Source organism: Schistocerca americana, chromosome 6 (assembly GCF_021461395.2).
Source record: "Schistocerca americana isolate TAMUIC-IGC-003095 chromosome 6, iqSchAmer2.1, whole genome shotgun sequence".
NCBI lineage: Eukaryota > Metazoa > Arthropoda > Insecta > Orthoptera > Acrididae > Schistocerca > Schistocerca americana.
The window spans coordinates 541,064,324-541,208,502 of record NC_060124.1 but is presented as its reverse complement, the minus strand read 5'-3'; positions in this window follow the sequence as shown (position 1 = coordinate 541,208,502).

Genomic DNA, 144,179 nt, shown 5'->3' with positions numbered 1-144,179 from the left:
AGAATTCGAACACGGGCCCCTTAGGACAGCAGTCCATCACGATGACCTTTCAGCTATCGGGGCGCACTAAATGCTGATATCTACATATATTGTTCAGTAACTGGCTGCGAGTACGGTTATGTCCAACTGAGTACACAGAATGAACTTTAGCAAAAGTTTTAAGCCCTCGTATAGACAAGTACCCTGTTTACTGTGTCTGTGCCCAAGTACGTCGATCGCCAAATCCTTTATGAGTATCATCTTGTAACGTTTGCATCACTCCTTCATGGTGCATCATTTTTTGTGTTAGAGTGGTTATTAGACATTAATAACGAAAGATAAACAGAGTTCCTGTGATAAACGTTTGTAATCAAAGATGTGTGATACTAGCCATCTACGAACCATCGAAAATTGTCACTGTTTAATTCATTTTGAAAGGCTTGTTTTCAGTTTATCACAATATGAACATGTCATCATTACGAGGGTGGAAAGCATGCGGCTGTATCACTTATTAGTGTGTCCGTTCCTCGTCTTTATGCATTCTTGAACTCGGCTGAAGATACTTTCAGTAAGGTTAAAGAATCCACCATAGGCGGAACCAAAACTCTAATTTTCCCAAAATATAGTTCATTGGTGAAAATTGTACACTCGTCTGCGCCAACAATTCAAACACAATTATCACTCAAAAGTGACTAACAGGCTGATTTTGTTTATCCAACAACTCAAATCCTCGAACTTTGTCGAATTTTCCACAAAATCATACTCACAAAGTTCCACTGCTGCACAGGGAAACCAAGCTCCACAAGAGTTTACTTTTAATATGTGCACAGTGACGTAGATCCTAGAAAAAACTGAACACAGTCGATGTTCTGCCAAAGTTTGTGAACCAAATTACAACATCCGATCACGAAGACTGGACGTCGATGGTGCTGCAGAGGCAAGGCGGTGTTCTTGAGGAGGCAGCTGGTCGACAGCAGGAAGCGGATGTCCATCCGTACCTCTGGCTCGACCAGAGCTCACTTTTGCACAGCGATGCGCGGGCTTAAGTATTGCCACACAGCTGGATATCGTAGGAACTATTTCAGGTCACGTGATTCACGGATGGGTCGTCCAACCTACCCCCTCCCTCAGCCCCCCTACCCAACACACACAGAGTTCGTGATTTTTATGACGCTGCTAGAGACGCCTAGTGGAACAACCGCAGAACTGTTTTATTGTTTTCTGGTGTAGAGCAGTTGCGTGGGTTGTAGGCAGACCAGGACTTTTTGCGCCAGATGGGGTGTGACCCTTACAGGTGGAACGCTGTGACATGCCAGAGATGTGTGAACTTCAGTGTATGACTAACTGCCCATTCTTCAGCTGGAACCGAAACCAGAAACGATAGCGATAGTGCACTTTGAGGTCTGGATATACTTTGAGGTCGGGATTTAAGTCGACTTTCAATCGCATTCCAAAGAGTTATTGGTTATAAGTGGAACATGGCGCTGGCCAATCAATTTCTAGGACATTATATAAAATGCCTAAAAAGACAAGTCATTGTAGAAAGACAGGAGATACTGGACTCATTTGAAGAGAGAAGGAAATGTGAAAATGCAGCAGAAGAAGCAGCAAACGGGAGACACACATTGTCTGCAAACCTCTATTTCTCTTTACTCCGCTGTAGTGGGGATACAAAACACTCGGGCAGTATTCAGGAGTTTGTTGCAGTACTGTTCTATATAGAGTCCTCTTTGTAGATGAACTACACTTTCCTAAGACTCTCCCAGTAAGCCGAAGCCACTCCTACTACTGTTCTCATGTGCTCGTTTCACTTCATATCGCTTTACGCCTAGAAATTAATCCCCTTGACTGTGTATACGAAAATTACAGTATTGTTTTTTTTTCCTTTCATCTGCATTAAGATATATCTCTTTACATTTAGAGGAAGTTACCCTACAGCACGCTAAAAGGAAATTCTAAGCCATCGTATACCCACGTACAGTCACAAAACGACGATACAGTCCTCTTACCTCTTATACTAAAAGGTCACCACAAGCCTTAGCAGACCTCTCCCCACCCTATCCGTTGTTGTCCACAAATCATTGCCTCACAGATGCTGCTTTATGACATGGTGTTTGGTCATCCTTACATAAACAATCATGGTCTCCATACGTTTCCCTACTGTAGACAGTACATTATGCCGTAAAATGTGTTATTCTTCAGCGTCTAAAGTTTATTAATTGCAACAATTAGAGCACACCATAACCAAGGAAAACACCCCAACTCCGTGACACCAAATCCTTAGTTCTTCATTTTTGGAGATATACAGGGTGAGTCACTAAATATCGCCACCTAGAATAACTCCGGAAGTATGATGGTAGCTGAGATGATTGTGGGACAAATGATGTATAGGACAACGGGGGCCATAATATGACGTTAATTTTTTGATGCTAGATGGGGTCGCGTCAGAGATAAGAAGGTCAACTTTGTTTCTTTACATGGGATGCTATAGTTTGGTAGTTATTATCTGATAGTGGCTATCGAGACGAATCCAATGACGTGTAACAGCGATGGCCGGCCGATGTGGCCGCGCTGTTCTAGGCGCTTCAGTCTGGAACCGTGCGACCGCTTATGTCGCAGGTTCGAATCCTGCCTTGCACATGGGTGTGTGTGATGTTCTTAGGTTAGTTAGGTTTAAGTAGTTCTATGTTCTAGGGGACTGATGACCTCAAATGTTAAGTCTCATAGTGCCAAGCGCGATTTTGTAATAGTATTGTATTTGAAGGTCAACGAAGGTGAAAAAGGTGGCATGAACGACCAGTTACAGAAAGCATTCGAAGTGATGCCCATTCGTATCAAAGCAATGCTGCAATCTTCTTATCACCGACTGAGTGGTATTCCTTATCACTGCGGATTTATCGAAGCACATGCTGTGACATTCTCTCTCGTATATCGTGCAAACAGTAAATATTCACCGAATATGGCGTAGGCATCCAAGGTGCCATTGACATCTAAACACCATTCCACGGTTTCGCAATACAACTCTAATAGGAACGGTAAGACAAGTATCGTCGAATCAAGCAAATGTGAATGATGTATTCCTTCGAAGAACAAGTCAATATGCTTCCCATTTACGGAGAATGCCAACGAAATTCAGTGAGAGCTAGAGACATTCGCTGAAAGATATCCTCAACGTAGTCACCCTACACGATGTACATTTAAATATGTGTGTGATAAATTGAAAACAACTGGATTTTTAATGCATCGGAAACATATCCGGCAAAGGAAAGTTACTAATGAGGTAACAGAAACTGGTACTCTTGCCACTGTGGTTCGGGATCCTTGTGTTAGTTCGTGTCAAATCGCAAGGGAATCTGGCATGAGCCAGAGTACTGTCGTTCATGATCTGAATCGCCATAAAAATCATCCTTACCATACCATTCTCTACCAAGAATTAACTGACAGACTGTATGCGTCACAATGAATTCTGCAGATGGCTTAGCTTCAGATTTAAAGGAATGACACATTTATTAATTTGATTTTATGTACTGACGAGGCTACGTTCACGAACAATGGAAATGTTAATTTGCATAACATGCATTACTGACAACTGAAGATCCATGTTGGCTGGGGTAAGTTACAAACCAAACACCGTGGTCGGTGGATGTATGGTGCCGGATTATGAAGGACAGAATTATAGCCCCCTATTTCATCGAAGGAAATCTTAATGGTAGGAAGTACACCACATTCCTGCAAGAAACATTAGGTCTGTTATTGGAAGAAAGAACAAGGAACAGAATGTGGTATCAACACGATAGGTGTCCGGCACATTTTTCGGTCGTGGCTAGAAATGAGTTGCAGAGCCAATTCCCAGATCGTTGGATTGGACGCGGAGATGTGTCATGGCCGTCTCGTTCGCCACACTTGACGCCTCTGGACTTTTTCTTGTGGGGATTCGTATAAGACATTGTTTATAAAGAAGTTCCAACTACACCGGAACTCTGGATAATTTTTATCAGACAGTATACGTCTGAAACAGTGCACCCTCATTTAGTTTATCCCTAATGTTCGATACTGTCGTGTTTAGACATTCTTGCAGAGAAGGTATCTCGTAAAGTAAATAGCTAATGGTGTACACCTCATTCGTATCTCAACACCAGTTACTTCAAGTACTAGCAACTAATATCAGTAACACGACAAATATTGCTGCCTTCCCTTTCGTTAAGCGCAACTTTCTATTCTCTGCCGATGAAATTCCTCTGTAGACAGTAAAGCAATAAAATTTTTGGACTTGTGGTTTCGCTGCAGGAGGCCAAGGTTATATAACCACTAAGGCATTGGTATGCCAACGATGCTGCCTGAGGACTGTGCAAGGGCGATTAATTATAGCGGAGACCACAGTGGGGTGGACAGGAGGAGAAGGGGAGAGGAGTAGATGAAGTAGGTACCTGCAGCCGGCTGCAAGCAGATTCTGCCGCGCCTGCTGGATTTCTGCCTTGATGTGCGTTTCTCCACCTGTCAAGTTCCAGGTAGTGGGCGTCTCACTCCCTTCACACTCTGGGAACCCACCAGCAGAAATTCGTTGCCCTGATTTCGAAGCAGGCACCGTAAACACTGCAAAATCAGCATAACAGCCCATGCATTCAAACTGCTCAAGGATAATATGCAGAACAATGGAAAAAGTTGAGTATCTGTTATTTGAGGATCACTTGGAGTTTAGGCAAGAGAGAGACAGTTCTGACGTTGCGCTTCATGATAGAAGCAAGACATGAGAAAAATTAAGACACATTCATAGGATTTGTCGAACTAGAAAAAGTGATTGACACTCTAAAATGACACAAGACAATCGAAATTCTGAACAAAGTAGGAGTAAGGTACGGGACGTGTAATACACAGTATGTACAAGAACCTAGAGAGAATGGTAAGAATGGAGGAGACATAACGAAATGCTTCAATTAAAAGTGGTGTAAGAAAGGTGATGCTGTCTTTCGCCCATACTACTCACTGTCTACATCGTAGAACCCACGACGGAAATGGAAGAAAGTTTCCAAAGTGTGCTCAAAATTCACAGTAAGAAATTACCACTGATACGATTCGCTGGTGCCATTGCTATCGTTGGTTGAAATGAATTACAGGATCTATTGAATGAAATGAATAGTGTTATGAGTACAGAATAGGTACTGAGAGTAAACTGAAGAGAGACGAAAATAATTAGAAGTAGAAGAGTAACAGAACAGCGAGAAAACATCACAACTTGGGATCAAGAAGTACACGAAGTTATGGAACTTTGTTATCTTGGAAGCAAATCGACCCATCAACCCATCTTGAACGAGGCAAGAAGGACATATAAAGCAGAGTAGCACAGGAAAAGGAGGCGTTCCTGGACAAAAGAAATCAACTGGTAACAAACGTATGTCGTAAGTTGAGTACGAAATTAATGAGGATGTACGTTTGTAGCACCGCATGGTACAGAAGTGAATTATTTCCTGTGAGGAAACCGAAAACGAAGAGAATCCAAGTGTTCGCGATGTGTGCGATAGAAGAATGTTGGAAAGTAGTTGGACTGATAAGGAATGAGGAAATTCACATCCACATCTATATCTACGCGATTACTCTGCTATTCACAATGAGGTGCTTGGCAGAGGTTTCAGCGAACCACCTTCAGGCTGTCTCTATACCGTTCCACTCCCGTGCGGCACTCGGGAAAAACGAGCACTTAAATCTTTCTGTGCGAGCCCTGATTTCTCTTGTTTTATCGTCATGATCATTTGTCCCTATGTAAGTTAGTGCCAACAGAATGTTTTCGCAATCGGTGCAGAAAACTGGTGATCCCGTCGCAACGAAGAACGCCTTTGTTTTAATAATTTTCATCTCAATTCACGTATCATGTCTGGGCCACTATCTCCCCTATTTCGCGATAATACAAAACGAGCTGCCCTTCTTTGTACTTTTCCGATGTCATCCGTCAGTCCCACTTGATGCGGATGCCACACCGCACAGCAATACTCCAGAATATGGCGGACAAGCGTGATGTAAGCAATCTCTTCAGTACACCTTTTGCACCTTCCACGTGTTCTGCCAATGAATCGCAGTCTTTGGTTTTCTCTACCCACAATATTATCTATGTGATCGTTCCAATTTAGGTTATTTGTAGTTGCAGGCCCTAAGTATTTAGTTGAATTTACAACCTTCAGATTCGTGTGACTTACAGCGTAATCGAAATTTAGCTGATTTCTTTCAGTACTCATGTGAATAACTTCACACTTTTCTTTATTCAGGGTCACTTTTCGCACCATACAGATATCTTATCTAAATCATTTTGCAAGTCGCTTTGATCATCTGATAACTTTACAAGAGGTAAATGACAGCATCAACTGCAAACAGTCTAAGTAGGCTACTCAAATTGTCTCCTATGCGGTTAATATAGATCAGGAACAATAGAGGGCCTATAACACTTCCTTGTGGAACGCCGGATATTACTTCTGTTTTACTCGATGACTTTCCGTCTATTACTACGAACTGTGACCTTTCTGACAGGAAATTACGAATTCAGGCGCACAACTGAGGCGATACTCCGTAGGCAAGCAGTTTGGTTAGAAGACGCTTGTGAGGAACGGTGTCGAAAGCCTTCTGGAAATCTAAAAGTATGGAACCAATTGACATCCCCTATCGATAGCACTTATTACTTCATGAGTGTAAAGAGCTAGTAGTGTTTCAAAAGAACGATATTTTCTGAATCCGTGCTGACTATGTGTCAATAAATCGTTTTCTTCGAGGTACTTCATAATGTTCGAATACAGTATATGTTCCAAAACCCTACTCCAAATCGACGTTAGTGATATATGTCTGTAATTCAGCGGATTACTCCTACTAGCCTATGGTGCTAATACAACAAACAATTGAGAATATGTGCCGAATATGTTTCTCTGAGATGAAGAGATTGGTACAAGAGAAGAAATCGCGGTGAGCCTCCACAAACCAGTCAGTAGAATGATGGAAAATGGAAAAAGAAGATAACTGGTACGAACTTAGGACTCCACGAGTTTTTTCAGTTTCAGTAAAAACTGCTGCATAAATTAAATTACTGAAATCAATACGATGTAAAAGGTTTAATCTTTTAAGTAGGGCATGTTCGCTCTCAGTTCAACGAATATATCGGACCACAGCAACCTGTCGCTTGTAGCTAATGGGAATGATGAATTCAAAGCCGAGACGTACCATGACGTTATTACTAAAGTTTCATCCTACATCAGTTAAAATAATGCATTCTCAAAGTTTTAACGATTTTCAATGTTTTTACTGCCATGGACACAAATTATGGCAGCTCCTGAAGAAAGAACTGCTTTTCGAGTTGTTTTGGAGTTCGCTAACGATTTTCATGGAAAGAATTATTGAAGTTAGCTCTACACCTGCTATATTAGTTAAGATTACGGTGACCAACAGACGAGAAAGCAAGCGGTGTTTTCGACACAATGTAGGAAAACAAAAACGAGTTCCTTTACGTCACTGAATACGAAAAATTGAAGGAGGGTACCTATTTAACAGCGTACGTCAGCTAGCAGATATTAGTAAAACAGAACCGCAAAAGAGATGTCGTGATGGTCAGCACGTTTCGTGACAATGCATTGCATGAAGTAAACGCAAATTTTTTTTGCATTTGTGGTAAATATATGAGACGCGTGGCTAGAAGTAGATCACAGTTGCAAAACTATCAAGTTGACAGGAGCAGCCTGAAAAAAGTTATCAGACCATCACAGACGTTAAGTGCGGGGTTGTTTTCCAGTTATCTTGTATTAGGTGACCTTGACTGATAGTTGTGCATTTTATTATTCCACAAGTATTAAGACAAAAGTACCATAAACTGCTATTGTTTCCAAAAATAATTTTATTTTGTAGGTCTTAATAAAAAGAAGAAAGGTAGCAAATAGATTTAACCCTTCCCTATTACAGAAACTAATTCTTCAAGTCTAGTTAACGAGAAAACTGAAAATGGAATAGATCGGCATAAGAAAAACAAAAGCGAAAAGTGGAAGATTTGGCGGAAACATATCCCATGAAGGAAAACTATAAACTGCTACTTGAAAAAGCAAGGCTTACAAATTACTTTAATTTTTTGAATCTCTGCATATTAGTCTAATTTATTAGACACAGTTCCTGAGTTTTCGTCAGTCAGTCAGTCGGCAGTTGATGGTTGGAGTGCTGACTCATTATCCGAGTATCCAGTTATGCTGGCAACTGATGTGATATATATAAGGATCATATCAACCTATACCACATCAACAACAGCCTGAAGATGGCGCATTGAAGCGCTGAAACTGGTTGTAACAAAATAAAATAAAATCATAAGGACGGCTGTAGGTGTTTTATTTTGTCGCAATAGTAAACGGCCGTCTTCCCAGAGACCTCCTGCCAATAGCATGGACATACAAAAACGGTATTCCGCATGTCGTTAGCCATGTGTCTACATCCTGTCCTCGGACATCCATTATGTATAATGGCGTTCGTTGGACACATTTTACTTTAAACTCGCTTGCCCAGTGTCGGCGGATAAACACGATACTACAGTGGCTATGTTATTCCGAATTACAGTGAAAAATTCCCTCGGACATGCATGCATGTCCTAAGGAACAGGCACTTCGACGACTACAGCCGTTATGAAATGCAAGAAATTTATTCACAGTTGCGAATATGGACAACCATCAGCTGTATAATAGAATGACGACAGTGAAAGCCTCTGCCTGACCGGATCTCAAAACCGGATTTCCGGCTTATCGCGAGCGGTCACCTTATCGTTTGACTATCCGAGCAGAACTCATGGCCAGGCCCGAACTACGATAGACCGTGAGCCACATGTCTAAATCCTGTACCCGTACGTTAACTATGTACGAGGGTCAGTCAATAATTAAGGAGACAACATGGTCTGGGGAAAAACTGTTAGTAGCGCAAGTTTGATACTTTCGTGGCTATGAGTTGGTATCACTAGGATGAGTCCTGATCTGCTGATGTATAAAAATTGTTTTGTTTATAACGCTAAAAATAAACTTTTTTTTCTCCAGACCAATTTATCTATTTTATCATTGAATGACCCTCGAATATTCCCATACAGAGCAGGCATTTTCCTAGAAAGACAGCTGCTCCGTGCTGGCGGATAAATGCAATACTGCAGTGCTTGTGTCATCCCCAATTACGATGCAAAGTTCCTTCGGACAAACACACATCCATGTCCGAAGATACTCGAACTGCAGCGACTACAGCCGTTATACAATACACGAAATACATTTGCAGTATATTCTCGGCAACAAATAGGTTCAATGGCTGTCTGGACGTCAAGACGTACTCACATCAAATACTCGTGTCCTTATTGAAACATTACAATCTATTACAACCATGTAACCATTATCCCTTAATCGGAACAGCATTACGACCTAATATAGGAAGAACGTAACGGACTGCTGGTAATAAGCTCCTCATTCGGCTACATACCTAGCTGTAATAGAAATAATGAAAGTAGATCCATGGCACGATAGACAGAAGATATATACTTGCATAGCTCTGAGCCTACGTGATCCCATCGTTTGACAGAACCTTACAAACCACGAAATTGTCAGCGGAATTTGAGGGAAACTTTAACGTCTACATCTGCACTTAAGCTACATTATATTGTGTGGCAGAGGGTAGTTATGGAATATACATAACTTTTTAATAATCCTACCTGATAATGGTCCGACTGATGAACAATACTCAAAAAATTTCGAACGAGTCTTTTGAAAACCACTTCTCTTGTGGATGAGTTAGTTCCCTTCGGATTGATCCAGGATATCTTAGATAGTCCTCTGCTTCTCTATGACAATTTTTTAGTTGGTCTTGCCTCTTTCGTCCATATATGACAGCTATTCTGATGCATTTTCCGGTTGTTATTGTATCCAATATTTTATTGCCAAACTCGTAACCTATGCACGTGCAGGACATTACATTTATTTACTTGCAGTGTCAACTAGACCAATCGTGAACTGTTTGCATGTCTTCCCGCATTTCGATACGGTTGTCTGTTGTTGCAACCTTCCTGTAGACAACAGCTTCGTCTGACAACCGCCCCGGACAGCTTACGACGTTATCCTCCACGTCATTTACATACAGAGTATTGCAAACATTAATAGCCTTGTAGAGCTCCCCTGGGCTACATCTATCGATTTTTTCCCTTTAAGTTACAACTCTTATTACTGTTTGCTAGAACGTCCTGAAACCAGCCATTTGAGCTGCTACTCGTTAAGCTTTTATCAATGGCGTTTCGAGCAGATTTTTTTAGAGGTTCACTGGAAGGTTGTCTACAAAGTTTCAAATGACTAAAACACATGGTTTAATAATAGTAAAAAAAAACTACTCTACGGAAATACATTTACTTTACGATTGACTTTGTCTCGAATAATCCATTCTCCACTCATTAAGATCAGAGATTCTGTCGGTGAAGCTTTCATTCTATTCATTGAATTCTACAATGCTGTTGACAATGACCTTCTCGATTGAGAGCGCTGCTATTGCTCTTAGCAGCTGCTGACTCACAGCACGAAGCAGAAAACCTTCAGGTCCGCGTCAGACGATGTCGCCTGTATGGTAACAGTCAGTTTCAGGAGATTTCTGCAAATCATTTAAGAATAGGGATTCCAGAAATTTCTAAACTCATTCCTCGTGTTTGATATCAGAACTTTTGTTCTCAGTTTATTGCCTTCAAGGATGGGATTTATTTTGCAAGACGCCTGTAGCAATGTTTGCAGAAAGTGACCTGCGTACAACACACACTTTTCGGAATTAAATAAATTTGCAGCTACGACATATCTGGTAAATTAAAAGCTTTCAGCAACTTGAGTGACAATGTTATCCCACACATCTTTCGAAAAAGCCGTTATTTAATTCATTTTCCTGGCCATATCTCCGTGCAAGCTGCAGCATCTCTCTGCATGTGGAAATCATGTCAGATACGTTAGCTCGATTATATTTTTGCAGTCTTCTACCCCTTGTTGTACACACAGTGGCTCAACTATTCATTTTTGTAATTGGCTGTACAATGCTGCATGATTGTAAATACAGACAACCAAAATTGAAATGCTGGTGCCTCCATTTCAGACGTTGCACTGTTGCTGAAATAATTATAGTGGTTTGTCGAGATGGAATCTCAGTTTTCTCCAGGAATTCTACAAGTCACTATTTTCATACACAACTTGCACAGTTCTTGATTTAAAATTCCACCTGGGGTAGGAAACATGGCAGACTTTCTTACTCAGTACGTCAATTACACACTGTGAAGAATGTAGGAAAAACTAAGAATCTCACTAAAGTCTACGAAATATCTTGTAACGTCCCTATTTACCTCTCTGCATAGGTTAAAATCAGATCCTGCGTTTCGGCATAAAAGTGAACTACATAGACATGTTCAAAATGTTTATTCAGAATAGTCTGTGCACCTGAAAGACGACCACTCATGACACCTGCGCAATTGTAGCTCTGAGAAATAACTATACTCTGATTTCTCCAAGCGATTATCCTAAAGTTTTTGAACTCTGTTCGCGAGGTGTCTTGAATGTCAAAGACCTTGCTACAGATATCACGTTAGAGGAAACATATCTGACTATTATGATAAAAAGTGAAATTGTTGAAATCTCATTGTCGTACCTGTGCTTACTGGTACAGAATCAGTGACAGCAATTTTCTTTTTTGCTCTGAGATAGTAAACATCCATCATACAAGAAAAAATAAAATTTTGAGTACGTTTACATGTGCCTTCGAAAACAGCAGCCTTCTAAAGATGATCGTTACTTACAGTATCAGGTCCAGCAGTGAAACCTTAATGAAATCTAGAAGACGATGGGAAATTTCTGGATTTGATGAGTTGCTGCATCCATAATTTCCAAGAAGTGCCAGCTCAGAAAGACAATAAACTACAACAGATCACAGAGTGTGTAACGATATTGGCGAATCTGATAATTGTGCCTAGAACCTGTGTATCGGGAGAATGACTGATGCATGCACAGTGACAGATGGTCTGGAGGCGGGTTCATTCGGGTACGTAGTTCCAATTTATATCCACCAGAGAACAGTAGTGCACAGACACATTCAAGAAACAGGTCAAGAGCACGTTTTTGCGAATTATTCTGTTTATTTCCTGAAACCCTTTTGTTTATTTATCTCTGTACCGTTTTGTATATGCTTTTAAGAGCGTCAGTGATGCGCGAATGTGGTCTAAAGTAAACATGTAGATCACTGCTCTACTGAAGGACGTTGTACGATGGGGAATTTTTTAACATAATATGTCAAGTCAGTTTATGGTAAAAGGAAAGCTAATTCGAGTGCAAATGAAAATAGTTAATAACTTAAAGTATAAACAAAATATCAGAATGCTAAATATTTATTTCGGGAAAAAGTACAGTTCGAAAGCATGTTATTTGTTGATTGGTTGGTCATGAAAAGCGCGGACTAACAAGAGAGAATAATGTTTTTCTATTGGCCTTAAAGAAAACTGACCAATCAGAACAGAGTATTCTTCGTTCCTCATTTCTCTTGGAGATACAGAAAGCTTTCAGCAGTCTAGAGTACTCGGAGCACAACATTTCAATGGTACGGTCGTTTGTCGAAAGAGCTCCGAAGTAAGTTATAATTTGCCGGTTATCGTTGTGCTACACTCCGCAAAAGTGCTTTAAGGTGAAGGCAATGTGCTTTTTGGAATGTACGGATTTTTAAGCAATTTACTGTATGAGAAAAGACAGTAATTCCTCGTGGCATATTGTGCAGATTGGTGACTAAAAACTTGCGTGCATTAGACACCGAAAACGTAATAGCATGGCGAGCATTTTCATTGAAGAACAATCCGTGCTTAGTGCTTAGTAGATTTCATGAAATACGTTAAGATAAACTTGATAACGTGAATGAAAGTATTTTACGCATACTGTGTTAAGATTAGCACGGTCTTAGAAGTGTACGTATACAATATCAATGATAAGAATATAGCAAAGTTTTGCCAGTACCTCCACCTTTCACTCGAAATTAAGACCTTTTCCCAATTCTTGAAATAGTTACGTAGTATGCTGCCCTGTGCGAATTGAAATACCGTAGGATTCTGCTCGGCTTTCATACAGCCGATCTGCTGCAGTGAGTTCACTGGTAGCTGCAGATAAAGGACGGAAGGAGCCGCGCCGCCGCAGTGTCTTCCCACTGGCTGCCTACAAGCTCTATCTAGTTGTTGTGTAAAACCACTTTCCCTAAAATATTGTGATCTGAACAAATCCGTCTTTTTTTCTTTTTGTCTTCTGTGACAAATGTATGAAATCATCAACGCCTCATAACTAAGTACTTTTCTGTCATAGAGGCAGAAGAATGGATGATTTTAAATTTAAAATTTTTATGTACTGTAGTATTCTGTCAGATGAATATTTCTGTGGGATCCACTGCTCCGCTTGCCACAAGACGAACCGACGCTTGCTCGTACTTTGTTCACTAAACGAGAGTGCGACAGGGCGAAGTGAAGGAAAACAGCATTAACCTGGGACTCGTTCTCTTCTGCTCTATCTCTTATTGACGATGATATTGAACTGAATGTCTCTGGATGTCTGTGTGTGCAATCCGTAATGATTTTTGTAGAAAATCTTCCTCGATCTCGAACAAGGTCGTAATGCGTGATCATAAAACATGTTCCACTTTTCCAGAACCGAAGGGAGTCAGTGATATAGGCCAATAACTATGTGTGTTTGTTGAAAACGCGGTTGACCTGCCCTTTTTTCCAGCCGCTTAGGGGCTTTCGTTGGCCAACTAACTACGAGAAGTTGCTGTTCAAAGAGGAGCTATGACCAGTACTCCATTCTTCGGCTGCGCATATTCCTGTGTGTGATTTCTGTTCTAAAGGTACTAGAAATTTGCGTACAGTAAACGTATCCCATGGCTCACCACATGTAAGTTCTCATAGCTCTGCGTGGTAGTAAGGAACTGGTGCGATTGAAAGTGGGCATTGATGTTAGACTGGAAAAGTTAATTTGAGCTATTGCTTCTTGGATTATTCACTTGTTATTAAGTTGGCAACACCAGGGATCGTTTCAAAAACAGCAGCATTTTGCAAAAAAAAAAAAAAAGAGGCTCTGAGCACTATGGGACTTAACTTCTGAGGTCATCAGTCCCCTAGAACACACATTCATGCCCGAGGCAGGATTCGAACTTGCGACCATAGCGGTAGCGCGGTTCCAGACTGTAGCTAATAGAACCGCTCGGCCTCCCCAGCCGGCAGAATTTTGCACAAAAGCCTTCCGACAACATACACCCAAAGCGAAAACTATGGGGATGGCAAAACTGCATGCGTCTCGGAGGGACATATATTCCTCATCAGATGCCTCCCGTATTACAAGCATGGAGATATCTACCGCCAACAGGATGAAACGGAAAAGTGTATCAACTGCAGAGGCTGATGGTTATTTCAGTAGACAACATTCTGTCGGCATGACACAATCATCGTCAGTCACTGCAGTGCAGAGCTGCAGTACTATGGCGTTAATTTAACGAGTAAAATAAACTGACTTGGGAAAGACAGAATGCAAGTGATGTGACAAAACAGTAATTGTCTCGACCTGAAACTACGATATCACCTGTCGGGCGTGAACTGTCACGTATTGGTGTTGTGGCGGGTGACGTCACACGTGTGCGGAGCGTTGGTTTGTTTTCGTTAGGGACGTTTGTATTGTCACCTTATGCTGTGTTTGTAGTCTATATTGGATATATACATAGTGGTGGAAATTTTGATGGAATGAGCATGTTACTGGATCAACCAGTTTAGTTACTTAAGAGAAAGATGAGTTTACGGTCTTCTCCGCTTACGCTCCTAATCAACTAAAGTTTAAACGTTATCTTTGGTTGTCTTGGTAACGTGAGTACACAGTGGTTACAACTTATGTGAACTTCGGCACATATTTTTTTCAATGGTGAGCCATCCTGTAATGTAATGAAATTAATAACTTAGCGAATACTAATGGTAATATTACTGAAATAAGGAACGGTGATAGATCGACAATAAAGAAAAACGAATGTCTTCAGAAGGTTATGGTAAATGAAGCCTGGTTATTCTAACGTAAAGTGTGAAGAATGAGATGTTAATAATTGAAATCAATGTACAGAGATGTAGCAGAACTAGTTGAGTTGGGTTGCCTACAGAATAAAGTCGCCAGATCCAGTTTAGCGCGTAACAATTCACACAAAAGGTATTTACGAGTAATTTCAGGGATTTTGCAATTTTCTGTTGAGCTGTATTTGTGAACACATGTTACTGCATTTTGTCCATCTCGCAATTTAAACCTTTCTGTATAGGTATTGGAGTATTTGTTGTTGTTACCATATTTCGTTAACTTTCGCGGTATTTGCTACCTGTGCTGGTATTACTTTTTCGCTCTGTATACTGATATATCTTTTTGTTTTCTGTATTAGTGTCTGGCTTTTAAGTTAGTTTATATTTATAGAGAGATATCTTCGATACCAGTTGAATTTATCTGATTTGATGCTTTACTTTTGCATTTTCGATGCAGACCTCTGCATGCTATTCTTCATCGTATTCTTCCGGTTGTTTTGTTTTGTATACGCCAGTATTTTTGGGGCTCTGTAGCTTTTACTTGAGAATATAACTCCCCAGATTCCCCTTCAGGCCCAATATTTATTATTTCGAATTTTTAAGTTTCTGAATTGATTTTTATATTTTGGTTTTATAGGAACTGTTGAATATGGCGTCCTAATCGCCATTTTTAAATCAAAGTTGTGTTGCATCTTGAGGCTAGTGATGATGTTATTTATCAAAGTGGACGGGTGTTATCGTAGGCTCTCGTCTTCCCCAATAATTCACCATACTTGAGACACAGTGCCGTCCCCCGGCCGCGAGAGTTCGCCCCTGTTTGGTCTTAGGAGAGGAGGGGCGCGCACAGCGCCGGCTGTCACCTCCACATGAAATCACGTAATGCGTTTTTACGTCGCAGGCTGACAGTTATTGGACGGGTGAAGTAATTGCATCGGTTAAACGCTCGAGCGATGTGATGTGGTGCTGTAACGACATAACAACACAAGTTTTCGCCCCAGATGTATACATTCCCGTTATACAGTAGTAGGCAAGCATAAGTTCACTACATTCTGTAATTTCCTGCAGGCGATTTTATCGAGTGCGCTACTGCCAAGGCACCCATGTTGATTAGTTTGATTCTGTCTAGAGCGAAGATAACAGAATATCTTGTAGTAGTGAATCCTGTCGTAGGTGTTCTACAGATGAGCTGGATGAAGCCGGAGCATTGTCGACTTGGACTACTCTTACATGGGCCGACCTACTTACGAGAGTGTATACTGTGGAAAGTCATTTTTCTTCTCATGGGAATGTTGTGGATTGTCACCGGGAGACGTGTGTGGAACTCTTTAAAAAACGACCAACGTTTATTTCCGTTTTAATTATAGGACTATTCTACGAAATGTACGAAACTAGTACGATCAGGAAAAACACGTAGTTCGTTAGATGCCTACTGACGATACATCAGGGTATTATTTTGGTCCCGTCCTGGGTTAAAGAACACATGCTACTAGTCACTGTTATAGAAAGTTATTTAAGTACAATAACAGTTGGAGATTACTTTGATTTTTGCAGTGATATGTGTTGATTCTTGTGAATTTTACAAAATGCAGTTTGGCTTAGGAGGCCAAAAGTTTCCTTGTGAGACGCTCACGGTTTCTCTGAGAGATAGCTACAGAGTATCCGACAATCGCAGAGGAGGTGTGCTCCAAGCTGCAACTGATTTGGAAATTATTGTATAGTGCGAAATACTTTCACACTCGACAGCAAGGCCGGCCGGGGTGGCCGAGCGGTTCTAGGCGCTACAGTTGGAACCGAGCGACCGCTACGGTAGCAGGTTCAAATCCTGCTTCGGGCATGGTTGTGTGTGATGTCCTTAGGTTAGATAGGTTTAAGTAGTTCTAAGTTCCAGGGGACTGATGACCTTAGCAGTTAACTCCCATAGTGCTGAGAGCCATTTGAACCATTTTTTTCGACATCAAGACGTCTCAACATTCCATTTATTGTGATGGAAACAGGAACTATTTGCAGGAAAAGTAGTTATATATGACCTAGTTAACGAATAATAACTTACTACGCGTACATAGTGTTGTTAAGTAAAAGTGCAACAGTATTAGCTACATGGGACCTTTTCAGATTCTAGTGAAATAATACAAATAAGTGTAGCCATTCTGAAACTAAGACCGTATTTGAGCTCATAAATCCAACAAAGAAAGGTTCGCAAGCAGCACTGGAGCCATCTCATATAACGAGTTCTGACAGCTGCCATCTATCAACTTTGTGTCGAATTCACCTGGAACACCGCAAAAAGGGTAAAGTATCGTTATATGAATAACTACACCAGCAACAGAGATGTTCAAAAACTTTCACGAATTAGTAATTACAACCAGGAGATTTATCGATTTGCCTTGTGTTAGTCCCCACTTAAGGGTGAACCATGATTTTGGTTTTATTTCAGATACTTCACTGCACATTCAAATGGCCGTAGTAACACTCTCATAGAATTTAAACTTTCGTCTAAGTTTCCTTCAGATTTTATTTTTATTTCCTTTAAGTATCCTTCAGTTAATGTAAACCAACCGTTCACAAATTTAGCTAACTTTTACATCATCGGAATATGAGATACCTATGTTCGTCCATCCATTTAACAAGAGGGTCGTCCAGTACCTTTAAATTCTATGGCTTCGTGCGCTGTGTTATATTAACGTCACCAGATTCCACTTTTGATGTAAGAGATCAGAGTGCTCCCAATAGGTTCGTCTACTCCCATGTAATGTTAGCAAACAGGGGAGATCGGTGAAGTTTTATTCCTAGCGGACCTGAATAAGCTAAATTGCATCAGCTTATCTGTTGTGGTGGCAATATATTTAGAAAATGCGTTAAAATGGTACATACCAGCAATCAACTGAACGAAATCACAAGAATAAACAAATTCAGGAGGTGTGTACCTAACTTTTTCGTAACTATTAGGAAGAGAGTTATTGAAATGTACAAGTCACAGTGCTGTCCAAGGTAGAATGAAAGTGTGTGGAATATGCTTGTATTCAGCAGTAGACGGTTATGCTATCACATTATTCTGGAAAAAAAGATATTCCGGTCTGGCAGACCTTAAGCACAATGTAACCAAGAACATTCTGAAAGTTATTTAGAAAACTGTGACGAATACAATTCACATTACTATTCCATTATCGTAGTGCATAACACCGAGACTTCTTAAAAAGAAAAATTATTTGTTTCACCTTATTTTGCTTCCATATCTGAAAACTATCAAGTGCAGTACCGAACTACCTATTAATTTTATTTTATGTCACCTTATCCTAGTCTTTTGTGCTGTAGGCCGTGGGTTGTTACCTGCCATTTCCATTTTTTACGTATTCCTTCTACTGTTAGCAGCTACTATGAACTACATTGTGCTTTATCATAGAGACTAGAAAATACTCCTTCTTTTATTACTGAATTTACATGTGTGTACCAAACTTATTCGCCTAAAGGTACTAGGCATTTCAGAAGTCTATAATATACAATATATTTCTAATCAGTTATTCTCTATTCATAATGTAAGCTGCAACTGACTAAAAGTGGTCCAAATATTAACAATGTTATCATGAAATCATTACTGGGTTTAAGTCACACATCCTGATTTCGTTATATTTACCATGCAACAAACATCCTCTCTATCACTTTTGCTTCTTTTGTGACTGCGTTATTATTTCACACGAGTCCTTAGAAACATGTAAAGAAAGTAACTTATCATTGTTATCTAACGAAGTACGTTAAAATTCCCCAAATATTATTAAACTATTTCATACTTTTTGAGACAGCATTACTGTGTCATTTTCTTCCTGTTGAAGTTAACTGTACAGCCATGAATATTGCGTAATACTTTAGACTGTGACAAAATCCTTGCGTCAAGGTGATCCAGACTTATGTGCTGCGCATCTGGCTCATGTCGTACCCCTATAAATCTCCCAAACGACTCTTCTTTAGTTTTGGTGAAATAAATAAAAAATGAAATAGAAACGTGCCTTCTGCAACAGCATTTTCCTCAGCAACATTAGCCCCGAAAGTAAATTTCAACGACATAAAAATCATAGTGCATAACGGCCAAAGTATAAATAGCAGCGGTGATGAACTCTCTCTGAATTTTCAGTCGAACATAAGGCACCATTAATTTCTTTGTTTACTCTTTTGAGTTTACAACCACATGCTAATCAATTGTTGTTTGCCAATGCAGTTCAGTGAATTGCAACATCAGTTTGATTACAGTAAGCGTGCTTTTATTTATGTGTCCCACGCAAAGACACTCGCCATGCTTCTGTTATAAGCAGCATCTGAGTTTGTTTACATACCTACTACTTCATAAACAGATACACAGATAAGCCAGAATGTTATGGCCGCCGATCTACTGTCGATATAAATCTGTTCAGGCGATAGTAGCGACACATGGCGAGGAATGACTGCTAGTCAGACAAACGCACGGTGCATGTTGTATATCACAAGGGCAAGAGCGTGATGGAATGGAGTGTGCTGAGTGGTTCGATGTTCACAGTCCCGATTTCCAGTTGATGTGTTGGCTCTCCTATCTCGACACATCTAAACCCAATCGAAGACATCTGGCCATGTGGCGTCAGAGCTCATGGCACCCCTCCCCGGAATTTACGGATTTAGGAGATTTGTGTGTGCAGATGTGATGCCAGCTCCGTCTAAGGGGTTCAAATGTTGATTACCTTTTAGTTCCTGCGTGTGTAGTGCCATATTACTTGTGGCTCACTGTGTTGAATAGTAGATGACGGGATTATGGAGACTACTTTGTTGTCCTTAGGAGCAGTGATTTTGTAGTCACTCTAGTCTTTTGAGTGTTATCATTAATGTCATTGATTTTCCTACTCTTTTTAGAATTATACTTAGTGTCAATGATATTTCTGTTAAACGTAGATGGCAAATGTTAATGTTGCACAAAACAGTTTCTTCCATTTCCAACGATGAAGAGGAAATGACTGATGCAGCTCGCATCGGGGACAGACTCGAACAAGCTTTATTCCGAAGAACCTTCCATTTGTTTCCATTAATCTACTAAGAGGAACCACCGAAATGTAGATCTTGTGGGTCGGAAGAGAATATGAACCACAGTCAACCCCAATGCGAGCCGTCTACATTACCACAACGCCGCCTGTTGCAAATAAAACAAATAACTAGACTTGTTATATTATCAATCCAAAGGTTTATTCGATTGGTAACTGTGGTTTCAGGTGGTATTGGCCGCGGTATCGCGGTCGCACATTTTAGCAGCCAGACGGTCTTCTCCAGACGTCGCGTTGGTGGTCACGCGTCAACACATTCAGCGTCTGGCATGGCGGCTCTCAAGAGCTGCGCGGTGTGATGTACAGACCTCCAAGGTGGGAGCGGAGGACACCGGAGTGATCTGCGACAAATATGAATTTCAAAATTATAAACGTCGCCCTATTATGGTGAGTTGATATAACATCTGTAAAGGAAAGTGGTAAATCATCGTAGGACCACATGCTAATAAATGGTCAGTTTCTGTATCCATAGAAGGGATGTTTCTACCGCGCCAACTCAAGAACCCTAGAATACTAATTATCGCAAATATGAAAATTACCGACAGTGAATGTTTGCCTATTTACTCCTCCCAGAGTGTTACCTATTGTGGTGAATTGATCTACTGAATTATTGCATCAGATGGTAGATAGTTGTTACAAGGATCAAAATATTTGTGAGTTAGTCAATATCTCACGCAGACACATGTATTATCCTCACCTTAACTATATTCATTATGGAACGGAGAGAATTGTGACTGTTGCTAAATCCATCCTTACCAAAATAGTAGAGTTTCTTAAAACAAGTTGTGTAAATGTTCAGTTCAAATTCGGAGAGCTTCAAGGATAAATATGGGACAGAAAGGTAAACGATCATGCAGCATAAGAAATGGGATTAAAATACCAAGTATAATCGTGGGAGGCTGAAGGTGAAACTTCGCTGAGAACTTGATAACTGTTATGGGCGGGAGGGGACATAGGAGAACATTATCTGAAAGGCTCTTCGTTATCTGAAAGTGTAGGCAACGGTATTGTATGTACCATTGATTCTTGAGTTTAAGTATATCCTACCAATACTAGAGCTGAAAGATACGTATGCCGCGAAAGCATTTTGTATCGGATCAGAGTTTACAATTGGCATAAATGAACAGCAGACTATAGGTACCGAGAAAGTTTATGGGTCGACCATAGAATTTTGTAGCCATGGTGATATATCTAAACTGACACCATTTCAGTTATATTAAAAATCGTAATACTCTATACTCGAATAATATCTTGAAGACTCCCCTTCTGAAGGGAGCTACCATGTGATCATGAAATGAGAAATACTCTTAGAAACCAAAATCTGTTGTCCTTTACACAGATCGAAGTACCACTCACCGTAACAGCACCGCCTTAATCCTCCTCCTGCAGCTGTCTCTGCAGCAACTCCACGAAAAAGGCGTCCAGTGTGAACTGACGCTCCTGTTGGAAAAGATCTTATTACTTTCATGTTATCTAACACGCGAAGTGATTCAAAATTTGTGCTAGTTCCTGTCATATACAAGTATAACGAATTGAAACATTTACCACAAATTCGCACGGTTCAGGTATCGAAATTAGGAATATAGTAATTCAATTTAGCATCCAACTAACACAATCGTTTCACATCTCAGATACAATTAATACTAACAAGTAACTAATATCCCATTATCTTTAACATTTTCTGTGTACGACTGGTTAATGATGTGCTTCTGAGGTTATGCCGTGTTGTTGTTCCTGCTTTATGGTCAACATTTCAACAAGTGACCGAGCCATTTTCTTCAGATCGTGAGACGTTTCCTGACTGATATGAGTCAAGCAGAGAGTACATTACCGCAAAGTTCGCAGCACATGAAGTTGATGGCTGGGACGTCCGTTGAAGTATTGTGCTCAAAATGAACACAACAATTCGGCCTAACACCCGGAAGCAGACCAGTAACAAGTACCATCTTCGAGAGTAAGTTATCATGTAATGAGAAAACGAAAATTTCACTTTGAAACCAAATGCTACTATTCCTGATACTGTTCGCATTTATACTAACCGGAGCAGGACGGACTTCTTTCTCTTCCTGCAGCCGCTTCTGCAGAATCTCCTCAAAAAAGGCGTCCAAAGTGAACTGACGCTCCTGCTGGAAGAGAACTTATTAGTTTTATGTCACCCAACATGTGCAGTAATCCAAAATTAATACTAGTTTCTATCATATAAAAGTGTTACGAAGTGTTACATTTGTCATAAATTGAGCAGTGTACTGGTATCAGTATTTAATATCTAGTAACTCAATTTAATATCGAAGAAACACCAGCTGTGTGATGTCTCAGCAACAATTAATACTAACAAATATCTAATATCCCATTATATTTAACATTTTTCTGGGCACGACTGGTTAATGATGTGCTTCTGAGGTTATGCCGTGTTGTTGTTCCCGCTTTACGGTCAACATTTCAGTAACTGACAGACCCATCTTCTTCAGGTCATGTGACGTTCCCTGACTGGTTTGAGTCCAAGCAGCGAGAACACATTAGTGGAAAGTTCGCAGCACATGTAGTTGATCGCTGGGACGTCCGTCGAAGTAATGTGCACAAAATGAACACAACAATTTGGCCTAATACCCGGAAGCAGACCAGTTTCTAGTATCACATTCGAGAGTAAGTTTTCATGTAGTGATAAAACGATAAATTCACTTTGAAACCATTCATACTACTTTGTAATTTACACTCACCGAAACAGAAACGACTTCTTTCTCTTCCTGCAGCCGCTTCTGCATTATCTCCTCAAAAAACAAGTCCAGGGTGAACTGACGCTCCTGTAAGGAAAAGAACTTATTAGTTTGATTAGTCGTAGAGCATGCTTGGTAATTCAGAGATAGCGCTAGTTCTTTACATGTACATGTGTTACAAATTCTGCAATGTCGTCTTCAACCAGTCGATCGCGTTGGCAGCATATTTAGTGCGCCTCTGCCCCAGCTTATTTTTCACCATAATTCTTTACAACTGGAGAGGGATGTTACCTTTCTCAAGTCTCTCACATAGTTATTTGCTCAGTATTAACAAATACCACACCCAATATACCGGAATGATAAATGGTTAGAATCAACTGTCCATGTCTGAGGTCAGTGTTAAGTTTAATGGGCTTCAATACAATTGTCAGAATTGTTTAAACAGCATTCAGGTTCGATTATCAACATTAGCTTACCTAATGCGACAAGTCCGGACATATTGTGGTAATAACACGGAGGAGAGGATCTAGGGCCAGTGGGATCCAGGGGAAAGGGCCAGCATAATGCAGTAAAGGAGTCCTGCAGGGAACATAGCGAGAGACACAGTGTGAGGCTACCCTGCGGGTCAGAGAATATACGACTCTGACATGCTAAAGGCTTTTTCTAAGGGCTTCATACTCATGTTAAACGACCACTATATCTGTGGCGCATGTAGTATTAGAATTCCTATAGTCCATATTTTACGGCGCTTTATCTTTTGATGCGAAGGCAGAAGTAAGTTTGGAAGAAGTCTCAAGCTCTTTGTTTTACTTGAAGTCAAGACCACTATCTCAAATTTTAAAAATTTTGTGTAGGTCTGGAGATAAGCTCAAGTTTTAGAATGATGACTATTGTGAAGTGTTGAGTGACTAGCACATCTTACTTCGCTCCAGTGATCAACAAATCCATCCATCCATCAGTGACATTCATTGCCGCCGGTATTTTGTATCTGATCACGATCCAGAAGAGCAGTATGCTAACCACACGCTCCTCCATACAGTGACGTCTATCGTCTGACGATGACGAGGCGGTCGATCGGTACCTTTGGAACTTCAGAGGAATGATTGGACCGAGTTAGGTAGTGAGGTGGTATTTTATATAATCGTCACAATCATCACTCATGCAGAGATGCCTATCTAAGACGTGTTATTTACAATGACGTGTCACATGGGATGTTTATAGCAAAATAATATTCATTTACAGTAAATCGTGACAGTCTGTAATATCAACTGACCACGTTACGTAGAATCAGTTAGCTCTCAGACTTTACTGCTTTGCGTGCTATGTCACTGCAATATAACGTGGCTCACCTTTACAGTACCCCGAACAGCGACCAAGTTGTTCTCCAGTCGCAGACCCTCGTCTTTCTCCCCTCCCAAACACCGGGAGAAAAACTTCTTCATGCGGCGGAACATTGCTGTAACGATAACAAACAGCACATTAGACATGACCAGACCGTGTCTACGAGTAAGTTTTGCAGCAATGTCTCACAACTCGATCGCAAGAAAAACCTGTAGCCGTGACGACATGTCTGTAACCTTAGCTTTTGTAAAATAGCAACTGCTTGTATCAAAAACGACATGTACAGTCTATATAATTGATTGAGCTTATACATTAGTTACTAGTCAAGAATTAGTTACTTTAATTTTGTGTCAGTAATTCGTAGATCATGAATCAAAACAATAACAGTTATTCGAAGTTTAGCAATCGCGTGTTCTTATGGTTGTACTTTGACTCTGAAGAGAATAAATTTGTTTTAATAGCAACTAGCTGAAGGCTTATCTATTAGACTAAATTTAATTAGCAAGTCATTACAATACTACAATAGTTTCAGATATACAGCTGCTTCACCGGCCGGTGTGGCCGCGTGGTTCTAGGCGCTTCAGTCTGTAACCGCGTGACCGCTACGATCGCAGTTTCGAATCCTGCCGAGGACATGGATGTGTGTGATGTCCTTACGTTAGTTAGGTTTAAGTAGTTCTAAGTTTTAGGGGACTGATGACCACTGATGTTAAGTTCCATAGTGCTCGGAGCCATTTGAACAATTTTTTATACAGCTACTTCAGATATTACAACTTCAGATTTTGTCAACTATTACAGCATGATATGCGGAATATCTTCCCCTGGGGCAGGAACAAGAATTTGTTTTTTATATGTGTTGGTGGTAGGATGAAGTTACTAAATAATAAACTATGCTACAATCTGATGGCTATACCTTCCGCGGTATATGACGAGAATACGATTTTTACGGCTATCCATATTACCGAGTCAGTATATTCTCTCAGGGCTGCACTGTCCCTTCTTTGTGTCAGTCATCGAGAACCCTACATCTAAATTACACTTCATTGCCATGTGAGCTAAACAGTAAAGTGTACGATGTAATAACTATATCTGTGGTTGATATTTACCCACCGGTTTCTACATGAAGAAAACTTAAAAATAGCTTATAAACAGCTAATAGGTTTAACATTCGACAGTGCTCCAAGTTATTAACTGTACTTCCTTAAGTGACAGGAAAAGATAATAATTTTGCTACAAATCAATGTCGACTCAGTATGACACTACACAGCCGGAACCTGTTTACGACTTTTCTTTTTCACCGACGGCAGAAGATAAAAGCATGAACCAACGATAGGACATACCGTATGTATGTGCAATCGAAATGGAGAGTGATAGGTGACACCATTCTATTTGTGAAACTAAGCTATAAATTTGAGAATACATCATTCCAGCAGTTGAACATTGGCAAAAACTCAGTGAGGATATCTCTCTCTACAAGCCAAGCATTTTCGGAACTTTCTGAAGTTGCATTACATATTGAAAAAATTTACAGGAATGGCTCTTGTCTCTTGGTGGGTATAGTCTATATACCTCGCTTCTGAAACAGAGCGTTCGCTTCATTCAAAGCTTCTAAAGCTCCCCAAGAACTTGTTCTCGAAACACAAAATCCAACACTATAACGCCTGAATCAAAATTATAGATACTTTAACTCAAGAAACCAATTCGTTTCGATACTTCAACTACTCCAGAGAATACGGAAATCATTATTATGCTATGGTCGACCACAGTTAAGCTGATTTTTGTTAGCAAACCCTGCGATCAACATTAGGCAGCAACCTCGATAACTGCAGAGAACAACGTTGTACTGGAACGTCGATATCAATTTTTTAAACAAGAACTGGAAAGAAAATTTTCAGTAATTTGAATCTATGTAAGACGAAATAAGCATGTTATAGCACTGACAAATATGCAGCTGAATGTTGATTGTTGAAAACTTCCGTACAGTTAATAAACTCCCAAGTGATCTAACAGTTAACAAAACTCAGAGATAGTGCTTTAATTTCCTTAAGCAACAGGGAAGTAAGAATCTCATATTATGGTGACAAGTCAATTCTGTATAACTCTACACAGTTGTAACCAGTTTCCAACGTGTTTTCTTCTTCGCAGACGGAAGATAAGTCTAGCAGTATAACCCTGCAGCGATCATAGGCAATATGTAAGTGTAATCGACGAAACAGGAAGGTCGGTTACACTGTTTTCATTGTGAAAGTAAAAATTAATGTATCTAGAGACCGCTCCGAGTCTACCACAACAACCACAGATAAATTTTACTAACAGTCCGATTATATTACTGGAGAAGGCGATAAAGAGGTAGACTATTACGGTCGAAAACAAAAATAAAAAATATTTTGTAGCGGAGGCGTTGAGCAGCTTTAATGACTGTTAACAACTGTATTGTGCAATAGACAGCTACGACGGTACGTTTCATTAGGGACCATCGAATTTGGGTTAAAATCAGACCATCATCGATCCCGAAAACCGTCTCAGCTATGCTTTCATGTATATGGCAATAGCAGTTATCAAACGTAGATAGCTCGACCATTGGTATTATCTGTATAGACATTACATTGGTAAAAATGTCTATGAAGTTAAATGGACATAATGGACATGACAAGTTAATGTCAATGACGGAACACTGTACATCCGGAATTGCTATTCCTATTACGCAAGTTTATAGTTGAGATCGTTTTTGGGCTTGATGACGGTCTGATCCTCGACCGAAACATCCATTCTCTCACAAAATATACCGATATTGCTGTGATTGCATAATGCAGTTCTTCCGAAGAGCATATAAAATGAAAGTAACGTCACTGCTGCAGAAACTGACTGGGCAGAAACAAAATGTAAAAGTTTATAAAGCTAAGATCAATATAACGAAAAAATCGAATAATATCTTACACAAATTGCTCTAGAATAAACTCAACGGAAATATAACGAAAACACAAAATTTGATTCCAATAATTCGCTTAATCTACACAGATTAAACGAAGACAAGGATACCAATCACACATCCACAAAATAACAACATAATAGAATAATAACATGCACAAATTCTTCCAGAATGAACCAAAAGAAAATATACGCTGCACCTATATTGCCCTAACAAAGACAGCACACATCCACATAAATCGACATAATCGATAAATAACACACTGGAACTATTCCATAATAAACCAAAAAACTGTGAACCCCCAAACAAAAAAAAAAAGAAAAGACGCACAAGAAAACTCCATATAACTACGACAGAACGAAAATAAATTCAAAAATTTGGTATCACACTGCAAACGAACGTTAACAGGTCAAAAAGTACCATAGAACAAAACGAATCATACATCACAAGCGCGGGACACTGGCAACAACAATAAGAATCCTACAAAACAATCGATTTCATATACGCTACCCCTCAGCGGCGTCACATTTGAAAAAAAGCAACCAACTATTAATAAGTTAAAAAATTATGACTAACATTACTACTCGTTCCTCTCAGGACAACTTCTACAATGTACTTAGGTTCACGGCTAACAGCACCATAAACAATTCTCCCATATTACAAAAATAACTGAAGAATTGCAACAATCAACATGATAAAAATTATCATTAATCACTTTACTCACAAAAATATATCTTCTGCTCTTAAGGTACTGCCTAACCTCACCATCGTATATCGTGCGAAATAAAGAAAAAAACAGTTAAATATATGTCAGAAAAAAAAAGAAACATTAATCGCTAATAGTTTCTCCATTGATAATATAACCTGTGGCCTCAAGTTACCCCCTCCCCCCAATAAACAACACCATCGTATATCACGACACATTTGCAATAAAGAGCATATTTTACAAACTTTGTAAATTACAATAGTAACTAACACAAACACAGATAGCATTTAATAACAGACCGCTTACACGCTCTGTAACGTAAAGTCATGACGTCAAGAGGACGTCATGGGTGAAACCACATGGATAGAATCTGAAAGAGCACTTGACAAAGTTGTCACTGTTGAACTAAGCTGTTAATTTGAGAATACGTGATGAAAGCACATTAACTTAAAAAATTAAGTGTAGACGTTTGAAACCCCATAAAAAATTAAAACGAAATGTTATTTCACGTTATTACTGTTAAGAACTTCATATTCCGTAATCACACCACACTCCTCCACATGCTTCAATTTTCCAGTACTTCACCACTAATATACATTCATTTATTAGCTTTTAGGATATTCTCACTCGAGATGACTGTGTATACTCAATAAATACACAAAGGTAAACCAATAGCTCATACCTACTGCGGGTACGATGCAGCTGGCCTCTGAAGCCGGCGTGCGCTTCGCTGAGAGCTTCTAAAGCTCCTAAAGAATTTTAAAATGTTTCCCTAGATGTGCTCGAAACACAAAATACAACACTGCAAGACTTAATTCACAACAGAAGCTTCGTACACTCAATAACTCGCAGAACGAATTCGTATGAATACTTCGAGTACTCTATAGAATACGGAAGTAATTGCTAGGCAACGGTCCACAATGGTTCAAGTGACATGGCATTGTTGTTAGCATACACTGTGATGAACATTAAGTAGCATCCCGGTAACTACAGAGTACATCACTATATAGAGACGTCGATATCCATGGTTAAATAAGAACAGCATTTAAATTTTAAACAATTTAAATTAATGTAAGACGAAATAACCATGTTTTGGGATCGAAAGGTATCCAGAAGTATGTAAATAATGAAACCGCCCGAATAGCCTATAGATTCCCATTGGAATTCTTATTTAGCAGTTCGAGGTGCGCGAGAAGAGTAATGAGACTGACAATACTCTGAGGGATCTGACCGCGCTGTGTTGTTCTACTGCTGTAAAGAACGGTTTGCAATCTCTTCTAGTTGCTGAGTACGCCGTCACACGGTTTTTGAAAGCGCCATCGGGGAAGTTGTGATTTTGTTGCGTGTTGTAAAAGTGGAAAAGTGTAATTTAGAGCAATGTTATGCCATCAAGTGTTAAACTTGGGGCGCCAGCGAGAGTGATCTTCTCAGAATTGAAACAACCCTATGGGGAACATTCCTTATCAGTAGTCCAAGTTTCTGTGTGGCACAAATCATTTCTGGAAGGCCGAGAACACGTTGAAGATGGACCTCGTTCAGGGTACACCTTCAGCTTATAAAACCGACGAAAACGTCGAACGTATGCGTTCTCTTGTGACATCAGACCGGTGTGTAAAAATAAAGGTGATGGATGACATGGTGAAACATTTTCAGCATGCATCAAATTTGCATCGGAGTTTTGCATGTGCGAAAGATTTATGCCAAACGGTGCCATAAAACCTCACAACTGAGCAGGAGGAGAATGGAAGAAACGTGTGCGTTGTCCTCTTGCGAGAATTGCCCATGGCCACGAATGGTTCAGTTGTATAATCACAGGTTATGAATCCTGAATTTCAAAGTACGATCCTGAGAATAAGTGGCAGAGTGAGGAGTGGAACACTGTGGAATCTCCTCGACTGAAATGAGCTCGAATCATGAAGTCTAAGGCGGAAGCAAAACTGATTTGCTGTTATGACAGATTTGCTTTTTTCCATATAGATTTGTTCATCCAGGACGAACCGTCAAACGGCTGTGTTACAACGATGTCCTCGAAAAGCTCAGGAAAGAGGTGAATCGCCAGCCTGAGTGGCCGTGCGGTTCTAGGCGCTACAGTCTGGAACCGGGCGACTGCTACGGTCGCAGGTTCGAATCCTGCCTGGGTCATGGATGTGTGTGACGCCCTTAGGTTAGTCAGGTTTAATTAGTTCTAAGTTCTAGGCGACTGATGACCTCAGAAGTTAAGTCGCATAGTGCTCAGAGCCATTTTTGAAAGAGGTGAATCGAGTGAGATCAAACATTGCAGATTGGACGGCGCATCATGATAACGCCCCATGCCACATGGCCACTTCCATCACGGATTTTTTTACTTCAAAAGGCATTCCTATTGTTAAACAGACCCCCCCCCCCCTCCCCCATTCACAGAATCGTGCTAACTGTGACTTGTTTTTTTTCCAATTTCGGAAAATGTCTTAAAAGGATTTCATTTTGGGACTCTGGAGAATATTTAAGAGCATATGACCGACATGGGAAATGCCCTACCAGTTGAAGGCTTTCTACGCTTCTACCGATTCCGAGGAACAACGACTTCGCCGGCCTATAGCTGCCGATGGGAACTAATTTGCAGGAGACATTATTGTCGTTTGAAAGAAATAAAACCTTGGTATATTAGAAATCAGTCTCACTGCTTTTCTCACACGCCTCCTACTCCAAGATATTGATTCACATATCTTGCGTAACAGAAGAGAAAAACTCTTTTGTTAAGCTGCCAGCTTCCCTCGATACGATGCAATGCACTTGCCAGGAGTTCCAAAATAAATTTTTCTTCACACACGGAAAAAAATTCCAGCAGCACTAATCTCCAGCATCGCAGGGAGTACGTATGCGTAATTCATAAGAGAGAAAGATTGCTTACACCGTCATCATTGTGGAACTAAGCAATTAGTTTGATAATACATGATGCATGGGCTTGAACTTCGCCAAAAACAAAGTACAGAAATCTGCCTCTACAAGTAAATGTCCAACCTTTGAAACTGCATAAAAAAGTAAGACAATGTTCTATTTCACACTGCATACCGTTAATAACGGCATGTTCTGAGATGATACCACACTTCAGCACCCGCATCAATTTTCCAGTAATTCTCCGCTATATACTCAGCCATTTACAAGTTTATGCGATATTCTAACCGCAAATGATTCTGTATGACAAATAAATAGGTGGTAGTTAAATCAACGGCTCGTACCTCTTGCAGCACAACGCAGCTCGCCTCTGAAGCTGGGCGTTCGCTTTTCTGAAAGCTTCTAAAGCTCCTCAACAACTTTAAAATGTTTCGCTAGATGTGCTCGAAACACAAAATGCAAGACTGCAATACTTAATTCAGAAATGAAGCTCCTCACACTCAATAACTCGCAGAACGAATTCGTATGGATACTTCGAGTACTCCAAAGAATACGGAAGTAATTGCTACGCAACGGTCCACAACGGTTTGCGTGAGATGGCATTGTTGTTTACATACCCGAGATCCTCCCCTGGTAGCTGAGTGGTCAGCGCGAGGAAAGTCATACCTAAAGACCCGAGTTCGATTCACGGCTGTGTCGGGAGATTATCTCCGCTCAGGGACTGGGTGTTGCGTTGCCCTTATCATCGTTATTTCATCCCCATGGACACTCAAGTCGCCGAAGTGGCGTCAATTCAAAAGACTTGCACCAGGCGAATGGGAGGCCCTAGCCACACGGCATTTCCATTTTATCAGTAAACCGAAATCCCAGTAAAGCAATATCGTTTAGCAACGTGGATATAAATGTTAGACCACCACTGAAACAAAATATTATATAAGTCAATTGTACATTTCAACTTTTCATAAAATAGCATCGAAGCATAACGACGTCGAATGCTGATGCCCTCGATCCCGCTTTTAGTCATGTATTGAAATGTTATGTCACGCGTAAAAATTGATTCCTTCAGCGCATGTGACTTCCACCAGATTCGACGTCCGTTTGTGTGATTCCACTAATTTTTTCCTAGTGTAGTGATTTTCTATATTGAAACCTGGTTGTCAAGGGAAGGCCGTAATCTTTTACTATTCGTTGCCTTTAACAGTTACACACTTTTATTATTAAAGAAGTAGTTCCAGACTCAACAATAAATTAAAAAATACCACGCTTTATTAATGAAGGCATAAACGACAGTGTAAATAATAGTGTTTTCAGTGCGTTACAATTTAGCAAATCACCATAAAATCCTGATACTGATAACGTTTAAAAAGAAAAAAACAAGGCACTGTGATGATGACTGAAGGCCTAACACTCCAAGAAAGACAGTAAATTAAGAATGTTTAAGAACTCGCTGCAATTACAACTTACAGGTATTGAAATATTAAAAGTAAGAGCCCACAAACACAGTAGAAGGTATCAGACGCCACGAATGGCAGAAAATAAGGTTTTAAGGCTTACTGCTAAAACAGAAATATCGAATTAATTTTTCAGAGCAAAGGACCACAATCATGACTGAAGGCCTTACACGCCAGGAACGGCAATTATATAAAAAATTTAGAAACCTACTGTAAATCAGCAAATAAAAGCAAAGGTTAATTAAAAGAAACAAGCAATTGACCACGAAACAGGTGAAATAATATGATGGTAATCTTGTAACACAACCCTTACACTGATACAGTCTGGCCTGCAACGGAGGGTGGAAACCTACAAACAGCACCAACGCGAGCACCAGCACTGCTCATATACCCTTCGGTTAATCTCCTCATCGCGAAAATGGAAGACTTGCCAATCAGACGGATCACATGTCACATACATATTTTTATTGGCCTCGTCCATGTTTTTACTACTTTGTCAATACAATCAAATTATAAATTGTACGAGTGTCCTTTTTATACAGGGTGGTCCATTGATAGTGACTGGCCAAATATGTCAAAAAATAAGCATCAAACGAAAAAAACTTCAAAGAACGAAACTCGTTTAGCTTGAAGGGGGAAACCAGAGGGCACTATGGTTGGCCCGCTAGATGGCGCTGCCATAGGTCAAACGGATATCAACTGCGTTTTTTAAATAGGCACCCTCATTTTTATTCAATATTCGTGAAGTACGTAAAGAAGTATGAATGTTTTAGTTGGAGCACTTTTTTCGCTTTGTGGTAGATGGCGCTGTAATAGTCACAAACGAATAAGTACGTGGTATCACGTAACATTCCGCCAGTGCGGACGGTATTTGCTTCGTGATATATTACCCGTGTTAAAATGGACCGTTTACCAACTGTGGAAAACGTCGATATAGCGTCGATGTATGGCTATTGTGATCAAAATGTCCAATGAGCGTGTGCTATGTATGCTGCTCGGTATCCTGGACGACATCATCCAAGTGTCCGGACCATTTGCCAGATAGTTGCGTTATTTAAGGTAACAGGAAGCGTTCAGCCACATGTGTAAAGTCAACTACGACCTGCAACAAATTATGTAGCCCAAGTAGGTGTTTTAGCTGCTGTCGCCGCCTAACCGCACATTAGTAGCAGACAAATTGCGCGAGAATCGGGACTCTCAGAAACGTCGGTGTTGAGAATGCTACATCAACATTGATTGCGCCCGTACCATATTTCTATGCACCAGGAATTGCATAGCGACGACTTTGAACGTCGTGTACAGTTCTGCCACTGGGCACAAGAGAAATTACGGGACGATGACAGAATTTTTGTACTCGTTCTATTTAGCGATGAAGCGTCATTAACCAACAGCGGTAACGTAAACCGGCATTATATGCACTATTGGGCAACGGAAAATCCACGATGGCTGCGACAAGTGGAACATCAGCGACCTTGGCGGGTTAATGTATGGTGTGGCTTTATGGGAGGAAGGATAATTGGCCCCCATTTTATCGATGGCAATCGGAATGGTGCAATGTATGCTGATTTTCTACGTAATGATCTACCCATGTTACTGCAAGATGTTTCACTGCATGACAGAATGGCGACGTACTTCCAACATGATGGATGTCCTGCACAATCTCGCGTGCGATTGAAACGGTATTGAATAGCGTATTTCATGACAGGTGGATTCGTTGTCGAAGCACCATACCATGGCGCGCACGTTCACCGGATCTGACGTCCCCGGATTTCTTTCTGTGGGAAAAGTTGAAGGATAATTGCTATCGTGATCCACCGACAACACCTGACAACATGCGTCAGCGCATTGTCCATGCAAGTGCGAACATTACGGAAGGCGAGCTACTCGCTGTTGAGAGGAATGTCGTTACACGTATTGGCAAATGCATTGAGGTTGACGGACATCATTTTGAGCATTTATTGCATTACTGTGGTATTTACAGGTAATCACGCTGTGACAGCATGCGTTCTCAGAAATGATAAGTTCACAAGGGTACATGTATTACATTGGAACACCCGAAATAAAGTGTCCAAACGTACCTACATTCTGTATTTTAAGTTAAATAACTTACCTGTTACCAACTATTCGCCTAAAATTGTGAGCCATATGTTTGTGACTATTACAGCGCCGTCTACCACAAAGCGAAAACAGTGGTCCAACAAAAAAATTCATATTTCATTACGTACTACACGAATATGTAATAAAACTGGTGGTTCCTAATTTAAAAAACCGCAGTTGATATCCGTTTGACCTATGGCAGAGCCATTTAGCAGGCCAACCATAGGGCAATCTGGATTCCAGCTTCAAGTTTCGTTCTTTGTAGTTTTTTCGTTTGACACTTATTTCATAAGATATTTGGCCCGGTCACGATCAGTGGACCACCATGTATATTTTAATTGAAGTTCTCCTAAAAAGAATCATTTTAAAAGGCGAACTTCAAAATAAGCTAGGCTGGGTTTGAGAACAGAGGCCCAACATGCTGCCTTGAAAGGTACTCTTCCGTTCTGGAACGTTTCCTGGAATTCCCAGGCGGAAGGATACTAGCCGGAAGGTAAGATGCTGCATAGATTCTCCGTAAGGTCACCAATGCGATGTCGAGGCAGGTGTGGAGGCAGTGGAAGGAGGAAGTCTCTTTGTCACCGAGTCCTGCCTGCTGTTTCGACGTCCTAGGCTACCAACATCAGGTCAAGCTAGATCAGATCACAGCTGGAGCTTTTCGCAGCAGCTGGCGTCATACTAAATTACCCACGGAGATGATGCAAATCGTAACCATAGGTGCCTGTCGTTAGATAAGATTAGAAAAGTCTACATTTCAACAACATTGGTTTGTAGCATTATGTTACAGTCTGTTAAGCAGAAAATCTCCTACTCACTCTCCATTGCCACCAGACGCCTACCGTCATATCACTCAGTTATCCTTTCAAAGCGGACGTTCTACAATACAGTGCTGTGCAGTGGAGAGCTTCACTCTTATCACAATGAATGCATATTCACGTTGGAAAGCAACAAGTAATTTTTAACGTTATCAATGTTAGACGATCTGATACAAAAACTAATGAAAGTATAAATAGTTTTATCATTTCAAATTTGTTCGGTGGTTCTGAAAGTAAGTATCGGTCTAGGCCACAGGGCTCTAACCGAGGTTTGTCAGAAGCATTTTCCTTTTTTTTTTACGTTTACCGCTTCTTTCAAGTTCGACAATGATTTCTGTTAATGTGATAAATGCGAGGTTAGTCTATGGCTTGTATTCCATGTTAAACTGCAGAGCCACCTGTAACAGACTCGCTAAATCAATTACAAGAATGGAGGAAGCAACACTACCAAACTACTACGGTGTTCGAACCAGCTTCCCTATTGATGATTCGAGTTTTACTATTACATTTATACATTACATCGATTATCCTTGTATACTTCAGTAATATTTTTAAATACATTTGAGTGATTAGCTCAGTATACACTCCTTTCCCCTCAAGAGTGAAGGAATAAAATTACGCTAAACAAAATATCCTTCTTTTTAGATTAAATAACACAATGGGATTATGTGTTAGATAATACTCTGGAAAGTATAAATAAAAATTTTATTCCTTATCTCCTTTTTTCTAAAGACATTAAATCTGTCGTACAAGACATACTGTTGTTGTTGTTATGGTTTTCAGTCCGAAGATTAATTTGATGCTGCTCTCCCCCCCTACTCTCACATAGCTGCAAAACTACTGTAAATTGCATCCAGAAAAACCTGTTGTTGTCTCAGGTAGGGTCCTATCAACCAATCCCAGCTATATCCTGGTATAAAACATGTGGAAACTAAATACAATATCTGTCGCCTAATAGGACACAATTTTTTTTTTCTCAGCTATCGATGTCCGAAACCTCATGTCATATCTGCCAAAAGGCGGCAGTGTCTGACGACGCAATAAATGCATCAGTTTCTCTTTAAGGGGACCTGGACGTGCACGGGCTGCATTTTCATAGCTCGCTCTCAGTGCACATTACTCTTCATCTACAATGAATAACATTAACTCAAGCTGTATTAGGATATTTATTAAAATATCTCCTACAGTTTAAGAATTACAGTATTTTGCCTAATAGGTGTTTTTGTAATACACTTCCAACTCAGGTACCATTTTCTGGACCATCATCAGTCTCATAGCATTCAGACTGTGACAGACTGCTTTCAACATTCACAGGAACACATTATGCCTCTCGTTTTGTAGTTTGGAGTATATCTGGGGAAATAGAAACCCTTATTTTACCACATTATTATTATGTCTAAAAAATACCGCTAAAATAATATACAGAATGACAAACATAGATCATTTCTGCGATGTATTACGCTCAATACAAAGATGCTATCCCATTCTTCACTTGAGGGAAATTTGGTGAACATGGATGAAACCATTGAGAAGTTATATGTACCTAATGTTCTGAAAACGTAGTTTCGAGATAATGAGAAAAGAATATTCACAGTGTTTTTGACCCAGCGTATGCCTCTTTCAGAACATTTCAGCAGTATAATCTTCCTGGGCAGCTGCTTCTTTATCATCTGTAGACTTCTTCAGGGGCCTTTTCCTTACACTAGCTTCCACAGCTTCAACTACTCGCTGACGATCTATGGCAGTCAGAGCAGCTATCCTATTATTTCCTGGCTGGATGCCTAATTTGTCCATTACTTTTATCCTTATGGTTACACCATCATTGAAACACATGACAGCATTCATCGCACCCATTTTGAGTGCTGTCAATCCAACAAATCTCCTCTACCACTTTAAGTGTCTCATTTCCTAATCTAATTTCCTCAGCATCACCCGACTTAATTCGACTACATTCCATTATCCTCGTTTTGCTTTTGTTGATGTTCGTCTTACACCCTCCTTTCAAGACACTATCCATTCCGTTCAACTGCTCTTCCAAGTCCTTTGCTGCCTCTGACAGAATTACAATGTCATCGGCGGACCTCGAAGTATTTATTTCTTCTCAATGGATTTTAATTCCTACTCCGCATTTTTCTTTTGTTTCCTATACTGCTTGTTCAATATACAGATTGAATAGCATCAGGGAGAGGCTACAACTCTGTCTCACTCCCTTCCCAACCACTGCTTAGCTTTCATGTCCCTCGACTCTTATAACTGCCATCTGGTTTCTGTACAAATTGTAAATAGCCTTTCGCTCCCTGTATTTTACCTCTGCCACCCTCAGAATTTTAATGAGAGTATTCCAATCAACATTGTCAAAAGCTTTCTCTAAATATACAAACGCTAGAAACGTAGGTTTGCCTTCCCTTCATCTTTCTTCTAAGATAATTTGTAAGGTCAGTATTGTCTCACGTGTTCCAGTATTTCTACGGAATCCAAACTGATCTTCCAAGACGGTGGCTTCTACCAGTTTTCCATTCGTCTGTAAAGAATTCGCGTTAGTATTTTGCAGCTGTGACTTATTATACTGATAGTTCGGTAATTTTCACATCTGTCAACACCTGCATTCTTTGGGATTGGAATTATTGTATTATTCTTGAAGTCTGAGGGAATTTCACCTGTCTCATACATCTTCCTCACCAGATGGTAGAGTTTTGTCAGAACTGGCTCTTCCAAGGCTATCAGTAGTTCTAATGGAATGTTGTCTACTCCAGTGGCCTTGTTTCGACTGAGGTCTCTCAGTGCTCTGTCAAACTCTTCACGCAGTATCGTATCTCCCATTTCATCTTCACCTGGATCCTCTTCCATTTCCATAATATTGTCCTCAAGAACATCGGCCCTGTATAGACCCTGGATATACTCCGTCCACCTTTCCGCTTTCCCGTCTTTGCTTATAACTGGGTTTCCATCTGAGCTCTTGATATTCATGCAAGTGGTTCCCTTTTCTTCAAAAGTTTCTCTAATTTTCCTGCAGGCAGTATCTATCTTACCCCTAGGGAGATAAGCCTCTACATCCTTACATTTGCCCTCGAGCCATCCGTGCTTAGCCATTTCGCACTTACTGTCGATCTCATTTTTGAGAGGTTTCTGTTCCTTTTTGCCTGCTTTTGTACTGTATTTTTATATTTTCTCCTTTCATCGATGAAATTCAGTATCTCTTCTGTTACCCAAGGATTTCTACCAGCCTTCGTCTTTTTACCAATTTGATAGTCTGCTGCCTTCACTATTTCATCGCTCAAAGCTGCCCATTCTTCTCCTACTGTATTTCTTTACCCCATTCCTGTCATCAGTTCCCTTATGCCCTCCCTGAAACTCTGTACAACCTCTGGTTCTTTCAGTTTATCCAGATCACATCTCCTTAAATTCCCACCTTTTTGCAGTTTCTTCAGTTTTAATCTACAGTTCATAACCAATAGATTGTGGTCAGAGTCCACATCTGCCCCTGGAAATGTCATCCAATTTAAAACCTGGTTCCTAAATCTCTCTCTTACCATTATATAATCTATCTGAAACCTTGCAGTATCTTCAGGGTTCTTCCATGTATACAGCCTTCTTTCATGATTCTTGAACCAAGTGTTAGCTATGATTAAGTTATGCTCTTTGCAAAATTCTACCAGATGGCTTCCTCTTTCATTTCTTAGCTCTAATCCCTATTCACCTACTACGTTTCCTTCTCTTCCTTTTCCTGCTCTCGAATTCCAGTCGCCCATGACTATTAAATTTTCGTCTCCCTTCACTAATTGAATAATTTCTTTTACCTCATCATATATTTCATCACTTTCTTCATCATCTGCTGAGCTGGTTGGCATATAAACTTGTACTACTGCAGTAGGCGTGAGCTTCGTGTCTATCTTGGCCACAATAATGCGTTCACTATGCTGTTTGTAGTAGCTTACCCGCGATCCTATTTTTTATTCAATATTGAACCTACTCCTGCATTACCCCTACTGGAATTTGTATTTGTAACCCTGTATTCACATGACCGAAAGTCTTGTTCCTCCTGCCACCGAACTTCACTAATTCCCACTATATCTAACTTTAACCTATCCATTTCACTTTCTAAATTTTATAACCTACCTGACCGATTAAGGGATCTGACATTCCACGCGCCGATCCGTAGAACGCCAGTTTTCTTTCTCCCGCCCATAGAGCACCAAATGTTCTCAATAGCGGAGAGATCTGAAGACCTTTCTTACCAAGGTAGAGTATGGCGATCACGAAGACAGTTAGTAGATAACCTTCCAGTGTGCGGGTGGACATTATCTTGCTGAAATGCAAGTCCAAGATGCCTTGCCATGAAGGGCAAAAAATACCGTCAATGTACCGCTCTGCTGTAAGGGTGCAACGGATTACAACATAAGTGGCCTTGATATGAAATGAAACATGAAGCTCTATCTAGTTGCTGTGTAAAACCGGTTTCCCTAAAATATCGTGATCTGGAACTATGAAACGAAACAGTCTCATTGGTAGCCCACTTTTATCTGGGGCGTCTTGAGATAGATCGTGGCTGGTCATCGGGGCTCAGCTAGAAGCCAGAATCATCACTGAAGACAATTCTGCTCCTGCCAACGCTCTCCCAGGCCGAATGTACCCAGCACACTGCGAACCATCTTCTGGTTGTACATACGTCGATGGTAGTCGGCTTAAGGGGCGCCATGAAGTCAGACTTTCGTCTCTCTAGGTCACCCGTAATTATAAACTCTGTGTTTGGCGATGGTCGGCCCATTTTTGCCAGCATCGTTGAATAGTTGCGTGGTTTCCTATTCATATGTCGATCGATTGGCCAATTACTCCAACCAGCTTCTTTGAACTCAACTACATTTCTTCTTTCAAATACTGTCATCTGCTGACATTGTCCACGAGCCTGTTTGCAAGGCATAGTTACTGTCAAACTGAGTACACGGAATGAAATCCTCAAGTACTTTGTGCGCTGGTGTCATCATGACCCCTGTTAACTATTCTTGCCAGGTGTGCGGTGACATTGTGCTCCAGCAGTCACACATTCATTCATCGGTCGCCGAAGCTTGCAGTTCTTCATTTTACGTCGATACCTCTGTGAATAACCATTTGTAACCAATTTGAGTCGTTTTCGTGTCTTAGACTGTATATTAGATGTTAAGAACGAAAGAGAAGCGGAATTCTTATAATAAACGTTTAGAATCAGAAATGTGTGCTAGTTACCGTCTACGACTCACTGAAAATGGTTATTTTAAAGCATTCTATTAGGCCGGTTTTCAGTCGTATTACAATGATCATGTCATCGTTGGGTACATGAAATACCTTTATGACGACCTGAAATCTGATGAGGACACTTATAATAATGTGTCTGAATTTAGGTGTAGGAACAGCTGCCGTTCTCCTTCAAATAATGAAACCAGATACGTTAGTGATATTGGACGTTCAAGTTTGGATCAAAGTAGACTGTCTAACTCATATCAACAGTAGTCCATTGGGTGCAGGTTGGACGTTGGGCAGGCCAATCGATTTCTGCCAAGGTACATAAAACAGCTAAAAACACACGACATAGTAGAAAACATTGGATATCAAAGGAGATATTCGACATATTTGATTAAACAAAAAAATATAAAAATGCAGAAAATGAAGTAAGCAAAAGAGAACAAAGACGTCTAAGGTATGAAACGGGCAGAAAGTGTGAAATGGATAGGTTGGAATGACCAGAGAACAATTGCAAGCCCATAGAAACATGTGTAACTAGGGAAAAGGTAGATACCGCCTATAAGAATATCAAAGAAAGCTCTGAATATAAGAAAACCAGGTGCATGAAATCGAGAACTCAGATGGGAGGGCAAGGAAGGGAAACCTGTAAGGTGGAAGGAGTATATAGACATCTACATGTACATGGATACTCTGCCAATCACACTTAAGGGCCTGGCAGAGGGTTCAACAAACCACATTCACAATTCTCTATTATTCCAATCTCGTATAGCGCGCGGAAAGGATGAACACCTATATCTTTCCGTACGAGCTCTGACTTCCCTTATTTTATTGTGGTGATCGTTCCTCCCGATGTAGGTCTGTGTCAACAAAATATTTTTTCATTCGGAGGAGAAAGTTGGTGATTGGAATTTCGTGAGAAGGTTCCGTCGGAACGAAAAACGCTTTTCGTTTAATGATTTCCAGCCTAAACCCTGTATCATTTCTGTGACACTCTCTCCCACATTTTGCGATAATACAAAACGTGCTGCCTTCCTTTGAACATTTTCGATGTTCTCCGTCAGTCGTATCTGGTAAGGATCCCACACCGTGGAGCAGTATTCTGAGAGAGGACGGACAAGTGTAATGTAAGCAGTCTCCTTAGTAGGGCTGTGTCTTTCCAATGAAACGCAGTCTTTGGTTAGCCTTCCCCACATTTTCTATGTGTTCTTTCCAATGTAAGATGTTCGTAATTGTAATTCCTAGGCTTTTAGATTATACTGATTTATAGTGTAACCGAAGTTTAACGAGTTCCTTTTAGCACTCATGTGGATGACCTCACACTTTTCGTTATTTAGGGTCAACTGCCACCTTTCGTACCATTGAGATATTTTTTCTTCTAAATCGTTTTGCAGTTTGCTTTTGTCTTCTGATGACTTTATTAGTCGATAAACGACAGCGTCATCTGCAAACAACCGAAGACATCTTCTCAGATGGTCTCCCAAATCGTTTATATAGATAAGGAACAGCAAAGGGCCTATAATACTACCATGGGGAACGCCAGAAATCACTTCTGTTTTACTCGATGACTTTCCGTCAGTCACTACGAACTGTGACCTCTCTGAGAGGAAATCACAAATCCAGTCACATAACTGACACGATATTCCATAAGCACGCAATTTCACTACGAGTCGCTTGTGTGGTACATTGTCAAAAGCCTTAAGGAAATCCAGAAATACGGAATCGATCTGAAATCCCTTGTCAATAGCACTCAGCACTTCATGTGAATAAAGAGCTAGTAGTGTATCACAGGAACGATGTTTCCTAAGCACATGTTGACTGTGTGTTACTAAATCGTTTCCTTCGAAGTAATTCATAATGTTCGAACACAATCTATGTTCTAAAATCATGCTGCATATCGACGTTAACCTAATGAGCCTGTAATTTAGTTGATTACTCCTACTACCTTTCTTGAATATTGATGTGACCTGTGCAACTTTCCAGTCCCTGGGTACGGATCTTTCGTCGAGCTAACGGTTGTATATGATTGTTAAGAATGGAGCTAATAGATCAGCTTACTCTGAAAGAAACAAAACTGGTATACAGACTGGGCCAGAAGACTTGCTTTTATTAAGGGATTTAAGTTGATCCACTACTCCGAGGATATTACTTCTACGTTACTCATGTTGGCAGCTGTTCTCGATTCGAATTCTGGAATATTTACTTCGTATTCTTTTGTGAAGGTATTTCGGAAGGCTATGTTTAGTAACTCTGTTTGGCAGCACTGTCTTCGACAGTATCTCCATTTGCTATCGCGCAGAGAAGGCATTGATTGTTTCTTGCCGCTAACATATTTCACATCTGACCAGAATCTCTTTGGATTTTCTGCCAGGTTTCGAGACAAAGTTTCGTTGTGGAAACTGTTATTGGCATCTCGCATTGAAGTCCACGCTAAATTTCGACCTTCTGTAAAAGATCACCAATCTTGGAGATTTTGCGCCTTTTTCAATTTGCCATGTTTCTTTCGTTGTTTGTGCAATAGTGTTCTAACCCGTTTTGGGCACCAAGGAGGATCAGCTCCATCGTTTGTTAATTTATTTGGTATAAACCTCTCAATTGCTGCCGATGCTATTTTTTGAATTTAAGCCAGATGTGGTCTACACTTATATTATTAACGTTGAATGAGTGAAGATTGTCTCTCAGGAAGGCGTCAAGTGAATTTTTACCTGCTTTCTTGAATAGGTAAATTTTTCGCTTATTTTTCGAGAATTTGGGGATTGCAATATTCAGTTTCGCTACGACAACCCTGTGTTCAGTAATCTCTGAATCGGTTTTGATGCTCGTTATTAACTCAGGAATATTTGTTTTCATTCTTACTGAAGGCGAGAAACAAGAGAATATAGATTGTAGACTGTCTTAAGTTTAAGATGAGCGTTGTATAAATCGATAAAATTTTTACAAGTGTGTAGAGCAGTTAAAAATTTTCTCGACTCAGTGACAGACCAACACCGGTGTGGCCGACCTGTTGCAGTTTCCACTCCCTCACTTGAAAGTCGAATTGAGACATTATTCGTGCCGACCGCCCTTGTGACCGGGAAATGATAGTTGATAAGGTTCAAGTTAGTGCTGACACAGTTCATAACATTATCTGTAACAAGCCGAAGTACCGCAAAACATGTGCAAAATGGGTCCCAAAGGAGTAGACGCAGCTACACTAGGAAACTAGGTTGAGAGTGAGCACAGAGCTAATGGAACGTTATGAAAGAAAGGTGAGCACTTCTTCAGCAAACTTTTAACTTTTGATGACACTTGAGTTCGCGATTATGAGCCAGAATCAAAAAGACAAAGCATCGAGTGGAAGCACACCAACTCACGAGTTAAGAAAAAATTCAGAGCCAAGCATCTGCAGGAGAAGTCATGTTGACGTTGTTTTGGAATACTGAAGGTCAAGTTTTTTGTGATTATCTCGAAGAGCAGCGTAGAATGAATAGCCAATATTACTCCTATTTGCTTTCAAACAAGATGAAGCCAGCCATGAGAGAGAGACGTCGTGGATCTGAGAGGAGAGGTGTGATTCTCCAGCAAGCCAACGCAAGTCCTCATATTGCTCATCTAGCCCGTGAAACCATCGACAAAATGGGCTGGGAAGTACTGCCTTACAGTCCTCATTTAGCACCTAGTGATTCCCATTTGTTTAGTGCACTGACTGAGGCATTACGTGGGAAGAGGTTGCAGGACAACGAGGACGTGAAAAATTTTGTCGGAAATTGGTTCAAACATCAAGATAAAGAGTTCTTTGCAGCCGGAATAAAAAACCTTGTAGCCCGTTGGAATAAGTGCATAAATGTTCAAGTGTATTATGTTTAAATGTAGGAAAACTATTGTTTTGTAAAAATAAACGTTTTTTTTTTTCTCCAGACCAATTTGTCTCTTTTGTCATTGAATGACCCTCGAATATTCCCATACAGAGGAGGCATTTTCCTTGAAAGTCAGCTGCTCCGTGCCGGCGGATAAATGCGATACTGCAGTGCTTGTGTAATCCCCAATTACGATGCAAAGTTCCTCTGGACAAGCACGCATCCATGTCCGAAGATACTCGAACTGCGGCGACTACAGCCGTTACACAATACACGAAATACATTTGCAGTATATTCTCGGCAACAAATAGGTTCAATGGCTATCTGGACGTCAAGATGTACTCACATCAAATACTCGTTTCCTTATTGAAGCATTACAATCTATTACAACCATGTAACCATGATCCCTTAATCGGAACAGCATTACGACCTAATATAGGAAGAACGTAACGGACTGCTGGTAATAAGCTCCTGATTCGGCTACATACATAGCTGTAATAGAAATAATCAAAGTAGATCCATGGCACGATAGACAGAAGATATATACTTGTATAGCTCTGAGCCCAGGTGATCCCATCGTTTGACAGAACTTTACAAACCACGAAATTGTCAGCGGAATTTGAGGGAAACTTTAACGTCTACATCTACACTTAAGCTACATTATATTGTGTGGCAGAGGGTAGTTATGGTATATACATAACTTTCTAATCATCCTACCTGATAATGGTCCGACTGATGAACAATACTCAAGAAATGCCGAACGAGTCTTTTGAAAACCACTTCTCTTGTGGATGAGGTAATTCCCTTCAGATTGTTCCAGGATATCTTAGATACTCCTCTGCTTCTCTGTGACAATTTTTTAATTGGTCTTGCCTCTTTAGTCCATATATGACAGCTATTCTGAGGTATTTTCCGGTTGTTATTGTATCCAATGTTTTATTGCCAAACTCATAACCTATGCACGTGCAGGACATTACATTTATTTACTTGCAGTGTCAACTAGACCAATCGTGAACCGTTGGCATATCTACCCGCGTTTCGATACGGTTGTCTGTTGTTGCAACCTTCCTGTAGACAACAGCTACGTCTGACAACCGCCCCGGACAGCTTACGACGTTATCCTCTACGTCATTTACATACAGAGAATTGCAAACATTAATAGCCCTGTAGAGCTCCCCTGGGCTACATCTATCGATTTTTTCCCTTTAAGTTACAACTCTTATTACTGTTTGCTAGAACGTCCTGAAACCAGCCATTTTATCTGCTACTCGATAAGCTTTTATCAATGGCGTTTCGCGCAGATTTTTCTACGGGTTCACTGGAAGGTTGTCTACAAAGTTTCAAATGACTAAAACACATGGTTTAATAATAGTAAAAAAGAAATACTCTACGGAAATACATTTACTTTACGATTGACTTGGTCTCCAATAATCCATTCTCCGCTCATTAAGATCAGAGATTCTGTCAGTGAAGCATTCATTCAATTCACTGAATTCTACAATGCTGTTGACAATGACCTTCTCGATTGAGAGCGCTGCTACTGCTCTTAGCAGCTGCTGACTCATAGCACGAAGCAGAAAACCTTCAGGTCCGCGTCAGACGATGTCGCCGGTATGGTAACAGTCACTTTCAGGAGTTTCGTTGTCTGACTACAATATTTCTGCAAATCATTTAAGAATAGGGATTCCAGAAAGTTCTTAACTCATTCCTCGTGTTTGATATCAGAAATTTTGTTCTCAGTTTATTGCCTACAAGGATGGGATTTATTTTGCAAGACGCCTGTAGCAATGTTTGCAGAAAGTGACCTGCATACAACACACACTTTTCGGAATTAAATAAATTTTCAGCTACGACATATCTGGTAAATTAAAAGCTTTCAGCAACTTGAGCGACTATGTTATCTCACACATCTTTCGAAAAAAAGTTATTTAATTCATTTTCCTGTCCATATCTCTGTGCAAGCTGCAGCATCTCTCTGCATGTGGAAATCATGTCAGATACGTTAGCTCGATTATATTTTTGCAGTCTTCTACCCCTTGTTGTACACACAGTGGCTCAACTATTCATTTTTGTAATTGGCTGTACAATGCTGCATGATTGTAAATACAGACAACCAAAATTGAAATGCTGGTGCCTTCATTTCAGACGTTGCACTGTTGCTGAAATAATTATAGTGGTTTGTCGAGATGGAATCTCAGTTTTCTCCAGGCATTCTACAAGTCACTATTTTCATACACAACTTGCACAGTTCTTGATTTAAAATTCCACCTTGAGTAGGAAACATGGCAGAATTTCTTACTCAGTATGTCAATTACACACTGTGATGAATGTAGGAAAAACTAAGAATCTCACTAAAGTCAACGAAATATCTTCTAACGTCCCTATTTACCTCTCTGCATAGGTTAAAATCAGATCCTGCGTTTCGGCATAAAAGTGAACTACATAGACATGTTCAAAATGTTTAATCAGAAGACTCTGTGCGCCTGGATGATGACCACTCATGACACCTGTGCAATTGTAGCTCTGAGAAATAACTATACTCTGATTTCTCTAAGCGATTATCCGAAAGTTTTTGAACTCTGTTCACGAGGTGTCTTCAATGTCAAAGACAGTGCTATAGATATCACGTTAGAGGAAAAATATCAGACTATTATGATAAAAAGTGAAATTGTGGAAATCTCACTGTCGTACCTGCGCTAACTGAAACAGAAACAGTGACAGCAATTTTCGTTTTTGCTCTGACATAGTAAACGTCCATCATACAAGAAAGAATAAAATTTTGAATATGTTTTCATGTGCCTTTGAAAACAGCAGCCTTCTAAAGATGATCGTTACTTACAGTATCAGGTCCAGCAGTGAAACCTAAATGAAATCTAGAAGTCGTTGGGAAATTCCTGGATTTGATGAGTTGCTGCATCCATAATCTCCAAGAAGTGCAAGCTCAGAAACACAATGAACTACAACAGATCACAGAGTGTGTAACGATATTGGCGAATCTGATAATTGTGCCTAGAACCTGTGTATTGGGTGAATGACTCATGCATGCACAGTGACAGATGGTCTGGAAGCGGGTTCATTCGGGTATGTAGTTCCAATTTTCATCCACCAGAGAACAGTAGTGCACAGACACATTCAAGAAACAGGTCAAGAGCACGTTTTTGCGAATTATTCTGTTTATTTCCTGAAGCCCTTTTGTTTATTTATCTCTGTACAGTTTTGTATATGCTTATAGTAGTGTCAGTGATGCGCGAAAGTGTTCTAAAGTAAACATGTAGATCACTGCTCTACTGAAGGACGTTGTACGATGGGGAATTTTTTAACATAATATGTCAAGTAAGTTTATGGTAAAAGGAAAGCTAATTCGAGTGCAAATGAAAATATTTAATAACTTCAAGTATAAACAAAATATCAGAATGCTAAATATTTATTTCGGGAAAAAGTACAGTTCGAAAGCATGTTACTTTTTTAATGATTGGTCATGAAACGCGCGGACTAACAAGAGAGAATAATGTTTTTCTATTGGCCTTAAATAAAACTGACCAATCAGAATAGAGTATTCTTCGTTCCTCATTTCTCTTGGAGATACAGAAAGCTTTCAGCAGTCTAGAGTACTCGGAGCAAAACCTTTCAATGGTATGGTCGTGTGTAGTAAGAGCTCCGAAGTAAGTTATAATTTGCCGGTTATCGTTGTGCTACACTCCTCAAAAGTGCTTTAAGGTGAAGGCAATGTGCTTTTTAGAATGTACGGATTTTTAAGCAATTTACTGTATGAGAAAAGACAGTAATTCCTCGTGGCATATTGAGCAGATTGGTGACTAAAAACTTGCGTGCATTAGACACCGAGAACTTAATAGCATGGCGAGCATTTTCATTTAAGAACAATCCGTGCTTAGTGCTTAGTAGATTTCATAAAATACGTTAAGATAAACTTGCTAACGTGAATGAAAGTATTTTACGCATACTGTGTTAAGATTAGCACGGTCTTAGAAGTGTACGTATAGAATACCAATGTTAAGAATATAGCAAAGTTTTGCCAGTACTTCCACCTTTCACTAGAAAATTAAGACCTTTTCCCGATTCTTGAAATAGTTACGTAGTATGATGCCCGGTGCGAATTTAAATACCGTAGGATTCTGCTCGGCTTTAATACCGCCGATCTGCTGCAGTGAGTTCACTGGTAGTTGCAGATAAAGGACGGAAGGAGCCGCGCCGCCGCAGTGTCTTCCCATTGGCTGCCTACAAGCTCTATCTAGTTGTTGTGTAAAACCACTTTCCCTAAAATATTGTGATCTGGACAAATCCGTCATTTTTCTTTTTGTCTTCTGTGACAAATGTATGAAATCATCAACGCCTCATAACTAAGTACTTTTCTGTCATAGAGGCAAAGGAATGGATGATTTTAAATTTAAAATTTTTATGTACTGTAGTATTCTGTCAGATGAATATTTCTGTGGGATCCACTGCTCCGCTTGCCACAAGACGAACCGACGCTTGCTCGTACTTTGTTCACTAAACGAGAGTGCGACAGGGCGAAGTGAAGGAAAACAGCATTAACCTGGGTCTCGTTCTCTTCTGCTCTATCTCTTATTGACGATGATATTGAACTGAATGTCTCTGGATGTCTGTTTGTGCAATCCGTAATGATTTTTGTAGAAAATCTTCCTCGATCTCGAAGAAGGTCGTAATGCGTGATCATAAAACATGTTCCACATTTCCAGAACCGAACGGAGTCAGTGATATAGGCCAATAACTATGTGTGTTTGTTGAAAACACGGTTGACCTGCCCTTTTTTCCAGCCACTTAGGGGCTTTCGTTGGCCAACTAACTAGGAGAAGTTGCTGTTCAAAGAGGAGCTATGACCAGTACTCCATTCTTCGGCTGCGTATATTCCTGTGTGTGATTTCTGTTCTAAAGGTACTAGAAATTTGCGTACAGTAAACGTATCCCATGGCTCACCACATGTAAGTTCTCATAGCTCTGCGTGGTAGTAAGGAACTGGTGCGATTGAAAGTGGGCATTAAGGTTAGACTGGAAAAGTTAATTTGAGCTATTGCTTCTTGGATTATTCACTTGTTAGTAAGTTGGCAACACCAGGGATCGTTTCAAAAACAGCAGCATTTTGCAAAAAAAAGAGGCTCTGAGCACTATGGGACTTAACTTCTGAGGTCATCAGTCCCCTAGAACACACATCCATGCCCGAGGCAGGATTCGAACTTGCGACCATAGCGGTAGCGTGGTTCCAGACTGTAGCTAATAGAACCGCTCGGCCACCCCAGCCGGCAGAATTTTGCACAAAAGCTACAAAATTCAGAGCTTAGCGCTGTGCGGTGAATAGAGGAACGAGTTTATTGGTATAGAGCCTTCCGACAACATACACCCAAAGCGAAAACTATGGGAACGGCAAAACTGCATGCGCCTCGGAGGGACATATTATTCCTCATCAGATGCCTCCCGTATTACAAGCATGGAGATGTCTACCGCCAACAGGATGAAACGGAAAAGTGTATCAAATGCAGGGGATGATGGTTGTTTCAGTAGACAACATTCTGTCAGCACGATACAATCATTGTCAGTCACTGCAGTGCAGAACTGCAGTACTATGGCGTTAATTTAACGAGTAAAATAAACTGACTTGGGAATGACAGAATGCAAGTGATGTGACAATACAGTAATTGTCTCGACCTGAAACTACGATATCACCTGTCGGGCATGAACTGTGACGTATTGGTGTTGTGGCGGGTGACATCACACGTATGCGGAACGTTGGTTTGTTTTCATTAGGGACGTTTGTATTGTCACCTTATGCTGTGTTTGTAGTCTATATTGGATATATACATAGTGGTGCAAATTTTGATGGAATGAGCATGTTACTGGATGAACCAGTTTAGTTACTTAAGAGAAAGATGAGTTTACGGTTTTCTCCGCTTACGCTCCTAATCAACTAAAGTTTAAACGTTATCTTTGGTTGTCTTGGTAACGTGAGTACACAGTGGTTACAACTTATGTGAACTTCGGCACATATTTTTTTCAATGGTGAGCCATCCTGTAATGTAATGAAATTAATAACTTAGCGAATACTAATGGTAATATTACTGAAATAAGGAACGGTGATAGATCGACAATAAAGAAAAACGAATGTCTTCAGAAGATTATGGTAAATGAAGACTGGTTATTCTAACGTAAAGTGTGAAGAACGTGATGTTAGTAATTGAAAGCAATGTACAAAGATGTAGCAGAACTAGTTGATTTGGGTTGCCTACAGAACGAAATCGCCAGATCCAGTTTAGCGCGTAACAACTCACACAAAAAGTATTTACGAGTAATTTCAGGGATTTTGCAATTTTCTGTTGAGCTGTATTGGTGAACACATGTTACTGCATTTTGTCTATCTCACAATATAAACCTTTCTGTGTGAGTATTGGAGTATTCGTTGTTGTTACCACATTTCGTTAACTTTCGCGATATTTGCTACCTGTACTGGTATTACTTTTTCGCTTTCTATACTGATATTTCTTTTTGCTTTCTGTATTGGTGTCTGGCTTTTAAATTAGTTTATATTAATAGAGTGATATCTTCGATACCAGTTGAATTTATGTAATTTGATGCTTTACTTTTGCATTTTCGATGCAGACCTCTGCATGCTATTCTTCATCGTATTCTTCCGGTTGTTTTGTTTTGTATACGCCAGTATTTTTGTGGCTCTGTGACTTTTATTTGAGAATATAACTCCCCAGATTACCTTTAAGGCCCAATATTTATTATTTCAAATTTTTAAGTTTCTGAATTGATTTTTATATTTTGGTTTTATAGGAACTGTTGAATATGGCGTCCTAATCGCCATTTTTAAATCAAAGTTGTGTTGCCTGCCACAGCTGTTATTCAGTTTAATAAAGACGTAATGCGTTTTTACGCCGCAGGCTGACAGTTGTTGGACGGGTGAAGTTATTACATCGGTTAAACGCTCGAGCGATGTGTTGTGATGCTGCAACGACATAACAACACAAGTTTTTGCCCCAGATGTAAGCACTCCCGTTATACAGTAGTAGGCAAGCATAAGTTCTCTACATTCTGTAATTTCCTGCAGGCGATATTATCGAGTGCGCTACTGCCAAGGCACCCATGTTGATTAGTTTGATTCTGTTTAGAGCGAAGATAACAGAATATCTTGTAGTAGTGAATCCTGTCGTTGGTGTTCTACAGATGAGCAGGATGAAGCCAGAGCATTGTCGACTTGGACTACTCTTACATGGGCTGAGTTACTTACGAGAGTGTATACTGTGGAAAGTCATTTAGACTTCTTATGGGAATTTTGTGGATTGTCACCGGGAGACGTGTGTGGAACTCTTCAAAAAACGACCAACGTTTATTTCCCGTTTTAATTATAGGACTAATCTACGAAATGTACGAAACTAGTACGATCAGGAAAAACACGTATTTCGTTAGATGCCAACTGACGATACATCAGGGTATTATTTTGGTCCCTTCCTGGGTTAAAGAACACATGCAACAAGTCACTGTTACAGAAAGTTATTTAAGTACAATTACTGTTGGCGATTACTTTGATTTTTGCAGTCTTACGTGTTATGTGATTGTTGTGAATTTTACAAAATGCAGTAGCTTTGTGTTCACAGTTTGGCTTAGGAGGCCAAAAGTTTCCTTGTGAGACGTTCACAGTTTCTCTGAGAGATAGCTGCAGAGTATTCGACTATCGCAGTGGAGGATTGCTCCAAGCTGCAACTGATTTGGAAATTATTGTATAGTTCGACATACTTTGACACTCGACAGCAAGGCCGGCCAGGGTGGCCGAGCGGTTCTAGGCGCTACAGTTGGAACCGCGCCACCGCTACGGTCGCAGGATCAAATCCTGTCCCGGGCGTGGATGTGTGTGATGTCCTTAGGTTAGAGAGGTTTAAGTAGTTCTAAGTTCCAGGGGACTGATGACCTTAGCAGTTAAGTCCCATAGTGCTCAGAGCCATTTGAACCATTTTTTTCGACATCAAGACGTCTCAACATTCCATTTGTTGTGATGGAAACAGGAACTATTTGCATTAAAAGTAGTTGTATATGACTAGTTAACGAATAATAACTTACTATGCGTACATAGTGTTGTTAAGTAAAACTGCAACAGTATTCGTTACATGGGACTTTTTCAGATTCTAGTAAAATAATACAAATAAGTGTAGCCATTCTGAAACTAAGACCGTATTTGAGCTCATAAATCCAACAAAGAAAGGTTCGCAAGCAGCACTGGAGCCATCTCATATAACGAGTTCTGACAGCTGCCATCTAACAACTTTGTGTCGAATTCACCTGAAACACCGCAAAAAGGGTAAAGTATCGTTATATGAATAACTACACCAGCAACAGAGATGTTCAAAAACTTTCACGAATTAGCAATTACAACCAGGAGATTTATCGATTTGCCTTGTGTTTATCCCCACTTACGAGTGAACCATGACTTTGGTTTTATTTCAGATACTTCACTGCACATTCAAATGGCTGTAGTAACACTCTCATAGAATTTAAACTTTCGCTTAAGTTTTCTTCAGATTTCATTTTCATTTCGTTTCATTACCCTTCAGTTAATGTAAATCAACCGTTCACAAATTTAGCTAACCTTTACATCTTCGGAATATGAGATACCTATGTTCGTCCTTCCATTTAACAAAAGGGTCGTCCAGTACCTTTAAATTCTACGGCTTCGTGCGCTGTGTTATATTAACGTCACCAGTTTCCACTTTTGATGTAACAGATCAGAGTCCTTCCGATAGGTTCATCTACTCCCATGTAATGTTAGCAAACAGGGGGAATCGGTGAAGTTTTATTCCTACTGGACCTGAATATCATGTAGCCCACACATGTTTATAGTGGGGCTTATTAAATTTAAATTGTATCGAATGAAAAATTAGCTAAAATGCATCAGCTTATTTGTTGTGGTGGCAATATATTTAGAAAATACGTTAAAATGGTACATACCAGCAATCTACTGAACGAAATCACAAGAATAAACAAATTCAGGAGGTGTGTACCTAACTTTTTCGTAACTATTTGGAAGAGAGTTATTGAAATGTACAAGTCACAGTGCTGTTCAAGGTAGAATAAAAGTGTGTGGAGTTGGAGACGATGTATGCTTGTATTTAGCAGTAGACGGTTTTGCTACCACATTATTCTGGAAAAAAAAGATATTCCGGTCTGGCAGACCTTTAGCACAGTGTAACCAAGTACATTCTGAAAGTTATTTAGAAAACTGTGACGAATACAATTCTCATTACTATTCCATTACCGTACTGCATAACACCGAGACATCTTAAAAAGAAAAATTATTTGTTGCACCGCATTTTGCTGCCATATCTGAAAACTATCAAGTGCAGTACCGAACTACCTATTAATTTTATTTTATGTCACCTTATCCTAGTCTTTTGTGCTGTAGGCTGTGAGTTGTTACCTGACATTTCCGTTTTTTATGTATTACTTCTACTGTTAGCAGCTACTATGAACTACATTGTGCTTTATCATAGAGACTAGAAAATACTCCTTCTTTTACTACTGAATTTACATGTGTGTACCAAACTTTTTCGCCTTAAGGTACTAGGCATTTCAGAAGTCTATAATGTACAATATATTTCTAATCAGATTTATCTACGCATAATTTAAACTGCAACTGACTAAAAATGGTCCAAATATTAACAATGTCATAATGAAATCATTACTCGGTTTAAGTCACACATCCTGATTTCGTCATATTTACTATGCAACAAACATTCTCTGTATCACTTTTGCTTCTTTTGTGACTGCGTTATTATTTCACACAAAAGTCCTTAGAAACAACTAAAGTAAGTAACTTATCATTGTTATCTAACGAAGTACGTTAAAATTCTCCAAATATTTTTGAACTATTTCATCATTTTTGAGCCAGCATTACTGTGTCATTTTCTTCGGGTTCAAGTTAACTGTACAGCAATGAATATTGGGTAATACTTTAGACTGTGACAAAATCCTAGCGTCAAGGTGATCCAGACTTATGTGCTGCGCATCTGGCTCATGTCGTACCCCCATAAATCTCCCAAACGACTCTTCTTTAGTTTTGGTGAAATAAATAAAAAATGAAATAAAAACGTGCCTTCTGCAACAGCATTTTCCTCTGCAACATTAGCCCCGAAAGTAAATTTTAACGTCATAACAAATCATAGCGCAGAAGGGCCAAAGTATAAATAGCAGCGGTGATGAACTCTCTCTGAAATCTCAGTCGATCCTAAGGCACCATTAATTTCTTTGTTTACTCGTTTGAGGTTACATCCACATGCTAATCAATTGTTGTTTGCCAATGCAGTTCAGTGAATTGCAACATGAGTTTGATTACACTAAGCGTGCTTTGATTTATGTGTCCCATGCTTCTGTTATAAGCAGCATCTGAGTGTGTTTACATACCTACTACTTCATAAACAGATACACAGATAAGCCAGAATGTTATGGCCGCCGATCTACTGTCGATATAAATCCGTTCAGGCGATAGCAGCGACACATGGCGAGGAATGACTGCTAGTCAGACAAACGCACGGTGCATGTTGTATATCACAAGGGCAAGAGCGTGATGGAATGGAGTGTGTTGAGCGGTTCGATGAACACAGTCCCGATTTCCAGTTGATGTGTTGACTCTCCTATCTCGACACATCTAAACCCGATCGAAGACATCTGGGCATGTGGCGTCAGAGCTCATGGCACCCCTCCCAGGAATTTAAGGTTTTAGGTGACTTGAGTGTGCAGATGTGATGCCAGCTCCATCCACTGACCTACCAAGGCTTCACTGCAACCCTCCCACGACACGTCCACGTTGATACCCGTGCCAGAGGTGGGCATACCGGCTGTTAGGTAGATGGTCATAATGTTGTAGCTGATCAGTGTAGTTTCTACGTTAAAGTATAGACAGTCGTTAATGAGTGAAAAATGTATGCTGATAGCTTCAAATGTTGATTACCTTTTAGTTCCTGCGTGGGTAGGGCTATATTACTTGTAGCTCACTGTGTTGAATAGTAGATGTCGGGATTATGGAGACTACTTTGTTGTCCTTAGGAGCAGTGATTTGTAGTCACTCTAGTCTTTTGAGTGTTATCATTAATGTCATTGATTTTCCAACTCTTTTTAGAATTATACTTAGTGTCAATGATATTTCTGTTAAACGTAGTTGGCAAATGTTAATGTTGCACAAAACAGTTTCTTCCATTTCCATCGACGAAGAGGTAATGAATGACTGATGCAGCTCGTATCGGGGACAGACTCGAACGAGTTTTATTCCGAAGAACCTTCCATTTGTTTCCATTAATCTACTAAGAGGAACCACCGAAATGTAGATCTTGTTGGTCGGAAGAGGATATGAACCACAGTCAACCCCAATGCGAGTCGTCTACATTACCACAACGCTGCCTGTTGCAAATAAAGCAAATAACGAGACTTGTTATATCATCAATCCAAAGGTTTATTCGATTGGTAACTGTGGTTTCAGGTGGTATTGGCCGCGGTATCGCGGTCGCACATGTTAGCAGCCAGACGGTCTTCTCCAGGCGTCGCGTTGGTGGCCACGCGTCAACACATTCAGTGTCTGGCATGGCGGCTCTCAAGAGCTGCGCGATGTGATGTACAGACCTCCTAGGTGGGCGCGGAGCACACTGGAGTGATCTGCAGACAAATATAAATTTCTAAATTATAAACGTCGCCCTATTATGGTGAGTTGGTTTAACAATTGCAAAGGAAAGTGCTACATTATCATAGGACCACATGTTAATAAATGGTCGTATTCTGTATCTATGGAAGGGAAGGTTCTATCGCGCCAACTCATGTACCCTACAATACTAATTATCGCAAATATGAAAATTACCGACAGTGAATGTTTGCCTATTTACTCCTCCTGGAGTGTTATCTATTGTTGTGAAATGATTTACTAAATTATTGCATCATGATGGAAGATAGTTGTTACAAGGCTCAGAATATTTGTGAGTTAGTCGATATCTCACGCAGACGCATGTATTATCCTCACCTGAACTATTTTAATTAAGGAACGGAGAGAATTGTGACTATTGCTAAATCCATTCATACCAAAATAGTAGAGTTTCTTAAAACAAGTTGTGTAAATGTTCAGTTCAAATTCGGAGAGCTTCAAGGATAAATACGGGACAGAAAAATAAACGATCACGCAGCATAAGAAATGGGATTAAAATACCGAGTATAATCGAGGGAGGCTGAAGGTGAAACTGCGCTGAGAACTTGATAACTGTTATGGGTGGGAGGGGACATAGGAGAACGTTTTCTGAAAGGCTCTCCCTCATCTGAAAGTGTAGGCAACGGTATTGTATGTACCATTGATTCTTGAGATTAAGTATATCCTACCAATACTAGAGATAAAAGATACGTGTGGCGCGAAAGGATTTTGTATCTGATCAGAGTTCACAATTAGTATAAAAGAACAGCAGACTATGGGTATCGAGAAAGTTTATGGGTCGACCATAGAATTTTGTAGCCATGGTGATATATCTAAACTGACACCATTTCAGTTATATTAAAAATCGTAAAACTCTATACTCGAATAATATCTTGAAGACTCCCCTTCTGAAGGGAGCTACCATGTGATCATGAAACGAGAAATACACTTAGAAACCAAAATCTGTTGTCCTTTACACAGATCGAAGTACCACTCACCGTAACAGCACGACCTTAATCCTCCTCCTGCAGCCGTCTCTGCAGCAACTCCACGAAAAAGGCGTCCAGTGTGAACTGACGCTCCTGTTGGAATAGATCTTATTACTTTCATGTTATCTAACATGTGAAGTGATTCACAATTTGTGCTAGTTCCTGTCATATAAAAGTATAATGAATTGTAACATTTATCACAAATTAGCACGGTTCAGGTACCGAAATTAAGAATATAGTAATCCAATTTAGTATCCAACTAACACAATTCGTTTCACATCTGAGATACTATTAATACTAACAAGTAACTAATATCCCATTATCTTTAACATTTTCTGTTTACGACTGGTTAATGATGTGCTTCTGAGGTTATGCCGTGTTGTTGTTCCTGCTTTACAGTCAACATTTCAACAAGTGACCGAGCTATATTCTTCAGATCGTGAGACGTTTCCTGACTGATATGAGTCAAGCAGAGAGTACATTACCGCAAAGTTCGCAGCACATGAAGTTGATGGCTGGGACGTCCGTTGAAGTATTGTGCACAAAATGAGCACAACAATTCGGCCTAACACCCGGAAGCAGACCAGTAACTAGTACCATCTTCGAGAGTAAGTTATCATGTCATGAGAAAACGAAAAATTCACTTTGAAACCAAATGCTACTATTCTTGATACTGTTCGCATTTATACTAACCGGAGCAGGACGGACTTCTTTCTCTTCCTGCAGCCGCTTCTGCAAAATCTCCTCAAAAAACGAATCCAGAGTGAACTGACACTCCTGTAAGGAAAAGAACTTATTAGTTTGATTAGTCGTAGAGCATGCTTGGTAATTCAGAGATAGCGCTAGTTCTTTGCATATACATGTGTTACAAATTCTTACATTTATTTCGAATTTTTGGCCTATAGGCAGTGATAGTGAGTATTCACTGACTATCGGTAGTATCAGCTAGAAATCTGTTCTTCCGACATTCACTACCATTATCCTACGTATAATGAGTTGAACTGGAATGACAAAGGCCTACAATGCATCTTCTTCAGCCACGGTCTTTTTATTACGAGCTCCTCCTCGTTCTTTGTCTGTAAAGAAAATTAAATGGGACTGTAACAAGTTTTGCTAACAGTTCCTGTTTCTCTGTTCTCTGACTACACTGTACATTTCCTTTGGTCAGTCTCATATTAAACACGGTCAGCAGGAAAATGGTTGGGCAACCAGATGGTCTGCAATGTCGTCTTCAACCATTCGATCGCGTTGGCAGCATATTTAGTGCGCCTCTGCCCCTAGAATATTTTTCAGCATAATTCTTTTCAAATGGAGAGGGATTTTACCTTTCTCAAGCATCTCACGTAGTTATTTGCTCAGTGTTAACAAATACCACACCCAATTTACCGGAATGATAAATGGTTAGAATCAAACTGTCCATGCCTGAGGTCAGTGTTAAGTTTAGTGGGCTTCAATACAATTGTCAGAATTGTTTAAACAGCATTCAGGTTCGATTATCAACATTAGCTTACCTAATGCGACAAGTCCTGATATATTGTGGTAATAACACGGAGGATTGGATCTAGGGCCAGTGAGATCCAGGGGAAAGAGCCAGAATAATGCAGCAAAGGAGCCCTTCAGGGAACACAGCGATAGACACAGTGTGAGGCTTCCCTGCAGGTCAGAGAATATACGACTCTGACATGCTAAAGCCTTTTCTAAGGGCATCATACTCAAGTTTTAGAATGACGACTATTGTGAACTGATGAGTGACTAGCACATCCCACTTCGCTCCAGTGATCAACAAATCCATCCATCCATCAGTGACATTCATTGCCGCCGGTATTTTGTATCTGATCACGATCCAGAAGAGGAGTATGCTAACCACATGCTCCCCCATACAGTGACGTCTATCGTCTGACGATGACGAGGCGATCGATCGGTACCTTTGGAACTTCAGAGGTATGATTGGACGGAGTTAGGTAGTTAGGCGGTATTTTATATAATCGTCACAATCATCACTCGTGCAGAGATGCCTATCTAAGACGTGTTATTTACAAAGACGTGTCACATGGGATGTTTATAGTAAAAAAAATATTCATTTACAGTAAATCGTGCCAGTCTGACCGCGTTATGTACAATCAGTTTGCTCCCAGACTTTACTGCTTTGCGTGCTATGTCACTGCAATACAACCTGGCTCACCTTTACAGTACCCCGAACAGCGACCAAGTTGTTCTCCAGTCGCAGACCCTTGTCTTTTTCCCCTCCCAAACACCGGGAGAAAAACTTCTTCATGCGGCGGAACATTGCTGTAACGATAACAAACAGTACATTAGACATGACCAGACCGTGTCTACGAGTAAGTTTTGCATCAATGTCTCACAACTCGATCGCAAGAAAAACGTGAACCGTGACGACATGTCTGTAACCTTAGCTTTTGTAAAAAAGCAGCTGCTTGCATCAAAAACGACATGTACAGTCTATATAATTGATTGAGCTTATACATTTTTTACTAGTCGAGAATTTATTATTTAATTTTGTGCCAGTAATTCGTAGAGCATGAATCAAAACAATAACAGTTATTCGAAGTTAAGCAATTGCATGTTCAATAAGTGGTACTTTTACTCTGAAGAGAATAAATTTGTTTTGATAGCAACTAGCTGAAGGCTTATCTATTAGACAAAATTTAATTAGCAAGTCATTATAATACTAGAATAGTTTCAGATATACAGCTGCTTCGCCGGCCGGTGTGGCCGTGCGTTTCTAGGCGCTTCAGTCTGTAACCGCATGACCGCTACGATCGCAGGTTCGAATCCTGCCTCGGACATGGATGTGTGTGATGTCCTTAGGTTAGTTAGGTTTACGTAGTTCTAAGTTCTAGGGGACTGATGACCACCGATGTTAAGTCCCATAGTGCTCAGAGCCATTTGATTCATTTTTTATACAGCTACTTCAGATATTACAACTTCAGATTTTGTCATCAATTACAGCATGATATGCGGAATATCTTCCCCTGGGGCAGGAACAAGAATTTGTTTTTTATGTGTGTTGGTGGTGGGATGAAGTTACTAATTAATAAACTACGCTACAATTTGTTGGCAATACCTTCTGCGGTATATGACGAGAATACGATTTTTACGGCTATCCTTATTACCGAGTCAGTATATTCTCTCAGGGCTGCACTGTCCCTTCTTTGTGTCAGTCATCGAGAACCCTACATCTAAATTACACTTCATTGCCATGTGAGCTAAACAGTAAAGTGTACGACGTAATATCTATATCTGTGGTTGAAATTTACGCACCGGTTTCTACATGAAGAAAACTTAAAAATAGCTTATAAACAGCTAATAGGTTTAACATTTGACAGTGCTCCAAGATATTAACTGTACTTCCTGAAGTGACAGGAAAAGATAATATTTTTGCTACAAATCCATGTCGACTCAGTATGACACTACACAGCCGGAACCTGTTTACGACTTTTCTTTTTCACCGACGGCAGAAGATAAAAGCATGAACCAACGATAGGACATACCGTATGTATGTGTAATCGAAAAGGAGAGTGATAGGTGACACCATTCTATTTGTGAAACTAAGCTATAAATTTGAGTATACATGATTTCAGCAGTTGAACATTGGCAAAAACTCAGTGAGGATATCTCTCTCTACAAGTCAAGCATTCTCGCAACTTTCTGAAGTTGCATTACATATTAAAAAAATGTACTGGAATGTAAATCGAGGGCTGTTTTCCTTTTCCAATTCAGTCCCATTACTAGTAACATTTTGCGAAGTCACATCACACTATTTCGTAATGCTACAGTATTCTGATACTTCTCCACTACATACATAGTCATCTAAAAGCTTATTCGATGTTCTAATTGCAGATGTATACTGAAAATAAATACGTGACAAATCAATGGCTCTTGCCTCTTGGTGAGTATAGTCTATATACCTCGCTTCTGAAACAGAGCGTTCGCTTCATTCAAAGCTTCTAAAGCTCCGCAAGAACTTGTTCTCGAAACACAAATTCCAACACTATAACGCCTGAATCAAAATTATAGAATCTTTTACTCAAGAACTCAAGAAACTAATTCGTTTCGATTCTTCAACTACTCCAGAGAATACGGAAATCATTATTATGCAATGGTCCACCACAGTTAAGCTGATTTTTGTTAGCAAACCCTGCGGTCAACATTAGGCTGCAACCTCGATAACTGCAGAGAACAACGTTGTACTGGAACGTCGATATCAATGGTTAAACAAGAACTGCAATGAAAATTTTGAGTAATTTGAATCTATGTAAGACGAAATAATCTTGTTTTAGCACCGACAAATATGCAGCGGAGTCTTGATTGTTGAAAACGTCCGTACAGTCAATAAACTCCCAAGTGATCTAACAGTTAACAATAATCAGAAATAGTGCTTTAATTTCCTTAAGCAACAGGGAAGTAAGAATCTCATATTATGGTGCCAAGTCAACTCTGTATAACTCTACACAGTTGTGACCAGATTCCTACGTGTTTTCCTCTTCGCAGACGGAAGATAATTCCAGCAGTACATCCCTGCAACGATCACAGGCAATATGTAAGTGTAATCGACGAAACAGGAATATCGGTTACACGGTTTTCATTGTGAAAGTAAAAATTAATGTAAATAGAGACCGCTCCGACTCTACCACAGCAACCACAGAAAACTTTTACTAACAGTCCGATTATATTATTGGAGAAGGCGATAACAAGATAGACAATTACGGTCGAAAACAAAAATAAAAAATATTTTGTAGCGGAGGCGTTGTGCAGCTTTAGTGAATGTTAACAACTGTATTGTGTAGTAGACAGATACGACGGTACGTTTCATTAGGGACCATCGAATTTGGTCTAAAATCAGACCATCATCGGTCCCGAAAGCCGTCTCAGCTATGCTTTCGCGTATATTGCAATGGCAGTTATCAAACGTAGATAGCTCGACCATTGGTATTATCTGTATAGACATTACATTGGTAAAAATGTCTATGAAGTTAAATGGACATAATGGACATGACAAGTTAATGTCAATGACGGAACACTATACATCCGGAATTGCTATTCCTATTACTCAAGTTCATAGCTGAGATCGTTTTTAGGCTTGATGACGGTCTGATTCTCGACCGAAACATACATTCTCTCATAAAATGTACCGTTATAGCTGTGATTGCATAATGCAGTTCTTTCGAAGAGCATATAAAATGGAAGTAACGTGACTGCTGCAGAAACTGACTGGGCAGAAAAAAAAGTAAAAGTTTATAAAGCTAAGATCATTATAACGAAAAAGTCGAATAATATCTTACACAAATTCCTCTAGAATAAACTCAACGGAAATATAACGAAAACACAAAATTTGATTCCATAAGTTAAAAAATTATGACTAACATTACTACTCGTTCCTCTCAGGACAACTTCTACAATGTACTTAGGATCACGGCTAACACCAACGTAGACAGTTCTCCCATATTACAAAAATAGCTAAAGAATTGCATCAATCAACATGATAAAAATTATCATTAATCACTTCACTCACAAAAATTTATCTTCTGCTCTTAAGGTATTGCCTAACCTCACCATCGTATATCGTTCGAAATACAGAAAGAAACAGTTAAATATATGTCAGAAAAAAAAGAAACAATAATCGCTAATAGTTTCTTCATTGATAATATAACCTGTGGCCTCAAGTTACCCCCTCCCCCCAATAAACAACACCATCGTATATCACGACAAATTTGGAATAAACAGCATATTTTACGAACTTTGTAAATTACAATAGTAACTAACACAAACACAGATAGCATTTAATAACAGACTGCTTACACGCTCTGCAACGTAAAGTCATGACGTCAAGAGGACGTCATCGGTGAAACCACACGCATAGAATATGAAAGAGCACTTGTCAAAGTTGTCACTGTTGAACTAAGCTGTTAATTTGAAAATACATGATGAAAGCACATGAACTTAAAATAATTAAGTGTAGAGGTCTAACTCTACAAGTAACCACCTGACGTTTGAAACCCCATAAAAAATTAAAACGAAATGCGATTTCACGTTATTACTGTTAAGAACTTCATATTCCGTAATCACACCACACTCCTCCACATGCTTCAATTTTCCAGTACTTCTCCACTAATACACATTCATTTATTAGCTTTCAAGATATTCTCACTCGAGACGATTGTGTATATTCAATAAATATACAAAGTTAAATCAATAGCTCATACCTACTGCGGGTCCGATGCAGCTGGCCTCCGAAGCAGGCGTTCGCTTTGCTGAGAGCTACTAAAGCTCCTCAAGAACTTTAAAATGTTTCGCTAGATGTGCTCGAAACACAAAATGCAAGACTGCAATAATTAATTCACAACTGAAGCTCCTTACGCTCAATAACTCGCAGAACGAATTCGTATGGATACTTCGAGTACTCCAAAGAATACGGAAGTAATTGCTACACAACGGTCCACAACGGATTACATGAGATGGCCTTCTTGTTTACATACCCAATATCCTCCCCTGGTAGCTGAGTGGTCAGCGCGACGAAAGTCATACCTAAACACCCGAGTTCGATTCTCGAATGTGTCGGGAGATTTTTCTCCGCTCAGGGACTGGGTGTTGCGTTGCCCTTATCATCGTTATTTCATCCCCATGGACACGCAAGTCTCCGAAGTGGCGTCAACTCAAAAGACTTGCACCAGTCGAATGGGAGGCCCTAGCCACACGGCATTTCCATTTTATCAGTAAACCGAAATCCCAGTAAAGCAATAACGTTTAGCAACGTGGATATAAATGTTAGACAACCACTGAAACAAACTATTATATAAGTCAATTGTACGTTTCCACTTTTCATAAAATAGCATCGAAGCATAACGACGTCGAATGCTGATGCCCTCGATCCCGCTTTTCGTCATGTATTGAAATGTTATGTCACGCGTAAGAATTGATTCCTTCAGCGCATGTGATTTCCACCAGATTCGACGTCCGTTTGTGTGATTCCACTAATTGTTTCCTAGTGTAGTAATTTTCTATATTGAAAGCTGGTTGTCAAGGGAAGGCCGTAATCTTTTACTATTCGTTGCCTTTAACAGTTACACACATTTATTATTAAAGAAGTAGTTCCAGACTCAACAATAAATTAAAAAATACCACGCTTTATTAATAAAGGAATAAACGACAGTGTAAATAGTACCGTTTTCAGTGCGTTACAATTTAGCAAATCACCATAAAATCCTGATACTGATAGCGTTTAAAAAGGAAGAAACAAGGCACTGTGATGATGACTGAAGGCCTTACACTCCAAGAAAGACAGTAAATTCAGAATGTTTAAGAACTTGCTGCAATTACAACTTACAGGTATTGAAATATTAAAAGTAATAGCCCACAAACACAGTAGAAGGTATCAGACGCCAGGAATGGCAGAAAATAAGGTTTTAAGGCTTACTGCTAAAACAGAAGTATCGAATTAATTTTTCAGAGTCAATGACCACAATCATGACTGAATACCTTACACGCCAGGAACGGCAATTATATAAAAAATTTAGAAACCTACTGTGAAACAGCAAATAAAAGCAAAGGTTATTAAAAAGAAACAAGCAATTGACCACGAAACAGGTGAAATAATATGATGGTAATCTTGTAACACAACCCTTACACTGATACGGTTTGGCCTGCAACGGAGGGTGGAAACCTACAAACAGCACCAACGCGAGCACCAGCACGGCTCATATACCCTTCGATTAATCTCCTCATCGCGAAAATGGAAGACTTGCCAATGGGACGGATCACATGTCACATACATATTTTTATTGGCCTCGTCCATGTTTTTTACTACTTTGTTAATACAATCAAATTATAAATTGAACGAGTGTCCATTTTACACAGGGTGGTCCATTGATAGTGACTGGGCCAAATATGTCAGAAAATCAGCATCAAACGAAAAAAACTACAAAGAACGAAACTCGTTTAGCTTGAAGGGGGAAACCAGAGGGCGCTATGGTTGGCCCGCTAGATAGCGCTGCCATAGGTCAAACGGATATCAACTGCGTTTTTTAAATAGGAACCCCCATTTTTATTACATATTCGTGAAGTACGTAAAGAAATATGAATGTTTTAGTTGGACCACTTTTTTCGCTTTGTGATAGATGGCGCTGTAATAGTCACAAACGAATAAGTACGTGGTATCACGTAACATTCCGCCAGTGCGGACGCTATTTGCTTCGTGATACATTACCCGTGCTAAAATGGACCGTTTACCAACTGTGGAAAACGCCGATATAGCGTCGATGTATGGCTATTGTGATCAAAATGTCCAATGAGCGTGTGCTATGTATGCTGCACGGTATCCTGGACGATATCATCCAAGTGTCCGGACCATTCACCAGATAGTTGCGTTATTTAAGGTAACAGGAAGTGTTCAGCCACATGTGTAACGTCAACTACGACCTGCAACAAATTATGAAGCCCAAGTAGGTGTTTTAGCTGCTGTCGCCGCTAAACCGCACATCAGTAGCAGACAAATTGCGCGAGAATCGGGACTCATAAAGACGTCGGTGTTGAGATTGCTACATCAATATTGATTGCACCCGTACCATATTTCTATGCACCAGGAATTGCATAGCGACGACTTTGAACGTCGGGTACAGTTCTGGGTTTGAGAACAGAGGCCCAACATGCTGCCTTGAAAGGTACTCTTCCGTTCTGGAACTTTTCCTTGAATCCCCAGGCGGAAGGATACTAGCCGCATGATAGGATGCTGCATAGATTCTCCGTAAGGTCACCAATGCTTTGTCGAGGCAGGTGTGGAGGCAGTGGAGGGAGGAAGTCTCCTTGTCACCGAGTCCTGCCTGCTGTTTCGACGTCCTGGGCTTCCAACTTAAGGTCAAGCTTGAACAGATCACAGCTGGAGATTTTCGCAGTAGCTGGCGTCATACTAAATTACCCACGGAGATGATGCAAATCGTAACTATATGTACCTGTCGTTAGATAAGCTTAGAAAAGTCTACATTTCAACAACATTGGTTTGTAGCATTATGTTACAGTCCGTTAAGCAGAAAATCTCCTGCTCACTCTCCATTGCCACCATACGCCTACCGTCATATCACTCAGTTATCCTTCCAAAGCGGACGTTCTATAATACAGTACCGTGTAGTAGAGAGCTTCATTCTTTATCACAATGCATGCATATTTCACGTTGGAAAGCAACAAGAAATTTTTAACGGTATCAACGTTAGACGATCTGTTTCAGTAACTGATGAAAGTATAAATAGTTTTATCATTTCATATTTGTTCGGTGGTTCAGAAAGTAAGTATCAGTCTAGGCCACAGGGCTCTATCCGACGTTGGTCAGAAGCTTTTTTTTTTTTTTTTTTTTTACATTTACCGCTTCTTTCAAGTTCGACAATGATTTCTGTTAATGTGATAAATGCGAGGTTAGTCTATGGCTTGTATTCCATGTTAAACTGCAGACCCACCTGTAGCAGACTCGCTAAATCAATTAAAAGAATGGAGGAAGCAACACTTCCAAACTACAACGGTGTTCGAATCAGCTTTCGTACTGATGATTCGAGTTTTACTATTACATTTATACATTACATCGATTATCCTTGTATACTTCAGTAATATTTTTAAATAGATTTGATTGATTAGCTGAGTATACACTCCTTTCCCTTCAGAGCGAAGGAATAAAATTACGCTAAACAAAATTTCCTTCTTTCTAGATTAAATAACACAATTGGATTATGTGTTAGATAATACTCTGGAAAGCATAAATAAAAACTTTATTCCTTATCTTCTTTTTCCTAAAAACATTAAATCTGTCGTACAAGACATACTGTTGTTGTTCTTATGGTTTTCAGTCCGAAGATTAATTTGATGCTGCTCTCCCCCCCTTCTCTTACATAGCTGCAAAACTACTGTAAATTGCATCCAGAAAAACCGGTTGTTGTCTCAGGTAGGGGCCTATCAACCACTACCAGATATATCCTGGTATAAAACATGTGGAAACAAAATACATTATCTGTCGCCTAAAGATTAACTATTTTTTTTTCTCAGATGTCGATGTCCGAAACTTCATGTCATAGCTGAGAAAAGGCGGCAGTGACTGACGACGCAATAAATGCATCAGTTTCTCTTTAAGGGGACCTGGATGTGCACGAGCTGCATTTTCATAGCTCGCTCTCAGTGCACATTATTCTTCATCTACAATGAATAACATTAACTCAAGCTGAATAAGCATATTTATTAAAATATCTCCTACAGTTTAAGAATTACTGTATTTTGCCTAATAGGTGTTTTTACAATACACTTCCCATCCAGGTACCATTTTCAGTCCATCATCAGTCTAATAGCATTCAGACTGTGACATACTGCTGTCAACATTCACAGGAACACATTATGCCTCTCGTTTTGTAGTTTGGAGTATATCTGAGGAAATAGGAAAACCCTTGTTATACCACATTATTATTTTGTCTAAAAAATACCGCTAAAATTATATACAGAATGACAAACATAGATCATTTCTGCGATGTATTACGCATAATACAAAGATGCTATCCCATTCTTCACTTGAGGGAAATTTGGTGAAAATGGATGAAACCATTGAGAAGTAATATGTACCTAATGTTCTGAAAACGTAGCTTCGAGAAAATGAGAAAGGAACATTCACAGTTTTTTTGACGCATCGTATGCCTCTTTCTGAACATTCCAGCAGCATTATCTTCTTGGCCAGCTGCTTCTTTATCATCTGTAGACTTCTTCAGGGGCCTTTTCCTTACACTGGCTTCCACAGCTTCAACTACTCGCTGACGATCTACGGCAGTCAGAGCAGCTTTCCTATTATTTCCTGGCTGGATGCCTAATTTGTCCATTACTTTTATCCTATTGGTTACACCATCATTGAAACACATGACAGCATCCATCGCACCCATTATGAGTACTGTCAATCCAACAAAACTACTTTACTACTTTAAGTGTCTCAATTCCTAATCTAATTTCCTCAGCATCACCCGACTTAATTCGACTACAATCCATTATCCTCGTTTTGCTTTTGTTGATGTTCGTCTTACACCCTCCTTTCAAGACACTATCCATTCAGTTCAACTGCTCTTCCAAGTCCTTTGCTGCCTCTGACAGAATTACAATGTCATCGGCGAACATCGAAGTATTTATTTCTTCTCAATGGATTTTAATTCCTACTCCGCATATTTCTTTTGTTTCCTATACTGCTTGTTCAATATACAGATTGAATAGCATCGGGGAGAGGCTACAACTCTGTCTCACTCCCTTCCCAACCACTGCTTCCCTTTCACGTCCCTCGACTCTTATAACTGCCATCTGGTTTCTGTACAAAATGTAAATAGCCTTTCGCTCCCTGTACTTTACCTCTGCCACCCTCAGAATTCGAAAGACAGTATTCCTATCAACATTGTCAAAAGCTTTCTCTACATATACAAACGCTAGAAATGTAGGTTGGCCTTTCCTTCATCTTTCTTCTAAGATAATTTGTAAGGTCAGTATTGCCTCACGTATTCCAGTATTTCTACGGAATCCAAACTGATCTTCCCCGAGGGTGGCTTCTACTAGTTTTCCATTCGCCTGTAAAGAACTCGCGTTAGTATTTTGCAGCTGTGACTTACTATACGATTGACTTTGTCTCGAATAATCCATTCTCCGCTCATTAAGAGCAGAGAATCTGTCAGTGAAGCATTCATTCAATTCATTGAATTCTACAATGCTGCTGACAATGTCCTTCTCGATTGAGAGCGCTGCTACTGCTCTTAGCAGCTGCTGACTCATAGCATGAAGCAGAAAACCTTCAGGTCCGCGTCAGACGATGTCACCGGTATGGTAACAGTCATTTTCAGGAGTTTCCTTGTCTGACTACAATATTTCTGCAAATCATTTAAGAATAGGGATTGCAGAAATTTCTAAACTCATTCCTCGTGTTTGATATCAGAACTTTTGTTCTCAGTGTATTGCCTTGAAGGATTGGATTTATTTTGTAAGACGCCTATAGCAATGTTTGCAGAAAGTGACCTGCATACAAAACACACTTTTCGGATTGAAATAAATTTGCAGCAGCTCTCTGCAAGTGGAAATCATGTCAGATACGTTAGCTCGATTATATTTTTGCAGTCTTCTACCCCTTGTTGTACACACAGTGGCTCAACTATTCATTTTTGGAATTGGCTGTACAATGCTGCATGATTGTAAATACAGAAAACCAAAATTGAAATGCTGGTGCCTTCATTTCAGACGTTGCACTGTTGCTGAAATAATTGTAGTGGTTTGTCGAGATGGAATCTCAGTTTTCTCCAGGCATTCTACAAGTCACTATTTTCGTACACAACTTGCACAGTTCTTGATTTAAAATTCCACGTTGAGTAGGAAACATGGCAGAATTTCTTACTCAGTATGTCAATTACACACTGTGATGAATGTAGGAAAAACTTAGAATCTCACTAAAGTCAACGAAATATCTTCTAACGTCCCTATTTGCCTCTCTGCATAGGTTAAAATCAGATCCTGCGTTTCGGCATAAAAATGAACTACATAGGCATGTTCAAAATGTTTATTCAGAAGAGTCTGCGCACCTGAAAGACGACCACTCATGACACCTGTGCAATTGTAGCTCTGAGAAATAACTATACTCTGATTTCTCCAAGCGATTATCCTAAAGTTTTTGAACTCTGTTCGCGAGGTGTCTTGAATGTCAAAGACCTTGCTACAGATATCACGTTAGAGGAAACATATCTGACTATTATGATAAAAAGTGAAATTGTGGAAATCTCATTGTCGTACCTGTCCTTACTGGTACAGAATCAGTGACAGCAATTTTCTTTTTTGCTCTGACATAGTAAACATCCATCATACAAGAAAAAATAAAATTTTGAGTACGTTTACATGTGCCTTTGAAAACAGCAGCCTTCTAAAGATGATCGTTACTTACAGTATCAGATCCAGCAGTGAAACCTAAATGAAATCTAGAAGACGATGGGAAATTCCTGGATTTGATGAGTTGCTGCATCCATAATGTCCAAGAAGTGCCAGCTCAGAAAGACAATAAACTACAACAGATCACAGAGTGTGTAACGATATTGGCGAATCTGATCATTGTGCCTAGAACCTGTGTATCGGGAGAATGACTCATGCATGCACAGTGACAGATGGTCTGGAAGCGGGTTCATTCGGGTACGTAGTTCCAATTTACATCCACCAGAGATCAGTAGTGCACAGACACATTCAAGAAACAGGTCAAGAGCACGTTTTTGCGAATTATTCTGTTTATTTCCTGAAGCCCTATTGTTTATTTATCTCTGTACAGTTTTGTATATGCTTTTAAGAGTGTCAGTGATGCGCGAATGAGGTCTAAAGTAAACATGCAGATCACTGCTCTACTGAAGGACGTTGTACGATGGGGAATTTTTTAACATAATATGTCAAGTCAGTTTATGGTGAAAGGAAAGCTAATTCGAGTGCAAATGAAAATAGTTAATAACTTAAAGTATAAACAAAATATCAGAATGCTAAATATTTATTTAGGGAAAAAGTACAGTTCGAAAGCATGTTATTTGTTGATTGGTTGGTCATGAAAAGCGCGGACTAACAAGAGAGATTAATGTTTTTCTATTGGCCTTAAAGAAAACTGACCAATCAGAACAGAGTATTCTTCGTTCCTCATTTCTATTGGAGATACAAAAAGCTTTCAGCAGTCTAGAGTACTCGGAGCACAACATTTCAATGGTACGGTCGTTTGTTGAACGAGCTCCGAAGTAAGTTATAATTTGCCGGTTATCGTTGTGCTACACTACTCAAAAGTGCTTTAAGGTGAGGGCAATGTGCTTTTTAGAATGTACGGATTTTTAAGCAATTTACTGTATGAGAAATGCCAGTAATTCCTCGTGGCATATTGTGCAGATTGGTGACTAAAAACTTGCGTGCATTAGACACCGAAAACTTAATAGCATGGCGAGCATTTCCATTTAAGAACAATCCGTGCTTATTGCTTAGTAGATTTCATGAAAAACGTTAAGATAAACTTGCTAACGTGAATGAAAGTATTTCACGCATACTGTGTTAAGATTAGCACGGTCTTAGAAGTGTACGTATACAATATCAATGATAAGAATATAGCAAAGTTTTGCCTGTACTTCCACCTTTCACTCGAAATTAAGACCTTTTCCCGATTCTTGAAATAGTTACGTAGTATGCTGCCCTGTGCGAATTGAAATACCGTAGGATTCTGCTCGGCTTTCATACCGCCGATCTGCTGCAGTGAGTTCACTGGTAGCTGCAGATAAAGGAGGGAAGGAGCCGCGCCTCCGCAGTGTCTTCCCATTGGCTGCCTACAAGCTCTATCTAGTTGTTGTGTAAAACCACTTTCCCTAAAATATTGTGATCTGGACAAATCCGTCTTTTTTTCTTTTTGTCTTCTGTGACAAATGTATGAAATCATCAACGCCTCATAACTAAGTACTTTTCTGTCATAGAGGCAGAAGAATGGATGATTTTAAATTAAAAATTTTTATGTACTGTAGTATTCTGTCAGATGAATATTTCTGTGGGATTCACTGCTCCGCTTGCCACAAGACGAACCGACGCTTGCTCGTACTTTGTTCGCTAAACGAGAGTGCGACAGGGCGAAGTGAAGGAAAACAGCATTAACCTGGGACTCGTTCTCTTCTGCTCTATCTCTTATTGACGATGATATTGAACTGAATGTCTCTGGATGTCTGTTTGTGCAATCCGTAATGATTTTTGTAAAAAGTCTTCCTCGATCTCGAACAAGGTCGTAATGCGTGATCATGAAAGATGTTCCACATTTCCAGAACCGAAGGGAGTCAGTGATATAGGCCAATAACTATGTGTGTTTGTTGAAAACGCGGTTGACCTGCCCTTTTTTCCAGCCGCTTAGGGGCTTTCGTTGGCCAACTAACTACGAGAAGTTGCTGTGCAAAGAGGAGCTATGACCAGTACTCCATTCTTCGGCTGCGCATATTCCTGTGTGTGATTTCTGTTCTAAGGGTACTAGAAATTTGCGTACAGTAAACGTATCCCATGGCTCACCACATGTAAGTTCTCATAGCTCTGCGTGGTAGTAAGGAACTGGTGCGATTGAAAGTGGGAATTGATGTTAGACTGGAAAAGTTAATTTGAGCTATTGCTTCTTGGATTATTCACTTGTTAGTAAGTTGGCAACACCAGGGATCGTTTCAAAAACAGCAGCATTTTGCAAAAAAAAAGAGGCTCTGAGCACTATTGGAGTTAACTTCTGAGGTCATCAGTCCCCTAGAACACACATCCATGCCCGAGGCAGGATTCGAACTTGCGACCATAGCGGTAGCGCGGTTCCAGACTGTAGCTAATAGAACCGCTCGGCCACCCCAGCCGGCAAAATTTTGCACAAAAGCCTTCCGACAACATACACCCAAAGCGAAAACTATGGGAACGCCTAACTGCATGCGTCTCGGAGGGACATATATTCCTCATCACATGCCTCCCGTATTACAAGCATGGAGATATCTACCGCCAACAGGATGAAACGGAAAAGTGTATCAATTGCAGAGGATGATGGTTGTTTCAGTAGACAACATTCTGTCGGCATGATACAATCATCGTCAGTCACTGCAGTGCAGAACTGCAGTACTATGGCGTTAATTTAACGAGTAAAATAAACTGACTTGGGAAAGACAGAATGCAAGTGATGTGACAAAACAGTAATTGTCTCGACCTGAAACTACGATATCACCTGTCGGGCTTGAACTGTGACGTATTGGTGTTGTGGCGGGTGACGTCACACGTGTGCGGAGCGTTGGTTTGTTTTCGTTAGGGACGTTTGTATTGTCACCTTATGCTGTGTTTGTAGTCTATATTGGATATATACATAGTGGTGCAAATTTTGATGGAATGAGCATGTTACTGGATCAACCAGTTTAGTTACTTAAGAGAAAGATGAGTTTACGGTGTTCTCCGCTTTCGCTCCTAATCAACTAGAATTTAAACGTTATCTTTGGTTGTCTTGGTAACGTGAGTACACAGTGATTTCAACTTATGTGAACTTCGGCACATATTTTTATCAAAGGTGAGCCAACCTGTAATGTAATGAAATTAATAACTTAGCGAATACTAATTGTAATATTACTGAAATAAAGAACGCTGATAGATCGACAATAAAGAAACACGAATGTCTTCAGAAGGTTATGGTAAATGAAGACTGGTTATGCTAACGTAAAGTGTGAAGAATGTTATGTTAGTAACTGAAAGCAATGTACAGAGATGTAGCAGAACTAGTTGAGTTGGGTTGCCTACAGAATGAAGTCGCCAGATCCAGTTTAGCGCGTAACAATTCACACAAAAAGTATTTACGAGTAATTTCAGGGATTTTGCAATTTTCTGTTGAGCTGTATTTGTGAACACATGTTACTGCATTTTGTCCATCTCGCAATTTAAACCTTTCTGTATCGGTATTGGAGTATTCGTTGTTGTTACCATATTTCGTTAACTTTCGCGGTATTTGCTACTTGTACTGGTATTACTTTTTCGCTCTGTATACTGATATATCTTTTTGTTTTCTGTATTAGTGTCTGGCTTTTAAGTTAGTTTATATTTATAGAGAGATATCTTCGATACCAGTTGAATTTATCTAATTTGATGCTTTACTTTTGCATTTTCGATGCAGACCTCTGCATGCTATTCTTCATCGTATTCTTCCGGTTGTTTTGTTTTGTATACGCCAGTATTTTTGGGGCTCTGTAGCTTTTACTTGAGAATATAACTCCCCAGATTACCCTTCGGGCCCAATATTTATTATTTCGAATTTTTAAGTTTCTGAATTGATTTTTATATTTTGGTTTTATGGGAACTGTTGAATATGGCGTCCTAATCGCCATTTTTAAATGAAAGTTGTGTTGCATCTTGAGGCTAGTGATGATGTTATTTATCAAAGTGGATGGGTGTTATCGTAGGCTCTCGTCTTCCCCAATAATTCACCATACTTGAGACACAGTGCCGTACCCCCGGCCGCGAGAGTTCGCCCCTGATTGGTCTTATGAGGGGAGGGGCGCGCACAGCGCCGGCTGCCACCTCCACATGAAATCACGTAATGCGCTTTTACGTCGCAGGCTGACAGTTATTGGACGGGTGGAGTAATTGCATCGGTTAAACGCTCGAGCGATGTGATGTGGTGCTGTAACGACATAACAACACAAGTTTTCGCCCCAGATGTATACATTCCCGTTATACAGTAGTAGGCAAGCATAAGTTCACTACATTCTGTAATTTCCTGCAGGCGATTTTATCGAGTGCGCTACTGCCAAGGCACCCATGTTGATTAGTTTGATTCTGTCTAGAGCGAAGATAACAGAATATCTTGTAGTAGTGAATCCTGTCGTAGGTGTTCTACAGATGAGCTGGATGAAGCCAGAGCATTGTCGACTTGGACTACTCTTACATGGGCCGAGTTACTTACGAGAGTGTATACTGTGGAAAGTCATTTTGACTTCTTATGGGAATTTTGTGGATTGTCACCGGGAGACGTGTGTGGAACTCTTTAAAAAACGACCAACGTTTATTTCCCGTTTTAATTATAGGACTATTCTACGAAATGTACGAAACTAGTACGATCAGGAAAAACACGTAGTTCGTTAGATGCCAACTGACGATACATCAGGGTATTATTTTGGTCCCGTCCTGGGTGAAAGAACACATGCTACTAGTCACTGTTATAGAAAGTTATTTAAGTACAATTACTGTTGGAGATTACTTTGATTTTTGCAGTGTTATTTGTTATTTGATTGTTGTGAATTTTACAAAATGCAGTAGCTTTGTTTTCACAGTTTGGCTTAGGAGGCCAAAAGTTTCCTTGTGAGACGCTCACGGTTTCTCTGAGAGATAGCTACAGAGTATCCGACAATCGCAGAGGAGGTGTGCTCCAAGCTGCAACTGATTTGGAAATTATTGTATAGTGCGAAATACTTTCACACTCGACAGCAAGGCCGGCCGGGGTGGCCGAGCGGTTCTAGGCGCTACAGTTGGAACCGAGCGACCGCTACGGTAGCATGTTCAAATCCTGCCTCGGGCATGGTTGTGTGTGATGTCCTTAGGTTAGATAGGTTTAAGTAGTTCTAAGTTCCAGGGGACTGATGACCTTAGCAGTTAAGTCCCATAGTGCTGAGAGCCATTTGAACCATTTTTTTCGACATCAAGACGTCTCTACATTCCATTTATTGTGATGGAAACAGGAACTATTTGCAGGAAAAGTAGTTATATATGACCTAGTTAACGAATAATAACTTACTACGCGTACATAGTGTTGTTAAGTAAAAGTGCAACAGTATTAGCTACATGGGACCTTTTCAGATTCTAGTAAAATAATACAAATAAGTGTAGGCATTCTGAAACTAATACCGTATTTGAGCTTATAAATCCAACAAAGAAAGGTTCTTAAGCAGCAGTGGAGTGTTCTCATATAACGAGTTCTGACAGCTGCCATCTGACAACTTTGTGTCGAATTCACCTGGAACACCGCAAAAAGGGTAAAGTATCGTTATATGAATAACTACACCAGCAACACAGATGTTCAAAAACTTTCACTAATTAGTAATTACATTCAGGAGATTTATCGATTTGCCTTGTGTTATTCCCCACTCATGAGTGAACCATAACTTTGATTTTATTTCAGATACTTCACTGCACATTCAAATGGCCGTAGTAACACTCTCATAGAATTTAAACTTTCGCTTAAGTTTCCTCAGATTTCATTTTTATTTCGTTTCATTATCCTTCAGTTAATGTAAATCAACCGTTCACAAATTTAGATAACTCTTACATATGAGATACCTATTTTCGTCCATCCATTTAACAAATGGGTCGTCCAGTACCTTTAAATTGTATGGCTTTGTGCGCTGTGTTATATTAACGTCACCAGTTTCCACTTTTGATGTAACAGATCAGAGTGCTCCCAATAAGTTCGTCTACTCCCATGTAATGTTAGCAAACAGGGGAGATCGGTGAAGTTTTACTCCTAGCGGACCTGAATAAGCTAAATTGCATCAGCTTATTTGTTGTGGTGGCAATATATTTAGAAAATGCGTTTAAATGGTACATACCAGCAATCTACTGAACGAAATCACAAGAATAAACAAATTCAGGAGGTGTGTAGCTAACTTTTTCGTAACTATTAGGAAGAGAGTTATTGAAATGTACAAGTCACAGTGCTGTTCAAGGTAGAATAAAAGTGTGTGGACTTGGAGACGATGTATGCTTGTATTCAGCAGTAGACGGTTTTGCTATCACATTATTCTGGAAAAAAAGAAATTACGGTCTGGCAGACGTTAAGCACAATGTAACCAAGAACATTCTGAAAGTTATTTAGAAAACTGTGACGAATACAATTCACATTACTATTCCATTATCGTACTGCATAACACCGAGATATCTTAAAAAGAAAAATTATTTGTTTCGCCTTATTTTGTTTCCATATCTGTAAAATATCAAGTGCAGTACCGAACTACCTATTAATTTTATTTTATGTCACCTTATCCTAGTCTTTTGTTCTGTAGGCCGTGAGTTGTTGCCTGCCATTTTCATTTTTTATGTATTCCATCAATTGTTAGCAGCTAACATGAACTACATTGTGTTTTATCATAGAGACTAGAAAATACTCCTTGTTTTATTACTGAATTTACATGTGTGTACCAAACTTTTTCGCCTAAAGGTACTAGGCATTTCAGAAGTCTATAATATACAATATATTTCTAATCAGTTATTATCTACGCATAATGTAAGCTGCAACTGACAATGTTATCATGAAATAATTACTGGGTTTAAGTCACACATCCTGATTTCGTTGTATTTACCATGCAACAAACATTATGTGTATCACTTTTGCTTCTTTTGTGACTGCGTTATTATTTCACACAAGTCCTTAGAAACATGTAAAGAAAGTAACTTATCATTGTTATCTAACGAAGTATGTTAAAATTCCCCAAATATTATTAAATTATTTCATTATTTTTGAGACAGCATTACTGTGTCATTTTCTTCAGGTTGAAGTTAACTGTACAGCCATGAATATTGGGTAATACTTTAGTCTGTGACGAAATCCTAGCGTCAAGGTGATCCAGACTTATGTGCTGCTCATCTGGCTCATGTCATACCCCTATAAATCTCCCAAACGACTCTTCTTTAGTTTTGGTGAAATAAATAAAAAATGAAATAAAAACGTGCCTTCTGCAACACTATTTTCCTCAGCAACATTAGCCCCGAAAGTAAATTTCAACGACATAACAAATCATAGTGCATAAGGGCCAAAGTATAAATAGCAGCGGTGATGAACTCTCTCTGAATTCTCAGTCGATCTTAAGGCACCATTAATTTCTTTGTTTACTCGTTTGAGGTTACATCCACATGCTAATCAATTGTTGTTTGCCAATGCAGTTCAGTGAATTGCAACATCAGTTTGATTACACTAGGCGTGCTTTGACTTATGTGTCCCACGCAAAGACACTCGCCATGCTTCTGTTATGAGCAGCATCTGAGTTTGTTTACATACCTACTACTTCATAAACAGATACACAGATAAACCAGAATGTTATGGCCGCCGATCTACTGTCGATATAAATCCGTTCAGGCGATAGCAGCGACACATGGCGAGGAATGACTGCTAGTCAGAAAAACGCACGATGCATGTTGTATATCACAAGGGCAAGAGCGTGATGGAATGGAGTGTGTTGAGCGGTTCGATGAACACAGTCCCGATTTCCAGTTGATGCGTTGGCTCTCCTATCTCGACACATCTAAACCCGATCGAAGACATCTGGGCATGTGGCGTCAGAGCTCATGGCACCCCTCCCCGGAATTTACGGATTTAGGTGACTTGTGTGTGCAGATGTGATGCCAACTCCGTCTAAGGGGTTCAAATGTTGATTACCTTTTAGTTCCTGCGTGTGTAGTGCTATATTACTAATGGCTCACTGTGTTGAATAGTAGATGTCGGGATTATGGAGACTACTTTGTTGTCCTTAGGAGCAGTGATTTTGTAGTCACTCTAGTCTTTTGAGTGTTATCATTAATGTCATTGATTTTCCTACTCTTTTTAGAATTATACTTAGTGTCAATGATATTTCTGTTAAACGTAGTTGGCAAATGTTAATGTTGCACAAAACAGTTTCTTCCATTTCCAGCGACGGAGAGGTAATGACAGATGCAGCTCGCATCGGGGACAGACTCGAACAAGTTTTATTCCGAAGAACCTTCCATTTGTTTCCATTAATCTACTAAGAGGAACCACCGAAATGTAGATCTTGTTGGTCGGAAGAGAATATGAACCACAGTCAACCCCAATGCGAGCCATCTACATTACCACAACGCCGCCTGTTACAAATAAAACAAATAACGAGACTTGTTATATCATCAATCCAAAGGTTTATTCGATTGGTAACTGTGGTTTCAGGTGGTATTGGCCGCGGTTTCGCGGACGCACATTTTGGCAGCCGGACGGTCTTCTCCAGACGTCGCGTTGGTGGTCACGCGTCAACACATTCAGCGTCTGGCATGGCGGCTCTCAAGATCTGCGCAGTGTGATGTACAGACCTCCAAGGTGGGCGCGGAGGACACCGGGGTGATCTGCGACAAATATAAATTTCAAAATTATAAACGTCGTCCTATTATGGTGAGTTGATATGACATCTGTAAAGGAAAGTGCAAAATTATCGTAGGACCACATGCTAATAAATGGTCAGTTTCTGTATCCATAGAAGGGATGTTTCTATCGCGCCAACTCATGAACCCTAGAATACAAATTATTGCAAATATGAAAATTACCGACAGTGAATGTTTGCCTATTTACTCCTCCTGGAGTGTTAACTATTGTGGTGAAATGATCTACTAAATTATTGCATCAGATGGTAGATATCTCACGCAGACGCATGTATTATCCTCACCTGAAATATATTCATTATGGAACGGAGAGAATTGTGACTGTTGCTAAATCCATCCTTACCAAAATACTAGAGTTTCTTAAAACAAGTTGTGTAAATGTTCAGTTCAAATTCGGAGAGCTTCAAGGATAAATACGGGACAGAAAAATAAACGATCATGCAGCATAAGAAATGGGATTAAAATACCAAGTATAATCGTGGGAGGCTGAAGGTGAAACTTCGCTGAGAACTTGATAACTGTTATGGGCGGGACGGGACATAGGAGAACGTTATCTGAAAGGCTCTCCCTCATCTGAAAGTGTAGGCAACGGTATTGTATGTACCATTGATTCTTGAGTTTAAGTATATCCTACCAATACTAGAGCTAAAAGATACGTATGCCGCGAAAGGATTTTGTATCTGATCAGAGTTTACAATTGGTATAAAAGAACAGCAGACTATAAGTACCGAGAAAGTAAAAAATGGTGATATATCTAAACTGACACCATTTCAGTTATATTAAAAATCGTAAAACTCTAAACTCGAATAATATCCTGAAGACTCCCCTACTGAAGGGAGCTAGCATGTGATCATGAAATGAGAAATACTCATAGAAACCAAAATCTGTTGTCCTTTACACAGATCGAAGTACCACTCACCGTAACAGCACCCCCTTAATCCTCCTCCTGCAGCCGTCTCTGCAGCAACTCCACGAAAAACGCGTCCAGTGTGAACTGACTCTCCTGTTGGAAAAGATCTTATTACTTTCATGTTATCTAACACGTGAAGTGATTCACAATTTGTGCTAGTTCCTGTCATATACAATTATAACGAATTGTAACATTTACCACAAATTCGCACGGTTCAGGTATCGAAATTAAGAATATAGTAATTCAAGTTAGTATCCAACTAACACAATTCGTTTCACATCTCAGATACTATTAATACTAACAAGTAACTAATATCCCATAATCTTTAACATTTTCTGTGTACGACTGGTTAATGATGTGCTTCTTAGGTTATGCCGTGTTGTTGTTCCTGCTTTATGGTCAACATTTCAACAAGTGACCGAGCCATTTTCTTCAGATCGTGAGACGTTTCCTGACTGATATGAGTCAAGCAGAGAGTACATTACCGCAAAGTTCGCAGCACATGAAGTTGATGGCTGGGACGTCCGTTGAAGTATTGTGCACAAAATGAACACAACAATACGGCCTAACACCCGGAAGCAGACCAGTAACTAGTACCATCTTCGAGAGTAAGTTACCATGTAATGAGAAAACGAAAAATTCACTTTGAAACCAAATGCTACTATTCCTACTACTGTTGTAATTTACACTCACCGAAACAGAAAAGGCTTCTTTCTCTTCCTGCAGCCGCTTCTGCAGTATCTCCTCAAAAAACGCGTCCAGGGTGAACTGACACTCCTGTAAGGAAACGAACTTATTTGTTTTATGTCACCCAACATGTGCAGTAATCCAAAATTAATACTAGTTTCTATCATATAAAAGTGTTACGAAGTGTTACATTTGTCATAAATTGAGCAGTGTACAGGTATCGGTATTTAATATCTAGTAACTCAATTTAATATCCAAGAAACACCAGTCGTGTGATGTCTCAGCAACAATTAATACTAACAAAATATCTAATATCCCATTATCTTTAACATTTTTCTGGGCACGACTGGTTAATGATGTGCTTCTGAGGTTATGCCGTGTTGTTGTTCCTGCTTTACAGTCAACATTTCAGTAACTGACCGACCCATCTTCCTCAGGTCGTGTGACGTTCCCTGACTAGTTTGAGTCCAAGCAGCGTGAACACATTAGTGCAAAGTTCGCAGCACATGAAGTTGATCGCTGGGACGTCCGTCGAAGTATTGTGCACAAAATGAACACAACAATTCGGCCTAATACCCGGAAGCAGACCAGTTTCTAGTATCATATTCGAGAGTAAGTTTTCATGTAGTGATAAAACGAGAAATTCACTTTGAAACCAAATGCTACTATTCCTACTACTTTGTAATTTACACTCACCGAAACAGAAACGACTTCTTTCTCTTCCTGCAGCCGCTTCTGCATTATCTCCTCAAAAAACGAGTCCAGGGTGAACTGACACTCCTGCAAGGAAAAGAACTTATTAGTTTGATTAGTCATAGAGCATGCTTGGTAATTCTGCAATGTCGTCTTCAACCAGTCGATCGCGTTATCAGCATATTTAGTGCGCCTCTGCCCCAGAATATTTTTCACCATAATTCTTTACAACTGGAGAGGGATGTTACCTTTCTCAAGTCTCTCACATAGTTATTTGAACAGTGTTAACAAATACCACACCCAATTTACCGGAATGATAAATGGTTAGAATCAAACTGTCCATGTCTGAGGTCAGTGTTAAGTTTAATGGGCTTCAATACAATTGTCAGAATTGTTTAAACAGCATTCAGGTTCGATTATCAACATTAGCTTACCTAATGCGACAAGTCCGGATATATTGTGGTAATAACACGGAGGAGAGGATCTAGGGCCAGTGGGATCCAGGGGAAAGGGCCAACATAATGCAGCAAAGGAGTCCTGCTGGGAACACAGCGAGAGACACAGTGTGAGGCTACCCTGCGGGTCACAGAATATACGACTCTGACATGCTAAAGGCTTTTTCTAAGGGCTTCATACTCATGTTAAACGACCACTATATCTGTGGCGCATGTAGTATTAGAATTCCTATAGTCCATATTTTACGGCGCTTTATCTTTTGATGCGAAGGCAGAAGTAAGTTTGGAAGAGGTCTCAAGCTCTTTTTTTTACTTGAAGTCAAGACCGCTATGGCAAATTTAAAAAATTTTATGTAGGTCTGGAGATAAGCTCAAGTTTTAGAAAGACGACTATTGTGAACTGTTGAGTGACTAGCACATCTCACTTCGCTCCAGTGATCAACATATCCATCCATCCATCAGTGACATTCATTGCCGCCGGTATTTTGTATCTGATCACGATCCAGAAGAGCAGTATGCTAACCACATGCTCCTCCATACAGTGACGTCTATCGTCTGACGATGACGAGGCGGTCGATCGGTACCTTTGGAACTTCAGAGGAATGATTGGACGGAGTTAGGTAGTTAGGTGGTATTTTATATAATCGTCACAATCATCACTCGTGTAGAGATGCCTATCTAAGACGTGTTATTTACAATGACGTGTCACATGGGGTGTTTATAGCAAAAAAATATTCATTTACAGAAAATCGTGACAGTCTGACCACGTTATGTACAATCAGTTAGCTCTCAGACTTTACTGCTTTGCGTGCTATGTCACTGCAATATAACGTGGCTCACCTCTACAGTACCCCTAACAGCGACCAAGTTATTCTCCAGTAGCAGACCCTCGTCTTTCTCCCCTCCCAAACACCGGGAGAAAAACTTCTTCATGCGGCGGAACATTGCTGTAACGATAACAAACAGCACTTTAGACATGACCAGACCGTGTCTACGAGTAAGTTTTGCAGCAATGTCTCACAACTCGATCGCAAGAAAAACCTGTAACCGTGACGACATGTCTGTAACCTTGGCTTTTGTAAAAAAGCAGCTGCTTGTATCAAAAACGACAGGCACAGTCTATATAATTGATTAGAGAATTAGTTACTTTAATTTTGTGTCAGTAATTCGTAGAGCATGAATCATAACAATAACAGTTATTCGAAGTTTAGCAATCGCGGCTTCATTACGTGGTAATTTTTCTCTGAAGAGAATAAATTTGTTTTGATAGCAACTAGCTGAGGGCTTATCTATTAGACTAAATTTAATTAGCAAGTCATTATAATACTACAATAGTTTCAGATATACGCTTGCTTCGCCGGCCGGTGTGGCCGTGCGGTTCTAGGCGCTTCAGTCTGTAACCGCGTGACCGCTACGATCGCAGGTTCGAATCCTGCCTCGGACATGGATGTGTGTGATGTCCTTAGGTTAGTTAGGTTTAAGTAGTTTTAAGTTCTAGGGGACTGATGACCACCGATGTTAAGTCGCATAGTGCTCGGAGCCATATGAACCATTTTTTATACAGCTACTTCAGATATTACAACTTCAGAATTTGTCATCTATTACAGCATGATATGCGGAATATCTTCCCCTGGGGCAGGAACAAGAATTTGTTTTTCATGTGTGTTGGTGGTAGGATGAAGTTACTAAATAATAAACTACGCTACGATCTGATGGCTATACCTTCCGCAGTATATTACGAGAATACGATTTTTACTGCTATCCATATTACCGAGTCAGTATATTCTCTCAGGGCTGCACTGTCCCTTCTTTGTGTCAGTCATCGAGAACCCTACATCTAAATTACACTTCATTGCCATGTGAGCTAAACAGTAACATGTACGACGTATTAACTGTATTTGTGGTTGAAATTTACCCACCAGTTTCTACATGAAGAAAACTTAAAAATAGCTTATAAACAGCTAATAGGTTTAACATTCGACAGTGCTCCAAGTTATTAACTGTACTTCCTTAAGTGACAGGAAAGATAATATTTTTGCTACAAATCCATGTCGACTCAGTATGACACTACACAGCCGGAACCTGTTTACGACTTTTCTTTTTCACCGACGGCAGAAGATAAAAGCATGAACCAACGGTAGGACTTACCGTATGTATGTGTAATCGAAAAGGAGAGTGATAGGTGACACCATTCTATTTGTGAAACTAAGCTATAAATTTGAGAATACATCATTCCAGCAGTTGAACATTGGCAAAAACTCAGTGAGGATATCTCTCTCTACAAGTCAAGCATTTTCGGAACTTTCTGAAGTTGCATTACATATTGATAAAATGCCTCTTGGTGGGTATCGTCTATATACCTCGCTTCTGAAACAGAGCGTTCGCTTCATTCAAAGCTTCTAATGCTCCCCAAGAACTTGTTCTCGAAACACAAAATCCAACACTATAACGCCTGAATCAAAATTATAGAATCCTTTACTCAAGAACTCAATAAACTAATTCGTTTCGATACTTCAACTACTCCAGAGAATACGGAAGTCATTATTATGCAATGGTCCACCACAGTTAAGCTGATTTTTGTTAGCAAACCCTGCGATCAACGTTGGGCAGCAACCTCGATAACTGCAGAGAACAACGTTGTACTGGAACGTCGATATCAATGGTTAAACAAGATCTGCAATGAAAATTTTCAGTAATTTGAATCTATGTAAGACGAAATAATCATGTTTTAGCACTGACAAATATGCAGCGGAGTCTTGATTGTTGAAAACGTTCGTGCAGTCAATAAACTCCCAAGTGATCTAACAGTTAACATAACTCAGAGATAGTGCTTTAATTTCCTTAAGCAACAGGGAAGTAAGAATCTCATATTATGGTGCCAAGTCAACTCTGTATAACTCTACACAGTTGTAACCAGTTTCTAACGTGTTTTCTTCTTCGCAGACGGAAGATAAGTCTAGCAGTATAACCCTGCAGCGATCATAGGCAATATGTAAGTGTAATCGACGAAACAGGAAGGTCGGTTACACTGTTTTCATTGTGAAAGTAAAAGTTAATGTAACTAGAGACCGCTCCGAGTCCCACCACAACAACCACAGATAAATTTTACTAACAGTCCGATTATATTATTGGAGAACGCGATAACAAGATAGACTATTACGGTCGAAAACAAAAATAAAAAATATTTTGTAGCGGAGGCGTTGTGCAGCTTTAATTAATGTTAACAACAGTATTGTGCAATAGACAGCTACGACGGTACGTTTCATTAGGGACCATCGAACTAAGTCTAAAATCGGCCCATCATTGGTCCCGAAAACCGTCTCTGCTATGCTTTCGCGTATATTGCAATAGCAGTTATCAAACGTAGATAGCTCGACCATTGGTATTATCTGTATAGACATTACATTGGTAAAAATGTCTATGAAGTTAAATGGACATAATGGACATGACAAGTTAATGTCAATGACGGAACACTGTACATCCGGAATTGCTATTCCTATTACGCAAGTTCATAGCTGAGATTGATTTTAGGCTTGATGACGGTCTGATCCTCGACCAAAACATACATTCTCTCATAAAATGTACCGATATAGCTGTGATTGCATAATGCAGTCCTTTCGAAGAGCATATAAAATGGAAGTAACGTGACTGCTGCAGAAACTGACTGGGCAGAAACAAAAAGTAAAAGTTTATAAATCTAAGATCAATTTAACGAAAAAATCGAATAATATCTTACACAAATTCCTCTATAATAAACTCAACGGAAATATAACGAAAACACAAAATTTGATTCCAATAATTCGCTTAATCTACACAGATTAAACGAAGACAAGGATACCAATCACACATCCACAAAATAACAACATAATAGAAAAATAACATGCACAAATTCTTCCAGAATGAACCAAAAGAAAATGTACGCTGCACCTATATAGCCCTAACAAAGACAGCAATACCACACACATCCACATAAAACGACATAATCGATAAATAACACCTTGGAACTATTCCATAATAAACCAAAAAATTGTAAACCCCCCCAAAAAAACAAAAAAAAGAAAAGACGCACAAGAAAACTCCATATAACTACGACTTTATCGAAAAATAACACACACAAATTCCTCAAGAATAAACAGAACGAAAATAAATTCAAAAATTTGGTATCACACTACAAACGAACGTTAACAGGTCAAAAAGTACCATAGAACAAAACGAATCATACATCAAAAGCGCGAGTCACTGGCAACTACAATAAGAACCCTACAAAACAATCGATTTCATATACGCTCCCCTTCAGCGGCGTCATTGCTTTTGTTGATGTTCGTCTTACACCCTCTTTTCAAGACTCTATCCATTCCGTTCAACTGCTCTTCCAAGTCCTTTGCTGCCTCTGACAGAATTACAATGTCATCGGCGGACATCGAAGTATTTATTTCTTCTCAATGGATTTTAATTCCTACTCCGCATTTTTCTTTTGTTTCCTATACTGCTTGTTCAATATACAGATTGAATAGCATCGGGGAGAGGCTAAAACTCTGTCTCACTCCCTTCCCAACCACTGCTTCCCTTTCATGTCCCTCGACTCTTATAACTGCCATCTGGTTTCTGTACAAATTGTAAATAGCCTTTCGCTCCCTGTATTTTACCTCTGCCACCCTCAGAATTTGAAAGAGAGAATTCCAATCAACATTGTCAAAAGCTTTCTCTAAATATACAAACGCTAGAAAGGTAGGTTTGCCTTTCCTTCATCTTTCTTCTAAGATAAGTTGTAAGGTCAGTATTGCCTCACGTGTTCCAGTATTTCTACGGAATCCAAACAGATCTTCCCCGACGGTGGCTTCTACCAGTTTTCCATTCGTCTGTGAAGAATTCGCGTTAGTATTTTGCAGCTGTGACTGATTAAACTGATAGTTCGGTAATTTTCACATCTGTCAACAACTGCTTTCTTTGGGATTGGAATTATTATATTCTTCTTGAAGTCTGAGGGAATTTCACCTGTCTCATACATCTTCCTCACCAGATGGTAGAGTTTTGTCAGAACTGGCTCTTCCAAGGCTATCAGTAGTTCTAATGGAATGTTGTCTACTCCAGTGGCCTTGTTTCGACTGAGGTCTCTCAGTGCTCTGTCAAACTCTTCACGCAGTATCGTATCTCCCATTTCATCTTCACCTGGATCCTCTTCCATTTCCATAATATTGTCCTCAAGAACATCGGCCCTGTATAGACCCTGGATATACTCCGTCCACCTTTCCGCTTTCCCGTCTTTGCTTATAACTGGGTTTCCATCTGAGCTCTTGATATTCATGCAAGTGGTTCCCTTTTCTTCAAAAGTTTCTCTAATTTTCCTGTAGGCAGTATCTATCTAACCCCTAGGGAGATAAGCCTATACAGCCTTACATTTGCCCTCTAGCCATCCCTGCTTAGCCATTTCGCACTTCCTGTCGATCTCATTTTTGAGAGGTTTCTATTTCTTTTTGCCTGCTTCATTTACTGCATTTTTATATTTTCTCCTTTCATCGATTAAATTCAGTATCTCTTCTGTTACCCAAGGATTTCTACTAGCCTTCGTCTTTTTACCTACTTGATAGTCTGCTGCCTTCACTATTTCATCGCTCAAAGCTACCCATTTTTCCCCTACTGTATTTCTTTACCCCATTCCTGTCAACTGTTCCCTTATGCTCTCCCTGAAACTCTGTACAACCTCTGGTTCTTTCAGTTTATCCAGATCCCATCTCCTTAAATTCCCACCTTTTTGCAGTTTCTTCAGTTTTAATCTACAGTTCATAACCAATAGATTGTGCTCAGAGTCCACCTCTGCCCCTGGAAATGTCATCCAATTTAAAACCTGGATCCTAAATCTCTCTCTTACCATTATATAATCTATTTGAAACCTTGCAGTATCTTCAGGGTTCTTCCATGTATACAGCCTTCTTTCATGATTCTTGAACCAAGTGTTAGCTATGATTAAGTTATGCTCTGTGCAAAATTCTACCAGACGGCTGCCTCTTTCATTTCTTAGCCCTAATCCCTATTCATCTACTACGTTTCCTTCTCTTCCTTTTCCTGCTCTCGAATTCCAGTCGCCCATGACTATTAAATTTTCGTCTCCCTTCACTAATTCAATAATTTCTTTTACCTCCTCATATATTTCATCACTTTCTTCATCATCTGCAGAGGTAGTTGGCATATAAACTTGTACTACTGCAGTAGGCGTGAGCTCCGTGTCTATCTTGGCCACAATAATGCGTCCACTATGCTGTTTGTAGTAGCTTACCCGCACTCCTATTTTTGATTCATTATTGAACCTACTCCTGCATTACCCCTATTTGATTTAGTATTTACATCCCTGTAGTCACCTGACCAGAAGTCTTGTTCCTCCTGCCACCGAACTTCACTAATTCCCACTATATCTAACTTCAACCTATCCATTTCACTTTCTAAATTTTATAACCTACCTGACCGACTAAGGGATCTGACATTCCACGCTCCGATCCATAGAACGCCAGTTTTCTTTCTCACGCCCATAGAGCACCAAATGTTCTCAATAGCCGAGAGATCTGAAGACCTTTCTGACCAAGGTAGAGTATGGCAATCACGAAGACACTTAGTAGATAACCTTCCAGTGTGCGGGTGGACATTATCTTGCTGAAATGCAAGTCCAAGATGCCTTGCCATGAAGGGCAAAAAATATCGTCAACGTACCGCTCTGCTGTAAGGGTGCAGCGGATTACAACGGAAGTGGCCTTGCTATGAAATGAAATCTCACCCTAAGATATCATATCTGGTTGTTGGACTGTAAGGTGGCCAACAGTCACATTGGTAACCCACTTTTATCTCGGGCGTCTTGAGATACATCGTGGCTGGTCATCGGGGCTCAGCTAGAAGCCAGAATCATCACTGAAGACAATTCTGCTCCAGCCAACGCTCTCCCAGGCCGAATGTACCCAGCACACTACGAACCATCTTCTGGTTGTACATACGTCGATGGTAGTCGGCTTAAGGGGCGCCATGAAGTCAGACTTTCGTCTTCCTAGGTCACCCGTACTTGTAAACTCTGTGTTTGGCGATGGTCCGCTCATTTTTCCCAGTATCGTTGAATAGTTGCGTGGTTTCCTATTCATATGTCGATCGATTGTCCAGTTACTCCAACCAGCTTCTTTGATCTCAACTACTTTTCTTCTTTCAAATACTGTCATCTGCTGACATTGTCCACAAGCCTGTTTGCAAGGCATAGTTACTGTCAAACTGAGTACATGGAATGAAATCCTCAAATACTTTATGCGCTGGTATCATCATGACCCCTGTTTACTATTCTTGCCAGGTGTGCGGTGACATTGTGCTCCAGCAGTCACACATTCATTCATCGGTCGCCGAAGCTTGCAGTTCTTCATTTACCATCGATACCTCTGTGAATAACCATTTGTGACCAATTTGAGTCGTTTTCGTGTCTTAGACTGTATATTAGATGTTAAGAACGAAAGAGAAGCGGAATTCTTATAATAAACGTTTAGAATCAGAAATGTGTGCTAGTTACCATCTACGACTCACTGAAAATGGTTATTTTAAATCATTCAGTTAGGCTGGTTTTCAGTCGTATTACAATGATCATGTCATCGTTGTGTACATGAAATACCTTTATGACGACCTGAACTCTGATGAGGACACTTATAATAATGTGTCTGAATTTTGGTGTAGGAACAGCTGCCATCTCCGTCAAATAATGAAACCAGATACGTTAATGGTATTGGACGTTGAAGTTTGGATCAAAGTAGACTTTCTAACTCATATCAACAGTAGTCCATTGGGTGCAGGTTGGACGTTGCGCAGACCAATCGATTTCTGCCATGGTACATAAAACAGCTAAAACACAAGACATAGTAGAAAACATTGGATATCAAAGGAGATATTGGACATATTTGATTAAACAAAAAAATATAAAAATGCAGAAAATGAAGTAAGCAAAAGGGAATAAAGACGTCTAAGGAATGAGACGGACAGAAAGTGTAAAATGGATAGGTTGGAATGACTGGAGAACAAATGCAAGCCCATAGAAACATGTATAACTAGGGGAAAGGTAGATACCGCCTATAAGAAAATCAAAGAGAGCTTTGAATATAAGAAAACCAGCTGCATGAAATCGAGAGCTCAGATGGGAAGGCAAGGAAGGGAAACCTGAAAGGTGGAAGGAGTATATGGACATCTACATGTACATGCATACTCTGCCAATCACATTTAAGTGCCTGGCAGAGGGTTCAACAAACCACATTCACAATTCTGTATTATTTTAATCTCGTATAGCGCGCGGAAAGAATGAACACCTATATCTTTCCGTACGAGCTCTGACTTCCCTTATTTTATTGTGGTGATCGTTCCTCCCGATGTAGGTCTGTGTCAACAAAATATTTTTCATTCGAAGGAGATTTGTTGGTGATTGGAATTTCGTGACAAGGTTCCGTCGGAATGAAAAACGCTTTTCTTTTAATGATTTCCAGCCTAAACCCTGTATCATTTCTGTGACACTCTCTCCCACATTTTGCGTTAGTACAAAACGTGCTGCCTTCCTTTGAACATTTTCGAAGTTCTACGTCCGTCCTATCTGGTAAGGATCCCACACCGTGTAGCAGTATTCTGAAAGAGGACAGACAAGTGTAGTGTAGGCAGTCTCCTTAGTAGGTCTGTGTCTTTCCAATGAAACGCAGTCTTTGGTTAGCCTTCCCCACATTTTCTATGTGTTCTTTCCAATTTAAGATGTTCGTAATTGTAATTCCTTGGCTTTTAGATTATACTGATTTATAGTGTAACCGAAGTTTAACGAGTTCCTTTTAGCACTCATGTGGATGACCTCACACTTTTCGTTATTTAGGGTCAACTGCCACTTTTCGTACCATTGAGATATTTTTTCTTCTAAATCGTTTAGCAGTTCGCTTTTGTCTTCTGATGACTTTATTAGTCGATAAACGACAGCGTCATCTGCAAACAACCGAAGACATCTTCTCAGATGGTCTCCAAAATCGTGAACATAGATAAGGAACAGCAATGGGCCGATAATACTACGATGGGGAACGCCAGAAATCACTTCTGTTTTATTCGATGACGTTCCGTCAGTTAATACGAACTGTGATCTCTCAGACAGGAAATCACAAATCCAGTCACATAACTGACACGATATTCCATAAGCACGCAATGTCACTACGAGTCGCTTGTGAGGTACAGTGTCAAAAGCCTTAAGGAAATCCAGAAATACGGAATCGATCTGAAATCCCTTGTCAATAGCACTCAGCACTTCATGGGAATAAAGAGCTAGTAGTATTTCACAGCAACGATGTTTCCTAAGCACTTGTTGACCGTGTGTTACTAAATCGTTTCCTTCGAAGTAATTCATAATGTTCGAACACAATATATGTTCTAAAATCCTGCTGCATATCGACGTTAACCTAATGAGCCTGTAATTTAGTGGATTACTCCTACTACCTTTCTTGATTATTGATGTGACCTGTGCAACTTTCCGGTCTTTGGGTACGGATCTTTCGTTGAGCTAACGGTTGTATATGATTGTTAAGTATGGGGCTAATAGATCAGCATACTCCGAATGGAACATAGCTGGTATACAGGCTGGGCCAGAAGACTTGCTTTTATTAAGTGATTTAAGTAGTCCACTACTCCGAGGATATTTACTTCTACGTTACTCATGTTGGCAGCTGTTCTCGATTCGAATTCTGGAATATTTACTTCGTATTCTTTTGTGAAGGTATTTCGGAAGGCTGTGTTTAGTAACTCTGTTTGGCAGCACTGACTTCGACAGTATCTCCATTTGCTATCACGCAGAGAAGGCATTGATTGTTTCTTGCCGTTAACATACTTCACATCTGACCAGAATCTTTTAGGATTTTCTGCCAGGTTTCGAGACAAAGTTTCGTTGTGGAAACTGTGATTGGCATCTCGCATTGAAGTCCACCCTAAATTTCGAGCTTCTGTAAAAGATCACCAATCTTGGAGATTTTGCGCCTTTTTAAATTTGCCATGTTTCTTTCGTTGTTTGTGCAATAGTGTTCTAACCCGTTTTGGGTACCAAGGAGGATGAGCTCCATCGTTTGTTAATTAATTTGGTATAAACCTTTCAATTGCTGCCGATGCTATTTTTTAATTTAATCCAGATGTGGTCTACACTTATATTATTAATTTGGAATGAGTGGAGATTGTCTCTCAGGAAGGCGTCAAGTGAATTTTTACCTGCTTTCTTGAATAGGTAAATTTTTCGCTTATTTTTCGAAAATTTGGGGATTGCAATATTCAGTTTCGCTACGACAACCCTGTGTTCAGTAATCTCTGAATCGGTTTTGATGCTCGTTATTAACTCAGGATTATTTGTTGCTAAGAGGTCAAGTGTGTTTTCACAACTATTCACGTGGTCTCATGAACTAACTGCTCGAAATAATTTTCAGAAAATGAGTTTAGGACAATTTATGATGATATTTTATGCGTACCTCTGGAATAAAACTCGTATTTTCAACAATTATATTGAGGGTAAATTAAAGTCATCACCAACTATTATCGTATGAATCGGGTAAGTGTTTGAAATCAAATTCAAGTTTTCTTTGAACCTTTCAGCGACTGTATATTCTGAATTGGGAGGTCGCTAAAAGGATCCAGTTATTATTTTATTCCGGTTGCCAACGATGACCTCTTCCCAAACTAACTCACAGGAAGGAACCGCCCAGTCCATGCCACATAGCCCCTGCTACCTGTGTGGCCGCCTCCTGCTTATAGAGGACACCTGACCTCTTTAGCAGAACCCGAAACACAACCACTCTTTGGCGCAAGTCGTGGAATCTGCAGCCTACACGGTCGCAGAACCTCCGGAGCCTCTGATTCAGACCCTCCACTCGGCTCTGTACCAGAAGTCCGCAATCGGTTCTGTCGACTATGCTGCAAACGGTCACCTCTGCTTTCATCTTGCAAGCAAGACTGTCAGCCTTTACCACTTATGTTAGGCGCTCAAAACCAGAGAGACTCTCTTCTGATTGAAAGTGACACACATCATTGGTACCGAAGTGAGCAACCACCTGCAGTTGGCTGCACCCTGTGCTCATCATGGCATCTGCGAGGACGCTTTCCACATCTGGAATGACTCCACCCGGTATGCACACGGAGTGCACATTGGTTTTCTTATCCTCCTTGTCAGCCAAGTCCCTGAGCGGCCCCATAAGGCGCCTAACGTTCGAGCTAACAACTACCAATAATCCCACCCTCTGCGACTGCCCGGATCTTGCAGGCTGAGTGGTTTCCTGTGATACAGGACAGACGACAGCATCTGGCTCAACGACAGTGTAAGCCATTGACAGCACCTGGAGCCTGTTTGTCAGACAGACTAGGTAGGCCTTACGTGCGGCCGCCTGGGAAGTCTTTCTCCGCCTGCTACGTCCTGGGGCGACCTCCCACTCGACCACAGGTGAGGGGTCAGCCTCAGGGCTAGCAGTAAGTGGGTTAGTCACCGGTGAGGACCGTGCTGGACGTCCGTTGGATCCCCACGGCCGGCCCACAACAGAGGTGGCCATCCACTGCAGCCTCAAGCTGTGTAACCGAAGCCATCACAGCCTTAAGCTGAGAGCGAAGTATCACCAACTCGGCTCGCAGCCCCACGTAATAATCGCAGTCCCTGTCCATACCAAAAACCGTTGAAATGTAAACGATGCAGGTAAACGGACTATCGGCAGGTGCTCCGCAAATCTACTGTAGACTCTGACGAAAACGCACGAACTGTGTCTAGTAATACTCAGATATTCAGAAAACTAACTACCGAAGCACTCAGGTGAAACTAAAGAATTTGTCCCTGATTAGGAACTTTTAATACATCACAAAATCGGTTTACTTTGTGACGCAAACGAAAACGCGAGAACTGTGCCTATTAGATATTAAAATTTAACGCAGAAGCCAAAACTAAACTATTCATCAGTTACTTCCCTGTTGCTGCGTCTGTCGGATATGGCGAGAAGAATTTGACACAGCACTGGAAGATCTAAGTCGACACACGGACCATGGAGTTGACGACATTCCGTGTGTGCTTCTAACATCCTCCGGATAGTCAGCCATGACTTAACTACTCCATCTCCTATGCAAGAAGTATGAGACAGAGAAAATAACTTCACACTTCAAGAACAATTCAATAATTCCAATCCCAAAGGCTGCAGGTGCTGAAAGGTGTGAATGTTATCGTATAATCGGCTTAATAACACACGCTTGCAAAATATTGACACAAATGATTTAGAGAAGAATCTAGAAACTAGTAGATGTCGACCTCGGGAAATATCAGATTGGTTTCCGCAGAAGTCTAGGAACACGCGAGGTAATACTTACGCTATGACTTACCTTAGAATACAGGTAAAGGGAAGGCCAACTTTTGTTTATAGCTCCTGTATACTTAAAAAATGCTTTTGTCAGTGTTGGCTGTCATATACTCTTTGAAATTCTGAAGGTAATGGAGGTAAAGTAGAGGGACCCAGGGCTTATTTACAGCTTGCACAGAAACCAAATGGCAGCAGATGGGTATGAAAGGGTAACAGTGGCAGTGAAAGGGAGGAGACAGCGTTGTAGCATATCCCTGGTGTTATTCAATCCGTACGTTAAGGAGACTGTAAATGAAGTCAAGGAGAAATTTGTTGAAGGACTTACAGTTCAGGGAGAAAAAGTTCGAAGTTTGCTGCTAACAGTGAACTTTTCTCAGATCCGGGAAAGGTCTTGGAAAAGCAATTGAATGGATGGGCAATGTGTTAGAAGTTGGATGTAAGATGAACATCAAGAAAAGCAACACAAGTGTAATGGAATGCAGGAGACTTAATTCAGGGCATGCTGAGGGAAGAAGGAACTGAGTTACTTAAAGTAGTAGATGACTTTTACTATTATGACAGTGATATAACAGATTATGCCCAAAGAAGGAAGGATATGAAATATATACCGGCAATGTTAATAAAAGGGTGTCTGGAGAAGAGAAATTTGTTAATACCAATTGTAGATTTAAATGCTGAAAGTCTCTTCTGATAGTTTTTGTCTGGAATGTAGCCATGTACGAAAATGAAACGTGGACATAAACTGTTCACCCAAGAAGGGAATAGCGCCTTTGAAATGTGTCACTGTAGCATAACACTGAACATTAAATGGGTAGATCACGTAACTAATGAGGAAGTACTGAACATAAATTGGGAGAAAAGAAATATGTGTCATAACTTGACTAAAAGGAGGAAGAGCTTGACAGGACATATTCTGAAAGGTTGAGTAAAAATTAGTGTAGGAAACCAAGAGATGAATACGGTAACCAAGTATGTAAGTTGCAGTGGTTGTTCGAAGATGCAGACGCTTGCCCAAGATAGAGTACCGTGGAAACCCACATCAAACGAGTTTTCGGACTGTAGACCGCAACAGCAACAATTTTGCCTATGCATTTACGTTCATACAGAACACCACAAGCCACCTTATGGTGGGCCGTACCATGCACCATTACCAGATATTTCAAGTAATATTCCATTCGCAAACTGAGCTGGGGAAAATAGACTATCAATGTACCTCTGTACGAGCACTAATTTATCTTGTCTTCGCGGTCCGTACGCGTAATGCACATTTGTGGCAGTAGAATCGTTCTCAGTCAGTTGTAAATGTCTGTTCTCTAAATTGTCTCGTAAGTGTTTGGTGAAACGAACGTCGTCTTCCCTTAGGAATTCCCATTGCGTTTACAAAACATCTCTGTAACACTTGCCAGTTGATCGAATCTATCGACAACAAATCTAGCAGCAAGACTCTGGACTTCTTCGATGGTTTCGTTTAATGCGACCTGCTGAGTTTCCCAAACACTCGAGCAATACACAAGAACTGGTCACTCTTCTGTTCTACTCACAGTCTCCTTTCTAGAAGAGCTACGCTTTCCTAATACTGTCTCAGTAAACAAAATGCTTCCCTACTGCAGTCCTTAAATGCTTGTTATATTTCATTTCGCTTTGCAACAATTCGCCTACATATTTAATCCACGTGATTGTGTCAAGTAGGTCAACATAAATTCCAGTTTAGTTTAATTGAATTTATTGCAAAGATTTTTAGACCTGTTATCTGGAAACTCTAACAGGTCGTACATATTCGTTAATCATGGAGACATACAACGTTTTAAGTTACGTAGGTAGTAGCAAATCATGTTGACAGCAACCTACGGTGATACTAATGTAGAAATGAAGCCGGATATTTGAAAGATAATAATAAGTTTACATAATCAACATTAAATAAAGGGTATTAACTGAGGATCGAAGTGAATGACTTCCATTTTATATTACAAGATACGTTACTAGCAGCCTTGGAAGAGCTTGAGGTTTTTCGATTAACTCCAACTTTACTTACTTCCAAACCTATTCTTGCTACACTATTCTATATCGGTAACAGTGGTATGTGTGTGTCTCGGCAGTCCTCGATTCTACGCATACCCGTGTGGGTGGCCTTTGCATTCTTTCTCTTCTTTCCTTTTTACTTTTCTGTAATTGTTTGCATATCGTAGTCTAACTGTCTGCAGTCTCTCTCTACCTGAAAAAAAGAGACTCTCAGAACGACATGACCAGCCGAACCTTCCTTTCCACATTCACAGACTGATGTGTTGCTACGTCCCAGTTGAAGCACATGGTTTAGGTATGGATCGCGACCTGTTAACAGCTGCATCATACCTCGAGTAGGCGCAGCGTCGCACAGTTTGAGCCTGTTCCTAGTGCTTGGTAATACGCTATAAACACGCCTTGCCGTACTGCTAGTGTCCCAGTCAGACTACCAATCATCTAAATTCTGGGCTCTTAAATGTCGTTTATTAAAAATCTGTGTTCCGGTTCCAAATGGTTCAAATGGCTATGTGCACTATGGGACTTAACATCTCAAGTCATCAGTCCCCTTGAACTTAGAAACTACTTAAAACTAACTAACCTAAGGACATCACACACATCCATGCCCGATGCAGCATTCGAACTTGCGACCGTAACGGTCGCGTGGTTCCAGACTGAAGTGCCTAGAACCTCTCGACCACTATGTGTTCCTGTGATTTCATACACATGATCATATTGCTCACGGTCCGTCCAAAAGATTGCTGACCTGTAACGTAGTACGATATCCATCCGGCATATCCCGAGGATTTCCAGTAAACCTTCGACCGGTACAAAAGCCCCCGGTGTTCCTAAGAATACGGTCCGCTGAATTCGTCTCATATTGTTTAGTAGCTGCCTAATCTAAGACGAGGTGCCCAGCCGCTGGCAGCGAAGTTGACTATGGCATTGAAGATAGCTTCGTAGTATCATCGCACCACACACAACGGTAATTTATCGTCAGCACTGCCGGCACGGACAATCTTGTGTATAATTATGGCCACTTTCTGAGTAACAGATTTTACGTGTTCTACAATGTCTCTTTTCTCGTTTATAAGAGTGCCTAAATATTTATAAACAGTGCTACCTTAAACAAATATTCCTTCAAACGTCTGGGAACGATTTCTGGCAAGAGAAACCCATCCTTTCTCAAACATGTATGTGGTTTTATAAATACCTACACTTAGTTTGTTCCTCTTACAACAATGGTGCATCCGAATAAGCACATGTTTCATCTTTTCCTCCAGTCTCCCCCTGGAGTATAGAAACAACTACCAGAATGTCATCTGGTTAAGCAACAACAGCTACAATAACATATAATCTGTGTAGTAGATGTAATATGGGTTCAGTACAAAGATCCCAGAACAGTGGACCACTTATGGAGCCTTGAGGACAGCCTTGCTAACCTTTTTGATTACCTTTCTCTGCTCCGCAAGCCACGGACGCTACAGTAATTAAAAAAGCCCTTGTACTCACATTTTCGGATCCTGAGAGCTATAAGGCATACGAACGTCGCAGGCCACCGAAGACTGTCGAATTCTCCTGCAGTGTCAGTCATTGGCGTGACTGCAAACTTCCCTGTCGAATTTTCTACACTCTGAAGAAATATATTAATCGCTTCATCTATAGACTTTTCTGAAGCCATATTGACACTGGTTGAGACGCAAGAGCTCTCTGGGCGCCTGCAACCGTTCACAGAGCAGACGTTGCTGAACTTTCGCCGAGACGTTTAATAAGCAAACAGGTCCATAGGTTTTCGGTGATGCCGCTTTTTTATCGTTCCTTTTTCGTTCATTACTGGTTTAGCTGGTTTCCATATTTCCCGGATCCTACCTATTCGTAAAGCCTCGTATAGAAATGCTGTTAAATCTAGCACTGTCTGTGGACCTACGATTGGCACGGCTTCAGAGTATACGCCATCCAGATCAGGTGCGTTTGCAGTTTTGAGCTTCTTAATTGCGACAGCAATTTCTTCTTGACCAGACCGTATCACCAACATCTGATTGTCACATTCGTTAATTACAGCATTTATAAGTTTTGCGTGTATCTCAGCGTCTGTGTTATCGTCAGGAGGCAGGGCAGTTAGCAGATATTCTGGTGACTCTCTCCGTCCAATCGTCATTGAGCTATCCACCTTACGAATTGCGGACATGATAGTAGTTCCCTTAACCTTTTCAGTCAACAATTTATTCAGTCTTTGGCAGAAGTCAAATTGCAGGTGTATTCCTTCAGTTTCCTGAAGCAAAGATTTGAAGCGCGTCTTAATAGCCCTGTATTCATGGAGCCTACTACTGCACTCCGATTGCCCTAGAGTATGTTCGTTCTTCTTCTCGATCGTACCCTTCACCTCAGAGTGGGAAGTTCAAGGCTCTAAGGGATCGTAGTCTGATTGTTTACCTTTTTCCTAGGAATATAAATGTCCTGTGCTCTTTGCAAGAGCTCAGTTAGTAATTGTGCACCCACATCTACATGAACCGGAAGAGATTCTATTCTAAATACTCCGAGGTAGACAACTAAGCCATCTCAATCAGATTTAGTGATGCCTAACACAATTCTGCTTTCCTCAGCTTGTCTTCTGTATTATTGTCATTTCCCTCTTCGACGATAATTGTATTACGGCCACTGTACGTTAGGTACTGGAGCACTTGTCAACTATTAATTTTAGCTGCTGACATGCGGTTTGCTAAAGTGACATCTATGTTAGTAACTACACCAGCTTATTGTTCGAATGTACTCGGCTGGTCTTCCAGATTTAAAACAATGAGCTGTAGTTCCTGTATTGCTTCCTTTAGTACATCCCCTTGTTCGTCAGTTTGCCTACTGTGCCACAGAAATGATTATGCATCTGTTGTCACAAGGAGACACACAACTTGTCTATATAGAGAAACCGCTCTGACTTTACCTACATAAGGTACGATAGGGTGAGAGTAATGCATGCTTACTACAACCCACTTTATCTGCAGTCTTTCACTTCTATTGTGATTCTGTGCTTGTCCAACAGCGTTGCCACCTTGGGTCACACTGTATTTCCATTTGTAACGACCGTGGCAGTCATTCCCTCATCGTGGCCAGTACCTGTTACTATATCCGCACGAAAATGTGGGAGCTCGTTCATTCTACAGTATGGTTCTTGCAAACAAAACATATTAACACTTAGCTGGTCAGTTAGTTTTCGTATTTCAGTCATTGTCAATTTACATCGAGCAGCATTTATCTGTACTATGTTTATCCTTTTACGTGTTTCGAATGCCAACAAAGCCCTTCGGAGAAGGAAGGCCTGGTTCAAAGATAAAGCGTCCAAACCCTTATATAAAATCCACGTATTAATACTCAGTGTCGAATGGTACTTTTACTCTCTTAAACGCCTGTCGAAGGAGGCCACATAATTATTTAAACTCAATGCATATGTTATTTACTCTCAAAAGAATTCTGTGTAGTGCATCTGGTGTAGGATATGTAATAGATTTTTCTTTCTGCTGCCCACCTCTGAAAATATGTCTTAGAGCAACCTGTAACACACTGGGAGCCTCCAGACTACTTAATAAGACATTCACTTCTAAATTACTATCAGATTTGTATGTGTGTAATTGAAAATCATTTTAGTAGGACTCGAAATATTAGAAATACTTTTTTGTATTTCATAGGAGTACCTGATTATCACTGCATTTTACTGTTTTCGATTGTTGTACTCGTTAGTGTTACTGCTAGAGACGCCTAGTGGAACAACTGCAGAACTGTTTTCTTGTTTTCTGGTGCAGAGCGGTTGCGTGGGTTGTAGGCAGACCAGGACTTTTTGTGCCGGATAGGGTGTGACCCATACAGGCGGAACGCCATGACATGCCAGAGGTGCGTGAACTTCTCTGTATGACTAACTGCCCATTCTTCAGCAGGAACCGAAACCAGAAACGATAGCGATAGTGCACTTTGAGGTCTGGATTTACTTTGAGGTCTGGATTTAAGTCGACTTTCAATCGCATCCCAATGAGTTATTGGTTATAAGTGGAACATGGTGCTGGCCAATCAATTTCTAGAACGTTATATAAAATGCCTAAAAAGACATCTCATTGTAGAAAGACAGGAGATACTGGACTCATTTGATGAAAGAAGGAAATGTGAAAATGCAGCAGACGAAGCAGCAAACAGGAAACACATACTGTCTGCAAACCTCTTTTTTCCTTTACTCCGCCGTAGTGGGAATCCAAAACACTCGGGCAGTATTCAAGAATTTGTCACACTACTGTTCTATATACAGTCCTCCTTGTAGATGAACTACACTTTCCTAAGACTCTCCCAGTAAGCCGAAGCCACTCCTGCTACTGTTCCCATGTGCTCGTTTCACTTCATATCGCTTTACAACTTTGCGCCTAGAAATTAATCCCCTTGATTTTGTATACGAAAATTACTGTATTGTTCTTTTTTTTCCCTTTCATCTGCATTAAGATATATCTCTTTACATTTAGAGCAAGTTACCCTACATTACACTAAAATTTAATCCTAAGCCATCGTATACCCATGTACAGTCACAAAACGACGATACAGTCCTCTTACCTCTTATACTAAAAGGTCACCTCAAGCCTTAGCAGACTTCTCCCCACCCTATCCGTTGTTGTCCACAAATCATTGCCTCACAGACGCTGCTTTATGACATGGTTTTTTGTCATCCTTACATAAACAATCATGGTCTCCATATGTTTCCCTACTGTAGACAGTACATTATGCTGTAAAATGTGTTATTCTTCCGCGCTTAAAGCCTATTAATCGCAACCAAGGAAAACACCCCTATTCCGTGACACCACATCCTTAGTTCTTCATTTTTGGCGATATACAGGGTGAGTCACTAATTATTGCCACCTAGAATAACTCCGAAAGTATGATGGTAGCTGAGATGACTGTGGGACAAAAGATGTATAGGACAACGGGGGCCAAATATGACGTTGATTTTTTGATGCTAGATGGGGTCGCGTCAGAGACAAGAAGGTCAACTTTGTTTCTTTACATGGGATGTCATAGTTTGGTACTTATTATCTAATACTGGCTATCGGGACGAATCTAATGACGTGTTACAGCGATGGCCGGCCGATGTCTGGAGCCGCGCGACCGCTTATGTCGCAGGTTCGAATCCTGCCTCGCGCATGGGTGTGTGTGATGTTCTTAGGTTAGTTAGGTTTAAGTAGTACTATCGTAAGAATGGAGGAAACATAACGAAATGCTTCAATTAAAAGTGGTGTAAGAGAGGTGATGCTGTCTTTCGCCCATACTACTCACAGTCTACATCATAGAACCCTTGACGGAAATGGAAGCAAGTTACCAAAGTGTGCTCAAAATTCACAGTAAGAAATTACCACTGATACGATTCGCTGGTGCCATTGCTATCGTTGGTTGAAATGAATTACAGGATCTATTGAATGAAATGAATAGTGTTATGAGTACAGAATAGGTACTGAGAGTAAACCGAAGAGAGACGAAAATAATTAGAAGTAGAAGAGAAACAGAACAGCGAGAAAACATCACAACTTGGCATCAAGAAGTACACGAAGTTAAGGAACTTTTATTATCTTGGAAGCAAAACGACCCATCAACCCATCTTGGACAAGGCAAGAAGGACATATAAAGCAGAGTAGCACAGGAAAAGGAGGCGTTCCTGGACAAAATAAATCAACTGGTAACAAACGTATGTCGTAAGTTGAGTACGAAATTAATGAGGATGTACGTTTGTAGCACCGCATGGTACAGAAGTGAATTATTTCCTGTGAGGAAACCGAAAACGAAGAGAATCCCGTCGCAACGATGAACGCCTTTGTTTTAGTGATTGTCATCTCAATTCACGTATCATGTCTGAGACACTATCTCCCCTATTTCGCGATAGTAAAAAACGAGCTGCCCTTCTTTGTACTTTTCCGATGTCATCCGTCAGTCCCACTTGATGCGGATGCCACACCGCACAGCAATACTCCACAATGTCGGACAAGCGTGATGTAAGCAATCTCTTCAGTACACCTTTTGCACCTTCCACGTGTTCTGCCAATGAATAGCAGTCTTTGGTTTGCTATACCCACAATATTATCTATGTGATCGTTCCAATTTAGGTTATTTGTAATTGCAGGCCCAAATTCTGAAAGTGACAGGGGTAAAATACAGGGAGCGAATGGCTATTTACAATTTGTACAGAAGCCAGATGGCAGTTATAAGACTCGAGGTGCATGAAAGGGAAGCAGTGGTTGGGAAGGGAGTGAGACAAGGTTGTAGCCTCTCCCCGATGTTATTCAATCTGTATATTGAGCAAGCAGTAAATGAAACAAAACAAAAATTCGGAGTAGGTATTAAAATTCATGGAGAAGAAGTAAAAACTTTGAGGTTCGCCGATGACATTGTAATTCTGTCAAAGACAGCAAAGGACTTGGAAGAGCAGTTGAACGGAATGGACAGTGTCTTGAAAGGAGGATATAAGATGTACATCAACAAAAGCAAAACGAGGATAATGGAATGTAGTCAAATTAAATCGGGTGATGCTGAGGGGATTAGATTAGGAAATGAGACACTTAAAGTGGTAAAGGAGTTTTGCTATTTAGGGACTAAAATAACTGATGATGGTCGAAGTAGAGAGGATATAAAATGTAGACTGGTAATGGCAAGGAAATCGTTTCTGAAGAAGAGAAATTTGTTAACATCGAGTATAGATTTAAGTGTCAGGAAGTCGTTTCTGAAAGTATTTGTATGGAGTGTAGCCATGTATGGAAGTGAAACATGGACGATAACCAGTTTGGACAAGAAGAGAATAGAAGCTTTCGAAATGTGGTGCTACAGATGAATGCTGAAGATAAGGTGGGTAGATCACGTAACTAATGAGGAGGTATTGAATAGGATTGGGGAGAAGAGAAGTTTGTGGCACAACTTGACTAGAAGAAGGGATCGGTTGGTAGGACATGTTTTGAGGCATCAAGGGATCACAAATTTAGCACTGGAGGGCAGCGTGGAGGGTAAAAATCGTAGAGGGAGACCAAGAGATCTATACACTAAGCAGATTCAGAATGATGCAGGTTGCAGTAGGTACTGGGACATGAAAAAGCTTGCAGAGGATAGAGTAGCATGGAGAGCTGCATCAAACCAGTCTCAGGACTGAAGACCACAACAACAACAACAACAACAACAAGTATTTAGTTGAATTTACAACCTTCAGATTCGTGTGACTTACAGCGTAATCGAAATTTAGCCGATTTTTTTCAGTACTCATGTGAATAACTTCACACTTTTCTTTATTCAGGGTCACTTTTCGCACCATACAGATATCTTATCTAAATCATTTTGCAAGTCGCTTTGATCATCTGATAACTTTACAAGAGGTAAACACAACATACACCCAAAGCGAAAACTATGGGAACGGCAAAACTGCATGCGTCTCGGAGGGACATATATTCCACATCAGATGCCTCCCGTATTACAAGCATGGAGATGTCTACCGCCAACAGGATGAAACGGAAAAGTGTATCAACTGCAGAGGCTTATGGTTGTTTCAGTAGACAACATTCTGTCGGCATGATACAATCATCGTCAGTCACTGCAGTGCAGAACTGCAGTACTATGGCGTTAATTTAACGAGTAAAATAAACTGACTTGGGAAAGACAGAATGCAAGTGATGTGACAAAACAGTAATTGTCTCGACCTGAAACTACGATGTCACGTGTCGGGCTTGAACTGTGACGTATTGGTGTTGTGGTGTATGACGTCACACGTGTGCGGAGCGTTGGTTTGTTTTCGTTAGGGACGTTTGTATTGTCACCTTATGCTGTGTTTGTAGTCTATATTGGATATATACATAGTGGTGCAAAAATTGATGGAATGAGGATGTTACTGGATCAACCAGTTTAGTTACTTAAGAGAAAGATGAGTTTATGGTGTTCTCCGCTTACGCTCCTAATCTACTAGAGTTTAAACGTTATCTTTGGTTGTCTTGGTAACGTGAGTACACAGTGATTACAAGTTAAGTGAACTTCGCCACATATTTTTTTCAAAGCTGAGCCAACCTGTAATGTAATGAAATTAATAACTTAGCGAATACTAATAGTAATATTACTGAAATAAGGAACGGTGATAGATCGACAATAAAGAAAAAAGAATGTCCTCAGAAGGTTATGGTAAATGAAGACTGGTTACTCTAACGTAAAGTGTGAAGAACGAGATGTTAGTAATTGAGAGCAATGTACAAAGATGTAGCAGAACTAGTTGAGTTCGGTTGCCTACAGAATAAAGTCGCCAGATCCAGTTTAGCGCGTAACAACTCACACAAAAAGTATTTACGAGTAATTTCAGGGATTTTGCAATTTTCTGTTGAGCTGTATTGGTGAACACATGTTACTGCATTTTGTCCACCTCGCAATTTAAACCTTTCTCTATCGGTATTGGAGTAGTCGTTGTTGTTACTATATTTCGTTAACTTTCGCGATATTTGCTACCTGTACTGGTATTACTTTTTCGCTTTCTATACTGATATTTCTTTTTGTTTTCTGTATTGGTGTCTGGCTGTTAAGTTAGTTTATATTTATAGAGTGATATCTTCGATACCAGTTGAATTTATCTAATTTGATGCTTTACTATTGCATTTTCGATGCAGACCTCTACATAGTATTCTTCATCGTATTTTTCCGGTTGTTTTGTTTTGTATACGCCAGTCTTTTTGGGGCTCTGTGGCTTTTACTTGAGAATATAACTCCCCAGATTCCCCTTCAGGCCCAATATTTATTATTTAGAATTTTTAAGTTTCTGAATTGATTTTTATATTTTGGTTTTATAGGAACTGTTGAATATGACGTCCTAATCGCCATTTTTAAATCAAAGTTGTGTTGCATCTTGAGGCTAGTGATGATGTTATTTATCAAAGTGGACGGGTGTTATCGAAGGCTCTCGTCTTCCCCAATAATTCACCACACTTGAGACACAGTGCCGTACCCCCGGCCGCGAGAGTTCGCCCCTATTTTGTCTTAGGAGGGGAGGGGCGCACACACCGCCGGCTGTCACCTCCACGTGAAATCACGTAATGCGTTTTTACGTCGCAGGCTGACAGTTATTGGACGGGTGAAGTAATTGCATCGGTTAAACGCTCGAGCGATGTGATGTGGTGCTGTAACGACATAACAACACAAGTTTTCGCCCCAGATGTAAGCATCCCCGTTATACAGTAGTAGGCAAGCATAAGTTCTCTACATTCTGTAATTTCCTGCAGGCGATTTTATAGAGTGCGCTACTGCCAAGGCACCCATGTTGATTAGTTTGATTCTGTTTAGAGCGAAGTTAACAGAATATCTTGTAGTAGTGAATCCTGTCGTAGGTGTTCTACAGATGAGCAGGATGATGCCAGAGCATTGTCGACTTGGACTACTCTTACATGGGCTGAGTTACTTACGAGAGTGTATACTGTGCAAAGTCATTTAGACTTCTTATGGGAATTTTGTGGATTGTCACCGGGAGACGTGTGTGGAACTCTTTAAAAACGTTTATTTCCCGTTTTAATTATAGGACTCTTCTACGAAATGTACGAAACTAGTACAATCAGGAAAAACACGTAGTTCTTTAGATGCCAACTGACGATACATCAGGGTATTATTTTGGTCCCTTCCTGGGTTAAAGAACACATGCTACTAGTCACTGTTACAGAAAGTTATTTGAGTACAATTACTGTTGGTGATTACTTTGATTTTTGCAGTGTTATGTGATAGTTGTGAATTTTACAAAATGCAGTAGCTTTGTTTTCACAGTTTGCCCTAGGAGGCCAAAAGTTTCCTTGTGAGACGCTCACAGTTTCTCTGAGAGATAGCTACAGAGTATCCGACAATCGCAGAGGAGGAGTGCTCCAAGCTGCAACTGATTTGGAAATTGTTGTATAGTTCGACATACTCTGACACTCGACAGCAAGGCCGGCCGGAGTGGCCGAGCGGTTCTAGGCGCTACAGTTGGAACCGCGCGACCGCTACGGTCGCAGGTTCAAATCCTGCCTCGAGCATGGATGTGTGTGATGTCCTTAGGTTGAATAGGTTTAAGTAGTTCTAAGTTCCAGGGGACTGATGACCTTGCAATTAAGTCCCATAGTGCTCAGAGCCATTTGAACCATTTTTTTCGACATCAAGACGTCTCAACATTCCATTTGTTGTGATGGAAACAGGAACTATTTGCAGGAAAAGTAGTTATATATGACCTAGTTAACGAATAAAAACTTACTACGCGTACATAGTGTTGTTAAGTAAAACTGCAACAGTATTCGTTACATGGGAGCTTTTCAGATGCTAGTAAAATAATACAAATAAGTGTAGCCATTCTGAAACTAAGACCGTATTTGAGCTCATAAACCCAACAAAGAAAGGTTCTTAAGCAGCGCTGGAGCGTTCTCATATAACGAGTTCTGACAGCTGCCATCTAACAACTTTGTGTCGAATTCACCTGAAACACCGCAAAAAGGGTAAAGTATCGTTAGATGAATAACTACACCAGCAACAGATATGTTCAAAAACTTTCAATAATTAGTCATTACATTCAGGAGATTTATCGATTTGCCTTGTGTTTATCCCCACTTACGAGTGAACCATGACTTTGGTTTTATTTCAGATACTTCACTGCACATTCAAATGGCCGTAGTAACACTCTCATAGAATTTAAACTTTCGCTTAAGTTTTCTTCAGATTTCATTTTTATTTCGTTTCATCATCCTTCAGTTAATGTAAATCAACCGTTCACAAATTTAGCTAACTTTTACATCTTCGGAATATGAGATACCTATGTTCGTCCTTCCATTTAGCAAATGGGTCGTCCAGTAGCTTTAAATTCTATGGCTTCGTGCGCTGTGTTATATCAACGTCACCAGTTTCCACTTTTGGTGTAACAGATCAGAGTCCTCCCGATAGGTTCGTCTACTCCCATGTAATGTTAGCAAACAGGGGGGATCGGTGAAGTTTTATTCTTACCAGACCTGAATATCGTGTAGCCCACACATGTTTCTAGTGGGGCTTATTAAATTTAAATTGTATCGAATGAAGGATAAGCTAAAATGCATCAGCTTATTTTTTGTGGTGGCAATATATTTAGAAAATTTGTTAAAATGGTACATACCAGCAATCTACTGAACGAAATCACAAGAATAAACAAATTCAGGAGGTGTGTACCTAACTTTTTCATAACTATTTGGAAGTGAGTTATTGAAATGTACAAGTCACAGTGCTGTTCAAGGTAGAATAAAAGTGTGTGGAGTTGGAGACGATGTATGCTTGTATTCAGCAGTAGACGGTTTTGCTATCACATTATTCTGGAAAAAAAGATATTCCGGTCTGGCAGACCTTAAGCATAATGTAACCAAGTACATTCTGAAAGTTATTTAGAAAACTGTGACGAATACAATTCACATTACTATTCCATTATCGTACTGCATAACACCGAGGCATCTTAAAAAGAAAAATTATTTGTTTCACCTTATTTTGTTTCCATATCTGTAAACTATCAAGTGCAGTACCGAACTACCTATTAATTTTATTTTATGTCACCTTATCCTAGTCTTTTGTGGTGTAGGTCGTGAGTTGTTACCTGCCATTTCCACTTTTTATGTATTCCATCTACTGTTAGCAGCTACTATGAACTACATTGTGCTTTATCATAGAGACTAGAAAATACTCCTTGTTTTATTACTGAATTTAAATGTGTGTACCAAACGTTTTCGCCTTAAGGTACTAGACATTTCAGAAGTCTATAAAATACAATATATTTCTAATCATTTTTTATCTACGCATAATGTAAACTGCTACTGACTAAAAATGGTCCAAATATTAACAATGTTATCATGAAATCATTACTGGGTTTAAGTCACACATCCTGATGTCGTTATTTTTACTATGCAACAAACATTCTCTGTATCACTTTTGCTTCTTTTGTGACTGCGTTATTATTTCACACAAGTCGTTAGGAACATGTAAAGAAAGTAACTTATCATTATTATCTAACGAAGTACATTAAAATTCCCCAAATATTTCATTATTTTTGAGACAGCATTACTGTGTCATTTTCTTCGGGTTGAAGTTAACTGCACAACCATGAATATTGCGTAATACTTTAGACTGTGACAAAATCCTAGCGTCAAGGTGATCCAGACTTATGTGCTGCACATCTGGCACATGGCGTACCCCCATAAATCTCACAAACGACTCTTCTTTAGTTTTGGTGAAATAAATAAAAAATGAAATAAAAACGTGCCTTCTCCAACAGCATTTTCCTCAGCAACATTAGCCCCGAAAGTAAATTTCAACGTCATAACAAATCATAGTGCATAAGGGCCAAAGTATAAATAGCAGCGGTGATGAACTCTCTCTGAATTCTCAGTCGAACATAAGGCACCATTAATTTCTTTGTTTACTCGTTTGAGGTTACATCCACATGCTAATCAATTGTTGTTTGCCAATCTAGTTCAGTGAATTGCAACATCAGTTTGATTACACTAAGCGTGCTTGGATTTATGTGTCCCACGCAAAGACACTCGCCATGCTTCTGTTATAAGCAGCATCTGAGTTTGTTTACATACCTACTACTTCATAAACAGATACACAGATAAGCCAGAATGTTATGGCCGCCGATCTACTGTCGATGTAAATCCGTTCAGGCGATAGCAGCGACACATGGCGAGGAATGGCTGCTAGTCAGACAAACGCACAGTGCATGTTGTATATCACAAGGGCAAGAGCGTGATGGAATGGAGTGTGTTGAGTGGTTTGATGAACACAGTCCCGATTTCCAGTTGATGTGTTGGCTCACCCGTCTCGACACATGTAAACCCTATCGAAGACATCTGGGCATGTGGCGTCAGAGCTAATGGCACCCCTCCCCGGAATTTACGGATTTAGGTGACTTGTGTGTGAAGGTGTGATGCCAGCTCCGTCCACTGACCTACCAAGGCTTCACTGCATCCCTGCCACGACACGTCCACGTTGATACCCGTGCCAGAGGTGGACATACCGGCTGTTAGGTAGATGGTCATAATGTTGTAGCTGATCAGTGTAGTTTCTAAGTTAAAGTATAGACAGTCGTTAATGAATGAAAAATATACGCTGATAGCTTCAAATGTTGATTACCTTCTAGTTCCTGCGTTTGTAGGGCCATATTACTTGTGGCTCACTGTGTTGAATAGTAGATGTCGGGATTTTGTAGTCACTCTAGTGTTTTGAGTGTTATCATTAATGTCATTGATTTTCCTACTCTTTTTATAATTATGCTTAGTGTCAATGATATTTCTGTTAAACGTAGTTGGCAAATGTTAATGTTGCACAAAACAGTTTCTTCCATTTCCATCGACGAAGAGGTAATGACTGATGCAGCTCGCATTGGGGACAGACTCGAACAAGTTTCATTCCGAAGAACCTTCTATTTGTTTCCATTAATCTACTAAGAGGAACCACCGAAATGTAGATCTTGTTGGTCGGAAGAGAATATGAACCACAGTCAGCCCCAATGCGAGCCGTCTATATTACCACAACGCCGCCTGTTGCAAATAAACAATTAACTAGACTTGTTATATCATCATTCCAAAGGTTTAATCGATTGGTAACTGTGGTTTCAGGTGGTATTGGCCACGGTATCGCGGTCGCACATTTTAGCAGCCAGACGGTCTTCTCCAGACGTCGCGTTGGGGGCCACGCGTCAACACATTCAGCGTCTGGCATGGTGGCTCTCAAGAGCTGCGCGGTGTGATGTACAGACCTCCTAGGTGGGCACGGAGGGCACCGGAGTGATCTGCAACAAATATAAATTTCAAAATAATAAACGTCGCCCTATTATGGTGAGTTGATATAACATCTGTAAAGGAAAGTGCTAAATTATCGTAGGACCACAGGCTAATAAATGGTCAGTTTCTGTATCCATAGAAGGGATGTTTCTATCGCGCCAACTCAAGAACCCTAGAATACTAATTATCGCAAATATGAAAATTACCGACAGTGTATGTTTGCCTATTTACTCCTCCCGGAGTGTTATCTATTGTGGTGAAATGATCTACTAAATTATTGCATCAGTTGGTAGATAGTTGTTACAAGGATCAGAATATTTGTGAGTTAGTCAATATCTCACGCAAACGCATGTATTATCCTCACCTGAACTATATTCATTATGGAATGGAGAGAATTGTGACTGTTGCTAAATCCATCCCTACCAAAATAGTAGAGTTTCTGAAAACAAGTTGTGTAAATGTTCAGTTCAAATTCGGAGAGCTCCAAGGATAAATACGGACAGAAAAAACAAACGATAATGCAGCATAAGAAATGGGATTAAAATACCAAGTATAATCGTGGGAGGCTGAAGGTGAAACTTCGCTGAGAACTTGATAACAGTAGTGGGCGGCAGGGGACATAGGAGAACGTTTTTTGAAAGGCTCTCCCTCATCTGAAAGTGTAGGCAACGGTATTGTATGTACCACTGATTCTTGAGTTTAAGTATATCCTACCAATACTAGAGCTAAAAGATACGTATGCCGCGAATCGATTTTGTATCTAATCAGAGTTCACAATTGGTATAAAAGAACAGCAGACTATAGGTTCCGAGAAAGTTTATGGGTCGACCATAGAATTTTGTAGCCATGGTGATATATCTAAACTGACACCATTTCAGTTATATTAAAAATCGTAAAACTATACTCGAATAATATCTTGAAGATTCCCCTTCTGAAGGGAGCTACCATGTGATCATGAAATGAGAAATACTCTTAGAAACCAAAATCTGTTGTCCTTTACACAGATCGAAGTACCACTCACCGTAACAGCACCGCCTTAATCCTCCTCCTGCAGCCTTCTCTGCAGCAACTCCACGAAAAAGGCGTCCAGTGTGAACTGACGCTCCTGTTGGAAAAGGTCTTATTACTTTCATGTTATCTAACACGTGAAGTGATTCCCAATTTGTGCTAGTTCCTGTCATATAAAAGTATAACGCATTGTAACATTTACCACAAATTAGCACGGTTCAGGTATCGAAATTAAGAATATAGTAATTCAACTTAGTATCCAACTAACACAATTCGTTTCACATCTCAGATACTATTAATACTAACAAGTAACTAATATCCCATTACCTTTAACATTTTCTGTGTACGACTGGTTAATGATGTGCTTCTGAGGTTATGCCGTGTTGTTGTTCCTGCTTTATGGTCAACATTTCAACAAGTGACCGAGCCATTTTCTTTAGATCGTGAGACGTTTTCTGACTGATATGTGTCAAGCAGAGAGTACATTACCGCAAAGTTCGCAGCACATGAAGTTGATGGCTGGGACGTCCGTTGAAGTATTGTGCACAAAATGAACACAACAATTCGGCCTAACACCCGGAAGCAGACCAGTAACTAGTACCATCTTCGAGAGTAAGTTATCATGTAATGAGAAAACGAAAAATTCACTTTGAAACCAAATGCTACTATTCCTGATACTGTTCGCATTTATACTAACCGGAGCAGGACGGACTTCTTTCTCTTCCTGCAGCCGCTTCTGCAGAATCTCCTCAAAAAAGGCGTCCAAAGTGAACTGACGCTCCTGTTGGAAAATAACTTATAAGTTTTATGTCACCCAACATGTGCAGTATCCTAAATTAATACTACTTTCTATCATATAGAAGTGTTACGAAGTGTTACATTTGTCATAAATTGAGCACTGTACAGGTATCGGTATTTAATATCTAGTAACTCAATTTAATATCCAAGAAACACCAGTCGTGTGATGTCTCAGCAACAATTAATACTAACAAATATCTAATATCCCATTATCTTTAACATTTTTCTGGGCACGACTGGTTAATGATGTGCTTCTGAGGTTATGCCGTATTGTTGTTCCCGCTATATGGTCAACATTTCAGTAACTGACCGACCCACTTTCTTCAGGTCGTGTGACGTTCCCTGACTGGTTTGAGTCCAAGCAGCGTGAACAAATTAGTGCAAAGTTCGCAGCACATGAAGTTGATCGCTGAGACGTCCGTCGAAGTAATGTGTACAAAATGAACACAACAATTCGGCCTAATACCCGGAAGCAGACCAGTTTCTAGTATCATATTCGAGAGTAAGTTTTTATGTAGTGATAAAACGAGAAATTCACTTTGAAACCAGATGCTACTATTCCTACTACTTTGTAATTTACACTCACAGAAACAGAAACGACTTCTTTCTCTTCCTGCAGCCGCTTTTGCATTACCTCCTCAAAAAACGAGTCCAGGGTGAACTGACGCTCCTGTAAGGAAAAGAACATATTAGTTTGATTAGTCGTAGAGCATGCTAGGTAATTCAGAGATAGCGCTAGTTCTTTACATGTACATGTGTTACAAATTCTGCAATGTCGTCTTCAACCAGTCGATCGCGTTGGCAGCATATTAAGTGCGCCTCTGCCCCAGAAAATGTTTCACCATAATTCTTTACAACTGGAGAGGGATGTTACCTTTCTCAAGCCTCTCACATAGTTATTTGCTCAGTGTTAACAAATACCACACCCAATTTCCGGGAATGATAAATGGTTAGAATCAACTGTCCATGTCTGGGGTCAGTGTTAAGTTTAATGGGCTTCAATACTATTGTCAGAATTGTTTAAACAGCATTCAGGTTCGATTATCAACATTAGCTTACCTAATGCGACAAGTCCGGATATATTGTGGTAATAACACGGAGGGGAGGATCTAGGGCCAGTGGGATAGAGGGGAAAGAGCCAGCATAATGCAGCAAAGGAGCCCTGCAGGGAACAGAGCGAGAGACACAGTGTGAGGCTACCCTGCAGGTCAGAGAATATACGACTCTGACATGCTAAAGGCTTTTTCTAAGGGCTTCATACTCATGTTAAACGACCACTATATCTGTGGCGCATGTAGTATTAGAATTCCTATAGTCCATATTTTACGGCGCTTTATCTTTAGATGCGAAGGCAGAAGTAAGTTTGGAAGAGGTCTCAAGCTCTTTGTTCTACTTAAAGTCAAGACCACTATGGCAAATTTTAATAATTTTATGTAAGTCTGGAGATAAGCTCAAGTTTTAGAATGACGACTATTGTGAACTGTTGAGTGACTAGCACATCCCACTTCGCTCCAGTGATCAACAAATCCATCCATCCATCAGTGACATTCATTGCCACCGGTATTTTGTATCTGATCACGATCCAGAAGAGCAGTATGCTAACCACATGCTCCTCCATACAGTGACGTCTATTGTCTGACGATGACGAGGCGGTCGATCGGTACCTTTGGAACTTCAGAGGAATGATTGGACGGAGTTAGGTAGTTAGGTGGTATTTTATATAATCGTCACAATCATCACTCGTGCAGAGATGCCTATCTAAGACGTGTTATTTACAATGACGTGTCACATGGGATGTTTATAGCAAAAAAATTTTCATTTACAGTAAATCGTGACAGTCTGTAATATCAACTGACCACGTTACGTACAATCAGTTAACTCTCAGACTTTACTGCTTTGCGTGCTATGCCACTGCAATATAACGTGGCTCACCTTTACAGTACCCCGAACAGCGACCAAGTTGTTCTCCAGTCCCAGACCCTCGTCTTTCTCCCCTCCCAAACACCTGGAGAAAAACTTCTTCATGCAGCGGAACATTGCTGTAACGATAACAAACAGCACATTAGACATGACCAGACCGTGTCTACGAGTAAGTTTTGCAGCAATGTCTCACAACTCGATCGCAAGAAAAACCTGGAACCGTGACGTCATGTCTGTAACCTTAGCTTTTGTAGAAAAGCGGCTGCTTGTATCAAAAACGACATGTACAGTCTATATAATTGATTGAGCTTATACATTTTTTCTAGTTGAGAATTAGTTACTTTAATTTTGTGTCAGAAATTCGTAGAGCATGAATCTAAAGAATAACAGTTATTCGTAGTTTAGCAATCGCGTGTTCATTAGGTGGTACTTTTACTCTGAAGAGAATAAATTTGTTTTGATAGCAACTAGCTGAAGGCTTATCTATTAGACTAAATTTAATTAGCAAGTCATTACAATACTACAAAAGTTTCAGATATACAGCTGCTTCGCCGGCCGGTGTGGCCGTGCGGTTCTAGGCGCTTTAGTCTGTAGCCGAGTGACCGCTACGATCGCAGGTTCGAATCCTGCCTCGGACATGGAAGAGTGTGTGGTCCTTAGGTTAGTTAGGTTTAAGTAGTTCTAAGTTCTAGGGGACTGATGACCACCGATGTTAAGTCCCATAGTGCTCGGAGCCATTTGAACCATTTTTTATACAGCTACTTCAGATATTACAACTTCAGAGTTTGTCATCTATTACAGCATGATATGCGGAATATCTTCCCCTGGGGCAGGAACAAGAATTTGTTTTTTATGTGTGTTGGTGGTAGGATGAAGTTACTAATTAATAAAGTACGCTACAATCTGATGGCTATACCTTCCGCGGTATATGACGAGAATACGATTTATACGGCTATCCTTATTACCGAGTCAGTATATTCTCTCAGGGCTGCACTGTCCCTTCTTTGTGTCAGTCATCGAGAACCCTACATCTAAATTTCACTTCATTGCCATGTGAGCTAAACAGTAACGTGTACGACGTAATAACTATATCTGTGGTTGAAATTTACCCACCGGTTTATACATGAGGAAAACTTAAAAATAGCTTATAAACAGCTAATAGGTTTAACATTTGACAGTGCTCCAAGATATTAACTGACAGGAAAAGATAATATTTTTGCTACAAATCCATGTCGACTCAGTATGACACTACACAACCAGAACCTGTTTACGACTTTTCTTTTTCACCGACGGCAGAAGATAAAAGCATGAACCAACGATAGGACATACCGTATGTATGTGTAATCGAAAAGGAGAGTGATAGGTGACACCATTCTATTTGTGAAACTAAGCTATAAAATTGAGAATACATCATTCCAGCAGTTGAACATTGGCAAAAACTCAGTGAGGATATCTCTCTCTACAAGTCAAGCATTTTCGGAACTTTCTGAAGTTGCTTTACATATTGAAAAAATGTACTGGAATGGCTCTTGCCTCTTGGTGAGTATAGTCTATATACCTCTCTTCTGAAACAGAGCGTTCGCTTCATTCAAAGCTTCTAATGCTCCCCAAGAACTTGTTCTCGAAACACAAAATCCAACACTATATCGCCAGAATCAAAATTATAGAATCATTTACTCAAGAACTTAATAAACTAATTCGTTTCGATACTGCAACTACTCCAGAGAATACGGAAGTCATTATTATGCAATGGTCCACCACAGTTAAGCTGATTTTTGTTAGCAAACCCTGCGATCAACATTAGGCAGCAACCTCGATAACTGCAGAGAACAACGTTGTACTGGAACGTCTATATCAATGGTTAAACAAGAACTGCAATGAAAATTTTCAGTAATTTGAATCTATGTAAGACGAAATAATCATGTTTTAGCACTGACAAATATGCAGCGAAGTCTTGAATGTTGAAAACGTCCGTACAGTTAATAAACTCCCAAGTGATCTAACAGTTAACAAATCCTCAGAGATAGTGCTTTCATTTCCTTAAGCAACAGGGAAGTTAGAATTTCATATTATGGTGCCAAGTCAACTCTGTATAACTATACACAGTTGTAACCAGTTTCCAACGTGTTTTCTTCTTCGCAGACGGATGATAAGTCTAGCAGTATAACCCTGCAACGATCATAGGCAATATGTAATTGTAATCGACGAAACAGGAAGGTTGGTTACACTGTTTTCATTGTGAAAGTAAAAATTAATGTAACTAGAGACCGCTCCGAGTCTACCACAACAACCACAGATAACTTTTACTAACAGTCCGATTATATTATTGGAGTAGGCGATAACAAGATAGACTATTACAGTCGAAAACAAAAATAAAAAATATTTTGTAGCAGATTCGTTGTGCAGCTTTAATGGATCTTAACAACTGTATTGTGCAATAGACAGCTACGACGGTACGTTTCATTAGGGACCATCGAATTTGGTCTAAAATCAGACCATCATCGATCCCGAAAACCGTCTCAGCTATGCTTTCATGTATATTGCAATAGAAGTTATCAAACGTAGATAGCTCGACCATTGGTATTATCTGTATAGACATTACATTGGTAAAAATGTCTATGAAGTCAAATGGACATAATGGACATGACAAGTTAATGTCAATGACGGAACACTGTACATCCGGAATTGCTATTCCTGTTACGCAAGTTCATAGCTGAGATTGATTTTAGGCTTGATGACGGTCTGATCCTCGACCAAAACATACATTCTCTCATAAAATTTACCGATATAGCTGTGATTGCATAATGCAGTCCTTTCGAAGAGCATATAAAATGGAAGTAACGTGACTGCTGCAGAAACTGACTGGGCAGAAACAAAAAGTAAAAGTTTATAAATCTAAGATCAATTTAACGAAAAAATCGAATAATATCTTACACAAATTCCTCTATAATAAACTCAACGGAAATATAACGAAAACACAAAGTTTGATTCCATAAGTTAAAAAATTATGACTAACATTACTACTCGTTCCTCTCAGGACAACTTCTACAATGTACTTAGGTTCACGGCTAACACCATCGTAGACAGTTCTCCCATATTACAAATATAGCTAAAGAATTGCATGAATCAACATGATAAAAATTATCATTAATCACTCCCAAAAATTTATCTTCTGCTCTTAAGGTACTGCCTAACCTCACCATCGTATATTGTTCGAAATACAGAAAGAAACAGTTAAATATATGTCAGAAAAAAAGGAAACAATAATCGCTAATAGTTTCTCCATTGATAATATAACCTGTGGCCTCAAGTTACCCCCTCCCCCCAATAAACAACACCATCGTATATCACGACAAATTTGGAATAAACAGCATATTTTACAAACTTTGTAAATTAGAATAGTAACTAACACAAACACAGATAGCATTTAATAACAGACCGCTTACACGCTCTGCAACGTAAAGTCATGACGTCAAGAGGACGTCATGGGCGAAACCACACGCATAGAATCTGAAAGAGCACTTGACAAAGTTGTCACTGTTGAACTAAGCTGTTAATTTGAGAATACATGATGAAAGCACATGAACTTAAAAAAATTAAGTGTAGAGGTCTAACTCTACAAGTAACCACATGACGTTTGAAACTCCATAAAAAATTAAAACGGAATGCTATTTCACGTTATTACTGTTAAGAACTTCATATTCCGTAATCACACCACACTCCTCCACATGCTTCAATTTTCCAGTACTTCTCCACTAATACACTTTCGTTTATTAGCTTTTAAGATATTCTCACTCGAGATGATTGTGTATACTCAATAAGTATACAAAGTTAAATCAATAGCTCATACATACTGCGGGTCCGATGCAGCTGACCTCCGAAGCTGGGCGTTCGCTTTGCTGAGAGATTCTGAAGCTCCTCAAGAACTTTAAAATGTTTCGCTAGATGTGCTCGAAACACAAAATGCAAGACTGCAATAATTAATTCACATCTGAAGCTCCTTACACTCAATAACTCGCAGAACGAATTCGTATGGATACTTCGAGTACTCCAAAGAATACGGAAGTAATCGCTACACAACGGTCCACAACGGTTTACGTGAGATGGCATTGTTGTTTACATACCCAATATCCTCCCCTCTTAGCCGAGTCGTCAGCGTCACGAAAGTCATACCTAAAGACCCGAGTTCGATTCACGAATGTGTCGGGAGATCTTTCTCCGCTCAGGGACTGGGTGTTGCGTTGCCCTTATCATCGTTATTTCATCCCCATGGACACGCAAGTCTCCGAAGTGGCGTCAACTCAAAAGACTTGCACCAGTCGAATGGGAGGACCTAGCCACACGGCATTTCCATTTTATCAGTAAACCGAAATCCCAGTAAAGCAATAACGTTTAGCAACGGGGATATAAATGTTAGACAACCACTGAAACAAAATATTATATAAGTCAATTTTACATTTCAACTTTTCATAAAATAGCATCGAAGCATAACGATGTCGAATGCTGATGCCCTCGATCCCGCTTTTAGTCATGCATTGAAATGTTATGTCACGCGTAAAAATTGATTCCTTCAGCGCATGTGACTTCCACCAGATTCGACGTCCGTTTGTGTGATTCCACTAATTGTTTCCTAGAGTAGTGATTTTCTATATTGAAAGCAGGTTGTCAAGGGAAGGCCGTAATCATTTACTATTGGTTGCCTTTAACAGTTACACACATTTATTATTAAAGAAGTAGTTCCAGACTCAACAATAAATTAAAAAATATCACGCTTTAATAATGAAGGCATAAACGACAGTGTAAATAATAGTGTTTTCAGTGCGTTACAATTTAGCAAATCACCATAAAATCCTGATACTGATAACGTTTAAAAAGAAAAAAACAAGGCACTGTGATGATGACTGAAGGCCTTACACTCCAAGAAAGACAGTAAATTAAGAATGTTTAAGAACTCGCTGCAATTACAACTTACAGGTATTGAAATATTAAAAGTAAGAGCCCACAAACACAGTAGAAGGTATCAGACGCCACGAATGGCAGAAAATAAGGTTTTAAGGCTTACTGCTAAAACAGAAATATCGAATTAATTTTTCAGAGCAAATGACCACAATCATGACTGAAGGCCTTACACGCCAGGAACGGCAATTATATAAAAAATTTAGAAACGTACTGTAAAACAGCAAATAAAAGCAAAGGTTAATTAAAAGAAACAAGCAATTGACCACGAAACAGGTGAAATAATATGATGGTAATCTTGTAACACAATCCTTACACTGATACGGTCTGGCCTGCAACAGAGGGTGGAAACCTACAAACAGCACCAACGCGAGCACCAGCACGGCTCATATACCCTTCGATTAATCTCCTCATCGCGAAAATGGAAGACTTGCCAATGGGACGGATCACATGTCTCATACATATTTTATTGACCTCGTCCATGTTTTTACTACTTTGTCAATACAATCAAATTATAAATTGAACGAGTGTCCTTTTTACACAGGGTGGTCCATTGATAGTGACTAGGGCAAATATCTCAAAAAATAAGCATCAAACGAAAAAAACTACATTCGCCGGATAGTTGCGTTATTTACGGTAACAGGAAGTGTTCAGCCACATGTGTAACGTCAACTACGACCTGCAACAAATTATGAAGCCCAAGTAGGTGTTTTAGCTGCTGTCGCCGCTAAACCGCACACCAGTAGCAGTCAAATTGCGCGAGAATCGGTACTCTTAAAAACGTCGGTGTTGAGAATGCTACATCAACATTGATTGCACCCGTACCATATTTCTATGCACCAGGAATTGCATAGCGACGACTTTGAACGTCGTGTACAGTTCTGCCACTGGGCACAAGAGATATTACCGGACGATGACAGATTTTTTGCACTCGTTCTATTTAGCGACGAAGCGTCATTAACCAACAGCGGTAACGTAAACTGGCATTATATGCACTATTGCGCCATCTCTCACAAAGCGGAAACAGTGGTCCAACAAAAAAATTCATATTTCATAACGTACTGTACGAATATGTAATAAAACTGGTGGTTCCTATTTTAAAAAACGCAGTTGATATCCGTTTGACCTATGGCAGCGCCATTTATCAGGCCAACCATGGAGCCATCTGGTTTCCCCCTTCAAGCTAGACAAGTTTCGTTCTTTGTAGTTTTCTCGTTTGACGCTTGTTTTTTGAGGTATTTGGCCCGGTCACGATCAGTGGACCACCATGTACATTTTAATTGAAGTTCTCCTAAAAAGAATCATTTTAAAAGGCGTACTTCAAAATTAGCTAGGCTGGGTTTGAGAACAGACGCCCAACATGCTGCCTTGAAAGGTACTCTTCCGTTCTGGAACTTTTCCTGGAATTCCCAGGCGGAAGGATACTATCCAAGAAGGTAAGATGCTGCATAGATTCTCCGTAAGGTCACCAATGCGATGTCGAGGCAGGTGTGGAGGCAGTGGAGGGAGTAAGTCTCCTTGTCACCGAGTCCTGCCTGCTGTTTCGACGTCCTAGGCTACCAACTTCAGGTCAAGCTTGATCAGATCACAGCAGGAGCTTTTCGCAGCAGCTGGCGTCATACTAAATTACCCATGGAGCTGATGCAAATCGTAACTATAGGTACCTGTCCTTAGATAAGATTAGAAAAGTCTACATTTCAACAGCATTGGTTTGTAGCATTATGTTACAGTCTGTTAAGCAGCAAATCTCCTGCTCACTCTCCATTGCCACCATACGCCTACCGTCATATCACTCAGTTATCCTTTCAAAGCGGACGTGCTACAATACAGTAGCTTGCAGTGGAGAGCTTCACTCATCATCACAATGGATGCATATTTCACGTAGGGAAACATCAAGTAATTTTTAACGTTATCAGTGTTAGACGATCTGTTTCAGTAACTAATGAAAGTATAAATAGTTTTATCATTTCAAATTTGTTCGGTGGTTCTGAAAGTAAGTATCAGTCTAGGCCACAGGGTTCTTCCGAGGTTTGTCAGAAGCATTTTTTTCTGTTTTTTTACATTTACCGCTTCTTTCAAGTTCGACAATGATTTCTGTTAATGTGATAAATGTGAGGTTAGTCTATGGCTTGTATTCCATGTTAAACTGCAGAGCCACCTGTAACAGACTCGCTAAATCAATTAAAAGAATGGAGGAAGCAACACTTCCGAACTACTACGGTGTTCGAACCTGCTTTCGTATTGATGATTCGAGTTTTACTATTACATTTATACATTACATCGATTATCCTTGTATACTTCAGTAATATTTTTAAATACATTTGAGTGATTAGCTGAGTATACACTCCTTTCCCCTCAGAGCGAAGGAATAAAATTACGCTAAACAAAATTTCCTTCTTTTTAGATTAAATAACACAATGGGATTATGTGTTAGATAATACTCTGGAAAGCATAAATAATAATTTTATTCCTTATCTTCTTTTTCCTAAAACCATTAAATCCGTCGTACAAGACATACTATTGTTGTTGTTATGGTTTTCAGTCCGAAGATTAATTTGATACTGCTCTCCCCCCCTACTCTCACATAGCTGCAAAACTACTGTAAATTGCATCCAGAAAAACCGGTTGTTGTCTCAGGTAGGGTCCTATCAACCAATCCCTGATATATCTTGGTATAAAACATGCGGAAACAAAATACATTATCTGTCGCCTAAAGGGACACTATTTTTTTTTTCTCAGATGTCGATGTCCGAAACTTCATGTCATAGCTGCCAAAAGGCGGCAGTGTCTGACGACGCAATAAATGCATCAGTTTCTCTTTAAGGGGACCTGGTCGTGCACGGGCTGCATTTTCATAGCTCGCTCTCAGTGCACATTACTCTTCATCTACAATGAATAACATTAACTCAAGCTGTATAAGGATATTTATTAAAATATCTCCTACAGTTTAAGAATTACAGTATTTTGCCTAATAGGTGTTTTTGTAATACACTTCCAATTCAGGTACCATTTTCTGGACCATCATCAGTCTAATAGCATTCAGACTGTGACAGACTGCTGTCAACAATCACAGGAACACATTATGCCTCTCGTTTTGTAGTTTGGAGTTTATCTGAGGAAATAGGAAAAGCCTTATTATACCACATTATTATTTTGTATAAAAAATACCGCTAAAATTATATACAGAATGACAAACATAGATCAATACAAAGATGCTATCCCATTCTTCACTTGAGGGAAACTTGGTGAACATCGATGAAACCATTGAAAAGTTATATGTACCCAATGATCTGAAAACGTAGTTTCGAGAATATGAGAAAAGAATATTCGCAGTGTTTTTGACGCATCGTATGCCTCTTTCAGAACATTCCAGCAGCATAATCTTCCTGGCCAGCTGCTTCTTTATCATCTGTAGACTTCTTCAGGGGCCTTTTCCTTACACTGGCTTCCACAGCTTCAACTACTCGCTGACAATATATGGCAGTCAGTGCAGCCATCCTATTTTTTGCTGGCTGGATGCCTAATTTGTCCATGACTTTTATCCTGATGGTTACACCATCATTGAAACACATGACAGCATCCATCGCACCCATTTTGAGTACTGTCCATCCAACAAACACTGTTTTTGGCACTCGTTGCCACACGCAGATGTTGAAACTCTCATTAGGGTTTTGCGTACGGCCATATAGACATTTGCTGAGTAATTTTGTATCTGAACGGTCCCTGCATATTGGCTTTATTGTTTCCATGACTGTGGCAGGCAAGACATGTATATGGTGCTATTCCTTGCCTGTCGCTTGAGCGTGGCTGGTTTGCAGACATTTGTTCAAAGAGCGTTTAAGACCAAATCAACAGCTGAAAAGTAGATAAAAAATACATTTTTGAAACGGGATAAAATTGTCTTTCAGATGGTGACAAGAATTGTTTTCGAAAATTTCAGACATTTCAAGTCCATGTCCACTTAACAATTAGACATATCAAGTACACTTTTTAAAAAATTAAAGAAAATGCGACGCAACAAGAAGGAATTATACCAATGGCGCGGAAATCAGTAGATGTGATGTTCATGTACAGACAAATGAAGGAGTCCCGTTTCAAAAACTGTATGGTTTATTCACGAGAAAGAGCTACACAAATTGAGCAAGTCTGTAAGAAAATTATCTATGTCTGGCGCTTATGCAAGTAGCTGTTCGGCTGGCATTGTTTGATAGACTTGTTGCATGTCGTCCAGAGGGATATAGTGCCAAATTCGGTCCAATTGGTGCTATAGATGAGCAAAATTCAGAGTTGTTTGTAGGGCCCTGCCCATGTTGTTGTTGTTATGGTCTTCAGTCCTGAGACTGGTTTGATGCAGCTCTTCATGCTACTCTATCGTGTGCAAGATTCATCGTCTCCCAGTACCTACTGCAGTCTACATCCTTCTGAATCTGCTTAGTGTATTCATCTCTTGGTCTCCCTCTACGATTTTTACCCTCCACGCTGCCCTCCAGTACTAAATTGGTGATCCCTTCATGCCTCAGAACATGTCCTACCAACCGATACCTTCTTCTAGTCAAGTTGTGCCACAAACCCCTCCTCTCCTCAATTCTTTTCAATTGCTCCTCATTAGTTATGTGATCTACCCATCTAATCTTCAGCATTCTTCTGCAGCACCACATTTCGGAAGCTTTTATTCTCTTCTTGTCTAAAATATGTTTCACTTCCATACATGGCTACACTCCATACAAATACTTTTAGAAACGACTTCCTGATACTTAAATCTATACTCGATGTTATCAAATTTCTCTTTTTCAGAAACGCTTTCCATGCCATTATTAGTCTACATTTTATATCCTCTCTACTTCGACCATCATCAGTAATTTTGCTCTCCAAATAGCAAAACTCCTTTACTACTTTAAGTGTCTCATTTCCTAATCTAATTTCTTCAGCATCACCCGACTTAATTCGACTACATTCCATTACCCTCGTTTTGCTTTTGTTGATGTTCGTCTTACACCCCCCTTTCAAGACACTATCCTTTCCGTTCAACTGCTCTTCTGAGTCCTTTGCTGCCTCTGACAGAATTACAATGTCATCGGCGGACATCGAAGTATTTATTTCTTCTCAATGGATTTTAATTCCTACTCCGCATTTTTCTTTTGTTTCCTATACTGCTTGTTCAATATACAGATTGAATAGCATCGGGGAGAGGCTACAAATTTGTCTCACTCCCTTCCCAACCACTGCTTCCCTTTCATGTCCCTCGACTCTTATAACTGCAATCTGGTTTCTGTACAAATTGTAAATAGCCTTTTGCTTTCTGTATTTTACCTCTGCCACCCTCAGAATTTGAAAGAGAGTATTCCAATCAACATTGTCAAACGCTTTCTCTAAATATACAAACGCTAGAAAGGTAGGTTTGCCTTTCCTTCATCTTTCTTCTAAGATAAGTTGTAAGGTCAGTATTGCCTCACGTGTTCCAGTATTTCTACGGAATCCAAACTGATCTTCCCCGACGGTGGCTTCTACCAGTTTTCCATTCGTCTGTGAAGAATTCGCGTTAGTATTTTGCAGCTGTGACTTATTAAACTGATAGTTCGGTAATTTTCACATCTGCCAACACCTGCTTTATTTGGGATTGGAATTATTATATTCTTCTTGAAGTCCGAGGGAATTTCGCCTGTCTCATACATCTTCGTCACCAGATGATAGAGTTTTGTCAGAACTGGCTCTTCCAAGGCTGTCAGTAGTTCTAATGGAATGTTATTTACTCCACTGGCCTTGTTTCGACTTAGGTCTTTCAGTGCTCTGTCAAACTATTCACGCAGCATAGTATCTCCCATTTCATCTTCACCTGCATCCTCTTCCATTTCCATAATATTGTCCTCAAGAACATCTGCCCTGTATAGGCCCTGTATGTACTCCGTCCACCTTTCCGCTTTCCCTTCTTTGCTTATAACTGGGTTTCCATCTGAGCTCTTGGTATTCATGCAAGTGGTTCCCTTTTCTTCATAAGTTTCTCTAATTTTCCTGTAGGCAGTATCTATCTTACCCCTAGGGAGATCAGCCTCTAAATCCTTACATTTGCCCTCCAGCCATCCCTGCTTAGCCATTTCGCACTTCCTGTCGATCTCATTCTTGAGAGGTTCCTTTTCCTTTTTGCCTGCTTCATTTACTGCATTTTTATCTTTTCTCCTTTCATCGATTAAATTCAGCATCTCTTCTGTTACTCAAGGATTTCTACTAGCCTTCGTCTTTTTACCTACTTGATAGTCTGCTGCCTTCACTATTTCATCGCTCAAAGCTACCCATTCTTCTCCTACTGTATTTCTTTCCCCCATTCCTGTCAATTGTTCCCTTATGCTCTCCCTGAAACTCTGTACAACCTCTGGTTCTTTCAGTTTATCCAGATCCCATCTCCTTAAATTTCCACCTTTTTGGAGTTTCTTCAGTTTTAATCTACAGTTCATAACCAATAGATTGTCGTCAGAGTCCACATCTGCCCCTGGAAATGTCATACAATTTAAAACCTGGTTCCTAAATCTCTCTCTTGCCATTATATAATCTATCTGAAACCTTCCAGTATACAGCCTTCTTTCATGATTCTTGAACCAAGTGTTAGCTATGATTAAGTTACGCTCTGTGAAAAATTCTACCAGACGGCTTCCTTTTCATTTCTTAGCCCTAATCCCCATTCACCTACTACGTTTCCTTCTCATCCTTTTCCTGCTCTCGAATTCCAGGCGCCCATGACGATTAATTTTTCGTCTCCCTTCACTAATTCAATAATTTCTTTTACCTCATCATATATTTCATCACTTTCTTCATCATCTGCAGAGCTAGTTGGCATATAAACGTGTACTACTGTAGTAGGCGTGAGCTTCGTGTCTATCTTGGCCACAATAATGCGTTCACAATGCTGTCTGAAGTAGCTTACCCGCACTCCTATTTTTTATTCATTATTGAACCTTCTCCTGCATTACCTGCATTGATTTTGTATTTATAACCCTGTATTCACATGACCAAAAGTCTTGTTCCTCCTGCCACCGAACTTCACTAATTCCCACTATATCTAACTTTAACCCATCCATTTCACTTGGTAAATTTTATAACCTACCTGACCGATTAAGGGATCTGACATTCCACGCTCCGATCCGTAGAACGCCAGTTTTCTTTCTCCCGCCCATAGAGCACCAAATGTTCTCAACAGCGGAGAGATCTGAAGCCCTTTCTGACCAAGGTAGAGTATGGCAATCACGAAGACAGTTAGTAGATAACCTTCCAGTGTGTGGGTGGACATTATCTTGCTGAAATGCAAGTCCAAGATGCCTTGCCATGAAGGGCAAAAAATATCGTCAACGTACCGCTCTGCTGTAAGGGTGCAGCGGATTACAACGGAAGTGGCCTTGCTATGAAATGAAATCCCACCCCAAGATATCATATCTGGTTGTCGGACTGTATGGTGGCCAACAGTCACATTGGTAGCCCACTTTTATCTGGGGCGTCTTGAGATACATCGTGGCTGGTCATCGGGGCTCAGCTAGAAGCCAGAATCATCACTGAAGACAATTCTGCTCCAGCCAACGCTCTCCCAGGCCGAATGTACCCAGCACACTGCGAACCATCTTCTGGTTGTACATACGTCGATGGTAGTCGGCTTAAGGGGCGCCATTAAGTCAGCCTTTCGTCTCTCTAGGTCACCCGTACTTATAAACTCTGTGTTCGGCGATGGTCAGCTCATTTTTGCCAGCATCGTTGAATAGTTGCATGGTTTCCTATTCATATGTTGATCGATTGGCCAATTACTCCAACCAGCATCTTTGAACTCAACTACATTTCTTCTTTCAAATACTGTCATCTGCTGACATTGTCCACGAGCCTGTTTGCAAGGCATAGTTACTGTCAAACTGAGTACATCGAATGAAATCCTCAAATACTTTATGCGCTGGTATCATCATGACCCGTGTTTACTATTCTTGCCAGGTGTGCGGTGACATTGTGCTCCAGCAGCCACACATTCATTCATCGGTCGCCGAAGTTTGCAGTTCTTCATTTTCCGTCGATACCCCTGTGAATAACCATTTGTGACCAATTTGAGCCGTTTTCGTGTCTTAGACTGTATATTAGATGCTAAGAACGAAAGAGAAGCGGAATTCTTATAATAAACGTTTAGAATCAGAAATGTGTGCTAGTTACTGTCTACGACTCACTGAAAATGGTTATTTTAAAGCATTCAATTAGGCTCGTTTTCAGTCGTATTACAATGATCATGTCATCGTTGTGTACATGAAATACCTTTATGACGACCTGAACTCTGATGAGGACACTTATAATAATGTGTCTGAATTTTGGTGTAGGAAGGGCTGCCGTTCTCCGTCAAATAATGAAACCAGATACGTTAGTGGTATTGGACGTTGAAGTTTGGATTAAAGTAAACTATCTAACTCATATCAACAGTAGTCCATTCGGTGCAGGTTGGACGTTGAGCAGGCCAATCGATTTCTGCCATGGTACATGAAACAGCTAAACACACAAGACATAGTAGAAAACATTGGATATCAAAGGAGATATTGGACATATTTGATTAAACAAAAAAATATAAAAATGCCGAAAATGAAGTAAGCAAAAGGGAATAAAGACGTCTAAGGAATGAGACGGACAGAAAGTGTAAAATGGATAGGTCGGAATGACTAGAGAACAATTGCAAGCCCATAGAAACATGTGTAACTAGGGGAAAGGTAGATACCGCCTATAAGAATATCAAAGAGAGCTTTGAATATAAGAAAACCAGCTGCATGAAATCGAGAGCTCAGATGGGAGGGCAAGGAAGGGAAACCTGAAAGGTGGAAGGAGTATATAGACATCTACATGTACATGGATACTCTGCCAATCACATTTAAGTGGCTGACAGAGGGTTCAACGAACCACATTCACAATTCTCTATTATTCCAATCTCGTATAGCGGGCGGAAAGTATGAACACCTATATCGTTCCGTACGAGCTCTGACTTCCCTTATTTTATTGTGGTGATCGTTCCTCCCGATGTAGGTCTGTGTCAACAAAATATTTTTCATTCGGAGGAGAAAGTTGGTGATTGGAATTTCGTGAGAAGGTTCCGTCGGAACGAAAAACGCATTTCTCTTAATGATTTCCAGCCTAAACCCTGTATCATTTCTGTGACACTCTCTCCCACATTTTGCGATAATACAAAACGTGCTGCCTTCCTTTGAACATTTTCGATGTACTCCGTCAGTCCTATCTGGTAAGGATCCCATACCATGTAGCAGTATTCTGAGAGAGGACGGACAAGTGTAAGGTAGGCAGTCTCCTTAGTAGGGCTGTGTCTTTCCAATGAAACGCAGTCTTTGGTTAACCTTCCCCACATTTTCTATGTGTTCTTTCCAATTTAAGATGTTCGTAATTGTAATTCCTAGGCTTTTAGATTATACCGATTTATAGTGTAACCGAAGTTTAACGAGTTCCTTTTAGCACTCATGTGGATGACCTCACAGTATTCGTTATTTAGGGTCAACTGCCACTTTTCGTACCATTGAGATATTATTTCTTCTAAATCGTTTTGCAGTTTGCTTTTGTCTTCTGATGACTTTATTAGTCGATAAACGACAGCGTCATCTGCAAACAACCGAAGACATCTTCTCAGATGGTCTCCCAAATCGTTTATATAGATAAGGAACAGCAAAGGGCCTATAATACTACGATGGGGAACGCCAGAAATCACTTCAGTTGTACTCGATGACTTTCCGTCAGTCACTACGAACTGTGACCTCTCTGACAGGAAATCACAAATCCAGTCACATAACTGACACGATATTCCATAAGCATGCAATTTCACTACGAGTTGCTTGTGTGGTACAGTGTCAAAAGCCTTAAGGAAATCCAAAAATACGGAATCGATCTGAAATCCCTTGTCAATAGCACTCAGCACTTCATGTGAATAAAGAGCTAGTAGTGTATCACAGGAACGATGTTTCCCAAGCACATGTTGACTGTGTGTTACTAAATCGTTTCCTTCGAAGTAATTCATAATGTTCGAACACAATATATATTCTAAAATCCTGCTGCACATCGACGTTAACCTAATGGGCCTGTAATTTAGTGGATTACTCCTACTACCTTTCTTGAATATTGATGTGACCTGTGCAACTTTCCAGTCTCTGGGTACGGATATTTCGTCGAGCTAACGGTTGTGTATGATTGTTAAGAATGGAGCAAATAGATCAGCTTACTCCGAAAGAAACATAACTGGTATACAGACTGGGCCAGAAGACTTGCTTTTATTAAGTGATTGATGTTGATCCACTACACCGTGGATATTTACTTCTACGTTACTCATGTTAGCAGCTGTTCTCGATTCGAATTCTGGAATATTTACTTCGTATTCTTTTGTGAAGGTATTTCGGAAGACTGTGTTTAGTAACTCTGTTTGGCAGCACTGCCTTCGACAGTATCTCCATTTGCTATCGCGCAGAGAAGGCATTGATTGTTTCTTGCCGCTAACATACTTCACATCTGACCAGAATCACTTTGGATTTTCTGCCAGGTTTCAGGACAAAGTATCGCTATGGAAACTGTTATACGCATCTCACATTGAAGTCCACGCTAAATTTCGAGCTTCTGTAAAAGATCAATAATCTTGGAGATTTTGCGTCTGTTTAAATTTGCCATGTTTCTTTCGTAGTTTCTGCAATAGTGTTCTAACCCGTTTTGGGTACCAAGGAGGATCAGCTCCATCGTTTGTTAATTAATTTGGTATAAACCTTTCAATTGCTGCCGATGCTATTTTTTGAATTTAAGCCAGATGTGGTCTACACTTATATTGTTAATTTGGAATGAGTGGAGATTGTCTCTCAGGAAGGCGTCAAGTGAATTTTTACCTGCTTTCTTGAATAGGTAAATTTTTCGCTTATTTTTCGAAAATTTGGGGATTGCAATATTCAGTTTCGCTACGACAACCCTGTGTTCAGTAATCTCTGAATCGGTTTTGATGCTCGTTATTAACTCAGGATTATTTGTTGCTAAGAGGTCAAGTGTGTTTTCACAACTATTCACGTGGTCTCATGAACTAACTGCTCGAAATAATTTTCAGAAAATGAGTTTAGGACAATTTATGATGATATTTTATGCGTACCTCTGGAATAAAACTCGTATTTTCAACAAACATATTGAGGGTAAATTAAAGTCATCACCAACTATTATCGTATGAGTCGGGTAAGTGTTTGAAATCAAATTCAAGTTTTCTTTGAACCTTTCAGCGACTGTATATTCTGAATTGGGAGGTCGCTAAAAGGATCCAGTTATTATTTTATTCCGGTTGCCAACGATGACCTCTTCCCAAACTAACTCACAGGAAGGAACCGCCCAGTCCATGCCACATAGCCCCTGCTACCTGTGTGGCCGCCTCCTGCTTATAGAGGACACCTGACCTCTTTAGCAGAACCCGAAACACAACCACTCTTTGGCGCAAGTCGTGGAATCTGCAGCCTACACGGTCGCAGAACCTCCGGAGCCTCTGATTCAGACCCTCCACTCGGCTCTGTACCAGAAGTCCGCAATCGGTTCTGTCGACTATGCTGCAAACGGTCACCTCTGCTTTCATCTTGCAAGCAAGACTGTCAGCCTTTACCACTTATGTTAGGCGCTCAAAACCAGAGAGACTCTCTTCTGATTGAAAGTGACACACATCATTGGTACCGAAGTGAGCAACCACCTGCAGTTGGCTGCACCCTGTGCTCATCATGGCATCTGCGAGGACGCTTTCCACATCTGGAATGACTCCACCCGGTATGCACACGGAGTGCACATTGGTTTTCTTATCCTCCTTGTCAGCCAAGTCCCTGAGCGGCCCCATAAGGCGCCTAACGTTCGAGCTAACAACTACCAATAATCCCACCCTCTGCGACTGCCCGGATCTTGCAGGCTGAGTGGTTTCCTGTGATACAGGACAGACGACAGCATCTGGCTCAACGACAGTGTAAGCCATTGACAGCACCTGGAGCCTGTTTGTCAGACAGACTGGGTAGGCCTTACGTGCGGCCGCCTGGGAAGTCTTTCTCTGCCTGCTACGTCCTGGGGCGACCTCCCACTCGACCACAGGTGAGGTGTCAGCCTCAGTGCGAGCAGTAAGTGGGTTGGTCACCGGTGAGGACCGTGCTGGATGTCCGTTGGATCCCCACGGCCGGCCCACAACAGAGGTGGCCATCCACTGCGGCCTCAAGCTGTGTAACCGAAGCCATCACAGCCTTAAGCTGAGAGCGAACTATCACCAACTCGGCTCGCAGCCCCACGCAACAATCGCAGTCCCTGTCCATACCAAAAACCGTGGAAAATTAAACGATGCAGATAAACGGACTATCGGCAGGTGCTCCGCAAATCTACTGTAGACCCTGACGAAAACGCACGAACTGTGTCTAGCAATACTCAGATATTCAGAAACCTAACTACCGAAGCACTCAGGTGAAACTAAATAATTTGTCCCTGATTAGGAACTTTAAATACGTCACAAAATCGGTTTACTTTGTGGCGCAAACGAAAACGCGAGAACTGTGCCTATAAGATATTAAAATTTAACGCAGAAGCCAAAACTAAACTATTAATCAGTTACCTCCCTGTTGCTGCTTCTGTCGGATATGGCGAGAAGAATTTGACACAGCACTTGGAAGATCTAAGTCGACACACGGACCATGGAGTTGACGACATTCCATGTGTGCTTCTAACATCCTCCGGAGAGTAGCCATGACTTAACTACTCCATCTCCTATGCAAGAAGTATGAGACAGAGAAAATAACTTCACACTTCAAGAACAATTTAATAATTCCAATCCCAAAGGCTGCAGGTGCTGAAAGGTGTGAATGTTACCGTATAATCGGCTTAATAACACACGCTTGCAAAATATTGACACAAATTATTTAGAGCAGAATGGAGAAACTATTAGATGTCGACCTCGGGAAATATCAGATTGGTTTCCGCAGAAGTCTAGAAACACGCGAGGTAATACTTACGCTATGACCTACCTTAGAATACAGGTTAAGGGAAGGTCAACTTTTGTTTATAGCTCCTGTATACTTAAAAAATGCTTTTGTCAGTGTTGGCTGTCATATCCCCTTTGAAATTCTGAAGGTAATGGAGGTAAAGTAGAGGGACCCAGGGCTTATTTACAGCTTGCACAGAAACCAAATGGCAGCAGATGGGTATGAAGGGTAACAGTGGCAGAGAAAGGGAGGAGACAGCGTTGTAGCATATCCCTGGTGTTATTCAATCCGTACGTTAAGGAGACTGTGAATGCAATCAAGGAGAAATTTGTTGAAGGACTTACAGTTCAGGGAGAAAAAGTTCGAGGTTTGCTGCTAACAGTGAAATTTTCTCGGAGACGGGAAAGGTCTTGGAAAAGCAATTGAATGGATGGGCAATGTGTTAGAAGTTGGATGTAAGATGAACATCAAGAAAAGCAACACAAGTGTAATGGAATGCAGGAGAATTAATTCAGGGCATGCTGAGGGAAGTAGGAACTGAGTTACTTAAAGTAGTAGATGACTTTTACTATTATGGCAGTGATATAATAGATTATGACCAAAGAAGGAATGATATGAAATATATACCGGCAATGTTAATAAAAGGGTGTCTGAAGAAGAGAAATTTGTTAATACCTATTGTAGATTTAAATGCTGAAAGTCTCTTCTGATAGTTTTTGTCTGGAATGTAGCCATGTACGAAAATGAACCGTGGACATAAACAGTTCACACAAGAAGAGAATAGCGCCTTTGAAATGTGTCACTGTAGCATAACGCTGAAAATTAAATGGGTAGATCACGTAACTAATGAGGAAGTACTGAACATAAATTGGGAGAAAAGAAATATATGTCATAACTTGACTAAAAGGAGGAAGAGCTTGACAGGACATATTCTGAAAGGTTGAGTAAAAATTAGTGAAGGAAACCAAGAGATGAATACGGTAACCAAGTATGTAAGTTGCAGTGGTTGTTCGAAGATGCAGACGCTTGCCCAAGATAGAGTACCGTGGAAACCCACATCAAACGAGTTTTCGGACTGTAGACCGCAACAGCAACAATTTTGCCTATGCATTTACGTTCATACAGAACACCACAAGCCACCTTATGGTGGGCCGTACCATGCACCATTACCAGATATTTCATGTAATATTCCATTCGCAAACTGAGCTGGGGAAAAAAGACTATCAATGTGCCGCTCTACGAGCCCTGATTTATCACGTCTTCGCGGTCCGTACGCGTAATGCACATTTGTGGCAGTAGAATCGTTCTCAGTCAGTTGTAAATGTCTGTTCTCTAAATTGTCTCGAAAGTGATTGATGAAAAGAACGTCGTCTTCCCTTAGGAATTCCCATTGCGTTTACAAAACATCTCTGTAACACTTGCCAGTTGATCGAATCTATCGACAACAAATCTAGCAGCAAGGCTCTGGACTTCTTCGATGATTTCGTTTAATGCGACCAGCTGAGTTTCCCAAACACTCGACCTATACTCAAGAACTGGTCACTCTTCTGTTCTACTCGCAGTCTCCTTACTAGAAGATTACCGCTTTCCTAATACTGTCTCAGTATACAAAAGCCTTCCCTACTGCAGTCCTTAAATGCATGTTATATTTCATTTCGCTTTGCAACAATTCGCCTACATATTTAATCCACGTGATTGTGTCAAGTACGTCAACATAAATTCCAGTTTAATTTAATTGAATTTATTGCAAAGATTTTTAGACCTGTTATCTGGAAACTCTAACGGGTCGTACATATTCGTTAATCATGGTGACATACAACGTTTTAAGTTACGTAGGTAGTAGCAAATCATGTTGACAGCAAACTTCGGTGATACTAATGTAGAAATAAAGCCGGGTATTTGAAAGATAATAATAAGTTTAAATAATCAACATTAAATAAAGGGTATTAACTGAGGATCCAAGTGAATGACTTCCATCTTATATTACAAGATACGTTACTAGCAGCCTCGGAAGAGCTTGAGGTTTTTCGATCAACTCCAACTTTACTTACTTCTAAACCTATTCTTGCTACACTATTCTATATCGCTATCAGTGGTATGTGTGTGTCTCGGCAGTCCTCGATTCTACGCATATGCATGTGGGTGGCCTGTGCATTCTCTCTCTTCTTTCCCTTTCACTTTTCTGTTATTGTTTGCATATCGCTGTCTAACTGTCTGCAGTCTCTCTCTACCTGAAAAAAAAGAGACTCTCAGAACGACATGACCAGCCGAACCTTCCTCTCCACATTCACAAACTGATGTGTTGCTACGTCCCAGTCGAAGCACATGGTTTAGGTATGGATCGCGACCTGTTAACAGCTGCATCATACCTCGATTAGGCGCAGCGTCGCACAGTTTGGGCCTGTTCCTAGTGCTTGGTAATACGCTATAAACACGCCTTGCCGTACTGCTAGTGTCCCAGTCAGACTACTAATCATCTAAATTCTGGGCTCTTAAATGTCGTTTATTAATAACCTGTGTTCCGGTTCCAAATGGTTCAAATGGCTCTGTGCACTATGGGACTTAAAATCTCAAGTCATCAGTCCCCTTGAACTTAGAAACTACTTAAAACTAACTAACCTAAGGACGTCACACACATCCATGCCCGATGCAGCTTCGAACCTGCGACCGTAACGGTCGCGTGGTTCCAGACTGAAGCGCCTAGAACCGCTCGGCCACTCTGTGTTCCTGTGATTTCATACACATGATCATATTGCTCACGGTCCCTCCAAAAGATTGCTGACCTGTAACGTAGTACGATATCCATCCGGCATATTCCGAGGATTACCAGTAAACCTTCGACCGGTACGAAAGCCCCCTGTGATCCTCAGAATACGCTCCGCTGAATTCGTCTCATATTGTTTTGTAGCTGCCTAATCTAAGACGAGGTGCCCAGCCGCAGGCAGCGAAGTTGACTATGGCGTTGAAGATAGCTTCGTAGTATCATCGCACCACACGCAACGGTAATTTATCGTCAGCACTGCCGACACGGACAATCTTGTGTATAATTATGGCCACTTTCTGAGTAACAGATTTTACGTGTTCTACAATGTTTCTTTTCTCGTTTAGAAGAGTGCCTAAATATTTATAAACATTGCTGCTTGAAACAAATATTCCTTCAAACGTCAGGGAACGATTTCTGGAAAGAGAAAGCCTTCCTTTTCAAACATGTATGTGGTTTTGTAAACACCTACACTTAGTTTGTTCCTCTTACAACAATGGTGCATCCGAATAAGCACATGTTTCATCTTTTCCTCCAGTCTCACCCTGGAGTATAGATACAACTACTAGAATGTCATCTGGTTATGCAACAACAGCTACAATAACATAAAACCTGTATAGTAGATGTAATATGGGTTCAGTACCAAGATCTCAGAACAGTGGACCACTTATGGAGCCTTAAGGACAGCCTTGGTAACCTTTTTGATTATTTTTCTCTGCTCCGCAAGCCATAGACGCTACAGTAAATTAAAAAGCCATTGTACACACATTTTCGGACCCTGAGAGCTATAAGCTTTTTAAACAGATATACTGTGCGTTTCTTTTTCTCCGCAAAATAGAGGAGGAAAGGAACATAAGGAAAACGACGTTTCGAGACATAAGGTAACAAATTCCATGGTGCTAATACAACAAATAATTGAGAATATGTGCCAAATATGTTTCTCTGAGATGAAGAGATTGGTACAAGAGAAGAAATCGCGTTGAGCCGCAACAAACCAGTCAGTAGAATGATGGAAAATGGAAAAAGAAGATAACTGGTACGAGCTTAGGACTCCATGAGTAATTTCAGTTTCAGTAAAAACTGCTGCATAAATTAAATTACTGAAATCAATACGATGTAAAAGGTATAAACTTTTAAGTGGGCATGACGGATATATCCGGCCCTTGGCACGTTCGCTCTCAGTTCAACGATTATATCGGACCACAGCAACCTGTCGCTTGTAGCTAGTGGGAATGATGAATTCAAAGCCGAGACGTACTATGACGTTATTACTAAAGTTTCATCCTTCATCAGTTAAAATAATGCATTCTCAAAGTTTTAACGATTTTCAATGTTTTTACTGCCATGGACACAAATTGTGGCAGCTCCTGTAGAAAAAACTGCTTTTCCAGTTGTTTTGGAGTTCGTTAACGATTTTCATGGAAAGAATTATTGAATTTACCTCTACACCTGGTATATTAGTTCACATTACGGTGACCAACAGACGAGAAAGCAAGCGGTGTTTTCGACACAATGTAGGAAAACAAAAACGAGTTCCTTTACGTCACTGAATATGACAAATTGAAGGAGGGTAACTATTTGACAGCGTACGTCAGCTAGCATATATTAGTAAAACAGAACCGCAAAAGAGATGTCGTGATGGGCAGCACGTTTCGTGACAATGCATTGCATGAAGTAAACGCAAATTTTTTTGGCATTTGTGGTAAATATATGAGACGCGTGGCTAGAAGTAGATCACAGTTGCAAAACTATCAAGTGGCCATCACAGACGTTAAGTGCGGGGTTGTTTTCCAGTTATCTTGTATTAGGTTCAGGATAGGGTCTGGGGTACCTGCAACATGCACACACACTCACAACAGTGTAATTGGGCTAGGGGTTTGCAATGGGATAAAACAGTTCCTCAAACATTATTCCTATATGGGACATACATCTTGAATCTTTTAAGCATATAAGAAGTAGTGACAGCCGCAGTTTATCAGTATTCTATGTTATCAACACATGTGACTGGTAAAAATGCATATCGCCTTTGCTCTGTGGTTATGAAGCCAAATTTTGCAATAATCGGTAAGCATAAAGCTGTATTTAAGATAGCTGAAGTCAATACCCTCTCCTGTGATTTACTGTACTGTAATTGTAACACAGCCCACGTCTACCATAATCCATGTGTTTCAGTGCATATATGAGGTGACCTTGACTGATAGCATTTTACTGACATAAGTCTCTCTGGGTATATTTGGAAGGCGAGGAAGAAGTGATCCTGCAAATATTTTGTTGATACTTTTGGCAGTGAGAGTCAATCTAAATCATCGTTGGACACCAAAGAAACCAAGTCGTGTGGTAGGACAAGAAAAGAAATATTCTTCTACAAAATCTTTATTAATTATTGCATAGACAACATTAGAAATGTGAAAATAACTGAACACGAAAGGGCAATACGGGATGTCTGCATTAACTGTAAATTCTGATGGAAAGTGGCCAAACACTGGTGTACATGCAGCTAATGATAGAATCGAGGGTACTTCTACATTAGTGGATATACGAGAGATTTGTTTATAAACTCTCCTTCCCAGATGAATTAGCTTAAAGAAGGTTCGTTATATTGTATCACCATGCTGTGGACTGGTGCATTTTATTATTCCACAAGTATTGAGACAAAAGTACCATAAACTGCTATTGTTCCCAAAAATAATTTTAGTTTGCAGGTCTTAATAAAAACAAGAAAGGTAGCAAATAGAATTAACCCTTTCCCTATTAAAGAAACTAATTCTTCAAGTATAGTTAACGAGAAAACTGAAAATGGAATAGTTCGACATAAGAAAAACAAAAGCGAAAAGTGGAAGATTTGGCGGAAACATTTCCCATGAAGGAAAACTATAAACTGCTACTCGAAAAAGCAAGGCTTACATATTACTTTAATTTTTTGAATCTCTGAATATTAGTCTAATTTGTTACACACAGTTCCTGAGTTTTCGTCAGTCAGTCAGTCGGCAGTTGATGGTTGGAGTGCTGACTCATTATCTGAGTATCCAGTTATGCTGGCAACTGATGTGATATATGTAAGGATCATATCAACCTATACCACATCAACAACAGCCTGAAGATGGCGCATTGAAGCGCTGAAACTGGTTGCAACAAAATAAAATGAAATCATAAGGACGGCTGTAGGTGTTTTATTTTGTCGCAATAGTAAACGGCCGTCTTCCCAGAGACCTCCTGCCAATAGCATGGACATACTAAAACAATTCCGCAAGTCGTTAGCCATGTGTCTACATCCTGTCCTCGGACATCCATTATGTATAATGGCGTTCGTTGGACACATTTTACTTTAAACTCGCTTTCCCGGTGTCGGTGGATAAACACGATACTACAATGGCTGTTATTCCGAATTACAGTGAAAAATTCCCTCGGACATGCATGCATGTCCTGAGGAACAGGCACTTCGACGACTACAGCAGTTTTTAAATGCAAGAATTTTATTCACAGTTGCGAATATGGACAACCATCAGCTGTATAATAGAATGACGACAGTGAAAGCCTCTGCCTGACCGGAACTCAAAACCGGATTTCCGGCTTATCGCAAGCGGTCACCTTATCGTTTGACTATCCGAGCAGAACTTATGGCCAGGCCCGAACTACGATAGATCGTGAGCCACATGTCTAAATCCTGTACCCGTACGTCCACTATGTACGAGGGTCAGTCAATAATTAAAGAGACAAAATAGTCTGGGGAAAAACTTTTAGTAGGGCAAGTTTGATACTTTCGTGGCTATGAGTTGGTATCACTAGGATGAGTCCTGATCAGCTGATGTATAAAAATAGTATTGTTTAAAACGCCAAAAATACATCTCAAGATGGCGAGTCCGCTTCAAACGTCCACATAAGTTGAACAACGTTCTGTTATTCGTTTTCTTTCTTGCTGAAGGCGAGAAACAGGATAATATATACTGTAGACTGTCTTAAGTTTATGATGAGCGTTGTATAAATCGATAAAATTTTTACAAGTGTGTAGAGCAGTTCAAAAATTTTCTCGACTCAGTGACAGACCAACACCGGTGTGGCCGACCTGTTGGAGTTTCCACTCCCTCACTTGAAAGTCGAATTGATGACATTATTCGTGCCGACTGCTCTTGTGACTGGGAAATGATCGTTGATAAGGTTCAAGTTAGTGCTGACACAGTTCATAACATTATCTGTAACAAGCCGAAGTATCGCAAAACATGTGCAAAATGGATCCCAAAAGAGTGGACGCGGCTACACTAGGAAACTAGGTCGAGAGTGTGCACAGAGCTAACGGAACGTTATGAAAGAAAAGGTGAGCACTTCTTAGCAAACTTTTAACCTTTGATGAAACTTGAGTTCGCGATTATGAGCCAGAATCAAAAAGACAAAGCATCTAGTGGAAACACACCAACTCACGAGTTAAGAAAAAATTCAAAGCCAAGCATCTGCAGGAAAAGTCATGTTGACGTTGTTTTGGAATACTGAAGGTCAAGTTTTCTGTGATTATCTCGAAGAGCAGCGTAGAATGTACAGCCAAAATTACTCCTATTTGCTTTTAAATAAGCTGAAGCCAGCCATGAGAGAGAGACGTCGTGGATCTGAGAGGAGAGGTGTGATTCTCCAGCAAGACAACGCAAGTCCTCATATTGCTCATCTAGCCCGTGAAACCATTGACAAAATGGGCTGGGAAGTACTGCCTTACAGGCCTCATTTAGCACCTATTGATTCCCATTTGTTTAGTGCACTGAAGGAGGCATTACGTGGGAAGAGGTTGCAGGACAACAAGGACGTGAAAAATTTTGTCGGAATTGGTTCAAACATCAAGATAAAGATTTTTTTGCAGCCGGAATAAAAAACCTTGTAGCCCGTTGGAATAAGTGCATAAATGTTCAAGGGTATTACGTTGAAATGTAGGAAAAGTATTGTTTTGTAAAAATAAACGTTTTTTTTTTTTTTTTTCTCCAGACCAATTTGTCTCTTTTATCATTGAATGACCCTCGAATATTCCCATACAGAGGAGGCATTACAATGAATTACAACAATGTAACGATGATCCCTTAATCGGAACAGCATTACGACCTAATATAGGAAGAACTTAACGGACTGCTGGTAATAAGCTCCTGATTCGGCTATATACCTAGCTGTAATAGAAATAATGAAAGTAGATCCATGGCACGATAGGCAGAAGATATATACTTGCATAGCTCTGAGCCCAGGTGATCCCATCGTTTGACAGAACTTTACAAACCACGAAATTGTCAGCGGAATTTGAGGGAAACTTTAACGTCAACATCTGCACTTAAGCTACATTATATTGTGTGGCAGAGGGTAGTTATGGTATATACATAACATTCTAATAATCCTACCTGGTAATGGTCCGACTGATGAACAAAACTCAAGAAATGAAGAACGAGTCTTTTGAAAACCACTTCTCTTGTGGATGAGGTAATTCCCTTCAGATTGTTCCAGGAAATCTTAGATACTCCTCTGCATCTCTATGACAATTTTTTAATTGGTCTTGCCTGTTTAGTCCATATATGACAGCTATTCTGAGGTATTTTCCGGCTGTTATTGTATCCAATGTTTTATTGCCAAACTCATAACCTATGCACGTGCAGGACATTACATTTACTTACTTGCAGTGTCAACTAGACCAATCGTGAACTGTTTGCATGTCTTCCCACATTTCGATACGGTTGTCTGTTGTTGCAACATTCCTGTAGACAACAGCTTCGTCTGACAACCGCCCCGGACAGCTTACGACGTTATCCTCTACGTCATTTAATACAGAGTATTGCAAACATTAATAGCCCTGTAGAGCTCCCCTGTGCCACATCTATCGATTTCTTCCCTTTAAGTTACAACTCTTATTACTGTTTGCTAGAACGTCCTGAAACCAGTCATTTGATCTGCTACTCGATAAGCTTTTATCAATGGCGTTTCGCGCAGATTTTTCTACGGGTTCACTGGAAGGTTGTCTACAAAGTTTCAAATGACTGACACACATGGTTTAATAATAGTAAAAAAGAACTACTCTACGGAAATACATTTACTTTACGATTGACTTTGTCTCGAATAATCCATTCTCCGCTCATTAAGTTCAGAGATTCTGTCAGTGAAGCATTCATTCAATTCATTGAATTCTACAATGCTGTTGACAATGTCCTTCTCGATTGAGAGCGCTGCTACTGCTCTTAGCAGCTGCTGGCTTATAGCACGAAGCAGAAAACCTTCAGGTCCGCGTCAGACGATGTCGCCGGTACGCTAACAGTCACTTTCAGGCGTTTCGTTGTCTGACTACAATATTTCTGCAAATCATTTAAGAATAGGGATTGCAGAAATTTCTAAACTCATTCCTCGTGTTTGATATCAGAACTTTTGTTCTCAGTTAATTGCCTTCAAGGATGGGATTTATTTTGCAAGACGCCTGTAACAATGTTACAGAAAGTGACCTGCTGAAATAATTATAGTGGTTTGTCGAGATGGAATCTCAGTTTTCTCAAGGCATTCTACAAGTCACTATTTTCATACACAAATTGAACAGTCCTTGATTTAAAATTCCATCTTGTGTAGGAAACATGGCAGACTTTCTTACTCAGTATGTCAATTACACACTGTGAAGAATGTAGTAAATACTAAGAATCTCACTAAAGTCAACGAAATATCTTCTAACGTCCCTATTTGCCTCTCTGCATAGGTTAAAATCAGATCCTGCGTTTCGGCATAAAAGTGAACTACATAGGCATGTTCAAAATGTTTATTCAGAAGAGTCTGTGCACCTGAAAGACGACCACTCATGACACCTGTGCAATTGTAGCTCTGAGAAATAACTATACTCTGATTTCTCTAAGCGATTATCCTAAAGTTTTTGAACTCTGTTCGCGAGGTGTCTTGAATGTCAAAGACCTTGCTACAGATATCACGTTAGAGGAAACATATCTGACTATTATGATAAAAAGTGAAATTGTTGATATCTCACTGTCGAACCAGCGCTAACTCGTACAGAATCAGTGACAGCAATTTTCTTATTTGCTCTGACATAGTAAACATCCATCGTACAAGAAAGAATAAAATTTTGAATATGTTTACCTTTGAATACAGCAGCCTTGTAAAGATGATCGTTACTTACAGTATCAGGTCCAGCAGTGAAACCTAAATGAAATCTAGAGGACGTTGGGAAATTCCTGGATTTGATGAGTTGCTGCATCCATAATTTCCAAGAAGTGCAAGCTCAGAAACACAATAAACTACAACAGATCACAGAGTGTGTAACGATATTGGCGAATCTGATCATTGTGCCTAGAACCTGTGTATCGGCAGAATGACTCATGCATGCACAGTGACAGATGGTCTGGAAGCGGGTTCATTCGGGTACGTAGTTCCAATTTTCATCCCCCAGAGAACAGTAGTGCACGGACACATTCAAGAGACAGGTCAAGTGCACGTTTTTGCGAATTATTCTGTTTATTTCCTGAAGCCCTTTTGTTTATTTTTCTCTATACAGTTTTGTATATGCTTTTAGTAGTGTCAGTGATGCGCGAATGTGGTCTAAAGTAAACATGTAGATCACTGCTCTACTGAAGGACGTTGTACGATGGGGAATTTTTTAACATAATATGTCAAGTCAGTTTATGATAAAAGGAAAGCTTATTCGAGTGCAAATGAAAATAGTTAATAACTTAAAGTATAAACAAAATATCAGAATGCTAAATATTTATTTCGGGAAAAAGTACAGTTCGAAAGCATGTTATTTGTTGATTGGTTGGTCATGAAAAACACGGACTAACAAGAGAGAATAATGTTTTTCTATTGGACTTAAAGAAACTGACCAATCAGCACTGAGTATTCTTCGTTCCTCATTTCTCTTAGAGATACAGAAAGCTTTCAGCAGTTTATAGTACTCGGAGCACAACCATTCAATGATACGGTCGTGTGTAGTAGGAGCTCCGAAAGAAGTTATAATTTGCCGGTTATCGTTGTGCTACACACCTCAAAAGTACTTTAAGGTGAAGGCAATGTGCTTTTTAGAATGTACGGATTCTTAAGCAATTTACTGTATGAGAAAAGACAGTAATTCCTCGTGACATATTGAGCAGATTGGTGACTAAAAACTTGCGTGCGTTAGACACCGAGAACTTAATAGCATGGCGAGCATTTTCATTTAAGAACAATCCGTGCTTAGTTCTTAGTAGATTTCAGGAAATACGTTAAGATAAACTTGCTAACGGGAATGAAAGTATTTTACGCATACTGTGTTAAGGTTAGCACGGTCGTAGAAGTGTACGTATACAATATCAATGTTAAGAATATAGCAAAGTTTTTCCAGTACTTCCACCTTTCACTCGAAATTAAGACCTTTTCCCGATTCTTGGAATAGTTACGTAGTATGCTGCCCGGTGCGAATTAAAATACCGTAGGATTCTGCTCGGCTTTCATACCGCCGATCTGCTGCAGCAAGTTCACTGGTAGCTGCAGGTAAAGGACGGAAGGAGCCGCGCCGCCGCAGTGTCTTCCCACTGGCTGCCTACAAGCTCTATTTAGTTGTTGTGTAAATCCGCTTTCCCTAAAATATTGTGATCTGGACAAATCCGCTTTTTTTCATTTTGTCTTCTGTGACAAACGTCTGAAATCATCAACGCCTCATAACTAAGTACTTTTCTGTCATAGAGGCAGAAGAATGGATGATTTTAAATTTATGATTCTTATGTCAGATGAATATTTCTGTGAGATCCACTGCTCCGCTTGCCACAAGACGAACCGACGCTTGCTCGTACTTTGTTCACTAAACGAGAGTGCGACAGGGCGAAGTGAAGGAAAACAGCATTAACCTGGGTCTCGTTCTCCTCTGCTCTATATCTTATTGACGATGATATTGAACTGAATGTCTCTGGATGTCTGTTTGTGCAATCCGTAATGATTTTTGTAGAAAATCTTCCTCGATCTCGAAGAAGGTCGTAATGCGTGATCATAAAACATGTTCCACATTTCCAGAACCGAACGGAGTCAGTGATATAGGCCAATAACTATGTGTGTTTGTTGAAAACGCGGTTGACCTGCCCTTTTTTCCAGCCGCTTAGGGCCTTTCGTTGGCCAACTAACTATGAGAAGTTGCTGTTCAAAGAGGAGCTATGACCAGTACTGCATTCTTCGGCTGCGTATATTCCTGTGTGTGATTTCAGTTCTAAAGGTACTAGAAATTTGCGTACAGTAAACGTATCCCATGGCTCACCACATGTAAGTTCTCATAGCTCTGCGAGGTAGTAAGAAACCGGTGCGGTTGAATGTGGGCATTAATGTTAGACTGGAAAAGTTAATTTGAGCTATTGCTTCTTGGATTATTCACTTGTTAGTAAGTTGGCAACACCAGGGATCGTTTCAAAAACAGCAGCATTTTGCAAAAAAAAGAGGCTCTGAGCGCTATGGGCCTTAACGTCTGAGGTCATCACTCCCCTAGAACACACATCCATGCCCGAGGCAGGATTCGAACTTGCGACCATAGCGGTAGCGCGGTTCCAGCCTGTAGCTAACAGAACCGTTAGGCCATCCCAGCCGGCAGAATTTTGCACAAAAGCTACAAAATTCCGAGCTTAGCGCTGTGCGGTGAATAGAGGAACGAGTTTATTGGTGTAGAGCCTTCCGACAACATACACCCAAAGCGAAAACTATGGGAACGGCAAAACTGCATGCGTCTCGGAGGGACATATATTCCTCATCAGATGCCTCCCGTATTACAAGCATGAAGATGTCTAAAGCCAACAGGATGAAACGGAAAAGTGTATCAACTGCAGAGGCTGATGGTTGTTTCAGTAGAGAACATTCTGTCCGCACGATACAATCATCGTCAGTCACTGCAGTGCAGAACGGCAGTACTATGGCGTTAATTTAACGAGTAAAATAAACTGACTTGGGAAAGAGAGAATGCAAGTGATGTGACAAAACAGTAATTGTCTCGACCTGAAACTACCATATCACCTGTCGGGCTTGAACTGTGACGTATTGGTGTTGTGGCGGGTGACGTCACACGTGTGCGGAGTGTTGGTTTGTTTTCGTTAGGGACGTTTGTATTGTCACCTTATGCTGTGTTTGTAGTCTATATTGGATATATAACATAGTGGTGCAAATTTTGATGGAATGAGCATGTTACTAGATCAACCAGTTTAGTTACTTAAGAGAAAGATGAGTTTACGGTGTTCTCCGCTTACGCTCCTAATCAACTAGAGTTTAAACGTTATCTTTGGTTGTCTTGGTAACGTGAGTACACAGTGATTACAACTTATGTGAACTTCGGCACATTTTTTTTTTCAAAGGTGAGCCAACCTGTAATGTAATGAAATTAATAACTTAGCGAATACTAATAGTAATATTACTGAAATAATTAACGCCGATAGATCGACAATAAAGAAAACCGAATGTCTTCAGAAGGTTATGGTAAATGAAGACTGGTTATTCTAACGTAAAGTGTGAAGAACGAGATGTTAGTAA